We start from the raw sequence: 144,179 nt of genomic DNA, 5'->3' as shown, positions 1-144,179 counted from the left end.
ATTTTAAGTAATTTAAATGTATGCATTTATTAACAACAAGTATGCACTTATACAAATTAAAAGAATTCCAGCTAGGAACTTTTATTTAAGTTATTTATTAGTACAAGTAAGGCTTACATTACCACTGCAATGAAGTTACTGTGAAATTCCCCTCGTCGCCATACTCCGGCATCTGTTCGGGTCAACGCACCTAACCAGCACATCTTTCAAACCCAGGCAGACACAGGGAGAAGGTGCAGGCTCTGCACGAGCAATAACCTAAGCCAGGAATTGAACCCGGGTCCCTGGCACTGTGAGGCATCAGTGCTAACCACTGTGCTGCCCATACTATGAGTAGAATGACAATCTGAATGCTCTACAGAAAGTGCGGCTCAAGGAGATCAAAACTGTAGACGATATTTCAGATATTCAATGTCTCCATACATTCATCTATTCTACTGACTAAACTCCTTCTCTATTCTGAGCACTGTCAGATTTTTCCCATGTGTGTATTATAATATGCATCTTTAATCTGCCATTCTTGCTGAAAGCTTTGTCACAATCGGGGCACATGTGGGGGGTGCTTACTAAATATGCATACAAAATGTTCCATTACTTGCAAACATCTGGCCACAGCGTGAACAAATCTTTTCTTTTCTTCCAGTACGTGTCTTTCCACATCTCCTCAGCACAGAAAGCATCACATTTCATTAGGTGAATAGCGTTTGAAGGTTTGTTCACTGTTGTGCGTCAGTAGATGTTTCTGTAGTGAGAAGGGAGCCTTACACATCTCACATTGGAATGGTCTCTCTTCTGAGTACATCTTTTTATGGTTCTTGAACATATTCCTGTGAGCAAGTACTTTTCTGCAAGGTTTGCACTTCTGGGGGCAATTTTCAGCCCATGTTAATTGTCAGAGAGACAGACGATGCAAGTGGAAAACACAGCGAGAGTCAAGAAATGTGTTTCCTGATTTTGCATGGCCCTCGCCAAGGACATCACAAGGTTCATGCCCATATGCAAGAATATCAATTTAATGTATTCATATACATTTTACATACATTTATAATAGTTTTATTCATTCCTGGGACATAGGCATTGCTGGCTGGCCAGCATTTATTACCCATCCCGTAGTTGCCCAAGGGCAGTTGAGAGTCAACCATCTTTCTGTGGCTCTGGAGTTACACGTCGGCTAGACCAGGTAAGGACAGCAGATTTCCTTCCCTAAAGGACATGAATGAACCAGATGGGTTTTTCTGACAATCATCAATTGTTTCACAGTCATCAATAGATTTTTAATTCCAGATTTTTTTGATTTCAAATTTCACCATCTGCTGTGGTGGGATTTGAACCCGGATCCTCAGAACATTAGCTGAGTTTCTGGATTAATTGTCTAGCGATAATGCCCCTCGGCTGTTGCCTCCCCATTTTAATATAATGAGTGAGCCCCCCTCCCCCACTGAATATTCAAACCTCACTGAGGGAATGTCACATTGGTGAATTTTGCATCCATTATTTAAAAATGTAGATCATAAAAGGAAATTCTCTCAGAGGCGCAAAAGTACAGAACCCGAGAGGAGAGAGACGTGCCCAGGCAGTACTCCATTTCCTGGGGGTAATTTTACCTCCATTCTGATCAGGGAGCCCATTAAAGATGGTGCTCTGATCCCAGTGGAGCAGGTTCTGCCAATTCTGTCACGCCCTGCAAACCAACGGTGTAAACCACACTCCCAGATTTCTTTCTGTCAGAGCGGCTCCAGGTCTGGCCTGAAAACTGGGCTGTGCATCTGGAGAGATACACAGTGGTTTCCAGTCAAAGCCTGACACTGACAAATTGTGGGGAAATTCCACCTGTAGGGTTAATATGACCTGGTGCTTTGCCTGTGGTGATGGTAGATACATTTTGTACCTCATTAGAATCCCTACAGTGCAGAAGGAGGCCATTTGGCCCATCGCGTCTGTGGTAGCATTGTAGCAGTTAGTTTCTACATGTAAATTTAGCGCATTAAGCAATTAACCTAATTGTGATCAATTAATTGCAAACACTTCAATTCCACAAGTTAGGATACATCACATCATCAAGGATGATGATTTATCCTCAGAAACTGCCGTGACCTTAGCTGTCCAAATCGAACCTGCCATGTTAGATGAATATATTATGACTAGATTATCTAGCAGAAATATGTTTGGTGAAGAACTCCTCAAGTGTTTGACCTGCACTCCCAGAAAGGAATACTGATCAACAAAGTAGCTTTATATTGTCTCTGAGCAGGTGATCTGTGACTTCCATTCAGTGAATTCACCCTTATGTCACAGATATCTACATTGGTGTTTTGGAAGTTGACTGTTTGCTATGGTACTGCTTCACCTCGATTGGGAAGCAATCCATATTCTTTACTTGTGACTTAGTGTACATTTTGCAGAGGATGGTGAGAAGCAATCACTTCCGTCCTGTCTGTCTGCAACAAAGAGCCATTGTCATTTCTGTTGACGAGGATATCAGGACCAGCTTTCTTCTTCATAAAAGCCAGCCAGGAGCTACTCGATCTTTTGATTGTTGATTGAATCTCTGAGCTGCTTGTCTTGAATGGAGTTGGCCCTTTTCCCAAGCCAGGGAATGTTCCACATGGCGTCTCTGGGGAAGGGTTTGATCGACAGCACAATGCCCAGAGATATATAATTGGCAGGCTTCTGCTGAATCTTAAGTTTTTTTTTTGCTGCTGTACTGCATATGACCCTGAAATGAGGTGTGTTAAAAAGAGACTAAATCTTGTGGCACAGACGTTGATCTAAGCTCAATAGTATTACAAATCAATGAAGTGTTGTAAGTTTATTTATTATTTTAGCCAAGGAACTGTGAGTTGAATGGTAAAGTGAAATCTTCCGTGTTCATTTTGTTACTCTCAATGCCTCTTTAGTATACCTGCTTCATTGTTTGTACACAGAGTCACAGGCCCTGACAAGGTGATCATTTTTCTGTCATCAAAGGTTACCTGCGACAGGGCTCATGATATTTTCAGTGGCCAAATTGCAGACACAAGAATGGCCGGTTTGAGCCTGGATTGCATTACATTGCTGAAGCTATGTATCAAAGGTCAAACTTTACTTGACAAGCTTCGTGCTTAGTCCCACAGTTTGTCTGTGATGATTAGATTCTTCATCCTCAAGTACCTACATGTTTTGATTGCTTCTCAGACTTGACAAATCAAGCCTCAGATCAAGCCCAAGATGGGGTGCAATGCCTCATCTTGTCAGCTTGAACCTTGTTTGTCTCCCTTGTGGGGACCTTGAATTGGATTCAATTGGATTTTGAATTTGGTTTGTGGAGAAAGCAAGGAATGGATTTGAGTTTCCCGGTTCACTCTGAGCTTTGGCTTTGTAACTTAAAGAATGGAGTGAAAAAAGACTTAAATTCCTGTATGTCCATTTCCCATTTAAAGTTATTTATGAAAACAGTTTCTATCACTCTTTCAGATCATGAACTAAGTAAAAAACTTTACTCCTTTTTCTCCTCCCGCTCTTCTCATTGTGAATCTGTGACCAATAAACCACTGAGGGAATAATTTTTCTTTCTCTAGTCAACAAAAATTACCTGTTATCTTGGAAAACTGTTGTTGGAACAATGTTTCCTGTTCCAAGGAGGACAGGTCTAACTGTATTTTTCTATCTGCTGCTCATCTCTGGTAATATTCTGCTTCCTCTTTCAAAGGATTTTACTTCATTTCTTCATTTTTTTTTGAAGAAAATTCATTTATGGGATATGGGTGTCGCTGGCTGGACCAGCATTTATTATCCATTCCTAACTGCCCTGAACTGAATGGCTCGCTTGGCCATTTCAGAGGATATTTAAAAGTCAGCCAACACTGCTGCTGATCTGGAGTCACACCAGGTAAGGATGGCAGATTTCCTTCCCCAAAGGACATTAGTGAACCAGATGGGATTTTACGACAATCAAAAATGGTTTCATGGTCATCAATAGACTTTTATTCCAGATTTTTATTTAATTCAAATTCCACCCTGTGTGTGGTAGGATTCAAACCTGGAGTCCCCAGATCTCTGGGTTACTAGTCCAGTGACAATATCACTACGCCACTGACTCCCCTATTCGTCCACAATATTCCAACTCATGACTAACCATTAAAAGGTATAAAGTTCCAGTATGATCCCTAGCTTTTATAACCTAATCCTCAGAGAATCATAGAATCCTACAATGCAGAAGAAGGCCATTTGGCCCATTGAGTCAGCACCAACCACAATCCCACCCAGGACCCATCCCTGAAACCTCATGAATTTACCTTGCTAGTCCCCCTGACACTATGGGACAATCTAGCATGGCCAATCCACCTAATCCACACACCTTTGGACTACAGGAGGAAACCAGAGCACCTGGAGGAAACCCACGCGGACACAGGGAGAATGTGCAAACTCCACACCGACAGTGACCCAAGTCAGGAAATGAACCCGGGTCCCTGATGCTGCGAGTTAGCAGTGTTAACCACTGTACCCACCGTGCTGTATACTCCTTTATTTTTAACAAAAGTAACCCAAATGATTTTTTAAAAACAACCTTATCAGTTTGCCCTGCCACCTTCAAGAATATGAGCACCAAAGCATCTTAGTAGACAATGGTGAATCATGTGTTTGAAGATCTTTGGTGGCAAAATGATTAGCACCGCTGTCCCACAGTGCCAGGGACCCGGGTTCAATTCCAGCCTCGGGTCTCTGTCTGTGTGGAATTTATACATTCTGTCTGTGTTTGTGTAGGTTTCCTCCAGGTGCTCTGGTTTCCTCCCACAGTCCAAAGATAGAAACATAGAAGATAGGCCATTTGGCCTTTCAAGCCCGCTCCGCCATTCATTACGATCATGGCTGTTCATCCAACTCAGTAGCCTAATCCTGCTTTCTCTCGAAAACATTTGATCCCATTTGCCCCAAGTGCTATATCTCGCCACCTCTTGAATACATTCAATGTTTTGGCATCAACTACTTCCTGTGGGTTCCAGGGACTCACTACTCTTTCGGTGAAGAAATGTCTCCTCAACTACGTCCTAAATGATCTACCCTAAATCCTCACACTGTGACCTTTGGTTCTGGACTCCCCCACCATCGGGAATATTCTCCCTGCATCTACCCTGTCTGGTCTTGTTAGAATTTTATAATTCTGTATGCGATCCCCTCTCATTCGTCTGAACTCCAGTGAAAAACAATCCTAACCTACTCAATCTCTCCTCATACACTAGTACTGCCATCCCTGGAATCAGCTTGGTAAATCTTTGCTACACTCCCTCGAGAGCAACAATATCCTTCCTCAGAAAAAGGAGACCAAAACTGCACACAATATTCTAGGCCTCAAAGTCCTGTATAGCTGCAACACATCGCTGCTCCTGTACTCAAAACCTTTCGCAACGAAGACCAACATACCGTTTGCCTTCTTTACCGAATGCTGCATGCTTACCTTCAGTGACTGGTGACAAGGACACCCAGGCCCTGCTGCACACTGCCCTCTCCCAATTTACACCCACTCAGGAGTAAATCTGCCTTCTTGCTTCCAAAGTGAATAACCTCATATTTATCCAAATTATACTGCATTTGCCATTGATTTGCCCACTCACCCAACCTGTCCAGATTATGCTGAAGAACCTCTGCATTCTCATCACAGTTCACCCTCCCACCCATCATCTGCAAACTTTGAGATTGCAAGTTGATTGGCCATGTTAAATTGAACCTAGTGTCAGGGGGTTTAGCAGGGTACATATATAGGGTTGCAGAAATACAGCCTGGGTCGGATTGTGGTCGGTGAAGATTCAAAGGGCTGAATGGCCTCCTCCTGCACTGTAAGGATTCTATGGTTCCACAAGGTGCTGGCCAAGTCAAGAACTGGAAATGTAGGTAAATCAAGTGGGTGAGGGGGATGGATTCTCCAGCCTCCCAGCTGTATGTTTCACAGCGGCGTGAGGTGGTGACCGGGTGGTGAGATTCTCTGGTCCTGCTGCTGTCAATGGGATTGCCCAGTGATGTTACCCCACGCCGCTGCAGAACCCATGGGATGGGGTGTGCTGCTCATGGAACCAGAGAATTCTGCCAGCGCGAACGACCAGAGGATTCCCCAATTCCACCCCACCCTACCCAGGTTTCTGCTGAACTTGCGGCAAAGTAATATGAAGGAGCACGTCGTTCTGAATGAAGTTCTGATCCCAGCCTGCTACACCAGATGTCCTGCCAATGACTAGCATTGTGTTCACATCCAGTCAAGGCTTACAGTGATCCTTGTTTTTAGTTTTTCCATTTCAGAACTGGTTTTTCAGTCAGGGAGAGAGATTAAGATTTTAGCCCTTTACGAGTTCTGATACATGGTACTTTTTAAGATAGATTTCATTTTTATGAGCCAGGAATTGAAAAAAAATAATGTTCCAGATCAACTGAAAATTACTTGACAAGAAACATAAAAACAGTCATAATTTATGATTACTCTTGACCTTCCTGCCATGGTTAGAATATATGATTAAACAGTGGTTTGCAGTTTTGACTTGAGTTAAATCAGAGAAAACTGGAGCATTTGTTTATTGCTATCAGGCTGTTACATTGAATTAAAGTCAAGTCACAATGGAAGTTTAGATCAAAGTGTGCATTCTATTCTTATTACTATTAAATAGAATGCTGCATACATTTTCTGCCAGCCAAATCATTCAATAAATAATGCATTGCAGGAAAGAAAGTCTAGCATTTATAGGGAACCTTCAAAGCACTCTGCAGCCAATGAAGTATTTTTGAAGTGGAGGCACTCACTTAGAGGTACAGCAGCCAACTTGTGCCCACCACGTATCATAAACAGCAATGAAATCAGTCAACAAGTCAGCTGTTTAGGGTAGTGATTGTAGGATAAATGTTGGCCACGACACTGGGTGATCTCTTCTGTTCTTCAAGGAATGCCAGTTACGTTCTCCTAAGATTGCTGATATGAAAGGCTTTGTGGTGCAATGGACAGCGCCCAGCCTCTGAGCTAAAAGCACTGGGTTTGAGTCCCACTCCAGGACTTGGTGGCCAAGGCAGGTGCATTCATAATGTGGCAAAACCTATTGAAAACATCAACCCAAAATCCTTGCAAACAATGGCTGGTAGTAAGACTGGGAGAGACTCCTGGTCAATCATGATTGATGTGGGTGTCACAGTGCCAGGGACCCCAGTTCAATTCCTGCTTTGAGTCTCTGTCTATGTGAGGTTTGCATGTTCTCTCTGTGTCTGCGTGGGTTTCCTCGGGGTGTTCCGGTTTCCTCCCAAACTCTCCCACAGGGAGATTAGCAGGTTAAATACATGAGGTTAGGGGGATAGGATCTGGGTGGGATTGTTGTCAGTGCAGGCTTGATTAGTCTACTTCTGCACTGTAGTGATTCGCTGTACTGCCCCACACCTATGGCATGAAATTATTATTATTAGACATTGAGATGTTCTGATAGACAAACATCAGAACATTGTTATCTTAATTGAAGCTAAGTATTTTTCCATGCATTCAGTGGTATTTGCAAATCATCAATAATTCTTTATTTGGCACAAGTTTGAGCTTGTCTGAGTGGTGCTAATCTACTTGTTAATAAACGGCTTACCATTAGGCCAAAAGTTATGGATTGTGATCGCAGGCAAATTCGCATCGAGTGTAGCACTGGCCGGAATTTTCCAGCTGCCATACCAGCAGGATTCTCTGGTCCCGTCAGCAGCACACCCGCTGCCACGGGTTTCCCGGCAATGTCGGGTGGCTTCGATAAGAATCCCTATTGACAGTGGTGGGCCCAAAGGATCCCACCACAAGCAAACTGTGCGCCGCCTCCCACTGCTGAGGAAAACACTGAAGGGAGGCCAGAGAATCTTGTCTTTCAGAAAGGACATTAAGCCAAAGAACTGGTCAGCAATCTTCCAATTCTCCTCCTGCTTGTAGCAGTGCAGTAAAATAGGCTATCATGTTTCCATGGCTCATAATTCCTGGTGTGGAGATACTGGCGTTGGACTGGGTAAACTACAGTTTAAGTAAGGAGTGTCACAACACCAGGTTAAAGTCCAACCAGTTTATTTGATAGTAAACCCACAAGCTTTCAGAAACGCTGTTCCTTCGTCAGGTGCATGGAAAGTTCTCCTGTAATTCCTGGAACAGGTCACTAGTCTGTCACCAGGGGCTTAGAGCTCGCAGGGTGCCACTCCATATAGTCATGGAATCCTTACAGTGCAGAAGGTGGCCATTCAGCTCATCGAGCCTGCACCAACAACAATGCCACCCAAATCCTCTCCCCGTATGCATTTATCCTGCAAATCTCTCTGATACTAAGGGGCAATTTCGCGTGGCCAATCCACCTAACCCGCCCATCTTTAGACTGCGGGAGGAAACCGGAACACTCAGAGGAAATCCACACAGACATGGGGAGAATATGCAAACTCCACGCAGGTAGGGGTAACCCGAGGCTGGAATTGAACCCTGGTCCCTGGCATCGTGAGGCAGCAGTGCTAACCACTGTGCCATCCTTAAAGCGCTGTTTCTGCTGACCACCGGTTGATGTTTACAGGTCAGGCTTTCTGAGTAACATGCTAACTCTGCCTTTCAATTGTTCAATTTGGTTTTCTCACATTGCACTGGGAGACACTGGTTTCCTTTGTCCATTTTCCTCTTCCAAGTTCCCTGTTTTTGCAAGCATCGTTTTGTACTCCTCAAACTGGAGAAATCTTGTCACTCACTTGTCAATCCCAACATCAAGCACTTCAGGAGAGGTTTAATACAAGATAGAGTTTTCGGTGTATTTACACTCAGGGCCACGTCTAATTGTATGTGGAGCAAAAGCAGAACATAAAAGATGCAGAAACTTGTGAGCTAGTGTGTTACAGAGGTAATTATGAGAGGCCTGAATTCCCTCACTTTTATATTTGATTTTTTTTTAAAATTGGTGTCCGAATCCATCAGTAGTTCATTATAATGGCTTCTGCCACCCCCCTCCCCCCCACCCCCCCCCACCCCACCCCACCCCCTCCTCACTCCACTCCCTCCCCTCATCCCCAGGCTAAAGAGGTCCAAATTCCCTGTAATGCAAGTTGCTCGCAACTGGTGTGAAATTATACTCAGGATTTTAGTTATTCCCGTGGAGACCTGTGGTGTATTTTCTGTTTCGATTAATGCATATTTATGGGAACAGTATGAGTCACATTAAAAATTGAAAAGCTTCTGTGACTGTAGGTTTTGAAACATGCTGGGTCTTAATGTGCATGAATGATAGTTTGATGGCTGGAAACTTTAATTTTAATTTTTAAAGAAGGTGCGCATTCTGCATTTTCATCCGGCTCCAATTATTTCCATTTATCGATGGTGATTTTTACATTGTAGCATACGCTTATGATCTTGTATGGAAATTTGACCACAAATTGACAACAGCAAAATACGCTCACCCCTGAGCCTATGTCCTGATTTGCCATTTCAGGAAGTTATTGACACAGGAGTCAGAAACAGAGAAATATTTTATCCTCTCTCGGCCAGCCGGCAATATCCTTTCACACCCTGTTCCCTGGGAGAGATCATTCCTGCTGAATTCTGGGCTTGTTTGTATGGGGAGAATTAGGGTTAATGCTGTTCAAAGTGGTTTCACCAATAGCCCAGTTGGGTTTTGTCTGATATGGAAATGTATAGAAAGTAAATTGTTAACATATTCACCAGTAATATCCATGCTGTGGGAACTTAAAGGATGCAGCTGTGTTTTGAAAGCATTTGGCACCATATGAATAACATCACTATAATAACAAGCTGACCTTCTACTGTTACCTTACTACATTGTATCCAAGCCTGCATGTTTTTCCGAGCCTCATGCACAGTCATTTGTACTATACTAGACAAGGGATTGTGATTTGGGGGGCACAGTAGCGCATTGGTTAGCATTGCTGCCTCACAGCGCCCCAGACCCAGGTTCAATTCTAGCCTCGGGTCACCGTCTGCGTGAAGTTTGCACTTTCTCCCTGTGTCTGCGTGGGTTTCCTCGTTTCCTCCCACAGTCCAAAGATGCGTGTGTTAGGTTGATAGGCCTTGCTAATTTGACCCTAATGTTGGGGGTGATTAGTAGGATAAATGAGGGTTATGGGAATAGGGCTTGGGTGGGATTGTGGTCGGTACAGGCTCGATGAGCCAAATGGCCTCCTTCTGTACTGTTGGGATTCTATTCTGTGGAATTTTTGCTCCAAGTTGGATTTCACCTAGGACTGAATTGCAAACGGTGCCAGGAGCTTTTGACTCAGACCAGCTATCATTACCAGAGTCCCTGACGGCCAGAAAGCTGTGATACTCATCGCTTACATTTCTCTTGTATCGCTTACTCTTTTGCAATAAAGCATATATTACCTAGAGATTGTCATTCCAGCCTAACTCTTAATTAACATTCTCCAGGATCATTAAAAGAAAACATGACATGTAATAAGCCATATATTCCAGAAAGGCTTACATGCCATTGTGATCTGTGCTGAGCTATCCAATCCCAATTGTGGAGTATTCCCGGGTCTGGAAAGGTAAGGACATGATCTGAGATCCCTGATGTTTGGCCCTTTCCAAAAAGGACACGTGAAGACCAGGTGAGAGGGGTAGGGGGGTTTGGTTCCATGAAAACAGCTGAGATTTGAAAATTCTTCCCCTCTGTGTGTATATTCTCAAAGGGGAACTGACCACACAGCTCAGCTAGCAAAGAATTATAGAATCCTTACAGTCCAGAAGGAGGCCAATTGGCCCATTGGCCCATGAGACTGCACTGACCACAATCCCACAACTCCACACATTCACCCTGCCAATCCCACTGACACTAGAGTCTATTCAGCATGGCCGATCAACCCAACCTGCACATCTTTGGACTGGGATTGTTGTGAAGCTGAACAGTGAGCCCAACGAAACACATCAGCTGGGAAGTTCTGCTCCTGCACATGGGGGTGGGACTGGCAGAATTCCAGTGGTGGAAGTGGCTCACCATCGGCTGCCGATGGGATTTTCCAGTCCCGCCAAAGTCAATGGCCAGTTGCGTTGCTTGTCTGCCTGGCCATCAGAGAACATGCTGGAGTGGTGGTGTGGGGGGAAAGGGGGCTGCCCTCTACAGGTCCAGGAGATACTGCTGGCAGGAAGGGCTGGAAAACCCTACCCATAATCTTCAAGAGAAGAATGGGAAAGAGAACATTGGAGTGTGTAGTGTAGACCTTGCAGTGAGTGCTGCTGAGTTCCTCTGAGCGGGAGCTGGACCGATCTCTGACTGGGACTAGGGATTATGTTGTATAAGAGATAAATGCCTGTAACTCATCTGCACTCATTGGAGTTTAGAAGGATAAGAATTACAGAATACTGTAAGGACAGGATGGAGTGGGTCCGGAAAGGCTGTTTTCACTAGTAGGAAAAGCTAGAACCCAAGGGCACAAGCTCAGGTTAAAGGAACAATCCTTTAAAACAGAGAGGAGGAGGAATTTCTCTAGCCAGAGAGTGGTGAATCTGTGGATCTCTTTGCCACAGAAGATTGTGGAGGCCAGGTCATTGAGTGTCTTTAAGACAGAGAATGATAGATTCTCGATTAACAAGGGGATCGGGGTTATGGGGAAAAGGCAGGAGAATGGAGATGAGAAAAATATTTAACATGATTGAATGGCAGAGCAACTTGATGGGCCGAGTGGCCTAATTCTGCTCCTATACCTCATGGTAACATAAATCAGGTTCAATGTGCTGAACCAGAGAATCACTTTGATCATCTAAAGGGGCTCGAGAGAATCTTTCCAGTGTTTTAGTTCCACCTACTTTGAGAATGTATTTAATGTATTTAATGTATTTAATGTATTTAATGTATCCTTTTTGCCTGTTCTTATATTGCAACAATGGATGTAATTCAAAGGTGCATCATTGGTGGTCATGAAAGGCACTATATGAATGACACGGGTTGATGGGTTTTTGATAAGAGAGGGGATTAACGGTTATGGGGAGAGGGCAGGAAAGTGGAACTGAGCCACAACAGATCAGCCATGATCTTATTGAATGGCGGGGCAGGCTCGAAGGGCTAGATGGCTTACTCCTGCTCCTATTTCTTATGTTCTTATGAATGCAAGTTTTGTAAATTTTCCCAAGTTTCCTCACATCTGGGAAATGTTGGGTGGACCAGGACGCACTTCTCCCTAACTCTTCCAACAATCATTTCCGAGAAATTGAAACATGTGCTCACAGAGTGAGAAAGTCTACAACAATATCTCCCGTTATTTTAAATGGGTAAATAACTGCGAGTGTATTAATTTCAATAATGAAATAGCTGATCTCCCCTGAGCTGAAGGGGCAGTGATATAATTTGCTGAAAATCTGCGCACAAAAGGTTAATTAGATAGAAATCTTTTCATTGTGCACAGTCTTCATATCTCCACTGCTGACTATGAAATTAAAGTAATTTGGTAGGAAGCCATACTTCTAAATAATATCTTAATGAGGCCTTAATGATTTGAAGAAGATTCAGGCAAATGATTGTATTAGATGATACAAGGAAACCATTCTTAATAACATACTCCTTCCATATAATCTTGCATATTATTTCAGAAGGTCATTTCAAATTAGACTGCACAGTTAGTAATTATTTGCCTGAAGTTAATAAACATTATTATTCGTCTGATAGCTGGCAGAGTGAACAGGGGCTGCCAACTGGATCCACACTGGCCTTATTAAAGGCTTTTAATTCTGATGAAATACAAACCTAAAGTGATCATTCAGAGAACATAAGACATAGGGGCAGAATTAGGCCATTCGGCCATCGAGTCTGCTGCGCCATTCAATCATGGCTGACTTTTTTCTCATCCCCATAATCCCTGATCTCCTTACTAATCAAGCACCTATCTATCCCTGTCTTAAAGGCACGCAATGACCTGGCCTCCACTGCCTTCCGCAGCAAAGAGTTCCATAGACCCTGGCTGGAGAAATTCCTTCTCATCTCTGTTTTAAAGGATTGTCCCTTTAGCCTGAGGTTGTGCCCCCGGATTCTAGTTTTTCCTCACAGGTGGAAACATCCTCTCCATATTCATTCCATCCAGGCCTTGCAGTATCCTGTAAGCTTTAATAAGATCCCCCCACCCATCCTTCTAAACTCCAACAAGTACAGAGACTATATATACACGAAAGGATAAACAGCAGGAGGATGGAGGAGCTATCACTCTGTACATCAAGTCAGGAGGGTGTTGCGATATGCCTTTAAAGGGGTAGCAATATGACTTCACTGGAAGGGAAGTGTGTCATGTAACCCAGTTTTACATTCACTGATGTTTCGTGTCCAGATAACTCTTTGCTTTAACAAAGCTTTGACAAACAATCGTATGGTCTCAAAATGTCAGCTCTTCTCTCTCCTTACAGATGCTGCCAGGCCTGCTGGGATTTTCTAGCATTTTCTCTTTTAGTTTAAGATTCCAGCATCTGCAGTAATTTGCTTTTATTCAGTATCAATCTTATTCTATTTCCAGTTTCCTTTAGTGCTGATGAAGAGACCAGCTGTGATTTTCCTGCATTTCATGTTTCCATTTCAGATTCCAGCATTCACAGTAATTTGCTTTTATCAAAATATTCTTAGACGGCAATCTTACCAGCTCTTCCCGCAGGTCAGTCAGCATGGCAAGCTGGTAGCGTCAAAGAATCATAGAGGTTTACAGTATGGAAACAGGCCCTTTGGCCCAACTTGTCCATGTCACCTCGTTTTTAGCCACTAAACTAGTCCCAATTGCCCATATCCCTCTATACCAATTTTGCCCATGGAACTGTCTAAATGCTTTTAAAAAGACAAAATTATGCTTATCTCTACTACAATCTCCAGCAACTTGTTCCAGACACTCACCACCCTCTGAAAAAATTCCCCCCTCTGGACCCTCTCACCTTAAACCTATGCCCTCTAATTTTAGACTCCCCTACCTTTGGGAAAAGATGTTGACTATCTACTTTATTTGTGGCTCTCATTATTTTATAAACTTCGATAACATCACCCCTCAGCCTCCTAAGCTCATGGAAAAAAGTCTTAGTCTATTCAGCCTCTCCTTATAACTCAAATAAAGTCCCGGCAGAATCCTAGTAAATCTTTTCTGGACTCTCTCTAGTTTAATAATATCCTTTCTATAATAGGATGACCAGAACTGTTCGAAGTGTGGCCTTACCAATGTCTTGTACAACTTCAACTAGATGTCCCGATTCCTGTATTCAATGTTCTGACCAATGAAACCAAGCATGCCAAATTCCTTCTTCACTACTCTGGCCACTTGTATCTCCACTTTCAAGTAGCTATGAACATATAGCCCTAGATCTCCTTGTTCTGTAACTCTCTCCAATGCCCTATTAACTGAATAAGTCCTGCCCTTATCAAAATTAAACTCCATCTGCCATTCGTCTGCCCACTGGCCCAATTGATCAAGATCCCAACGCAATCTGAGATAATGTTCTTCACTGTTCATAATGACGCCAAGGATGGCGTCATCGGCAAACTTACTAACCATGCCTCCTATATTCTCATCCAAATCATTAATATAAATGGTAAATGAAAAAACCAGCACCAACCTGAGGCACACCACTGGTCATCAGCCTCTAGTTTGAAAAACAACCCTTTACAACCACCCTCTGGCTTCAGTCATCAAGATGTGGAGATGCCGGCATTGGATTGGGGTAAAACACAGTAAGAAGTCTCAACACCAGGTTTATTTGGTAGCACAAAGCTGCAAGCTTTCAGAGCACTGCTCCCTTCATCAGGTGAGTGGGGGTTCTGTTCACAAACAGGGCATATAAAGACACAAACTCAATTTACAAAATAATTGAAGTAATCTCCCTGGAGCGGAGAAGCTACAACCTCTTCGCCAGAGCCTTCAACATGTCATTGATGAAGATGAACATCTTGCCAAGGCCATCCCCACTTCTTGCCTTGAAACAACCGCACAACCTCAAACAGATCATTGTCCGCGGCAAACTACCCAGCCTTCAGGCAAACAGTGATAATGACACCACACAACCCTACCATAGCAACCTCTGCAAGATGTGCCGGATCATCGACACGGATGCCATTATCTCACGTGAGAATACCATCCACCAGGTACACGGTACATACTCTTGCAACTCGGCCAACATCGTCTACCTGACACGCTGCAGGAAAAGATGCCCTGAGGCATGGTGCATTGAGATGACCATGCAGATGCTACAACAACGGATGAACGCACACCCTGGACTATCACAAGACAGGACTGTTCCCTTCCAGTCGGGGAACACTTCACCAGTCATGGGCATTCAGCCTCTGATCTTCGGGTAAGCACTCTCCAAAGCAGCCTTCACGACACACGACAACGCAGAATCGCTGAGCAGAAACTGATAGCCGAGTTCCGCACACGAGGACAGCCTCAACCAGGATCTTGGATTCATGTCACACCATCTGTAGCCCCCATGACTTGCCTGGGCTTGCAAAATCTCACTAACTGTCCTGGCTGGAGACAATACACATCTCTTTAAACTGTGCTGTAGCTGGACATACTTCTTGCAGACAAAGTTGTCAGGAGACTAGATTGCTCCCCGATTTTCACAGGTGAGGGTTATATATGGTCCCTGCAACGGGAAACTGATGTGATGGCCTCACCTGTGGACCAGAGGTTGTTGAAGTCCCTCAAGTTGTCAGGGGCAGAGGCGGTTGGGTTCTTGGCATATCCAGCCAGCACAGGATAGTGTCGAGGGGGTGGGACCTGAAGTGACAGGTCCACGATGGGCACAGCGGCACGATGTAGAAGTGGGGGGTGTACTCTACACTAGGGACTGGCTGAGGTGGCAAGCAGCCGAGGTGAGGGGGATGGGGTGGGGGGAGATACTTTGCATCAGGGATCGGTCAAGATGGTGATTGCGTCCAAAGGTGGGGAGCGGGTCCGTGCCCTGGGGGGGGGGGGGGGGGGGGGGGGGGGGCAGTACTGTCCAGGAGGGTGTGGTGGAGTGAGTGACACCTGTACACAGTGCACTAGGGCCGCCTTCTTGAAGTGTTACAATCCTTGTGATGTAGGTAACACTCACAATTCTGTTAGGGAAGCAATTCCAGTATTTGACCCAGCCAAGTGGAGGGACAGCAATACAGTTCCAAGTCATGATGGTCTGGGGTTTGGAAGGGAACTTGCAGGTGGTGATGTTCCCTCGCGTCTGTTGTCCTTGTCCTTCTAGGTGGCAAATGTCACCATATGGGAAGGCGCTGTCAAAGGAGCCTTCATGGGTTGCTGCAGTGCATCTTGTAGATGATACACAGCGTCATCACTGTGTGTCAGTGATGGAAGGAGGAGTAGATGTTATAGGATATGATGAGGTGCCAATCAAGCAGGTGTTTCTGACAACGCTCTCTTGTTGTGGGTGAGCTGTTTAAATACGCAATTCTATAAACAAGTGTCCCCCAAATTTGTATTCCAATAAAAGAAATAAAACTATCAAAACTACTGAAAAAGTTGACAATACAAGAAAGCTACTGTTAGCATTATTCACCTCTTTAATCATATTTCAGTTTGATGTTTTAAGTTCCCTTTACACTTGTTTGTGTTTTGGGTGGTTTCTCCCTCACCACCACTGCTTTTTAAGAGGCTGTCCCTTTTACTTTGTCCCTCAGTTTATTTGATTTGCCAATAAGATTAGTAGGTGTATTGATGTTGATGGCTAGTCATTGAACAATTTTTACGCAACCTGATATTTTTCCATAATTCTTCTCCCCCTCTTCCAATCAGATCAAAGAGGCAGATTTCCACTGGGAAACCTATTGGGCAAATAGCAAATCAGGATTATTGACCCAAAGATGGAAGGAACTTAACTGTCAGTTGCCTGTTTGGGTGCATCTCCAACAACACTCTAGAAGCTCAACTCCATCCAGGACAAATCAGCCTGCTTTATTGACACCACAATAACCATTAACAAACTCCACCACTATTGCACAATGGCAGCAACTCACCTTCAAAAGCACCTTCCAAACCTGCAATCTCTACCACAGGGCAACAGATGCTTGGGAACACCAGCAGCACCTGCAAGGTCCTGTCCAAGCTTTGCACCAACCCAACTTAGAAAAACATTGCTTCACTGTCGCTGGGTCAAATTCCTTGAACTCCCTCCCTAACAGCGCTGCGGGTGTGCCTCTGTAGAGGGATTGCTGCAGTTCCAGAAGGCAGCTCCCCATCCCTTCAGAAGGGGAAATAAATGATTGCCTAGCCAGCGACATCTACATTCCATGCACAAGCATAAAAAAAGTCTTTACACAAAAAATTGCCATTACGTTCAAATTATCTTCAATAAGCTTACCATTACCTGAGGGGGGCAGTTCATTTTAACTGTCAATTGACATCCTTTATATCAAGATGTTATCATATAATAGTGTCATAGAGGCCCATCAGTGCAGAAGGAGGCCATTCGGCCCATCAAGCTCACACCAACAATAATCCCATACGGGCCGTATCCCTGTAATCACTCAACAGTAAACCTGCTAGATCCCAGATATGGAATTTTGCATGGCCAATCAACTTAACCTGCACTGTAGAAGGAAACCAGAGTGCCCAGAGGAGAGCCACACAGGAGAATGTACAATCTCTACACAGACAGTGGCCCAAGGTCAAAATTGAACCTGGATCCCTGGAGCTGTGAAGAAGCAGTGCGAACCAATGTGCCACTATCATTGAGGATTTCCTTGCAAGCTGACAACAGTATTGAAGTCAATACTTGCCTTTGGGTTAACGGTCAATGCATATTTTAGGTCGGAAATAATAGCAGAGAATGAGATGGGCAAAAATGTGGCAAGCCATTTGCCCACCTGCACGGCCCAATTTACACTGGCAATATAAAAGCGAACCTGGTCAGAAAAGTTATGATGTGGAGACGCCGGCGTTAGACTGGGGTAAACACAGTAAGAAGTCTCACTAGGTTAAAGTCCAACAGGTTTATTTGGTAGCAAATGCCACTAGCTTTCGGGGCTTTTCCCCTTTCTTAGGCAAGTGTGGAGTTTGTGATCAGAACTCCCCACCTGCCAGACGAAGGGGCAAAGCCCTGAAAGCTAGTGGCATTTGCTACCAAATAAACCTGTTGGACTTCAACCTGGTGTTGAGACTTCTTACAGAAAATTTAACGAGAAGAACAAGGGTGACAAAATAGAGGCGCGCAGGCACAGAGAAACCACCTTGTTTTCCGTGGTAACCATGGTAACCATCAGCTTGGAAATGGTCTAAGATATGGCAGCAGAGTGACAATCTCCCTGCCACCCGCTGCTACAACTATTGTATATGCAACAGGAAGTCAGTGAAATAAATAGGAACAAGGCAACCAATAATTATACTGAATCCCCTGCTGGTCCTTTTCAAACCTAATGTCGCACATTTTGTAACATTGAGATTTAAAAAGCAGCCCTCGCTGTTCAGTAGAAAACAAGATATTGAAAAAGGAATAGAAATAGAAAGTGCGACACTTCAAAATGGGCCATAATTCTTTTCAGCCGTTGAATCACGTCATGAGGGAGGGAGACAGAATGAGAGCTGTGGGAACACTTGCAGCAGCTGCAATCGAAGAGATTCAAAATGAACAACTTAATATTTTTTTTGACCCAACGTGGAAGAGTCTTTTCAGCATTTGACTCTAAAATGAGTCATGATGAGAGGCAGTGGGATTCACGTTGCTGCCATGCTGTTCTGCATTATTTATCGTTGCCACACAAGGGGTGATAAGTGCATGTTGAGCACACAAAGCACAAATTTCCTTTGAACCATCACTGAATCAATTCACCAAAGATCCTTAGACAACACCTTCCAAACCTATGACAATTTCTATCAAGAAGAACAAGGGCAGCAGATACATGGGAACACCACTACCTGCAAATTCCCCTCCAAGCCACTCACCGTCCTGAATTGGAAATATATCGCCATTCCTTCGCTGCCCTGGAATTCCCTCCCTAATGGCATTGTGGGTCAACCCACAGAACCTGGACTGCAGCGCTTGAAGTGGAGATGCCAGCATTGGACTGGGACTGGCACAGTAAGAAGTCTCACAACGCCAGGTTAAAGTCCAACAGGTTTATTTGAAATCACGAGGTTTCGGAGCGCTGTTCCTTCATCAGGTGAGGGAAGAAGCAGCACTCCAAAAGCTTGTGATTCCAAATAAACTTGAACTTTTAATCTGGTGTTGTGAGACTTCTTACTGCAATTCAAGGAGGCAGCTTACTACCACCTTCTGAAGGGCAATTAGGGATGGGCAGTAAATGCTGGTCAGCTGGGTGGCCCATGTCCCATAAATAAATAAATTCCCCACTGTCAACATCCTTGGGGTTATCATTGACCAGAAACTCAACCAGACTCATCATATAAACACAGTGGTTACAACAGCACCACCATGTGCAAGTTCCCCTCCAAGACTTGGAAATATGCCACCATTCCTTCGCAGTCATTAGGTCAAAATTTTGGAATTCCCTCCCCAACGGCATTATGGTCAACCCACAGCATATAGACTGCAGTGATTCAATGAGGCAGCTCACCATCACCTTCTCAAGGACAACTAGAGAAGGGCAATAAATGCTGGCCAACCAGTGACGCCCATGTCCCACAAATGAACAAAAAAAGTCTCATGCTGTGCTACCAGTTCTCTCCCTTTTGCTGGCTTCTGCAATGACTTTTCATTCCTTATTCCCTCTGCTCAATTATCCGTGGTGATACTCTTAGTCATCTGGCAGGACTTTCCAGCTGTGTAACCCCACCCAAAACTGTAAAATTCCGTCCAAGATCAATGGAACTTTGCATAGTCCACGTCCTGCCTGCCACAATTCCCGTGTGGGTGGGATGTGAGAATCCCCCCCCCATCATGTCTCTTTCTCTTGAATTCTAACCCCTAAATTGCATTGGGCAGCATGGTAGCATAGTGGTTAGCACTGCTGCCTCACAGCACCAGGGACCCAGGTTCAATTCCTGACTTGGGTCGTCGTCTGTGTGGAGTTTGCACATTCTCCGTGTCTGTGGGGCTTTCCCCTGGGTGCTCTGGTTTCCCCCCATCGCACCACACACAGCCTGAAGGGCACACTGGTTAGGTGAATTGACCATGCTAAATTCTCTCGAAATGTAATGTATCGCCAGACCTGAATAGGTGGTGAACTGTGACATCTAGGGATTTTCATAGTAACTTTATTGCAGTGTTAATGTAAGCCCACTTGTGACAATAATAAATAAACTTAAACTTTCCCTTCTCATTCAATCTTCAAATGTTATTCTAAAAACTCCTTTGTTCAACTGCTTCTGAATTCCATTCTAATTTTTACTAAACTTGAAAATATCTCATTTATTCATACTGTTTTAGTTCATTATCCAATCCTCAGTTTATTCTAATATATTGTCAAAAGTCTGATGGTTTTGTGTAATAACCTTTTGTGCGGCATAAATATTAACAATGTAAATAGTGGGAACTATATTTATTTCTATGATATCACAAATATTATTAGGAAATACTAATACAAGGGAAAGATTACATTTGCACTGGACCTTTTCAGTCATTTTCTAGCTCTGCTGTTAACCAAAGGCACTTTCTCTGTGATCATGATCATTGTACAACCCTGTGTACATCAACAGGGATGAACTGGAAATGATCAACAACTTCAAGCTTTTAGGTGCCCAGGTCGCCAACAACCGGTCCTTGTCCCTCCATGCTGTTGCTATAGGTAAGAAAGCCCACTAATGCCTCTACTTTCTCAGGAGGCTAAGGAAAGTCAGCACGTCTGCTCGGACTTGCACCTACTTTTACAGATGCACCACAGAAAGCATCCTTTCTGGATGTATCACAGCTTGGTATGGCTCTTGCTCTAAGACCTCAAGAAACTACAAACAATTGTGAACAAAGCCCAGTCTATCACGCAAACCAGCCTCCCATCCATTGACTCTGTCAACACTTCCCGCTGCCTTGGAAAAGCGGCTGTCATAATCAAGGACCCCACACACCTTGAACATTCTCTCTTCTGCCTCCTTCAGTCAAGAAAAAAAAAAATGCAGAAGTCTGAGGTCACATACCAGCCAACTGAAGAACAGCTTCTTCTCTGCTGCCATCAGACTTTTGAATGGACCTACCTTGTATTAAGTTCATCTTTCTCTATGCCTTCCCTATGACTGTAACACTACATTCTGCACTCTCTCCTTTGAGCAGTATGCTTTATCTGTATAGCACACAAGAAACAATACTTTTCATTGAATACTTTTACATGTGACAATAAATCAAATGAAAAACCATGGTTTCCTCTCCCTTGTTGAAAACTATATTCCCTGACACTGACCTCATGCCCCAGTTACTGTCTCAGGATGAACCAGACTGCTTGCGATGTTGGCAAACTCCTGTAACACCCAGTTTAAAATTCTCATCCTCATGTTCAAATCCCTTCACTTTCTCCCTCCAGCCATCTGTGAAGACTTCATCTCCAACCTGACACACACCCTCTGATTCCTACTTGAAGACATAGACCGCAACATCTCCACCACATTCTGCTTATTTAATATCCTCCTTTAAATCTAATTCTTTTAGTTACCCTTTGTTCCAGTGTTAAATGGTACTGAACACTATGCAGTCATCAGTAAGCATCCTCACATCTGACCCCATGATGGAGGGAAGGTCAATGGTGAGGCATCTGAAGATTTTCTTTTTCTTCTATTCATTCATAGGATGTGGATGTCAGTGGCTGGGGCATCATTTATTGCCCATCTCTAATCGCCCTTGAACTGAGTGGATTTCTAGGCCACTTCAGGGAACGTTTAAGAGTCAACCAATTTCTGCAGATCTGGAGTCACATCTAAGCCAGATCAAGTAAGGATGGCAGATTTCCTTCCCTAAAGGGCATTAGCAAAACAGATGGATTTTTACAACAATCAACAATGGCTTTACATCCACTGTGAGACCCCATATTTTTATTGGATTCAAATTTGACTATCTGCCATTGTGAGATTTGAACCCAGGTCTCCAGATTGCTAGTTCAGTGATGATACCATTACACTGCTACCTCCCCTCTAGGGGCTTCTTACCCTGCCCTGAAGATTCCTGCAGCAATGTTCTGTCCCCAAGATGACTGGCCTTCAGCGACAGAATTACCATACTTGTGTTAGGTATGATTCCAATGAAAGGCTAAAGGGATCAAAGGAAATGGGGGGGGGGGGTGGGAGTGAGGGAATCAGGATACTGAATTCAATGATCTAAATGAATGGTGGATAAGACTCAAAAGGGCCAAATGACCTCCTCCTGCCTATACTTCCTATATTTCTATGAGGAGAGCTCACCTCAATTCCCATTTTCTTCAATTTTAGTCAGGCTCTGATGTCATACCTTGGTCAAATCCTGCCTTGATATCAAGGGCAGTCAATCCCACCTTACTTCTAAAGTTAGCTCTTTTGTTACCTTTGGGAGAAAAGTTACCATGGTATCTGAAGGCGAGTGTGTCATTGGTGAGTAAGTGCCACTTGGATAGCACTACCGATATCACCTTCCATCACTTTGCTGATGATGGGTGCAAAGAACAACATTACTGACTTTGCAACCCTCCCCCACTATGGTATCAGAATGCAGCAGGGTGGCACAGTGGTTAGCACTACTGCCTCACAGCAACAAAGGACCGAGTTTGATTCCCGCCTTTGGTCACTGTGTGGAGTTTGCACGTTCTCCCCATGTCTGCATGGGTTTCCTCCAGGTGCTCTGGTTCTCTCTCAAACTCTGAAAGACATGCTGATTAGGTGCATTGATCCGAACAGGAGCCGGAGTGTGGCGACTAGGGAAATTTTGCAGTACCTTCATCGCAGTGTTAATGTAAGCCTTACTTGTGACTAATAAATCAACTTTATCTACTCAAGCCCTAGTGGGGTTTGAGCGTGAGCTCAGAGAAATATTTCACAGTCTTGTTTGATTGTGTGAAGTGGGTATTTATTCATTTTCCCCACACGCAGCTGTGCTAACATCACATTACATTAACACTTGGAACCTAAAAGTATGGGTATATTCGTCCGTACCTTGTATGAGCAGAATGTAGGTCAAGGTGGGGTTATATTTATTGCACAACATAGGTTAATGGAAATTCCATAGACTGCTTAGTCAGAAGTAAACGCAATGGATTTAAAATTTTCAGCAATCCAATAGTAATATAAAAACATTACAGGAGAAAAATGATCCAATTTGCAGTGCATTTTGCACTGTGAAAGTGAAGCATTCTGCATCCTGAAATTCTGATTGAAGTGAGGTCAAAAAGTGAGCAGACTTGCAGTCCAGCAAGTGCAATTTCTGATTTTTAAAGAACAAACTTTCAATTATTTGCCAAAGCTGTGTTGAAGATAAATCATAACTGCCTTCTAAATGACATTTCTACTGCATTGTTCCAGTGAAATTATACACAAGTCCTTGACAAGCACATACAAAAGGTAATGACTTTTTGGGTTGTGTCATCTTATTTATTCCAAAAACTAATCATATGTATATTGCTCCGTGTAATTGTATTCCCTAGCTCACTCCATCTGATGCATTTTATTATCTGATTGAACTGAAAAACTGCAAAGCTCATCAGGTTCTCCTTCTTAGCATTTCACAGAAATGTTTCTGGTAGAAGGATGTAATGTCTCCTCATTAGAGAAAGTGCAAGCCCCAGCTCTCTGTCTCCCCACAGCTTCTTTTATGCCACATAAGTGCAACTGCAGGTTTGCACTAACCTTCTGTGTGGATCATGGATGTCATGCAATATCTTACCTCAAGGTGAAGCTGAGAACAATTTCCCTTATGTGTGGCGACTACACAAAATGAGCCATGGTTTGTTCGGTTGCAGTTTCAAGTCCTCTCATTTCACCTTCTTATCCTCTTGGAAAGGCAAGAGTGGCAAATTAATGATCTATACCATCTTAGCCTGCAATGTATTGTCAATTTCTTATTAATTGCATTGTTAACTGTTAACACTAATTATATCGTTGAACCGGTTGGTTATTGTATTCCTAGAAATGGGGATAAAGGGGCTAGTTTTTAACAAATGATCAAATCAACAAATTAATCTGTTAATTTGTCCCTGTTAATTGTTCAGAAGAATTTGACCTTTTGTAAGCCTCCTTAACAGCTTCTTTTTGTTGCAGTTACACTTTAAGTGACTGTCCCTTTAATGCATTCATTTGATCTATTGTTGATTTGTCCCCTTCACTTCTTGTTTTTTCTTTCTAAAGAATATAAATGGGGACAGGATGCATCGTCATCCCCAGAAATAATGTTTTGACTTAAAGCTTGTTAAGTTTCCTTTGTAATTTGGTTTTAGTTATAATGCCCATTAAAGAAACTATCTCCCCAATTTTATTTATCCAATTTGTCTTAACTGTTCCATCGTTGTGCTCGGTAGAGTATAAATAGGGCTGGTGTTGCGTTTATGGTGTTAACTTTTGAGCACCATGTTGTGTTGTGGGTTCTTTAGGCATCTCAAAGATGAGATCTTGAGGCTTGTATGTTTAAATATGAAGCGTTGGTGGTTAATCTGTAACTATTTACAGATCCAAGATATTGTCTTGTATTGTGCTGTCTCCATGCAGGCTGATGGCAGTGAGTTCTCTCAGTCTATTACCATGTGATTTTATGCATCATACCATACAAAGTGCATTTGTCCAATCCCACGTTAAACCTTTTAGGTTCAGCAGCACCTTTTCATTAGATCCAGACACACAGAACAACAGGTAACTGGGACATAGTTGGGGGTGAAGTACTGTTGTCTGTGAATAAGTTCTCCCAGTAAAGGAAACTGCAGTGTCTTAGTTTTAACTTCACTGACTGGTTTGGATCCCATTAACATGCGCCAAAGATGTGCAACATTTCCTGTGGCAAACTATGTTTTCTCCTCCCACTGCCCCCAACCCCCCCTCCCCCCCCCCCCCCCCCCCCCCCGCACCACCACCACTGCTCTCCTCCACAGTCACCTTCCCCCCCCGCCTCCATTCTTCTCCCAGAACCCCTACCCCACCCCCCCACAACTTTCTGCACCCCTCCCCCCACTCTTCAGCTTTAAGACACTGCTGAGAGTAGGGTCAACAGGGTCAGTTTGGGGCCTCCACTTCTCAACTGGATGGAATGTTGGTCAATCACCAGGACATTAGTGGGTGCTCCTGACACTACAAGAGCAATGAATCCCTGCTACTGGTAAGTCTAGGGTCTCAGGCAGTGAGGGTTTTGATAGGTTGGGGAGGAGTGCGGTGTAGCGATGATGGGTTTAAGGCTGCAGTTTGGTAGGATGAAATAATCATAGAATCCCTACAGTGTGGAAGGAAGCCATTCAGCCCATCGAGTTTGCACCCGCCAGAATCCCATCCAGGCCTATTCCTGTAACCCCACATATTTACCCTACTAATCCCCCAGCACTAGGGTCAATTTAGCATGGCCAACCAACCTAACCTGCGTATCTTTGGAGTGTGGGAGGAAACTGGAGCAGCCAGAGGAAATCCCCATACAGACATAGGGAAAATGCACAAACTCCACACAGACAGTAACCTAAGTCAGGAATCGAACGCATGTCCCTGGTGATAAAGGCAAAACATTGCAGTCTCAAACAAAAAAAAACAGAAAATGCTGCAGAAACTCAGGTCTGAGAGCATCTAGAGAGAATGGAGCCAACATTTTTTGAGTCAGGATGATCATTCTTCCAAGCTATAGAATCCCCATAGTGCAAAAGGAGGCCATCTGACCCATTGAGTCTGTACAAACAACAATCCCACCCCACAACCCCACACATTTACCTCGCCAATCCGTCTAACCAACACATCCTGGGCAGCTAAAGGCCAATTTAGCATCACATCTTTGGACTGTGGGAGGAAACCAGAGCACCCAGAAGAAACCCATGCAGAAACAGGGAGAATGTGCAAACTTCATAGTGATTCAAGCCCAGAATCAAACCCAGGTTTCTGGAGCTATGAGTGGTAAATACTCTGCCATCGTTCCGCCCCAAGGGACAGAAAATTATGCTGTGGGGGTGTTGGCGGTGGTGCTGTAATTGGACAAAGGATATGGTGATGGCGGTTTCTAGGACATTGCTTGCAAGGTGAAATATGGTGAAAGCAAATTGCTGCAGAAGCTGGAATGTGAAACCAAAAGAGAAACTGCTGGAAAATCTCAGCAGGTCTAGCAGCATCTGTAAGGAGAGAAAAGAGCTGGCGTTTTGAATCCAGATGACTCTTTGTCAAAGTGGTGAATATGACTGTTAGTCTGTTCCCTGACTGGACTGCGGCTCAACCCTCCCAAATTTGGCACAAATCCCCGTATGTTAGTGAGGATGACCTGAGGGCTGACAAGGCTGGGTTTGCCATTGCAATTTCTGTTGCCAAGGTCGATGTTGCCAGTTGGTCCAATTTCATTCCTTTTTGGAATAACAGGAGGGATGGTCTTCGCCATGAATTAGAAGGGGTTATAAACCAAAGCATTGCAACAGATGAAACCTCAGCACAGTATATCCTTAGCTGTCGACAATCTACGGCTGTCTGCTTGGCAGACAATTGATTGATTGTAAGTGAGTTTATATACTTTTTGGCTCTATTGCTGTTGTATATGTATCCAGTTCTATTCCACACTTTTGCTTATTGCTAAGCTAAGCCATCTGAAGTGAAATTTATGTTTGTAGAGAAATCTAATGATAAACAAGCATTTAATTATTGAAACAAATCCATTTATTAGTTTGCTTGAGGCACAAATCCTCTCTTCCCAGGCAGTTAACTGTAGAATGGTTCAACAGAGATAGCAGGCAGTAGGGAGATGTTTGAAATGGAAGGTCTCAGGTCCTGACACTATCTATTGTGACAGCTTTTCTGTCAAGTCAAGGTTTTACTTTTCTAGAATTGCAACTTTATACCTTCTTTTGCTAGTGCACGCTTTTAATCTCAAAGTAAATTCATGTTACGCGAGTTTAGGATTGCAATGTCAGCACTAAGCACCCCAGATACTGTACAGAACAGATGGGATTAAAGTTTCTGTGATAACTTTGAATGCGACTCATTGTGGCTTGAAGGTATAAAGGGTTTATTATCAATGATAAATAGATATGTACAAACAAGGGTCTAACAGAACTTAATGCACGACTATTCTTCTCTCTGACTCCAACTGAGGGTCTTCCCCGATGTGGAGATGCCGGTGTTGGACTGGGGTGAGCACAGTAAGAAGTCTCACAACACCGGTTTAAAGTCCCGGTTAAAGGTTTATTTGGCCCCACAAGCTTTCGGAGTCTCACTGCTTCATTAAGTCTGACGAAGGAGCGAAACTCCAAAACTTGTGCTGCCAAATAAGCCTGTTGAAATTTAAGCTAGTGTTGTGAGATTTCTTACTGATCTTCCTCAACGTGCGGCCTGGCTCCTCTTTGGCTCGGCTTCTGATGCTGCCGTAGGGTCGGCACATTCACGTGGCCCCCAAGAATCGCCCCCTTAAAGGGACATTAGCATCAGAGTTTCCTTTTGAAGATCGTGGCAATGCATTGAAATCTTCCACTGCCCTGATTCTTTCATTGAAAATCATAGCCTGGCAGGGGATAGTTATATAAGCTATGGAGAACAAGGAATGGTACAAATAATTCTTAATAATGAACATGTATATTTGGAGCAGGAGTCGGTCACTTGGGTCCTCAAATATGCTTGGCTATTTGACAAGATCATGGCTGACCTGATTCTGACCTCAAGACCACCATCTCCTGTTGTGGTTCTGAAATGCAACTGGTCTGATTGGCACCTCAGGCTTCCTGGAGTCATGTACCATGTGATATGTTTGTCTCTGGTCCGCAGACATCTAGAGACCAGTTCAGTGAAAGCCTTTCACAGAGGCACACTAACGAAGGCTGTCCTTATACTCGCAACATGGTGTCAGGAGAGAAAGTGGTAACCAGTAAATTTTTTGAAACCTGCAAAAGGAGGAGAGAAGATACTGGGAAGCCAAGAACACAAAAGATTCAAAATCTGTGAAGAACAAAGGAGAAAAGACAAATCCTGCAAGTGAGACAGCTCAGAAAAGAACACACAGGCTGCAAGTGAAATTATTGGCTGCAGAAAAACAAGTAGAGAAAGTTAATACCAAATAAACAATTAATTATTGAAACAAAATCAATTAGTTTGCTTGACTGTAGTCAAGCCTAATGCACAAATCCCCTCTTTCTGGCTAGTGAAGTACAGTCTAGTTTGATAGAGATAGCAGAAAGTAAATTACTGAGTAAGTAAACATGGCTGCAGTAAATTTTCCAATCCCCTCTCCAGAAGCATTGAATAGTAATCCATGGCAAACTTGACAGTTTTTACATTTACAATGACAAAACTATAAGACTGCAACAGACTTAATTAATAAGCCTGAACTGAAAGGAATAATCACACTGTGGTTGAGAAGGTTGATCCCTTCTGAGAACTAACACTTAACTACTCAAAGAGGAGTACCTCCCTTCATAATCTGTTAAAGAGTTGTGAGAAGTAGTGTCTGCACTTTTAGCAATTAAATCAAAATAACTACCTGAAACTCTCCGAAAAAGCATCAAGCAACACTTTATTTATCCAACAGTGAACAAATTAACTAAATTATTAACCAACTGAATAAAACACTGTCCTAATGGAATGCCGTTTAGACAAATACAATCCTCACATTAACAAAAAAAAATGAATTGTTGTTCATTCTCAAAATACAACCAGATTTTACCTTCCAGAATTTGTCGTCTTTGCTGATTCCTTTGGTCTGGAACCTCTGGCTTGTTTTTGGTACCTTCTCTATTCAGATGGGGCTTTGAGCTGAAAACTATTAGTTGTGGTAGAGGCAGTTACTGGCTGGCTCTCTGGAGCTGGGAGCTGGCTGTTATACTCTTGATGATATCTGCACAATGGGATTGGTTTATAGGTTATCAAATCATCAAATTCAAATCTGATAGGCAGCTGTTATTCAAATGCCTATTTTAAACTGATTGGCTATTTTTTGAATTTTAACCATTGTCTTGGCAAAACTACCACATAGCCTCGCAATACAATGTTTCACTCTGTGTACTTGAACCTGCATCTCTTCTTTTTTAAAATGTAAAAAAAACTAACTTTTAAATTTTACAAACACCAATTTTGCAACACAGTTAACACTGCCAGGGAGGGACTGCTCCAAAATGTATACCATCCCAAGCACAACAGGCAGGAAAGAAAAATGATGAAGAAAATTGAGTGTCTACTTTCACTGAATAAGTGTTACATATGAAAGATATGCATTCAACACTGGAGTTCAGATTGAAAAGTGAGACAATTGGACAGTAAGTCATGGCAGTAACACAACTAACAGATTCATGTGAATTTGGATAGTTAAAGGATGATCTGACTGAAGATAATGTCTGGGGCATCAGGAACTGCTTGGTGAGAGCAAGTCGACTGAAAGGCGAGAAAGTAACACTATAGAAAGTGATAGATGTGTGTTGACATGCAGAGTTTGTGAAACAACAACTAAACTATATGTATGGCAGGGCAGACCAGGACATAGATTATGCTGAGCGACAGTCCAAACCAAAAGAGCCGGGCAATTGCAAACAAAGGGCAGGATGCAAATACTGCGGACGATAGCACGCACAAGAATAGGACAGATTCTTGCCTTTCAGTAGACTTGCTCTCACCAAGCAGTATCTGGTGCCTAGGGAAAGAATGGAGAAAACAGTGTTTTAACTGCAAGCAGCAAAAAAAATCATTGTGAGCACAAGTGCTTGGCCAGGAAGGGAAGGAAAAGCAAAGCAAGTCTATACAGATGGCCACTGGAGAGATTTCAGCAGATGAGTCTGATGAAAAACAGTACACGATTGAACAGTTTGGTTAAGACTTGTCAGCCTACAGCTCCATTAGTTTGCTCAGCAAAGCTTCCCTGATGACATTAACTTCACCAAGTTCCTCTCTCCCTGCCAGCTACTGATTTACAACTATTGCTGAAGTTCTTTTGTATCCTCAATAGTGAAGACAGAGGCAAAATATTTGTTCATTTCATCCATCCTATCCTTATTAGAATCATCGAATCCTTACAGTGTGGAGAGACCATTCAGCCCATCATGTTTGTACCAATGCTCCAACAGAACATCTTACCCAGACTCCCTCCCCCACCCTAGACCCTATATATTTACCCCACTAATTCCCCTTAACCTACACATCTTGGGACACTAAGAGGCAATTTAGCATGGCCAATGAACCTCACCAGACTGTGGGAGGAAACCCTCAGACATGGGGAGAATATCTGTGTGAAGTTTGCAGAGTCACCCAAGCCAGGAACTGAACTTGGGTCCCTGGCGCTATGAGGCAGCAGTGCTAACCACTGTGCCACCCATATGATCAATTATTAATTTTCCATTATTATTATCTAGGCCATCAATGTTCAGCTTCCTCCTCTTTTCCTTTCAAAATACCCATCAAAACTCTTGTTATCCATTTTCACACTTCCAGCCATCTTCCTCACATACTCCAATTTCTCTGCCCAGGGTCACAGCAAGATCGATGACCTATCAATCAATCTAATTTATCATCCAGTAATGTCATGCAAGACATCAGCTGCTACAACATAAATATTCGGGGTGTGTTCTTGTTCTATGTTTTCAGTCTTGTAAGTGAGACTTTCCCAGGGATATAGTGAAGCTCAAAGGCTCCAGCTGAGGAGTTCAACTTTTCTTTTTGTTTGGTCTTTCAAAGTCAATAAATGGAAGCTTCAGTGGGAATTTCCTTCACTCACTGAAGGTCAAATTGAAAATTATTTCACCCGTCCCAGTAGGACCATAAGAGAATGCTTCCACTTGAAAAAAATGTTATATGATTCTGGAAATGAAATTCTAATAAGAGAATATATTAGCACGCAGAGGTCACAGCACAAGAACAGAAACTAGGTGAATGCATTTTTGTAATCCCCAATGTGCAGAAGGAGGCTATTCAGCCCATAGAGTCTGCACCGACCCTCTGACAAAGTATTTTACCCAGTTCCACTCCCTCTTACTCCACACATTTAGCTTGTCCAATCCACCCAACCTGCACATTTGACTGTGGGAGAAAACTGGAGCACCCGAAGGAAACACATACAGACACAAGGAGAGTGTGTAACCTCTGCACAGACACTCATCCAAGGCCAGAATTGAACCCGTCTCAAAGAACAAAGAAAAGTGCAATACACAAACAGGCCCTTCAGTCCTGCAAGCCTGTGCCGATCACGATGCTTCATGTACCCACCCAGATGTCCCTTAAATGTTACTAATGCACCTGCTTCCAACACCTTTTCTGGCAGCACGTTGCAGACACTACCACTCTGCATGAAAAACTTCCCCCACACACCTCAAAATTTTGCCCTCTCACCGTAACCCTTTGCCTCCTTGTAAAGGACACTTGCACCTGGTGAAAAAGCCTGACTACCTACCCTTTCTATACCCCTCCATAATTTTGAAGACCTCTATTAGGTCTCTCCTCAGCCTTCGTATTTCCAATGAAAACAATCCTAGTTTGTTCAACGTCTCCTCATAGCCAACACCCTCGAGACCAGACATCCTGGTGAACCTTCTTTGCACTCTCTCCAAAGCTTTCACGTCCTACTGGTAGTGTGGTGACCAGAACTGCACGCGATGTTCCAAATGTGGTCTAACCAAAGTTTTATACAGCTGCAACATGATTTCCCAATTCCTGTACTCACTGCCCTGGCTGATGAAGGCAAGCACACCATCTGCTTTCTTGATCACCTTGGCCACTTGCGTTGCCACTTTTAGGGAACTGTAGACCTGCATGCCCAGATCCCTCTGTATGCTAATGTTCCTAAGAGTTCACACCTAAATTTAATCCTCCAAAATGCATCACTGCGCATTTGTCCGGATTAAATTCCATCTGTCATTTCTGTTCCTCAAGTCTCATTATACAGACGGTATGCTTTGTCTGTATAGCGTGCAAGAAACAATATTTTTCACTGTAGACTAATACATATGACAATAATAAATCAAATCGTAACTTGTTGTATCATCTGACAATTCACCATACTATCAACAACTTCAATCTTCATGTCATCTGCAAACTTACTAATCAGACCCTCCACATTTGCCTCCAGATCATTTATATACGCTACAAACAGAGGTCCCAGCACTGATCCCTGCAGAACACCACTAGCTACAGATCTCTATTGAAAAATATCCTTCCAGCGCTACTCTGTCTTTTATAACCAAACTAGTTTTGTACCCATCTAGCCAGCCCACCCTGAATCCCACGTGATTTTAGTTTTTGTATCGGTCTGCCCTGTGGGACCTTGTCCCTATGAGGCAGTGCCAGGGACAAGGTTCCACATGGCAGACTGATACAAATATCCATTATGCCACTCTGCCACATGAATATAAGAAGAGGGAGCAGCCATTCTGTGTCACTTCAAGGTTTATGTCCAGTTGACAATCAAACATTGTTTAATAAATCAGGGCTGTGAGCTATCCTTCATATCAGTGTTGCTCAGCAAATCGAGATATTTGATCAAATTCTTAGTATAAATGGAGGAGATGTTGTGCAACTTTCAGTCAAAACTTTAATTAAAAAACGTTCTGCATTGCTCTTCCACTTGATAAATTAAAGACACTGAGTGAAACAGCCCAGGTAATCTAATGCAAAATTAGTTAAGGAGCTTTTCATCTTTCCAAGAATGCAATTAAAAAGCACTCTCCTATCAGGCAAAAGTTGGACTTTAATGTAAATACAATTTCAAAGTATCTAAGTATGCATTGGCTCTGTGTGTATAACAAAATGAAGGCTGCTCATTAAGTGAATTATTCATTAGAATTTGGAGTACTTTGAGGTAGACCGGTTTAATATAACAGGTGAATTATCATGCGCCTCTGATCTTGTTACCAGCTGTTCATTGTGACAGTGTTTCAACTGATTCTCATTAATTGCCACAAAATTAATGAGTTTCGAAGTATCATCATAGACGGTTGGTTCTTCTTTTGTTTTTTTTTCATGTTACACAGGATTGCCACAATGGAGGTTGGTCACCAAATTCGCTACCGCACGAAGTAGGTGAGGCCAAAATGTTGTATGATTTCGAAGAGAATTTAGTTTCATAGAGGAGTGGGTAAACACCATTGGGAAATCTGCATATTGTTTTGAGTTTATTTATTAATGTCACAAACAGACTAATGTTAACACTGCAATGAAGTTATGGTGAAAACCCACTAGTTGCCACCTGTTCAGGTACACTGAGGGAGAATTTAGCATGGCCAATGCACCTAACTAGCACGTCTTTCGGACTGAGGGGGGAAACCGGAGCACCCAGAGAAAACCCACGCAGACACAGGGAGAATGCGCAGACTCTGAACAGACAGTGACCCAAGCTGGGAATCGAACCTGTGTCCCTGGCTCTAAGAGACAGCAGTGCTAACCACTGTGCCACTCTTGGGAATAAAGGGTATAGGGGGGTGGGAGGAACTAAGATCTTGAATTTAATAATCAGCCATGATCAAAATAAATGGCAAAACAGGCTTGAATTGTCGAATGGCCTACTTGTGCTTCTATTTTCTATGCTTCTATATCCACTTTTGGATTTAGCAACTGGCTCTGCAGCCAAATCGCCCATCTTGCTGTCAATCTTTGCCACTTATTTGGGTTGGAAACTAACTCCAATTTCACACTGGATTCACGTAACGTCAGACTTACATTTTGAAAAATGATGCTTATTTGTACTGAGGGATTTCTTGGCTATGACATTAAACTGAGGCTCTGTTTGTGCTCCTGTCTGGATATAACAATCTTCTAACACTTTCAAACAAAAAGACCATAGACGATCAATAATAGTCAATTATTATGATTAAAACTAATTGGTTGGTTGTTACCACAGTTGTTTGTGGGAACTTATTGCAAAAAAAATGTTGGTTTCGCCTCAGTTGGAGTATTGCAACCAGTTCCAGGCACAACACTTTAGGAAGCATGTGAAGGCAGTCAAGAGAGTGCAGGAGAGATTCACGAGAATGATTCCAGGAATGAGGAACTTTCATTACATAGATAGATTAGAGAAGATGGGGATTTCTCCTTGGAAAAGAGAAGCTTGAGGAGGAATTCAAAATTATAAGTTGCCCGAACACACTAGGCAAGGAGAAGGATCGAGAACCGGGGGGCATAGGCTTAAGATAATTGGCAAAAGAACCAGTGGTGTCATAAGGAGAAATGTTTTTATGCAGAGAGTAGTTCGGATCTGGGATGCACTAAGAGTATGGTGGAAACAGATTCAATCGAGAAATTAAAGAGAGGATGGCATAGCAATCTGAAAAGGAAGTACAGGGCTATAGGGACAAAGTAGGGGACTTGTTCTCGATAATTTATTTAAATTAATTTACAGGATTTGGGTGCTGCTGGCTAGGCTAACATTTTGTTGTCCAGCCCTAGATGCTTTTGAAAAGGTGGTGATAAGTTGTCTTCTTGATAGGTCTGTCCCAAAAGACAAAATTCTAAATAGGGGCAAGGCAGAAACTTTCAAAAGTTAATTGGAGGAGTCTGTGGGAAGGCAAAGGGATGTCTGATAAGTGTCATGCTTTCAAAAGTGTGTTAACTAGGGTTCAGGGTAAACACATTCCTCTTAGAGTGAGGGGCAAGGCTTCCAGAAGCCAAGAATCCTGGATGACTCGGGATATTGAGGCCCTGGTCAAGAAGAAGAAAGAGGCGCATGACATGCATAGGCAGCTGGGATCAAGTGAATCTCTTGAAGAATATAGAGAGTGTAGGAGGACAGTTAAGAGAGAAATCAGGAGGGCAAAAAGAGGACACAATTGTTTTGGCAGATAAAGGCAAAGGAGAATCCAAAGAGCTTCTACAAATACATAAATGGCAAAAGAGAAACAAAGGAGAGTAGAGCCTCCTCAGGTCAAAAGGTCATCTATGTGCTGATCCAAAAGAGATGGGTGAGATGCTAAATGAATATTTTTCATCAGTATTTACTATTGAGAAAAGCATGGATGTTAGTGAACTTGGAGAAATAAATAGTGAACTGGGGGAAATAAATAGTGATGTCTGAGGTGTGTACATATTAGAGGTGGTGGTGCTGGAAGTCTTAAAAAGGTTGATAAATCTGCAAGTCCTGATGAAGTATATGCCAAGACGTTGCGAGAGGCTAGGGAGGAAATTACGAGCCCTCTAGCCGAGATATTTGAATCATCGATAGTCACGGGTGAGGTGTCTGAAGATTTGGGAGTGGCAAATGTTGTGCCTTTGTTTAAAAAGAGCTGCAGGGAAAAGCCTGGGAACTACAGGCCAGTGAGCCTCACATCTGTGGTGGGTAAATTGTTGGAAGGTATTTTGAGAGACAGGATCTACAGGCATTTAGAGATGATTAGGGGCAGTCAGCATGGCTTTGAGAGTGGAAAGTCATGTCTCATAAATTTGACTGAGTTTTTTGAAGGGGTAACCAAGAAGGTAGATGAGGGCAGTGCAATTGATGTTGTCTACATGGACTTTAGCAAGGCCTTTGACAGGTACCTCTTGGTAGGTTGTTGCATAAAGTTAAATCTCACACGATCCAGGGTGAGGTATCTAAATGGATACAAAATTGCCTTCTTGATAGAAGCCAAAGGGTGGTTGTAGAGAGTTGTTTTTCAAACTGGAGGCCTGTGACCAGCGGTGTGCCTCAGGGATCAGTGCTGGGCTCACTGTTATTTGTCATTTATATTAATGATTTGGATGAGAATATAGGGGGCATGGTTAGTAAGTTTGCAGATAACACCAAAATTAGTGGCATAGTGAACAGTGAAGAAAGTTATCTCCAATTGCAATGGGATCTTGATCAATTGGGCCAGTGGGCTGACAAATGGCAGATGGAGTTTAATTTAGACAAATGTGAGGTGATGCATTTTAGTAGATTGAACCAGGACAGGACTTACTCAGTTAATGATACAGCATTGGGGGAGTACAGAACAAAGATCTAGGGGTACATGCTCATAGCTTCTTGAAAGTGGAGTCACCAGGTGGACAGAGTGATGAAGGCGGCTTTGGGCATGCTTGGTTTCATCGCTCAGAACATTGAATACAGGAGTTGGGACGTCTTGAAGTTGTACAAGACATTGGTAAGGCCACACTTGGAATATCGTGTGCAATTCTGGTCGCCCTATTATAGAAAGGATATTATTAAACTAGAAAAAGAGTGCATAAAAGATTTAATAGGATGCTAATGGGACTTGGAGAGTTTTAAGGAGATGCTGAATAGACTGGGGCTTTTTTCTCTGGAGCATAGGAGGCTGAGGGGTGACTTTATAGAGATCTATAAAATAATGAGGGGCATAGACAAAGTAGATAGTTAGTACCTTTTCCTAAAGGTAGGGGAGTCTAAAACTAGAGGAGATAGGTTTAAGGTGAGAGGTGAGAGATACAAAAGTGTCCAGAGGGGCAATTTTTCACAGAGGGTGGTGAGTATCTGGAACAAGTTGCCAGAGGTAGTATTAGAGGCGGGTACAATTTTATCTTTTAAAAAGCATTTAGATAGTTAGAAGGGTACGGTGGGTATAGAGGAATATAGGCCAAATGCAGGCACTTGGGATTAGTTTAGGGGTTTAAAAACAAAGATCAGCATGGACAATTTGGGCCGAAGGGCCTGTTTCCATGCTGTAAACCTCTATAACTGCTGCCATCCCTATTGAGTAGGTACAACCACAGTGCTGTTAGGGGTGGAATTCCAGGATTTTGAGTCAACAACAGAGAAGGATTAGTGGTCTATTTCGAAGTCAGGGATGGTGAGTGACACAGAGGGGAACCTTCAGGTAGTGGTGTTCCCAAGTATCTGCTCCCCTAGTCCTTCTATACGGGGTTAAATTCCAGCCTTGGGTGACTGTGTGGAGCTTGCTTATTCTCCCTCTGTCTGCAGTGTTTCCTTGCACAGTCCAAAGGTGGTGAATGCACGGTGTGCTGGGGATAGGATACTGGGAGAAGTTTGGGTGGGATGCACTTTTGGAGAGTCAGTTCAGACTTGATGGGCTGAATGTCCTCCTTCAGCACTGTAGGGATTCTACGATTCAATGAGTAGTACCATTATGATGTTCAGTTGCACCTAACTTTCTGAATTGAATGTCCTGAGGTCACTTTGAGCCCTTACCTGTTCTTACGTTACATTTTACATGTGGGGCCTCCACTGTGAAAACTCCTTAACTCAGTGAGTGACGGTGCATTTGAGCTAAGCTCATACCTAACTGGGAGACCTCCACACAAACACACACATATACTTTTCTACTGATGGTTCAGGTGCAACAGGAGAAATCGGATCCACTGGCTAATCGTTGATACTTTGTAAACTGCAGAGTCAAAAACAGCCCTTTCAAGGGTCACTAACTCAGCACACACGAGATATCAATTATGCAGCCATGCTGGCCTGTTCAGCTTAGCTGTTCACATTACAAATTATCAGGGGAATCCTTAACATCCTTCATTGTAAAGAGCACGATAAAAATCAGAGAACATCAAATCCAGCGTGAACCTATGAATGTAAATCTGGTTTAGCACATGGCTCCCACAACCCTAAAATTAGAACTTCTGATTAAGTCTAACACTTCCTTTTGTCATTGAGTTTCTCACAAGATTGGTCCAATTATAAGAGGTAGATATTGTCTTGTATGTCATTGCCTTTATTGCCAACTGTTTATTGAGAGTGTTTCACTAAGCTATGAGCTTCAAAATGAACATGTCTCTGTAGCATGCCTGAGCAATCCTTTCAGTCAGCGAATTGAGTTTGGTAAGTCATCTATTCAAGGAGCCTACTCTTCACATTAATGCGCTAACTTCTATAGACTTCAACATTGACAACACAAGCCAAGTCCAAACTGTTTGCTTTCATTTTCAAAAGGAATGAAAAAAAAGAGGGCAAGAGAGACAAATCATTAATAGAAATTTGATTCCACATATAATTAAATTTATATTAAAGCAATCTTGATACAATCAAGCCCATGCATGGCATAAGGCTAATATATACATTTTATTGTTGTTTCATTTTTATTCTTCATCTCAGTTAACTGAGATGTTGACACTATTCATATGCAAACATCAAAACAATGATTATTGGATCTTAGAACCTACAATTTCAATTAAAATCATTTGCTCCTTTTGCCAATTCTCTTTTGTTTTTAACTTTAAAAAATTCTGCCAAGGTGTCACCAGCAAGGTCACCATTTGTTGCCCATCCCTAATTGGCCCTCGAACTGAGTAGCTTGCTAGGCCATTTCAGTGGGCATGTTAGAGTCAATCACATTACCGGGGAGTTGGAGTTACGTGTAGGCCAAATCAGGTAAGAACAGTAGATTTCCTTCCCCAAGGATATTATCGAACCAATGGGTTTCGACAACAATCAAGGGTAGTTATGGTCACCTAGATTCCAGATTTAAATTCCACCAGCTGCTATGGTGGGATTTGAATCCATCTCCTCCAGAGCAGTTGCCTGGGCCTCTGGATTACCAGCCCTGTGATATTATCACTCCACCACCATCTCCCACAGGTACACCCACAGTGATATTAGGGAGGGAGTTTCAGGATCTTGACCCACCTTGAAAGGTTCTAAAGATGTTGTCTGCCACCTATTCCACATCATAACAGTCACTGCTCATATTTGGACTGAGATTGTGTTGTTTGGTTAGATTCACAGAATAATTGCCATTACCCTTATACAGTCTCTGGTACACTGTTCCTTCTGAAATTAGGCTGGGTTCTGGCTGATTATCGGTACGAAAGGTTCCAAAGAAGCTTAAGTGCTGGCTTCAAGTTTTAAAGTTTTGTGTTCTTTTCTTAATCTAGAAATTAGACTTCTCTCCATCTCAACTCTTCTCGTGAGGTATGCTCCCTCAGGCCAGTGTTTCCTTCTATTGCTTATCCAAGTGTGTATTGTTCATGCTTGAACCTTAACACTTAAGTGACAGAAGAATATTTGACTGTTCTCGTTCTAGCTGCAGGCACACAGCAGAGCCCTATTCTGTCCTCAACCATCCATGCATATTTTCAGGAAGGGTCTCCAGAAAACAAAGCAGAGTGTGGACTTTAGCCACCTTTCTCTTTCTTAACCAAGAGATCATGGTGCGGAGTTTGCCCATTTTCCTAGTATTTGCGTGGGTTTCCTCCGGATGCTCGGGTTTCCTTCCACAGTCGAAAAGACATGCTGGTTAGGCGCACTGGCCATGCTAAATTCTGTCTCAGTGTACCAGAACAGGCGTTGGAATGTGGTGACTAGGGGATTTTCGCAGTAACTTCATTGCAGTGTTAATGTAATAAATAAATGAAAACTTAAAACTTAGAGACTTAGTTAAAAATAAAGTTTTTAAAAATGATGTGCTTACTCACTGGAGCACCCCAACTTTCTTCCTGTGGGATCTGTTAGTACAGTATAGATTGTGGAGCATATCGAGGGAACTATTGATCTGTTGAATTTGAGTTGAACATCTTTCCTCAGAGCTGTATGGGGGACTCAATAAAAGCAATAAAACAAAGAATTTTATACTAAGGCAAACATGGGGCAGGATTTTACAGCCTTGATTGGGTGATACCGGAAATCCCCACTCGAGGTCAATGGTGATTTCCGTTGTCAGGTTCTCACCTGCACTGATTCCACGGCAGGCAAGGTGGAGGAGTCCTGGCCATAGTGTGAAGACTAGGAATAAAGGGATATGGGGAAAGGACAGGCAGAGGGAGTTAGGACAACTGTTGGGGATAAACAGCAACATAGAATCCCTACAGTGCATAAGGAGGCCATTTGGCCCACCAAGGTGGTACCACCCACAATCCCACTCAGGCCCTTTTCTTGTAACCCCAAGTATTTACCCTAGCTAGTCCCCTGACACCAAGGGGCAATTTAGCATGGCCAATCCATCTAACCTGCACATCTTTGGACTGTGGGAGGAAACCAGAGCACCTGGAAGAAGCCCACACAGGCACAGGGAGAATATGCACACTCCACACAATGGCCCAAGCCAGGAATTGAACCCGGGTCCCAGATGTTGTGAGGCAGCAGTGCTAACCACTATGCCACTGTGCCACCCTGGACAGGTTGAGCCAAACAATTTGCTTTGAGTTGTACTTGAGAGCTGGGACTATTGAACAAGACTCTCCTGGGCAAACTCTTCTGGATATTTCCTGAAATTGATCCCAAGTATTTCTTTGTGGCGAGTTTTTGACTCACACTGGGAGTTTCTAGATAGAGAAGTGTGAGTGGGACACGAAAACTATGCACGTGAACAGATTTTTAAAATGTAAATAGATTTTAAATCTTTCAACATTTTGGAAAGATCCAAAAGGCGGCAAACTTAATGTGGGCAAAATCTGTGGCAAAGTGACAAGGGGATTATATCATCACCAGCCCTGATCCACCATTTTTCGGTTAAACGGAAGTGCTGTTGTTGAATGTGTTCCTAATACTCTGGCATTATAATTTACAACTGCTTCATGCTCACAATGTATGTCTGCTAAGCTCTCCAGCAGTGCACCTGCGCTCCTCTGATGGATAATATGGAATGATCAAAATATCACCACATTTTTTGGGCAAACACAATTGTATTCACAACAGAAAGTTCTCCATTTCCAAGGCTGCAAGCAACTGATTAAAAAAAAAAGGGAGAATTTTCCCTATCCAGCCCACCACGGGAATCAGAGTGGGGTGGGGGAAAGAGGGCAGAATATGCAATGGTCCAACGACCTCAGGCGGGACTTTGGGGCGAGCGCGGCTGGAGAATCCCACCCTAACCGTCCAAGAAAGAAAGACTTGCCCTTATGGAGTGTGTCGCACAACTTCTGAACCCCCCAATGCACTTTATAATAGAATCAGTGCCTTTTCAGCAGTGCCAGTTTGCAAATGGCAAGCTCCGACAAATGGAAGTTTCCTAGCAACCAGTCAATTCATTTGCTTTGCGATGTTGTTTGAGTGATAAATATCAGCCAGCATTTGAGGGAGAACACTCTGCTCTTTTTTGAAATTAGCGCCATGTGTTCTTTTACGTCAGCTCAGAGGACAGACAAGGCCTTAGAGTTTAAAATCTCACCCAAAAGATGACAGGGGTGATTCTACCAAAGATTCTAAGTGCTGAATTGGTGTGAAAATTGGCGTAACTCCCATTGGTTTTGTTAGTGTGATTTTTCAGAATGAATCTCCTACACTGAGTGGTACAGAGCGTTCTAGTGAGATTCACTCTGGAAATCAGGGGGCTGGGCCTATTCCTGCTAAAGAGACTGACGGCATTGTGCCGAGCAGCCCACTGCACACGTGCCAACCTATCAGCGCCAAGATCCATGCATGCACAGTGGCCCTGCGCCGCCTGATCACTGATCAGCCCCCCTCGACTCTATATTACTGCATCCCCAAACCCTGGCCTCCCGGGCCTCTCTGGGCAAACCCTGATCTCTCCTTTCCTCTACGCCCCTGGCCAGGCCCGATGCCCCGACACACTCACCCCCCCACCCCGGCAGTCCTGACAACTGTCCCCGCTGCAGTCCCGACCCACATCAACAGTCCCGATCTACCCTGACAGCTCCTCCCCCCACCTTGCCCACCCCAATCACTGCCCTCCATCCCTCTGCCCGCAATCCCTGTGCAGAATGGTAGCAGAACTCCCATTCCCACTGATTGCAGCCCAATAGGTCCTCCTCCCCATCTGGCTCTGATTGATGCCTGGTGGGCAGTGCCAAGGTACCTCTTGGGCATTGCCAGCTTACCTTTGGGCAGTGGCAGGGCCAGGCTGGCACTGCTCTGGAGACACCCCCCCCTTTATCCCTGATCTCTTGCAGGGGCGGGGGGGGGGGGTGTGGGGTGGCAATGCAGATGTTGTTACTGTGAAATTTCCCTCATCTCCCAACTCCAGTGCCTGTACAGGTAAATGCACCTAACCAGCAAATCCTTCAGACTCTAGGAGGAAACCAGAGCACCCGGGGGACACTCACGCTGACACGGAGAGAATGTGCAAACTCCGCACAGACATTGACCCAAGCCGGGAATCAAACCCAGATCCTTAGCGCAGTGAAGCAGCAGTACTAACCACTGTGTCGCTCATGTGCTCAGATCCTAGGGTGGTATATGAACCCAAAACCTTCCAACACAACAGCAAGAATGCTAGTTGGTCCGCTATACTCACTAAGATAAAAGGCAAAATGCTGTGGATGTTGGGAATCTGAAATAAAAACAGAAAATCTGGAAAATCACAGCAGGTCTGACAGCATCTGTGGGGAGAGAATGGAGCCAATGTTGAGTCAGGATGACTCTTTCTCCTGTACACCCAACTTTCTTTTACTGATTTCCTTCAATCTGATATTAAAAACCTGATGGCATCAGGGCAAGAATACACATTCAACAGATTAATGTTTTAGTTCAGTCACATGTCAGTTTGCTAGTCATCTGTTATGGACGAGCATGCAACATTCTTCTCAAAAATATCATGTCCCACACTACCATGTAACCCCCTCATAGTTACACAGATGAACAGGGCACCATGGTCAAGATGTTATCATTGCTCAACCTAATCTTTTCCCCACTATGAATGTTTCTATAACTCCACAATGGCATCTGTCATGGTGCACACACACTTGGGGCAAGTTGTGCAGGATACCATATTGGTGAGGGATGTTGTGCCTTTTTCATTGTCAGAAACATTCAGAGCAGGCAGATCATGAGATCAGTATGCAGTGTTGATTAGTTGCCACTGATGCCATTTTGCAGCTCAGTGCTACAGACCATTGTCCTCTCTTAATATTGCACAGGTATTCAGCAGTAGGAAGGACGCTCCATCAGAACTATTAATCAGCTGTCAGATAAGTGCATTTCTGTGCCTTATCCATGTTATGGGTGGCACAGTGGTTGGCACTGCTGTGTCACTGCACCAGATACCCAGGTTCAATTCCTAGCTTGGGTCACTGTCTATGTGGAGTTTGCACGTTCTCCTTGTGTCTGTGTGTATTTCCTCTGGGTGCTCTGATTTACTCCCACATTGAGGGATGTGCTGGTTAGGTACATTGACCCGAACAGACTGTGGCGACTAGGGGAATTTCACAGTAACTTCATTGCAGTGTTAATGTAAGCCTTACTTGTGACCAATAAACTTACTTTACGTTAGGATGAAAGGTTACAGACTTGATGCATTAAATCTGTTTCTTTCTCCAGAGATGCTGCCTGGCCTGCTGAATATTTCCAAAATTTTCTGTTTGTTTTAAGCTTTAAATCAATGTCAGCCACTGGTTGAATGCTGAATCCATTGCAATAAGCAGGTGACACACTTGGCGTATGGCCTTCAGTGTCATCAGACATGACTTAACTATCCACCATGAGTGGCAAGGTGGCACAGTGGGTTAGCACTGCTACCTCACAGCACTAGGGAGCTGAGTTCAATTCCGGCCTTCAGTGACTGTGGGGAGTTTGCATGTTCTCCCCATGTCTGCATGGGTTTCCTCCAAGTGCTCCAGTTTCCTCCCACGTGTGGGTTAGTTGTATTTGTCATGCTCAATTTCCCCTTAGTGTTAGGACATTTACCCTGCTAACTATATGGGGATTGGGTCTGGTTGGGATTATCGTTGGTGCAGGACTGATGGGCCAAATGGCCTCCTCCTGCACTGCAGGGATTCTATAATTCCTATTATCCTTTGAGAATTGTGTTTAACCTCTTTGACCTACAATCTGATATGTTAACTATGGCTTAGAGAAAAGAGATGAAAAGATATAATTATTATAAGTGTAAGTACTCAGAGCAAGGCCATATTAAACTATTTAAAAAGTTATTTTTCTGCATAAAACATGAAAGAAGATGAGAAAATAATTAACCAAAATATATCAGCTCTCCCATGCACTTAACTAGACCAATTATTAGCTGAACTAATGGACAAAGCCAACGGCCATTAGTTTGCTTTGCAAAAGCTTGAGTAGACTGGAACAGGTTAATACTTAAATAAGTCATCATTATAAACATTGCTATCTCTCGCTCAAGCACATCCAAGCTAAATGTAGATGTGCATCAGTAGGGGTGTTTTTTCAATTCATTACTGCAACTGTGCAGCATCTGCTGGCTAGATGCGTCGACAGATCCATTTTGGCTACAAATTTAATGCCATCTTAAAAATTCTCAAGCAAGAAAGAATTTTGCAAACCGCCAAACAGAAGACAATGCAGATAATAAAAGACCCTCCTTCTGAATGGGGACAAAACTCTTCATACGAACCTCATCGGAGAGGACAGAACGTTGACAGACATGTTCAAATGTTAATTCCACACAAAACCAGAAGTACTCAAACAAGATTGAATTGTGCATGAACTTTTTAGTTTATTCCTCAGAAGTTGACACCGCGTCATTCACAATAGGCTAATCACTCAATCAGGGACTGAGAGTCAATTGTAACATGAGATTTACGCTGTTGTATTGTAAAACATTCCAAGTTACAACTCGAAGATACCAAGAGAACCACATTATGGGATAGATGTTGCTGCGATTGTAGACATTTCAAAATTAACCTTTTCTGTGCATCAATAAATCATTACTACAGCCGAGACTACTTGTTTTCAGGAAAACGCAGCTCTGACCTTTAACCCCAAGATTACTGAGTGTGCAGAAAGAATTCCCAGACGACCAGCATATGCTGTCAAAAAAATGCAAACTCAGTAAGATCTGAAAAGCATAATTGCTGCTCTTTTTCGTTCCCACTGGAATTTGCATTTCCTACATTTTGTACCGACAGGAACCTGCAATCATTATCCATCATCTCTTCCTCTCCACTGAGCAGCAGACTTTCATTCCTCCTTTGTTAAATTCTTTAATTGATACTGCGGTACCCATTGCCCAACTCGAACTCCACCACTTTCAATGATCTCCCAACAAACAGCTACTATTCACAGGCTTGCCCGCCAAGTAGGTGTCAACAGGCTGTCCGACAGCAAGTGGCACAAAGGCCAGCAAACTCCACCATGGCTGAGCCAAGCCCTACAGTGTAATGCTTTCCAAACAGCTTCCAGTTCAGGAGTTTACTGTCCATGCATTGCCAAGCAATCATACTTATACTCCAAAAGGCAGGTAACAACTATCAACAGCCTCTCCATTGAGTAATTGAATGAATTTTTACTGAAAATCAGTGACCTTTCCAAGGAATATTGTTCAACTGCAATTTCCTGTTTCCTTATTTTGGAGTGCCTGTGGCCAATGGGCCGCACGGTGGCACAGTGGTTAGCACTGCTGCCTCACAGTGCCAGGGACCCAGATTCAATTCCCAGCTTAGGTCACTCTCTGTGTGGAGTTTGCACATTCTCCCTGTGTCTGCATGGGTTTCCTCCCATAGTCCAAAGATGTACAGGTTAGGTGGATTGGCTTCTCTACATTGCTCCTTCATGTCAGGGTGATTAGTAGGGCAAATACATGGGGTTACAAGAACTTGGGTGGGATTGTTGTAGGTGCAGGCTTGATGAGCCGAATGGCCTCTTTCTTCACTGTAGGGATTCTGTGAATATATTTAGCACTAAGCTACTGCATTGTTGTTTGTTTCCCTTCCCACACCAGCAGGCACAAAGCAGCCTTTCAATCCATTGCGAGGTTTTTCCTGGAACAGGTCGTGAGCCTGTCACTGAAGAGCTTGAGGGCAACCAATTTCACTCTGAACTATTTGCAACAAGCATGGCTGACCAGGAATCTCTCCTGCTCTTACTGCCTGCCATTGGAGTTTGAAGTTTACTTATTAGTGCCACAAGTGGGCTTATGTTAACACGGCAATGAAGTTACTGTGAAAATCCCCTAGTCACCACACTCCGGCGCCTCGTCGTGTACACTGAGGGAGAATTTAGCATGGCCAATGCACCTAACCAGCACACCTTTTGGACTGTGGGAGAAAACCGGAGCACCTGGAGGAAACCCATGCAGACTCAGGGAGAACGTGCACACTTTTCACAGACAGTAACCCAAGCCGGGATTCGAACCCAAGTCCCTGGTACGGTGAGGCAGCAGTGTGCCACTGTGCTGCACATGTTGGAAAGATTTGGCAGGTCGATACTCAACCTATTAGTTGAGCTATGAACTGGACTTCCTTGGACGAGTCCTGGGATGGGAACCAGAAGCTTCTGGATCAGAGGTTGGTTTACTACCCAATGTGCCATGAGATCTCCTAAGCAGCTGTATGCCACAGTATCTAAATATACTCGTATCTGTTCAGTAGCCTAACTAGTCCTTTTTCCTGGACAGAAATGCAGTGACTTCCCCATGTCAAAACCTTTCCTGAACAGTCATTTAATCCCAAATCAATATTCATATTCTTTGCACATAATACATCGCAAGTTCAGTTTGAACCGTTTGGAACATTATGCTCTACTACTCCTCTCAGCAAGAATGGGACCCGATGATGGATTACTCCAGTGGTATACGCTGACACCATTTCCTGTTCACCAGTAGGTTGACATTCTTCAAGTGTAATAACGCTTCAGTTTAACAGTAGACTCCAACATCATCAGCAATGGAAGATAATTGCTAATTGCCATCGAGATTCAGCTTATTCTGCATATCGAATCTTTTGTTTTTCTCATTTGGGGTGACTAGTGGCAGTGTACGTGTAGGACACGAGCCTAAACATATATCCCTGACTGTTTTGCTTGGTCTGACATCTGTGCATCATATGATCACATTTGTACACCATGGTGTACAAGGATCTGTTGGATAAGGAAGGTGATGTTGCAGTATGAACACAAGTACACGCGCAAATACAGGGACATCTGTCTCCTGTTATCAAAACTAAACAGGATGATGTAAAGATACCCTTGATTCTGGCAACATAGATCCTGTGCTTGATCAAAAGGGACACAGGAATAGAAGGAGGCCATTTAACCTCTGGAGACTGTTCCGTCTTCAATGAGATCACAACCAATCTGAGTCTCAACGCCATCAACTTGGCTTCTTATTCCTTAAAACTCTTGAGCAGATCTGTCAAGCTCCTGTTTAAAATTAACTCAAAAATTCCTGCCACATCTAGTGGTAAAAAGAAGAAACAAGTGTTTTGTAACTACTTCCCCAAGTGTTCTGGCTCTGCGAGAATGATTTCCACTCGACAAACTGAATGTTTAAATGTTGTGTGGGTATCTGTATGCCCTTGTAAAAGTAAAAAGCTGTTCACTCAGCAGGGCAAGGTTAACGTGGAACTGGTGGATAGCATTGCCCAGTTTATGAAGAATAGGGCCACATGGACAGGGTAGGAGCGACCTGCATGGTGGCACCATCATGCAAAGCAGTAGCTTGGATCTGTACATTGTTAAGGATAACCAACAAATGGTTCATGTTTAATCATACGAGGCTGAAGACCTCATGAATGAGACACCAAATGAACCCATAACATAACGTTTATAAAGGAGTTGCTACAGTGAGTGAAAACAAAGCATCCATTGTGACCCAGAAAGGCAGCTGACATCATCTATGTTTAGTGATGCCCTCAGTGTGAATTCTAGGGATAACATTGAATATGTGTGCAGGTAAAACAGTACACATTCATCCCTTGGCAAATTGAGCTTGAACACTTTCAGTATACTTGCCTCTTGAACACAACTGTGAGCATGCGATGCACAGGATAACTGTGTTTCACTCACTGTTCATGATTTCAGAAAGAGCAGACAAAAGATGTGGCAGCATCAAATGATTAAAAAAATCTTGTATTGTTATATCCTCAATATGAAAACACATTTCTAGATTTAGCTTCTACAGGAGTTCCCCAGCATTGTTGAGGCAGAAACACTGAAGAATTGGCTTAAATAGCCATTTGCATTATTTTTATAAAATTTCCATTGGAGGCTACAGTGGGAGATTAGAAAAATCCCAGAGAAATTCCAAGTGCCCACATCTGATAATTCATTTAAAAATGCAATGTTTTAAAATTCCTTTATGGGATGTGACTATTACTGCAAGGCTAGCATTTCTTACCTAGTCTTGAGAAAGTGGCAATGAGCCACCTTCTTGAACAGCTGCAGTCTGTCTGGTGCAGATATGCCCAAAGTACTGTTCAGGAAGGAGTTCCAGGACTTTGACCCAGCAACAGTTAACTAGGATGGAATTCTCCCATCCCGTCTATGGTGGGTTTGGTGGCAGGCAGGAGTGGAGAATCCAATGGGAACCAAAACATCAGAAACCCGCCAACACAGGAACAGTTGGCGGTTCTCCCACTGGCATATTAATGGTGGGTTGGTTCTCCCATTGCTTGGTGGCATGAATGGCATTTTCTTTCCATGCATGCTCATTAGAACAGCTGATGAGCTTCCAATCTCATGTCACACCGAAGAGAAAATATGTCAACGTCAAATCCATTTGAGAAAGTGACGTGCACACGGCAGACCTTAGTTAATTTGAGGATGGGGTGAATGCAATGTACATCTCCTACCTAACACAGCACAGCACCATTCCTGCTGTGCTGAATGCCTCTCTGCTGGGGCAGTATGTTTTGTGCCCTCCAGCTCCATCCCAAGTTGATCTTGATGGACAGCATTACGCACAAGTCTGATAGAACGTGTATTCCAATTGATTGGAGTTCAACCGGGGTTGGATGCAAGGTGAGGTGGGGAGGCTGATGAAGGTAAGGAATTGTGGGAGTTTGCAAGGGAGATGGTAGGTGTGGGAGGGTTGTGGAAGGGTGACAGGGCACGATAGCAAGCAGAGGTGTATGGAGGCTGATGAGGATGACAAAGCACGGAAAGTATAAGTAAGGGAAGGACAGGAAGGGAATCTGGAAGCTGAGAAGACTGAATTAAAAGCTCACAAACAAGGGAGGGGTGCATACTCCATTATTTACTGAGGGGATATACTCAAGATGCGGTGTGGATGTCCAAGTGGAGCATGGGCACCTCGTGGATAATGGGGGGGTGGGGGGAAATGGTAGTTGAATCAATGTACAAATTTCTTGATGCTGCTAGCCTTTTGTCTTGGTGTTCTAGGGTTTCCTGAGAACAGGTAGGATGGAGAGAATGACAGGAGTGGTGTTTGCATACGGAACCCAGACCTGCGAATATACTGGCTGATGGTGGCTGGACGAATCAGCTGCCAATAGGCCAGGTGACTCGGAGGGGAACTTGCCAGTGCATAACGAATGAGGCTCCAAACACTGAATCTATTTTGGGAAGGTACTGCCACACTCAGCCTCAAATGGAGAATTCTACCCGTAGCTTCAAGTCAGCACGCTGTGTTATTTGGAGGACAACTTGTAGATGGTGGTGTTCCCACGTATCTGCTACTGTTGTCTTTCCAGGTGGAGGAGGTTACGGGTTTGGACCATGCTGTCAAAGGAGCCTCAGCAAGTTGCTGCAATGCATCTTGTAAATGGTGCACATTGCTACCATTGCAGATGAGTGTTGGAGAGAGGTGTTGGACATGATGGATGGGGTGCCAGAAACGTGGACTGCTTTATCGTGGAAGACGTTGAGCTTCTAGAGTGTTGTCAGAGCTGCACTTTTTCAGGCAAGTGGAAAATATGCCATTGCATTCCTGATTTGTGTCTAAGTGATGGACAGGCTTAGAGGAGCCAGAAGGTGAATTATTTCCATGCTCTGACTGATGCTTGTAGCTACAGTGCTTACATGGCTGGTCAATGGATAGACCAAAGATGCTGATGGCTGGGGATTTGGTGATGATATTATTGAATGTCAAGGAGAGGTGGTCATTGTCTGACAGTTATGTGGCCTGAATGTTACTTGCAACTTCTCAGCCCAAGCCTGAATATTTTTCAAAAAAAAAGTTTAAGTAGTTTCACTTGCATCAGTAATTTGATTTATTACATGTATTAACATACACCAAGAAGTATTGTTTCTTGCACATGATATAGACAAAAATATTATTCATAAAGAAGGAAATGAGAGAGAGAAGAATGTACTAATGCAGTCACGGCTAGGGTGTAGAGAAAGATTAACTTAATGCAAATAAGTCCATTGTTATCGTAAGTAAGTGTTATCATAGAGTTCTGACAAGGATAATCCAGACTTAAAACATTTGTGGAGAGAAAATGGAGCCAATGTTATCAAACCTGCTGAGGTTTTCCATCATTTTCTGTTTTAATTATCATGGAATTAATAGGCTTGGCACAGAGTGGGTGAATGAGTATGAAAGAATAGGAGTTGCATGGAGAGTTGAGAAGACATTGATTGTGGGTGGGGGACATGGGTATGCATTGAGATGGCATGTAGAGTAGATGAGGGGCCTGATGGGGTGTGAGGACTGGAAAGACTAAAATATAATTAAACAACGGCAATAAAGTCCTGGACTGAGGCAGACCTGTTAACCAACTCACCTCAGCACTCCACCAGTCCTGCTTCCAGGGGCGGTGGGCCTGACCAAATTCCACCCACCTCCCTAGAGTGAAACAACAAGCAAACGAAAATAGGGGCACTTTACACTGAGGCAGGTCTGCAGAGTCGAGAAATTTCCTGATTTGAGCTACCTGTCTTGGTAGTGACAATTTGGCCAGGTGAGCCTCTCAGCATGTTCCTTGATGACATTATTAGTACCCGTCACAAACTTCAAATGGACCAATGGAAAACAAAAGAGACAAATTCATACAAAGAGGTCAATTTTCCTCTTTTCTTCTCTCTCCCATCTGGGCACAAAGTAACAAAGGACATTTGGTGAACCTTGAATCTCAAAACAAAGTATTGAAGGATGGATGTGCTGGCCTTGGAGAAGGTCCCGGGGAAGTTCACGAGAATGATCCCGGGAACGCAAAGTTTGATGTACGAAGAGAATTTGAGAACTCGGGGTCTTCACTCGATTGAGTTTAGAAGGATGAGGGGGCATGGGAGGGGATCTGATCGAAACTTACAGAATACTAAAAGGCCTGAATAGAATGGACATTGAGAAGATGTCTCCATTAGTAGGAAAGAGCAGGATCTGAGGGCACAGCCTCAGAGTAAAGGGATGACCCTATAGAATGGAGATGCGGAGAAATTTCTTCTGATAGTGGTGAATTGATGGAATTCATTGCCACAGAAGGCTGTGGAGGCCAGGTTACTCAGTGTAGTTAACAGAGATAGATATGTTCTTGATTGATAAAGGGATCAAAGGTTACAGGGAAAAGGCAAAAAATGGGTTGAAAAACTTATCCACCATGATTGAATGGCAGAGCAGACTCGATTTTACCATTGCATTGCGCCCGTTTTCAGGCGCGAAAATGTGGTAAAGTCGGGCGTGAGGCCATTAACACAATCCGAGCCTGCGTCCGCACAGATGGCCACTTTACCCAGACCCAGTGCACGAACTTAAACTGAATTAATAAACTGCCCGCCCAACTTTACCAGCATTTCCCCCTTCACCACCGTGTTCGCCGATCTGGAATCGTGCTGAAACGGACATGCTGAATAAAACTCTGTTTCAGGCGCTCTAGCTGCTGGAGAGGTGAGTTCAGTGCTTCCAACGGCTCTCTGACTCAGATCAGTGCTGGGGGCGGTGGAATTCAGATCATTCATGGGGTTGGAGGGAAAAGGAAGGCAGATCATTCTCTTAGGGAGCCTGATCGCTCACTGGTGGGGTGGGGGGCTGTGGTGTTGGGAAGCCAGATGGATCTCTGTTGGGGGAGACCAGAAAGGGGGGGGGGGGGGGGTGAAGAGGGGGATCCGCTGCCACTCTGAGGGCGATGGTGGCAGGGGATCTCAATCCATCTGGGTAGTGGCGGCGGTGGGTGGATAAGAGGGATAGTGACGTCTGTGGGGGACACCGCTCCTGGGCCACGTTCTCCACTTTGTGGCCTGGGACCGATCGGACACTGGTGGGCTTTTTCTAATTCTTTTCTTACTGCTCATGCGCAGTTCAGAGCTCGAACATTTTGGGCACAATAAGACCCGCCCACAGCACGATTCAGACCCACAAATTTTTTTCCCAGGCTAAATGCGTATGGGGGCGTCTGAAAGCAGATTCCCGAGTTGGATCTGATTTGCACCCAGATTCAACACTTAGAATGAAAATGGTACAATCAGGCCTGATGCGTCAAATTGCCTAATTCTGCTCCTATATTTTATGGTCACGATCATGGATTTGAGGTTTGATGAAAGTTTTACACCAAGTTATAATCATAGAATCCTGACAGTACAGAAGGAGGCCATTCAGCCCATCGAGTCTGCATCAACAACAATCCCACCCAAGCCCTATTCTTGTAACCACATGTAATCCCCCCTGACACTAAGGGGAAATCCCACCCAGACCTGTTCCCCAAGTATTTACCCCACTAATCCACCTAACCTATACATCTTGAGACACTAAGGGGCTATTTAGCACCTAACTTGCACATCTTTGGAGTACACAGAGTGTCAACTGGGTGAATGAGTATGAAAGAACCATGAGTTGCATGGAGAGTTGAGGAGCCATTGAATGTGGTTCCCAATAACTGTTGCTTACCAGTAGGCAAAGAATGCGGAGTGCGGATGGAAGTCCATCTCCTGAGTATTCCTGAAAGTTGCCTTGTGAATGTTTCCAGTGTTGTAAGACAGCTTATCTGTAGCAGTGATTCTGATAGTGATTTCTGCACTGTAGGGTTCTATGATACTATGATAATGTACTCCTTTTGCAATAATACTCACACATCGAAGGAAAAATTTCAAGAACAGTGCAAATCAGATAAAATGGATTTCCTCAATTGTTAGCTTGCTTTTCCTTTCTGGTGGCGCAATGCACAGGTTCTGCCTGGTCTTAAAATAATTGCAGTGCCATCAACTCGTTAAGCTCATGATCTGTTTACACTGGAGAGCGTATCTGCAGTAATCCCCCGTTCAATTTGACACAATCCTAATAGCAATACATTCTCCAGGCAGTGCACTTAGTAATGAGGCCTAAGTGCTCAAATAATGTATTCCGAACAAAGACATTAACAATTCCATTTGGCCAATCTGAGTTTAACAGCCTTACCATTTGCAAACAATACAGGATAAATTGTCATCCAGTTTGAATCTCCATTAACGCACGAGAGAGAGAGAGAGAGAGAGAGAGATGGCTTTGTGTAATTACCTGAAATGATCATCCGTCATATAAAAATACTAATCGCAGACTTGAAAATGAAGCTTTGACTGTCTTGGATCATGTCTGTCCTCTCTTAATCTATCACAACATGGACAGAAAATCAAATTGACTAAATCCCCTTGGATGCGGGGAATTTCAGCAGCTCCAATAACATATCCCAGTCCTGTCAGTTAGTTTCATGAAAATTGTAGTTTGTGGGCTATGTTTGGCATGAGATGTTTTAAATCCCAGCACCACAATCAATAATCTGCAGAATTAATAAGCAACAAAATATGCAGTGATTGTGATTTAAACTCAAAGGTCTCCCTTGGTTTTTGATTCCTTAATTGCCACTATCGATTGCATACGCAGGGTTGAGAACATCAGACCGTATCCTGTGCAATAAATCATAGAATCCCTCCAGTGCAGCAAGAGGCTATTCAGCCCATTGATCCTGTGCTGACAATCTCATCCATATCCCCATTATTTCACATATTTACCCTGCTAACCCCCGACACTTAGATATAAGGTGTGGAGATGCCGACATTGGACTGGGATGAGCACAGCAAGAAGTCTCACAACACCAGGTTAAAACCCAACAGGTTTATTTGGAATCACAAGCTTTTGGGGTGCTGCGCCTTTGTCAGGTGAATCAATTTAGGGGCAATTTAGCATGGCCAATAAGCCTAACCTGTACATCTTTGGAGTGCGGGAGGAAACTGGAGTACCTGGGGGAAACTCACACGTATGGGGAGGACGTGCAGACTCCACACAAATAGTCATCCGAGACTGGAATTGACCCTGGGTCCCTCCTGGTGTGGGGCAGCAGTGTTAACCACTGTGCTGCCCCAATTGTTTTTAAACTCTTGATGCAAACGTATCAAGCTGTAAGTGTGCTCACACTCGAGTGGTGATGAGAAATAAATGGTCGGGACAATCGGCGTGTGAAAAAGCTGAAATATAAATAAGAAATGCTGAAATTGTCTGCTGGTCAGGAAGAATCAGTATCTACTAGAGATACCATTGTGTACACACTCTGTTCTGCTGCAAGGCGGGAAGAGGAGTTTCCCTTTCTTATAGTAACCTGATACATGTGGACAAATCACAGAAAAATGCTGGACTGAAAAAAAACACAGAAAATGCTGCAAATCCTCATCAATTCAGGCCCCATCTGTGGAGAGAAGAACAGAGTTAATTAGGCTGATGAACCTTCATCACAACGGCTCGCACTTTGTTCAGAACTCCCATCGGATGAAGAGTTATCAACTTGATTAACTATTTCTCTCACCACGAACGCTGCCTGAACTGACGAGCATTTTGTTTCTCTTGGAGAATCGTGGGCTGAGCTGCAGCAATTCTGTACAAAGGTAGAACTCCAAGAATGGAGAATGTGATTGAGTTGCCATAGGACAGACCTGGTCAACCTTTTCACACAGGCAACGGGAGGGAGGGACGGACACATTTCAATTAATCTCACAGCTGGGCGGCCAATCAGAAAAATAAAGTTTGGCACAATATTCATCATCATGAATTTCAAAAACACAATGCTGAAATATGGAAAGAAATAACTTGCTAAGCAGAAAGTAATAAATATTTAAAAATAAGTGATAACTAAAGATGACCAGAGTGTGGAAGGATGAAAGAGACTGTGTGTCTCGCACAGCCCCAGTGTTAGCGTTCTTACTTACCCACTGTGAGATTGGGGTAAGTGCCTGTTGGTGTGTGAAAGTGAGGGTGGATGCACCCACACGCAGACGCAGACACTTCATTGCATAGAGTTATAGTGATTTCCAGTGTGGGAACAGGCCCTTTGGCCTAACCTGTCCATGCTGTCTGTTTTTTTAAAAGCCCTGAAGATAGTCACATTTGCCCATATTTGGCCCATATCCCTCTATACCCATCTTACCCATGCAGCTGTCTAAACGCTTTTTAAAAGACAAAATTGTACCCACTTCTATTACTCCCTCTGGTAGCTTGTTCAAGACACACACCACCCTTTGTGTGTGAAAAAAATTGCCCCTCTGGATGCTTTTTTATCTCTCGCCTCTCACCTTGAACTTACGCTCTCTAGTTTTAGGCTGCCCTACTTTTGGGTAAAGATATTGACTATCTAATTGATCTATGCCCCTCATTATTTTACAGATTTCTATAAGATCACCCCTCAGCTGTTTACGCTGCAGAGAAAAAAGCCCCAGTCTATCAAGCCTCAATTCAAACTATCAGGTCCCGCTGGCATCCTGGTAAATCTTTTCTGCACTCTAATCATAAAATCATAGAAACCCTACAGGGCAGAAAGAGGCCACTTGGGCCCATCAAGTCTGCACCAACCACAATCCCACCCAGGCCCCACCCCCATATCCCTATACTTCTACCCGCTAATCCCTCTAACCTACGCATCCCAGGACACCAAGGGGCAATTTTAGTGTGGCCAATCAACCTAACCTGCACATCTTTGGAAGGTCAGCCTACTTGTGATACTAGCAAATAAACTGTAAACTTTTTGTTCCTTTAACTTCAGGCTTCTGGGAAACATCTCTTCATTCTCTAGTTTCCAGAATAAACTGTCCTTTAGTTCCTCTGGATCTTGTTTTCATGTTCATTACTCCATTGAAAGGCTTTCCAGTTTCTAGTAGAACTGAACGCTATTTGCTCTCTCACTTCCTAACTCCAACTGCTGCCACTGGTTCAGTTCATAAGTTCAGTTTAAAACACAAACCAAAAATGATTTGCTCCTAAAAGTGCCCCTGGTTGCCAAGCAACATCTTATTCTTTCGCCAAGCTCGTGTTTATTTCTCTTGTCATAAACTGTCTCAGCACAATAGAAGAACAGTTTGAACTGAAACAAACTAAACCATATATGCAAACGCCACAAATCTAACTAGTTTTTGCCTTTCTTACAAAAAAGCACTTAATTATACTCACTTAAATCTATACCTTATTTTTAACAGCCAGCAATACAAATAAATATCATTTTGAACTGCCTCTGCTTCCAGACACTAACACATTATGTACCTAGGTACAGTTCCCTTTTCAATTTTTCTGAAAGTTAGTTAAATCTGTATGCTTTCTTTCCTAGCTTTAGAGTTTTGATTCCTAGAATCCTCATTATTTCTCTTCCCTGAGTCTTCTATTTTCCATCAGTTAATGTCTTCCTGCTGTTTCAAGCCACCTTGTCAAATACGTTAATCGCTAGCCTCATGTGGTAACTTGGAAAGCCAGATGAGACCAAAGATCTTTCTGATTAGAAAATAGAATGCAATTGCTCTTGTGCATGTTGTTCCAATATCCATATTCGTACAAAGTATCCATGTGAACTTTAGCAATTTGATATGGATGTTAGTGGAACAGCAGGATGAAATGCAGTGTGCAAATATTATTTGACAAGTTTAACAGTTGTTAACTAGTTATATGTAGTTTACCTGTAACTGTGACAAAGCAGCCCGTTTGATTGTTTCCGGATGGGGTGCCATTCATTCCCTTAAATACCAATCACGCAGTGGCAGCAGTGTGTACCATCTACAAGATGCACTGCACAAACTCACCAAGGCTCCTTTGACAGCACCGTCCATGCATGCCATCAAGGGCAGCTGACACATAGGAACACAATTACTTGGAAATTTCCCCTCCAAGCTACACATCATTTTGACTTGGGAATATATTGATGGAGGAACAGCGTCGCTGGTTCAATATCTTGGAAGTCCCCTAATAGCTCTGTGGGTGTACCTACAGCAGCTGAACTCCAGCAGTTAAAGGCAGCAACTCACCATCACCATCTTTTGGGCAATTAGGGATGAGCATGAAATGTTGGCCGACAGCCAGCAACGCCCACGTCTCTTGAATGAATTTTTAAAAAGACACCAAATTATGGAGCAGGCAATTATTTTGGGATTTGCAGCGTGGGTGGACAAAAAGCCTCTGTCTTCCACATATAGACCTCAATACCTCCGGCTGAAAGGTCAAAGGTGAGCCAGCCTCTGCTTGGCTAGTTTATGCAGCAGTGATTGGCAGTTAATTGGTTTAGGTTGAGACCTCAGCCACTTTGTGCTCTGTTGGCCGCTTTCCTTTGTCGAGACCAAGGGAGTTTGTCTTCCTTGGGTAGCACACAGGAGAATGGCACCGATACCATTTGGTACCGTGGGCTGCATTCTACTTTGAGTTCTATCTATGCTATAGAAAACAATCCTATTTGCTTGAATCTACTGTTGCACAATAGAAAATGTTAATAAGTCAACAATGTGACTAAGGCAACCCTGTTTTAGCTGCATGCACTAAGGTAGTTGAAATTGTCTTAACCCACTCAAAATACTGGTAAACTGCACATATATCGTCAACAAAAATATCTGAGAAGATATGCTGCCTCTAAGAGCTGCTGGCCAGTCAATTGACTGGCAGCTCCCCAGACCCAGCAGTGCCACCTGGAGTGGTAGACACCATTGGCAGTCTCCCAAACTTACATTTAAAGGCAAATCCAAATTTCTCTGGGGGCCAGGCTAGCAAACCTTAGCAACGTATGTGAGATGTTGAGATCAACATGCAGTCAGGATAATACCTAGGGGGGAGGGAAAAACTGGTTAGAGGGGAGGCTCTCACCACTCGTTCTCAACTTGCAGGTATCTTGAACACTTGTTCCCATCACAGTGGGTGGCACAATGGTTAGCACTGCTGCCTCACAGCGCCAGGGACCCAGGTTCAATTCCAGCCTTGGGTGACTGTGTGGAGTTTGCACATAAGAGCATAAGAAATAGGAGCAGGAGTAGGCCATCTAGCCCTTCGAGCCTGCCCCATTCAATAAGATCATGGCTGATCAGAAGTGGATCAGTTCCACTTACCCGCCTGCTCCCCATAACCCGTAATTCCCTTATTGATCAGAAATCTATCTACCCGTGAATTAAACATATTCAACGAGGTAGCCTCCACCACTTCAATGAGCAGAAAATTCCAGAGATTTACCACCCTCAGAAGAAGTTCCTCCTCAACTCCGTTCTAAACTGCTCCCCTCCCCCCCTTATTTTGAGGCTGTGCCCTCTAGTCCTGGTTTCCTTTCTAAGCAGAAAGAATACCTCTACCTCTACACTATCCAGCCCCTTCATTATCTTGTAAGTCTCTATAAGATCCCCCCTCAGCCTTCTTAACTCCAATGAGTACAGGCCCAATCTACTCAACCTCTCCTCATAAGCTAACTCCTTCATCTCCAGTATCAGCCTGGTGAACCTTCTCTGTACTCCCTCCAAGGCCAATATATCCTTACGCAAATCATTATGCACATTCTCCGCATGTGTGTGTGGGTTTCCTCTGGGTGGTCCAGTTTCCTTCCACAGTCCAAAGATGTGCAGGTTGGGTGGATTGGCCATGCTAAATCACCCCTTAGTATGTAGTGTGATTAGTGGGGTAAACATGGAGTTACAGGGAGGGGGAGGGCCTGGGTGAAATGCTGAGTTGGTGCAGACTCGATGGGCCGAATGGCTTCCATATGAGTCATCTATATATCAACATGGGTAAATTCCCAATAGAAGCAGGAGAAGGCTCTTAAGTGGCCATTAATTGGTCAGTTAAGGGCCGCAATTGGGCCATATGCCTCTCCTGCCACAGGTTGAACCCCAACAGCAGATAGACAATTGGCTTGGCCCTGCTACCATGGCACCCAATTTTATGTCCCTTCTGTGTGCCAACCTGCCACTATGGGGGTCATTAAATCCTAATCATTACACTTTTGGCAAGTTTAATCGGACAGCAAACCTGGATTTCCTTCTAGACACAATACGCAGCAAAATACAAATCAGTTTCCGAGCATGGACTGTTCACCAAAGGCACTCATTCACTTTGAGATCAGTTTGTTTACAATTCAGTCACGGGTTCATTAATTGTTAATTGAAGCAAGTTGAAGAGAGAAAATAGCTGCAATAGAGTGAGTTCAGCGAAGAGTTCAGTATTTAACCAAGTAAAACATGTCAGGGACTAAATGCATCACATGAGCCAAACATGCATCAGCCGACTTCCTAACAGCAAGGCACGTAGATAAACGCGTTAATCAGCTTTTTAGTCCTGCACAGAATCTTGCACTCATGGCTGTTTACCAACAACTTTGCTGTGCAATTCTCCAATTAGTGCTTGCATTTTACTGTTAAACAGCAGTCCCACTTATAATGCAAAGGCCTTGCGATTCCTTGCAATCAGGATTGCTGTTTGATGGTGTTGGAATAACTCAAAACATGTTCATAGAAAACCAACAATGCAGAAGGTGGTCATTCGGCCCATCGAGTCTGCACTAACCATAATCCCACCCAGGCCCAATCCCCATAATCTCATACATTTACCCGAGCTAATTCCCCTGACATGAAGGGGCAATTTAAGCATGGCCATTCCACCTAAACCGCACATCTTTGGACTCTGGGAGGAAACGAGAGCACCCACAGGAAACCCACGCAGACATGAGGAGAACTTGCAAACTTAACATACTCGAGCCAAGCTGGGAATCGAACCCGGGTTCCTGGCTCTATTGGGCAGCAGTGCTAATCACTGTGCCACCTATTGGCCACACATAATGGAGAGGTGGACTATAGATGATTGTGTAATTAACCATATACCTATCATGTATATTACTGGCACCCTCTGAAAACTGACACACCCATCCAAACTCACGGTTGTCCTTGGTTTAGTTTTAGGCTACCCGTAGATAATGATTCCTTTATTGAAATATCAATTGCTTGACGATCTCAGAGTGAACCAAACAATGTGCCACATGGTACAATACCACCACATGGCACAGTGAAAATGCTGAAATTCAGTTTAAGAGGGTCAGTGATGGGATTAATCAGAAAGTGTCCATCACTATGATTTCACACTGACTTGGTGAGGATCACCAGTCACCAGTGTACTTCAGATCAGCATCAACATCACTGGCCACTTACTGATAAAACATTTAACTTTTTGCTAACTTTAGTGACAATAAAACTTCCCTTTTATTCCAGCTTGTACAATGAAACAATAAGTGATGTTCGTTTTCTGGTGCACTCGCAAGAAACAAACCCAAAGGGTACAATAACTGGCATTGTATGTCAACCCACAACACATGGACTGCAGAGCTTCAGGATGGCAGCTCACCATTACCATCTCAAGGGCAACTAGGGGTGGGATATACATTCTGGCCAGCCAGCCATACCCATGTCCCACAATTGAATTTTAAAAAAAATTACTCTAGAAATTAAAACAAGGTTCCAATTTAGGTCACCATGTTTATGGAGAAAATTTCATATTTAAACTTTGCAAAGAGAACAGATTCAGTTTCATTTTTGGTCTTAGAACCAATCATGCCACTAAAATAAAAGGCAAGCAAATATACTGTCCACTCTATTTTGTCTGCAACTTCTTAATATTAATGTTTGGTGGACTGAATGAATTCCTGTTACATATTTAAGTGGTTGCATGATTGCTTTAAGAGCTGGTCAGGTGATTTGATGGTACTATAACTGGGTTGTTTTACAGGCTGCTGCTTTAGTTGCACTCTCTTTGTACAGGCAACAGCTCCTACAACATATCTGTTGTTATTTCTGAATCTATGGTTGAAATTCTACTGCCTTTTCTGCCATGGGAATCAAAGTGAGCAAGGGGCGAATCACAAAGGTCCTTGGGTGGGATTTTACAGTTTCAGGATGAAAGAAGCCATAAAATCTCACCCTGTGGTTGCTAACCACATCTGTTTCCTTTTGTTTAAAACCCGCAACCCCTAACGTATTAAGATATTACAATTTCTCTGAATTATTTCTCACTATAGATGCTTGAATATCTAACTCTCTGAATTAGCTGGCATGAACAGAACATTAAACCTGCTCCCTGAGCCATTATCCAAGACAACCCAAATTTGAAACCTTATAAAATGAGTAACATAAGTACAATATATTTTGCCTTTCTTAAAAACAAAAAAAGATTTGTCAAATTGTTCCATGCTCCTGCAGTTAACAAACACCAGAGACAACAAAACTAGTATTAAAGGACTGCTTCTCCCAGTTGTGGTAACACTGCTGAAATTGGTTAACTGGTGTTACTTTCTGCTTTAAATATTTTGACCCATTTTTTTCCCCCTGGGAAGCATCTGCATTAGCAGTACAATAAAAAATTAATGTTGGTCCTAAAATATAAACATTTTCCAGCTATAATGCTGACAACTAGCCCAATCAAATAGGTTACCATTGGCATTGGATTATAAAAAGAATTTAATTTTGCAGAGGGCAAATTGTTGAATGTGGGTGCACCTATACTGTGCTCGCTAAAGTGTGGTCCACTCATCCACTGTTGTCTAGAACTACACACCATCTGCAATGTTTCTCCTATAGTTAGAAGGTTTCATTGTTCATCAGTGGCTATCCTGGAGATTTGGTGAACCAAGTCAAGGTTCTGCTTATTGGAAAAACTGGCTTGGTTATGAAAGAAATAAAGAATTTTACTGGTCCTGACATCAGAACATTATTCTCCAAAGCATCACTGGAGAATGGAATTCTCCCAGAAAATTGTGGAAGCTAGGTTTTGAATTTATTCAAGGCAGAATTAGAGTTTTGTTAGGCAAACGAGTTGGGGGCAGACAGGAGAGTGGAGCTGAGACCACAAACAGATCAGCCGTGATCTTATTGAACGTTGAAGCAGACTGAAAGGCCTATGTTACTATGTCCTGTTGGTTGTTGTAAAAGACCCCACAAACAGCAATGAGAAAATTCCATTTGCCTGAAAGTAATAGTCCAAACTTGCTGTGTATTATGTCCATGGAAGCAAAAAAAAGACTTATCATCCCAAACAAGGACATTTTTGTAATCACTATTCTTTGCCTCAACTTCAATGAAAACTGTATACTCACCATCAATGTAATCATTTTAGCTCACCAGTTAAGAGAAATACTTACCCACAGTTAAAGGTTATACAGAGGCTTGCAACTGGCTCCAAAGAAGTTTCCAAAACAGACATGAATCTAGTTACCAGGGTGATTCCCCCACCCTGCTCTCAGGTTGGTTCCCCAGGTCATGTGATCCTTACTCTACTGATTGATCCTTAAAGGGACAGACACCACACCTCCCTTTGATGGAAGCAAGCTAATGGAGCAAAATTAGTTGGGCAGTCTCAGCCAATGAGTAGATAATGGAGGAACATGATACAAACTACCACAAATGCCACAATTTTGAAGTCTGGTGTTGACGTAGGAAATTAAAATGCAGTGTTGTAGTAGTGACATTGACTGGGAAGTGAATGTCACAATTTACCACAGGACTGAACCAGGTTATAACTGATTGCTTTACGTAGCAACTGAATGTCAAAAGCACAGAGGAAAAAAAAAGCTTTAATTTCCAGCACTGACATCCCTCACCTTCAGAAGCAGAAAATGAATACTTTGCACTTAAAATGAAGTTACACATCGGGTCTTTTGATTTATCCTTGAGGGAGTTGCCGTCGGCTTCATGCACTGCATGATACCAAGCGAAGAATGTGCAGACAACTAGCCTAAGTAAATAAATTCTTACGTCCCAGACAAATACTTAGCCTCGCCACAGATGATTGTTAAGCTGAGTTGCAAAAGGTCAGTGAAGTTGCTGGCTATGAGTGGGAGCATGTCTGCTTTGCAGAAAATGCTATGAAAGGCTACTTTTCACAACTACATGAAAGTAAATGGGTCTCTTAGGGTTTTATTGTAACATACAAACGGCATTTTATTCTAAAAGGCCTTGAACTCAGAAGTCCTTTGAAAATAAAACAAAACGATAAAAAAAAGATGATTTTCAATAATCTGTTTCAGGGGTCTCTGGGGTTCCATGAGTCTCTTCTACAGAAAGTCTTGGTTTAACGAGTTACGAAATGCTGGGTAGCAGGTGTGTGACCGCTGTTCTTTATAGCTGTGATGGCAAATCCGTGTTTTATGTCCTTGACAAATATTGTCTTTTTCACTATGGTTCAAATGTGTAAATCCCACAGTTAACTTGCTCCCAGAATAGCTGCAACTGGCGCACAAAGGATCGAAGAGAGTGAATGATTTATTATTTCTCCTGCAGCAGCCTTGTATGTTGTCCAAGTTGACTTGGAAGTTTTTTTTATTCATTTGTGGGTCATGGGCGTTGCTGGCTGGGCCAACATTTATTGCCCATCCCTAGTTGCCCTTGAGAAGCTGGTGGTGAGCTGTCTCCTTGAATCGCTGCAGTCCATGTACTGTGGGTTGATCCACAATGCCATTAGGGAGGGATTTTGACCCAGCGACCGCGAAGAAATGGCGATATATTTCCAAGTCAGGATGGTGAATGGCTTGGAGGGGGTCTTGCAAATGGTGGTGTTCCCATGTGTCTGCTGCCCTTGTCCTTCTAGATGGAAGTGATCGTGGGTTTGGAAGGCGCTGTCTAAGAGATCTTTGGTGAACTGCTGCAGTGCATCTTGTAGATAGTACACGCTGTTGCTACTGAGCATCGGTGGTAGAGGGATTGAGTGTTTTTAGATGTGGTGCAAATCAAAGCGGGCTGCTTTGTCTTGGATGGTGTCAAACTTCTTTAGCGTCGTTGGAGCTGCATCCATCCAGGCACGTAGGGAATATTCCATTACACTCCTGACTTGTGCCTTGTAGATAATAGATAGACTTTGGGGAGCCAGGAGATGAGCTACTCGCTGCAGTATTCCTAGCCTCTGACTTGGTCTTGTAGCCGCTGTGAGTCCAGTTGAGTTTCTGGTCAATGGTAATCCCAGGGATATTGACAGTGGGGGACTCAGTGATGGTTACAACATTGAATGTCAATATTACATAGAAACATAAAAACTAGAAGCAGGAATAGGCCATTCAGCCCTTTGAGCTACTTCTGCCATTCATTCGGATTATGACCGATCATCGAATTTAATATCCTGAACCTCCTTCCCCCCACATCCCTTCATCCTTTTAGCTTCTTCTGGAAATCAGACAAATGTTTTGGCTTCAACTACTTTCTGTGGTAGTGAATTCCACTCGTTCACCACCCTCTGGGTGAAGAAATTTCTCCTTATCTTGGAGCCCCCCACCATGGAGAACATTCTACTGTTTCACTTGACATGGAATCGGAGCGGGTGAGGGGTGGATAACAAAAATATCCGTTGACCTCAGGCGGGAATTTCTGGTCTTGCTCGAGTGAGGCCGTAGAGTCCTGCATTCTGAATCTACCCTTTCTAACTATCATAGAAATTTATAAGTGGATATGACATCCCTATATCTCACTAAGGGGAAATTATTTTTTAACCATCACCAATCCACCTAACCTGCGCATCTTTGGACTGTGGGAGGAAACCGGAGCGCCCGGAGGAAACCCACACAGACACGGGGAGAACGTGCAAACTCCACACTGACAGTCACAGGAAGCCAGAATCGAACTCGGCTCCCTGGTACTGTGTGGCAGCAGTGCTGAGCGCTGTGTGGCCATAAACTCCTTGGAATATGAGAATTTCCAAAGGTGTGGGGCTGAGTATTTGCTTATGTTCTGGATCACCGTGGAAGTCTTTGTCGTGGGGCTGTGGCATTTGGAAAAGTGAAGGAATTTATTGGTCTCACCACTCGATCAAAATAGGCAAATTCTTCCGCTGACGTGGAGTTGGGTAAGGGAGGATGGTAATATGGGATAGAGGTCGGGTATGGTCGAAGGGTCCCAGCTTCTTTTACACAGAGACAGAACAGTGGTCACTGAAGAACTTCCTGACAGTGGACAGCTTATCCTGTCATACTAAGAGTTATTCTTGCCAGAAGCATTGAGCCTGTAACTGGACAGGAGGTTTCCCTTGGCAGGTTGTGCTGTGAATCATACAACCCCTACAGTACAGAAGGAGGATATGAGACCCCTATATCTCACTAAGATATAGTGGCCCATCAAGCCTGCACTAACAACAATCCCACTCAGGCCCTATGCCTGTAGCCCCATGTTTTTTCCCTGCTGCTCCCCCTTGACACTTAGAGGCAATTTAGCATGGCCAATCAACCTAACCCACACATCTTTGGAGCATGGGCGGAGACCGGAGCACTCGGAGGAACCCCACACAGACATGGGAAGAATGTGCAGACTCCACCAGACAGTCAGCCAAGGCCGGAATTGAACCTCGGCCGCTGTGAGGCAGCAGTGCTAACCACTGTGCCAGCGTGGCGCCCACAAATATATGGAATGAAATTATCTCAGTGGTGGCAGAGTTCAACAGACGCAAAAACAGAAAATTTCAGCAGGTCAGACAGCATCTGAGAGAATAGAGCCAACGTTTCAAGTCTGGATGACCCTTCATCAGAACTAAGAGCAATGAGAATTAGCAGAGATTTATACCATCAGGGTGGGTGGGGGGGTGGGGGAGGTAGTGCTGGAATGGGACAAAGGGAATGTAAATGAGGTTACAGAAGGCTGAGGAAGGTGCTAAAAGTGTCCATTAAGGGATCAGAACGCAGGAATGGCAGAACAGAGGTGCATATGGTTAAGGGGCTGCCTGGGGGTTATGGTAGTTGCCCTGAAGTGGGGGGAGAGGGGGCAAGAAGGAGAGCTGGAATGGAGAAGTGGAAAAACTTAATCCAAAAACTTCAGAGCTCTGACGAAGGGACATCTAGACTTGAAACATTGGCTCAATTCTCTCCTCGTGGGTACTGTCAGACCTGCTGAGATTTTCCAGCATTTTCTGTTTTTGTTTCAGATTCCAATCTCTACAGTATTTTGCTTTTACTTTAGAGATCAGCAGAAACTTACGGTGCTGGATTTCGTTCATGGAATAGAATCCTACAGTGCAGAAGGAAGCCATTCAGCCCATCAAGTCTGCACCAAGCACAATCCCACCCAGGCCCTATTCCTGTAACTCCGTGTATTCACCCTAGGGTCAATTTAGCATGGCCAGTCAATCTTACCTGCACATCTTTGGACTGTGGGAGGAAACTGGAGCACCCAAAGGAAACCCACAGGAGAATGTGTAAACTCCACACAGGCAATGACCCGAGCCTGGAATTGAACCCGGGTTCCTGGCACCGTGAGACTGCAATGCTAACCATTGTGCCACCGTGTTGCCTGTGTTGATTGGTCCGTGAGGACTGAAGGTGGAGGCATTGTTGGATGGGGGGAATGCTAGCCTGATGTTGGATAGACAGGTCAGGCATGTAAATATCAGGAGGGATAGAAACTATGGGGAGTTCAAACACATAGTGGAGGGTACGGATCAAATCATTAGTCTGCCATGGAGTGGGTACTTTGAACGTTGTGTGCATTTTAAGATGTAAACCAATTTGCTTTAAGGATAATTTGTAACTTGTGACTGGCCATGGTTTCAAGATGCAACTTGTAACTATTACAGTTGTTACGACCAGTCCCAGGTGAGGTCCCCCAAATGCTTTTGATTCAGAGAAGACCTCTCAATTTCTCACCATTCAGCTGGGAGCCCCCATACTTTACAAATGATTGTACCCGTACCCACTCACAATGTGTTTGTATCCTCTGAGTGAGGAGGGATGACTGACTCCATAGGTGGGATTTTCCGGCCACGCTCACCCCAAGATTGGAAGATCCTGCCCCACGGTCAGCAGAGTTTTGTCTGTCCCGTGTCCCGCCTGCTATAATTCCCCTGGTGGGTGGGACTGGAGATTCCACTCCATGTGTATATTCACCCCACCTTCTGCTGGGAGCAACAAATGCTGAATCTAACACTGTTCTTTTTTCCTCGGATACCTTTCCCAGACCCAATAGTGATGTTTAAAAAGAAAACATTTTAACCAGGCTTTCCTGAGGTAAAATAAGTAAGTTTATTAAGTACTAAAAAGGTGCAGAGAAATGTTACAACACACAAATTCATTTGTATTAGAAGTCAGAATTAAGTCCAATTGTAAATAAGTATATTTTTCTCTTATACAGAACAGTTCTTGAGCAGTGAGGAATAGACGATGAGCATTGTAGCCATTGTCACTGGTTGATTCCAATAGCTGATCTTTGCTGTGCATAGCTGATTCTCCAGTTCAGGTGTTCTGTAGTTCAGCGGGAAGATTTCAGCTCTTTTTCCAGCTGCAATCTTTCTACTGGCTGATCCACTCCCACAGTGAGAGAGAGAAGCCCTGGATTTACCAGCATGGCCATTCGAGGCTCGTAAGATCACACCCGAGGCCAACAGGGAATGCCGTTCTGTGAGCCTCGCATGGCCTGATTTCGGGGCAGTTGTGCCGGTAAAATCAGGACCGAGAGAGAGAGAGAGATGTTCCTGCAAAAGGTGGCTATTTTGGAGGGGTCTTACCTTAGTTATTACATCACCTTCAGTGTGGCAAACATCCAGCTGCTGCTCCTGACAGCGCACACACACGCAAACACAAACACATGCAAGTGTACGCATACACACAAACATGCACACACACACACACATGCATGCAAGCACACACACACAAACACACATGCACATGCACTAATTAGATGATGAGGCATTTGGCTATTTTAATACACTCAGTGAGTGCCTTGTTCGAGTCTTTACGTCGCTCGTTGACGGTTTTGGCTACCTCTAGCGGAACCACAGTTAAGGATCCACTGATCTTAATTGAGGAATGTGAGCTGTTGTCTAAGCGAAAGATGGTATAACTAGCTATCTATGAACATCCCAGATCTTACAGGGGCCTACTGATGAGCCAGTTTGTCGGTACCGAGTGCACAGGAACCGTCATAATGACGAGGGTGGAAATTTAGAGGGTTATAATTAAGCCGAATTAAGGGGAATCCAATTACAGGACAATTTATTGTCACCAATCAGCCTAACAAGCACGTTTTTGGGATGTGGGAGGAAACTGGAGTACCGGGGGAAAACCCACGCAAACACGGGGAGAATGTGCAAACTCCCACAGACATTGCTGCCCAGCACACAGTGCTAACCACTGAGCTGACGTGTTGCCCATTGACCAGTCCAGAATTAGCATCCACTAACGGCCGTGATGCACTGGGCGCCTCTCGAATCAACACCCAAGAACCATCCAAGTACGACCTGCCGAGTGCACGCCCCTTGTTGATCAACAAGGTGGACTGTAGCACGTGTAGAGTCATAGTTACTCCAGCCATTTACCCGCGCTTCATTGAATTTCTTCACTTTGACACATATACACAAACACACAAACATACAGACAAGTACACGCACATGCAAAAATGTACGCATACATGCACACACACAAACACACATGCACAAGTGCATGCACATAGAAAACACATGCATGCACACATAAATACACATGCAGCGCGCGCACACACACACACACACACACACACACAAGCAGTGGCTGGTAATAAGTGGGTTTTTGTCCTCCTCCTATGTCTATTCCAACTGGAGACCCAGGATACACACTCTCATCATCTAAGCAATTATAAACAGGGTCTGTGAGACGAGACAGTCGGTGAGTCCCTTTGTCTTTATCCAGATGTGGTAATCAGTCTTGGGATGGTTTTGCAAGTACCTTGTCTGGGAGCATGGGGAGAGTTTCGTTGTTCCTTGAGAAAAACATCCTGCAATTATTCCTGTCAGTAGCCTACTTTACATTGTCAGCTATCTTCTGGGTCTGTGTCCATTTTAAAATATAAATCCAGGTCCTTAATTCCATGTGTTTTTTGTTCATCATCATTACACAATGCAAATCCATTTTTAAGAATATTTTCACTGTATTAAACAACTATAATTCAGCAAGCAACAACCAAAGGAGATGCATTCAGCTTGTAATGTTAACTCTGCCTCGCTCTCCAGAGATGCTGAGTATTACTAGCATTTTTATTCGTATTTCAAATTTCCAGCATCCCTAGTATTTTGTTTTGATAGTTCAGCAAGTGATGGTTATATCAATTGTCCTTGCAATAAGGACAAACAATGAACATTTAAAAAATCTGGTTAAAGCACCAACAACCCTTTCAATTTTTCTTCAGAAAAGCACCAACAACTCTTCCAATTTTTCTTCAAGAATGTCCCAAAACATGGCCACATTTCCACATGGAGGTTGCACTTGTTTGGAGAGTAGATTATCTTGATACACTCCACTGTTACATCTTAAAAGCTTGGTTTAGTAAGAGTCTAGTAAAACCCAAGAGCTTTTCTGTTTGAATTTTGCCAGACAGACTGTGCAGAATGCTGATGTAGTATACCATGATAAGTGAGGACAATTTTTCTAAAGTCTGCTTTTCAATATTTATTCACCACCTAGGAACTAAAAATGATGCAGGAACTGAATGCCTGTAATCAAAGACAGCTTGCAACCATCATGGAGTTATTGGTAAGTTGTCTTCATCTGAAGATATCGCCCACTTATCTCCATTGCCTAACTCTGTTTCTTCCTACTGCTGATCTGTAGGAAATTAACAGGAGTAGGCCATTCAGTTTCTCAAGCATGTTCCACCATTTATTTAGATTGAAGCTGATCTTTGCCTCAACTACATTAGCCTGCCTTAGCTCAATATCCCTTAGCATCCTTATTGTCAACAGTCCTGAAGCCTTGTGGTCCAGAATCTGTTGTGCCCCTAGTAAAATTTTTCCAGTACAGCTACAGCACTGGCATCTACCCAACAATGTGGGACATTGCCCAGGTATATCCCTTACACAAGAAAATCCAACCCAGTTAATCATCACCCTAACGGTCCACTCTCAAGCATTCCTGAAGCGATGCAAGGGGTCATCAACAGAGTTATTAAGTGGCACTTGATGAGTAATAGGGAGGCAATGTCCCTGTGGTATTATCATTAGACTATTAATCCAGAAACTCAGCTAATGTTCTGGGTACCTGGGTTTGAATCCCACTATGGTAATTGGTGGAATTTGAATTCAATAAAAAATATCTGGATTTACAAATCTACTGATGACCATGAAACAATTGTCAGAAAAACCCACCTGGTTCACTAATGTCCTTTAGGGAAGGAAATCTGCTGTCTTTACCTGGTCTGGCCTACATGAGACTCCAGAGCCAAAGCAATGTGCTTGGCTCTCAACTGCCTTGCAAGGGCAACTAGGGATGGCAATAAATGCTCGCCAGCCAGCGACACACATGTCCCACGAGTGAATACATAGTAAAAAAAGAATAATATGCTTCTGACACTCAGTTTAGATTTCACCAGGGCCACTCAGCTCCTGACATAATTACAGCCTTGCTTTAAACATGGGAAAAGGAGCAGAACTCCAGAGGTGAGATGAGACTGACAACACTTGACACAAAGGGAGCATTTGACTGAGTATGGCATCATGGAGTCCTATCAAAACTGAAGTCAATGGGAATCAGAGCAAAAACTCTCCACAGGTTGGAGTCATACTTGGAAGACAATGGCTGTGATTGTTGGAGGTCAACCATCTCATCTCCAGGACATCACTGCAGGAGTCCCTCAGGTCCAAGTCCCAACAATCTTCAGCTGCTGCATCAATGACCTTCCTTCCATGATAAGGTCAGAAGTGGGGTTGTTGCAGATGGCTGGAGAACTTTCATCACCATTCATGATTCCTCAGATACTGAACCGTTTCATGTCCAAATGCAGCAAGACCTCGACAATACCCCAGCTTGGGCTAACAAGTTGTAAGCAACATTTGTGCCACACAAGTGCCAGACAATGACCATTTCCAACAAGAGAGGATCTAACCATCACCTCTTGACATTCAATGGCATTACCATTGCTGAATCCTCCACTATCAACATACTGGGCGTTACTATTGACCAGAGACTGAACTGGACTAGCCATATAAATACCATGGCTACCAGAGCAGGTCAAGGGCCAGCAATCCTGTGGTGAGTAACTCAGCTCCTGAATCCCACAAACCTCTCCACCATTTACAAAATACAAATCAGGATTGTATTGGAATACTTTATTGTTGCCTGGATGGGTGCAGCTCCAACAAGCTTGACACTACAGAGGACAAATCAGCCCACTTGATTGCTACCCTTTCGACAAACATTTAATCCTTCCAAACATCGACAAATATTGGCAGCCATGTGTACTATCTACAAGATGCACTGCAGGAACTCATCAACGTTCCTTAGGCTGCACCTTCCAAACCTACAGCCACCACCATCTGGAAAGACAAGAGCAGAAGATAACTGGGAACAGCACCTACTGGAGGTTCCCCTCCTACTCATCCATCGTCCTGACTTGGGAACGTATCACCACTGTCCTTCACTGTCGCTGGGGGAAAGTCCTGCAACTCCCCCATCAACAGCACTGTGGATTTACCGACACCACAGGGACTGCAATGATTCAAGAAGGCAGCTCACCAGTAACTGCTCAAAGGCAACTAGGGATGGGTAATAAATGCTGGCCAACCAGCAACTCCCACATCCCATAAATGAATAAAAAGCATTCTCACCAAGCAAAAATATTCAGAAGATACAGCAATGGTCACTGTATAGACAATGGAGCACAGGGGCGTCAGTTTGATGATATACAAAGCTGTTTATGGACAGAAGAATTGGATGATACCAAGAACATGCATTTTACAAAGCAAATTATAATGATATATTACATCACAACTACCTGTTTATCAGAACCCATGGCCATGTACACTCTAGAAAAGCCCAAAATTCAGTTCAGAAGAAATTACTGCTCATAGAAAGTTGCAATTACTCCGTGGCCTTTCACAATTACAAGGTATCACAAAGCACATTATATCCAACTGAGTACTTTAAAATGCATGGTGGCTGTGCGGTTGCATAGTGGCACAGTGATTAGCACTGCTGCCTCACAGCGCCAGGCACCCGTGTTTGATTCCCAGCTTGGGTCACTGTCTGTGCAGAGTCTGCATATTCTCCCCGTGTCTGTATGGGTTTCCTCTGGGCGTTCCTGTTTTCTCCCAAAGACGTGCTGGTTGGATGCATTGGCCATGCAAAATTCTCCCTCAGTGTACCCAAACAGGCACCGGAGTGTGTAGACTAGGGGATTTTCACAGCAACTTCATTGCAGTATTAATGTAAACCTGCTTGTGACACTAATTAAAAAAAGCCTTAACCTTCTTATGATGCAGGAATTACAGCAGCCAATTTGTCCACAGTAAAAACCCACAAACAGAAATGTGATAATGACCAAATAATTAGAACAGAATTTCAATCAGGATTATAGTGGATATTAGGACAGAAGCTTCATAGTGATTAGTCTCATTCAATTAATCAATTCGGGGTGGCATGGTGGTTAGCACTGCTGCCTCACAGCGCCAGGGACCCATGTTCAATTCCTGGCTTACGTCACTGTCTGTGTGGAGTTTGCACCTTCTCCCCATGTCTGCGTGGGTTTCCTCCAGGTGCTCCGGTTTCCTCCCACAATCTGAAAGATGTGCTGGTTCGGTGCACTGGCCATACTAAATTCTCACTCAGTGTATGTGAACAGGCACCAGAGTGTGGTGACTAGGGGATTTTCACAGTAACTTCATTGCACTGTTAATGTAAGCCTATTTGTGATTAATAAATAAACTTCATGTTACGACTGGTCCTCGGATCAGGTGCCCCAATCTGACATAATCACAAACGAGAAAAATGGCATCATGAACATTGTGGTTTATCTTAACGAGGTTCTAATTACCGGATCCTCACCTGACAAACATAGATCAAATTTGGAGGACGTTTTGGGAAGATTTAAGGAAGCAGTTGTCAGGTTGAAATGTAGCTTTCAGGCAGATGAGGTTACGTAATCAGGGCAGACATGAGAGGTTTATATCCTTTGGAAGATGAGGTTAGAGCCATTAAGGAGGTCCCACAGCCATAATATGTATCCGAGTGAAAGTCAATCCTCAGATTGGTGAATTATTATGACAGATTTTTACACTTTAGTCCCAGTTCACCAGCTGCTGAAGAAACATCAGCATTGGAGGTGGGGGAAGAATTATTCACAAAAATTAAACAGTCTTCACAGTTGTTGGCATTACGCATGCAGTGTGATCGAACCGAGCCATTAGTAGTAACCTGTGATGCATCATTGTATGGAATGGGATCAGTCTTGTCCTGCATAATGCCCATTAGAGTAGAAAGGCCAATTGCCTTTGCATCGAAAACATTTTCAATTGCAAATAAAAAGTATTCCCAAATAGATAAGAAAAACTTGGCGGTCATTTATGCAGTGAAAAAGTTCCATCAGTGTATTTATGGATGACATTTCACAATAATATTGGATCACAAACTGTTGTAATGTTTATTCAGGGAAGATAAGCCTGTGCTGCCAATTCCTTCTGTGAGGGTGCTGAGATGGGTTCTTTTGTTAGCGGTGTACAATGATAGGTTCCAGCATTGCCAGGGAACACAGATATCAGATGCGAATGCACTCAGCCGTTTGCCCTTGCCACAGACAATAGCATCACCCCCAAGATACAGCACTGGCACTGCAGCTGATAGAGACTTTGGAAGTCTCAGCTAAAGACATAAAGATGAGGACAGAAAGACACCCAGTGTGAAGCTCAACACCATCCAAGACAAAGCAGCCCACTTGATTATCACCACATCTACCATCTTCAACAGTCACTCTTTCTATCACACAATGACAGCTATAAGATGCACTGCAGCAACTCACCAAGATTCCCTCGGCATCACCGTCCAATACCACAATGTTTATAAGGACAAGGGCAGCAGACTTATGGGTATACCAGCATGTGCAAGTTCTCCTCCAAGGGATACATCTTTCTTAATTGTAACTCCAGTCCTTCACTATCACTGAGTCAAAATCCTGAAACTCCCTCCCCAACAGCCGTGGGGGTGCACCAACACCATATAGGCTGCAGTGGTTCAAGAAGACAACTCAAAAGCAATGAGAGATGGGCAATAAATTTTGGCCTAGCTAGCGATGCCCAGAGCCTCATCAAATAAATCATGAACAACAATGTGAGTTTGATCACAGAACAGACCTGGCTAAAATAGACATAATGTTTTAGAAATGTTTTAAAGGTAGGGGTGAAATGTGGCACAACATTATTTAGTTTAGTTTATTTGTTAGTGGCACAAGTAAGCTTACACTAACACTGCAACAAAGTTACTGTGAAAATCCATTAGTTGCCACACTGCAGCAGCTGTTCGGGTTGAGGACTCTGGGTCTGTACTCATTGGGGTTTAGAAGGATGAGGGGGGATCTTACTGAAACTTGCAGGATACTGCGGGGAATGGATAGAGTGGGCATGGAGAGGATGTTTCCACTAGGAGGAAAAACTAGAACTGGAGGCACAACCTCAGGCTAAAGGGACGATCCTTTAAAACAGAGATGAAGAGGAACTTTTTCAGCCAGAGAGTGGTGAACCTGTGGAACTCTTTGCCACGTGTGTGGAGGCCAGGTCACTGAGTGTCTTTAAGACAGAGATAGATAGGTTCTTGATTAATAAGGGGATCGGGGTTATGGGGAAAATGAGGATGAGAAAAAAATCAGCCATGATTGAATGGCGGAGCAGACTCAATGGGGTGAGTTGCTTAATTCTGCTCCAATGTCTTATGGTTTTAATGTCTTACCCAGAGGTAGAATTTGGCATGGCCAGTGCACCCACTGAAACTCAAGCTGAATATTCCATTTGCTCTCAGCCCACACAATTGTCAATTATTTGTCCCTTCTTATCAACAAAACAAAATCTAATTCAAGACGTTCCTCTATTAGTGCCAGTAGAACTTTCTCAGATGCAGCTTATTTCAATGTGTCACTGCTGTCTCTTCAATATTTGTTCAAAGCTATAGCCCGACCACAGAAACATACTCCTACGGAAGTGACTCCAAATTCTGTGAGCTGGTAGTATTTTTACTCTCCATTATTTATTGTTTTTGTACATAGTCAATGGCCTTTTTGTATGGAGTCATTCCAAATTAAGTATGGCCAAAGCTTATTGTGTTTAAGGACTAGTAAAACACATATTTTTGCACAGTGACACAAGACAGTTTTTCTGACAAGTTCCAACTACCAGTCTGCATTTTTCACATTAATAGAAACATTCGCTCTACAGGTATTGCAAGGACTGTCTTCTCACTGGAGTATGTGAGTTCTCACTCCTGACTGATAAAATAAACCAAAAATCAACATCAGAGTTCTTTCAAAAGGTGACTTCAATAGGGAGCAAATATTGGCCAAGGCACACGGGTAGTGCTGTTTCTTCCACGCCAGAGACTTCAGCACGGTGGCGCAGACTGCTGCCTTACAGTGCCAGCGACCGGGATTCAATTTGTGTGTGTGTGTGTGTGTGTGTGTGTGTGTGTGGAGTTTGCACGTTCTCCCTGTTCTGCATGGGTTTTACTCCCACAGTCTAAAGATGCTAAATTGCCCCATATTCTCAGAGGATTAGCAGGGTAAATATGTGGACTTACAGGGATAGGGCCTAGGTGGGATTGTCGTCGGTCAGGCTCGATGGGCTGAATGGCCTCCTTCTGTACTGTAGGGATTCTATACTGATTCTAGGAAATCCAGGTTGAAACAGCTGGTGCACTACTGAGGGAATGTCACATTGTTAGTGCCATTTCTCAGACCAGTTATTAACTTCTCAAATGGATGAAGAGTCAAGAGAAATCTACTGACACGTATCCCTCAACCATTAGGAAAACAGAATGCCCGGTCATTACTGCCTGGCTTTTTGTGGGATCTTGCTGTGCACAAATTGGCTGATATGATTTCTGCATTACAACAGCGGTGACATGACAAAAAGAAATGCATTTTACTGGATGTGAGTGCTTTGGGACATCCTAAGGCTGTGAATGATGCTGAATACCTAAGATGTATTTCTTACTTTTCAGACAGAAAGACAGCACAGTGGCACAGTGGTTATCACTGCTGTCTTACACCTCCAGGGGCCTGGGTTTGATTCTCGGCTTGGGTCACTGTCTGTGTGGCTTCGGCACTTTCTCACCATGCCTGTGTGGGTTTCCTCCGGGTGCTCTGGTTTCTTCCCACAGTCCAAAGATGTGCAGGTCAGGTTGATTGGCCATGCTAAATTGACCCATAGTGTCCTGAGATGTAGGTTAGTGGGTAAAATATGTAGGGATATGGGGATAGGGCCTGGGTGGGATTGTGGTCGGTGCAGACCTGATGGGCCGTATGGCCTCTTTCTGCACTGTAGGGTTTCTATGATTCTATGAACAGGGTGCTAGAGTGTGGCAACTGAGGGGTTTTTGTGGTAATTTCATTGCAGTGCTAATGTAAACCTACTTGTGCCACTAATAAATTTTAAAAAAGAAAATCTTTATGTTAATGGCTATCCTGCACTCTTCAGAAGTAACAAAAAAGCACAAAGCAAGCTGTTTTTAGTAGCAAACGATGGAATTATAATTGGGTGACAGGTGAATATTAATAAACTTTGCTAAGCAATTATAGGCTGTCATTTCACAAATGGCAAATTTGTTCAAATTTTGTTCAGTTTTTGTACCCAGCATTGTCATAAGGCTATCTGATAAAATACTTTGTTTGCATTACTACCCAAAGAAAAAAAATCTACATTTTTAAGTCTTTGTTTATATTGACATTTAGGCAAAATTACCATCTTCCCAGATGACCATAGACTCACTGGTGGTGATTTAACTTGAGGATCACTACACTTCAGGCAAGGAGTAAGGTTGAGAATAAATAAATAACCTCAACCAGTATGGGAATTGACCCTGCGCTGTTGGCATTGTACTGCATTAGCAACCAACTCTCCAGTCAGCTGTGCTAAACCAACCCTCACATTGACATTGCCTCATAATAAAGAGCATTTTAGAGTATCTGCATTATATGTCCTCTTAAACTTCAATATCCTTCCCATTGTATGGAGCGCAATATTGCACACTTTACTCTAGACAATGACTGAAGAGTCACCAAGGCCATATATAGACTAATTATTACCTGCTGCCTTTTATTTTCAATACCTGAAACCCATTAATTTCTTCAGCTTTTGCCATCTAATCATCTCAGGTGCTGCTCTTAATGGCCTATGAATCTGTACTCCCCAAATCTTTCTGTTCTTCCACAGCACCGAGCCTACATCCAGTCAATGTATAACTGTTGTATTTTTCCTTAATCCAAAATGCACCACCTTGCATGCTGAATTCCATCTGACACTTCACAGTGCATTATCCCTTTCTGCAGTTGACCAGCTTTTTTCTAACTCAATCTGTCAGTTGCACTATGCCCATGGACAACTTAAGCCCCAAAGTTAGATGTTCTCATTCGGATTTCAGCAGTTAAGTTAGGAAGATCACCAGATACGGTGATACCATCGCTGAATCCCCCACTGTCAACATCCTTGGGGTTACCATTGACAGGAAACTCAATTGGACTCACCACATAAACACAGTGGCTACAGGAGCAGGTCAGAGGCTAGGAATACTGTGGTGACTAACTCACCTCCTGACTCCCTGTTTGCCTGGATGGGTGCAGCTCCAAATACACTCAGGAAGCTTGACACCATCCAGGACAAAGCAGCCCATTTGATTGGCACTACATCTACAGACACTCAATCCCTCCACCACTGATGCTCAGCAGCAGTAGTCTGTACTACCTACAAGATGCACTGCAGCAATTCATCAAAGATCCTTAGACAGAACCTTCCAAACCACAACAGCCCCACCTAGAAGGACAAGAACAGCAGATACATAGGGACAGCATCAACTGCAAGTTTCCCCCCAAGCCACTCACCATTCTGACTTGGAAATATATTGCCATTCCTTCGCAGTCGCTGGGTCAAAACCCTGAAATTCCCTCCCTAAGAGCATTGTGGGTCAACCCACAGAACATGGACTGCAGTGATTCAAGAAGGCAGCTCACCACCACCTTCTCAAGGACAACTGAGGCTTGGCAATAAATGCTGGCTGGACAGTGACGCCCATGCCTGATGAATGAATATAAAAAATCTGGGTCCCGCAAGAGAGAAATGAAAATGTACCTGCTATGAACACACCATAATAATAAAGCTAACAGTGCATTTTGATAAAATTAGTGGAAGCTGACTTGTTAAACTTTCAAATGAGGCATAATTAAAATCATTGTTTTGTCTATTTTGAATAGTGAAACATATTTTCCTTTTTCATGGATTCTCAATTTGTCAAATAATACACAGAAAATCGTAATGTGCCATTTATATCACTTTGGGATTAGCATACTTAGCAGCCAGACACAAAGAAAATCCTAGCGAGAGAAGTGTGAAATCAAATAAAATCAACTAAGTTTGAATCAATATTGTAAATCCTACTCTATAAAGATGTCACTGCACAGCTCACTAAGCGGATATGGATTAGGTTCTATTTTTCTTCCATAACAGCTTATCCCAGTATCCCACAACACAGATAGTTAAATCCTCTCTGAAATAACTCCTCAGAGGTTGATGTCCCTTCACCAGATTCCTTTTATTTATAAACTTGCCTCCAGTCTTGAGAGTGCTTCAGGTACAAAATCAGATTCCGGAGTGTTAATGGATCTAACGCTCCTTATAACAAATACTTAGAGGTGAGATTCCCTGATTGGGCAGATTCCCTCAATCGGGGGCTTGTACTCCAAGATGCTAACTTCATGGGCTTCACTGAGGTCATTACACTGTCTAGAAGTGTCCCACCACTTAACACTTACAAAATATTACAGCATTACATCTGGAGCTTCTTATAGCTTTGCACTTTCCAATTAAATCTGAATTTTAGGCTGTCAGGCTGAGCACAACTTGCCTTTTGATCCAGCAAGTGGCAGATTAGAACTTTACTGAGCTAGCTGCATAATGTAAGCAATTACTTTAAAATGACATTATTCAGTATAGTAAAATTAGAAAGATAGACATGTAAATATTAAGAACAGGATTAGGCCACTTGACTTCTTAAGCTTGCGTAGCCATTCAACATGATCATGGCTGACCATCCATCTCCACGCTCTTCCTCTACACTCTCCACATAGCTTTTGATGCCTTTAGTGTCTAGAAATCTATTTCCCTCTTAAGTACATTCGATGGTCCCTACAGGCTTTGTGGTTGAGAATTCCACCTTCCGAGTGAATAAATGTCTCCTTATCTCAGTGCCAAATGGCCTATCACATATTCTGAGCCAGATAAAACATCATCCCTGCATGTCATCCTGTCCAGTCCTGTCAGGATTGCATAATTTTCTTTGAAAACCCCTCTCTTCCTTCTAAACTCCGGTGAATGCAGGCCTACTCAACCCATTCTCTCCTCATCTGACAATCTTGCCATCCCAGGTCTGGCGAACCTTCGCTGCACTTGTGTTGCAATAACAAAGATTAACAAGTGAGAACCTTCACCGATAATAACAATCAAGAGGGCCCATTCAATTTTAGCAGCAGCCAAATGAGTCCCAAAGTCATTACTTAATATGTTTAAGTTGGAACGTCTTGTTGACGTTAATATGTTAAGTTGGATTTTGTCGAAACTGTACAAGACATTGTTAAGGCCTCACTTGGAATACTGTGTGGAATTCTGGTCACCCTATTATAGAAAGGATATTGTTAAATTAGAAAGAGTCCAGAAAAGATTTACTAGGATGCTACCAGGACTTGATGGATTAAATAATAAGGAGAGGCTGGATAGACTGGGACTTTTTCTTTGGAGCGTAGAAGGCTGAGGGGTGATCTTACAGAGGTCTATAAAATAATGAGGGGCATAGATCAGCGAAAGAGTCAATATCTTTTCCCAAAGGTAGGGGAGTCTAAAACTAGAGGGCATAGGTTTAAGATGAGAGGGGAAAAATACGAAAGTGTCCAGAGGGGCAATTTTTTCATACAGAGTGTTTTTCCTTAGGATCTATCTTCTGATTCTTTGATTCAATTCCCAAGAAAGAGGGCAGAGTGGTCGACCATATCAAAGGCTGCGAAGAGGCGGAGGAGGGCTAACACGCTGTTCTTCCTAGCTTTTACTTAATTTTCCAGGTAAGTGTGAGTGTTCTTACTTGACTCCATTTTTACCTCTCAGAGCCAGGTTTTCATGGAGTCAGTGGACTTTGTGTACTTTGAAAGATGGCAGGTGGGACCCGAATGCAGACATCGCAGCCCTGTTACCAAAAGATCCCTTTTTTGCCAGGAGCAGAAAAAGGGTAGGGCATGATTCACACAGGAAGGAAACACAAACTCAGCAGAGCCTTTTGAACCTAGTGTTAAGTTCAAACATTTTGCACTTTTGTAGGGGCCTTAATCCATATTACGAGGCTCAAAATTTTATGGAGCAGATGTAAATGTTCTCAACAGGTGGATAAGGTCTATTAAGCAGTAACTTTGATTTGATTTGCTATTGTTACATGCATGAATGTACAGTGAAAAGTATTGTTTCTTGCATGTTATACAGATAAAGCATACCATTCATAGAGAAGGAAAGGAGAGAGTACAGAATCTAGTCAGTACAGAAGGAGGCCATTCAGCCCATTGAGTCTGTACCAAGCACAATCTCACCCAGGCCCTATCACAGATTTGCCCTGATAAGCTCCCTGATAGTAGGGTCAATTTTGCGTGGCCAATCAACCTAACCCACAATTCTTTGGACTGTGGGAGGAAACAAGAGCACCCAGAGGAAACCCACACAGACACAGGGAGAACATGAAAACTCCACACAGACAGCGACCCAAGGCCGGAAATGAACCTGAGTCCCTGGCGCTGTGATACAGCAGTGCTTACCACTGTGCCACTGTGCCGTCCTGTAGTGTTACAGTCATTCCTTAGTGTCACAGTCATAGCTAAAGTGTAGAGAAAAATCAGCTTAATGCGAGGTAGATCCATTCAAAATTCTGATGGCAGCAGGGAAGTAATTGTTCTTGAGTCGGTTGGTACGTGATCTCAGATTTTTGTATCTTTTTCCCAACAGAAGAAGGTGGAAAAGAGAATGTCTGAGTGGGGTCCTTGATTCTGCTGGCTGCTTTTTCTGAGACAACGGGAAGTGTAGACAGAGTCAATGGATGGGAGGACAATTTGCTCAATGGACTGGGTTACATTCACGATCCTTTGTAGTTTCTTGCTGACTTCGGCAGAACAGGACAATCTGGAGTTTGTTAAACCCCCTCATCAATAAACTTTTTAAACGTTTCTGGTGGTAGTTTTCAATGATTGTTTGAAAAAGCTCTCGACTGGACTGCTTTAATTGACAGTCCAGTTGGTGTAGGTCTCTTTGAGCGGGTTCAACAGCAATCTTTATTGACATTTCCCTGAGTGCTAATCATTATCAATGCTTGAATTTTAAAAGCTACAATTATCTCATCTGAGTACACAGTTTTATTGACAGATTAAAGAGGCTTTATAAAGTGATCTGAACAGAAATGTGCTTTTTTTAGAAGAAATTAATCATTTGAAGAGATTTAAATGGTTGATGTGTTTATGAATGGAAGATTTTTAACTATCAAGTCTCGATTGTCAGGGCTGTATTGCATTTTTAGAACTTTTCTTTTCATCTCACATGACTCTTGATGTCTGTTCATGGTGTAGACTGGGTGAGTTAGCATTCAATTGCCATGGGGTGCCCATGGAGGGTTCGATAGGGGGGATTGAGGTGGCATTGAATTGGCTTTGGGTCAGTGTGTAGGAGTGAGGGATCTTGGAGGTGGTGTATGAGGTGTGAAGGGGTGTGAGCGGAGAGGACCTAACATCTTTTAAAACAGTTGGATTGTTCTCCTTTGAGCAACGGGGAAATTTAATAGAGCCATTCAAAATTGTGATGGGTATTAATCAAACCTGCAGGGAGAAAGTATTTCCTTTGGCAATTGGTGGGTAACCAGAGTTCATAGATTTAATTTTTGTTTATTCATTTTGTGGGAACGTGATCATTGCTGTTTGGGCCAACATTATTGTAGCTATACTGCCCTCAATTTCAGAAGTTGTTTGAGAGTCAGTCACATTGCTTCGGATCTGAAATCACATGTAGGCCAGACCAGATAAGGATGGCAGATTTCTTTCCCCAAACAACATTAGTGAATCAGATAGGCTTTTACAGCAATTGACAATATTGGCCATGGGAGGCGATAGTGTAGTGGTAGTATCGCTAGACTTTCAAGAAATTTAATAAAAATTTGAATTAATTAAAAAATTATCTGGAATTTAGAATCTATTAATGACTGTGAATCCATTGTCAACTGTTTGGAAAATAATATTTGTTTCACTAATGATCTTTTGGGAAGGAAATCTGTCGCTCTTACCTGGTTTGGCTTACATGTGCCTCCAGACTCACAGCAATGTGGTTGATTCTCAACTGCCCTCTGAACAAGGACACCTAGGGATGGGCGGTAAATGTGGGCCAGCTAGTGACACCCATGTCCCGTGAATGAATACAAAACTTTCAAGGTCAGCATTAGGCTTTTAATTCCAGATTTTTTTTTTAATTCAAATTTCACCATCTGCCATGGTGGGATTCAGACCCGGATTTCCAGGGCTAGATCATGGATCTCATGGCCTAGGTGTAAAAGTAGGAGGTAAACATAACATGGTTGTTGTGGTGGGAGATTTTAATTTCCCCTATATTGAATGGGACTCACTTAGTGCTAGGGGCGTGGATGGGGCAGAGTTTGTAAGAAGTATCCAGGCGGGCTTCCTGAAACAGTATGTAGATAGTCCAACTATGGAAGGGGCCATACTGGACCTGGTATTGCGGAATGAGCCCAGCCAGGTGGTCGATGTTTCAGTAGGAGAGCAATTTGGGAACAGTGATCACAATTCAATAAGCTTTAAGGTACTGATGGATAAAGAAAAGTGTAGTCCTCAGGTTAAGGTGATAAATTGGGGGAAGGCTAATTACAACAATATTTGGCAGGAGCTGAAGACTGTAGATTGGGGGCAAATTTTTGAGGGTAAATCAACATCTGGCATGTGGGAGGCTTTCAAGTGTAAGCTGATAGGGATTTCGAAATGGCACATTCCTGTTAGAATGAAGGATAAGTATGGCAAATTTTTGGATAACGAGAGATATTGTGAGCCTAGTCAAAAAGAAAAAGGAGGCATTTGTCAAAGCTATGAGGCTAGGAACACACAAAGCAAGTGTGGAATACAAGGAAAGTAGAAAGAAACTTAAGCAAGGAGTAAGAAGGGCTAAAGGGGGCCATTAAAAAGCATTGATCAGCAGGATTAAGGAAAATTGCAAGGCTTTTTATACATACATAAAGAACAAGAGGGTAGCCAGGGAGAGGGTTGGCCCACTCAAGGATAAGGGAGGGAATCTATACATAGAGCAAAAAGAAATGGGTGAGATATTAAATGAGTACTTTGGTCAGTATTCACCACAGAGAAGGACTTGGGGGATGAGGAGTCTGAAAAAGGATGTGTAGATAGTTTGAGTCATGTTGAGATCAAAAAGGAAGAGGTATTGGGGCTCCTGGGAAACATTAAAGTAGACAAGTGCCCAGAGCCTGAAGGGACACACCCCAGAATACTGAGAGAGGCAAGGGAGGAGTGGAATCCTTGTATCCTCACGGGGTGGGGTGGGGGGGGGGGGGTGGTGGTGGTGGTGGTGGTGGGGGGGGGTGGTGGCAACCAGAGGATTGGACAATAGCCAATATTGTTCCTTTTTATAAGAAGGGTAACAAAAATAATCCAGTAATTATAGGCCGGTGAGCCTTACATCAGTGGTAGGGAAATTATTGGAGAGAATTTTTCGAGACAGGATTTATTCCCACTTGGAAATAAGTGGACGTATCAGTGAGGCAATATGGTTTTGAGAAGGGGAGGTCGTGTCTCACAAACTTGATCAAGTTTTTTGAGGAAGTGACGAAGAATGTTGATGAGGATAGGGCAGTAGATGTTGTCTACATGGACTTCAGTGAGGCCTTTGACAAGATCCCCCATGGCAGACTGGTGCAGGAGGTGAAGTTGCATGGGATCAGAGGTGAGCTGGCAAGGTGGATACAAAACTGGCTCGGTCAAAGAAGACAGAGGGAGCAGTGGAAGGGTGCGTTTCTGAATGGAGGGCTTTGATAAGTGGCATTCCTCAGGGATCAGTGCTGGGACTTTGCTGTTTGTAATGTATATAAATAATTTAGAAGAAAGTGTAACTGGATTGATTAGTAAGTTTGTGGATGACACAAAGGTTGGTGGATTTGTGGAATGTGAAGAGGACTATCAGGGGATACAGCATGATAAGATCAGTCATCATAGCGCTCCATGGCTAACTCACCCATTCAATTGAATGCTAACTCACCCAGTCTACACAATGAACAGAATCAAGAGTCATGTGAGATGAAAAGAAAAGTTCTAAAAATGCAATACAGCTCCGACAATAGAGACTTGATAGTTAAAAACATTCCATTCAAGATATAGATATAGTTGGCTACTTGGGCGGAGAGATGGCAGATGGAGTTTAATCCAGACAAGTGTGAGGTAATGCATTTTGGAAGGTCTAATACAAATAGAAAATACACAGTATATGGCAGAAGTATTGATAGGCACAGGGATCTGGGTGTTCAGGTACACAGATCTCTAAACATGACAATGCAGGTGGAGAAGGTAGTCTAGAAGGCATATGGCATGCTTGCCTTCATCGGCCGGAGTACTGAATTTAAAAATTGGCAAATCATGTTGCCGTAGTTAGGCCGCACTTGGAATATAATGTTCAATTCTGGTCGCCACACTACCAGAAGGATGTGGAGGCTTTGGAGAGGGTACAGAAAATATTTACCAGGATGTTCCCTGGTATGGAGGGTGTTAGCTATGAGGAGAGGATGGAGAAACTTGGTTTGTTCTCACTGGAGCAACAGAGGTTGAGGTGCAAACTGATCGAAGTCCACAAGAATATGAGAGGAATGGACAGAGACAATAGTCAGAAACTTATTCCCAGCGTGGAGGAGTCAATTACTAGGGAGCATAGGTTTAAGGTGCAAGGGGCAAGGTTTAAAGGAGATTACATGGCAGATTTTTTACACAGAGAGTCGTGGGTGGCTGGAACTTGTTGTCGGGGGATGTAGTGGAAGCGGATACGGTAGTGACTTAAAGGGCGTCTTGACAAGTACATGAATGAGATGGGAATAGAGGGATTATGGCCCCTGAAAGGATAGGGGATTTTAGTTCAGTCAGGCAGCATGGTCAGTGCAGGCTTGGAGGGTCGAAGGGTCTGTTCCTGCGCTGTAATTTTCTTTGTTCTTTGTTCTAATACCATGATGCAACAACCTCCCCAATGAATTGCAATTAAGTTCAGTTAAACATTAGAGAAAACTGAGGCCACAAACTCTTGTACACTCATTACCCTTTCTATCCCCTTCGGGGCTAGTGTCTCAGGCTGAACCATTCAGGAGCCAGAATGAATTCCTCCATTCATCTGGAAAGATTGCATTGCAATGGGATTATGGAAAATGGGCTGGGACCTAACACTTATTTGAAGGACAGCACCTTCTAACAATGAAGACTCTGTGGTTAAGTGTGTGGTGGTACTTGAACTATTAAGTTTCTAACACTGAAAACGCTTCATGAACCAAGGTGCTTTCTTTAGCAATAGGCTCATCATTTCTCTACTTGAATATGGCAGCTGCTCATTGAATTCTGAAATGGCCTTGAGTTTTCAGAGGGACTGAGCTATGAGCCTGAGGACAACTTCAGGAGACCAGAACCATTTCCAGTAAGGACCTCGCTTGATTCTCACTTGTGACGTGCTGCAGTTTCTTGTTGTGGGAAATGGGGTGTTGTAGAGAAGGGCTGGGCACCAAGAGTTGATTCCAGCAGGGACAGGTCTTGAAAGGGCTGGCAGTGAGTTGTAAGTATTTGGTTTCTCCACCCTAGGTGGCAGGGTGCCACAGTGGTAGCACTGCTGCCTCACAGCGCCAGGCATCTGGGTTCGATTCCTGGCTCAGGTTACTCTCTGTGTGGAATCTGCACATTCTCCCTGTGTCTGCATGGGTTTTTCTGAGTGCATCGGTTTCCTCCCACAGTCTGAAAGACATGCTGGTGAGATGCATTGGCCAGGCTAAATTCTCCCTCAGTGTATCTGACCAGGTTTCGGAGTATGGCAACTGGGGAATTTTCACATTAACTTCATTGCAGTGTTAATATAAGGCTACATGTGACACTAATTGTTAAACTTTTATCTTTAACCATATAAATAAGATACGCTGGGCTGTTGTTTGAGTAGATCCTGTGGTCCCTTTGAAGACAAAAGGTTAGTTCATTCAACACCTTGTACATATATGAGAAACATACACTCCACATATTGATAGCTATAAATTACAATATGGGTCCTAATCCAGCTTCCACTTTAAGCAGCATTCTGATGGAGACACCCATTGCAATCTTTAAAGGAAAAGGTACACCAGTGGGAGCATTTCAGGATGCTTGTTAATGTATGCAGGTTGATATACATTTAATAGCCTTCACATGAAAGACTTCTTAGACATATCTATGATCCATTAATGAGAACTACAGCACATTACTCTGAGGACTGAGCACATAATCATCAGTGAGTATTAATGGCTATATAAGGATCCATTTGTTAAGATAGGCAGAGAAGGGCAAGCATTCAAGTCATTAATGGTTATTTAAACACCAAGCATAGTAGGAAAGAACAAATTATTTTCAATGGTCCAATCTCATAAACAAATGTTCATTGTTTTATTGAAACTGTATTGAGTTCTTGCTTGTAAGGACATTCCCAAAGCTTTCCACAATTAGATATTTGCATCATATATTAAATGCAGAGATCATCATCTATTTTAGAGGGAACCTACTGTAGAAGTTCATTAAGCTTGGAATATTTGATACAGCCTTTTGTGTAATTCAGAAATACTGTTCAGTTCTCCGAGCACCTTCATTCCTCATAATGATAAATGCACCTCCAAAAATAGAGGAAGAATTTAACTCTGTACTAACACACGTGTCACCACAAGATCACATTGTTCCATTTATAGCATAACCATTCTAGAAATATTTCAGGTCCACAACGATATGAACTATCTCAGACTCCCTACAATGATTCTGAAGGCAGCACAGTGTTTAGCACAGCTCCAGGGATCCAGGTTCAATACCCGGCTTGGGTTACTGTCTGTGCAGAGTCTGCACATTCTCCTCATGTCTGCATGGATCTCCTCTGGGTGCTCCAGATTCCATCCACAGTCTGAAAGGCATACTGGTTAGGTGCATTGGCCACACTAAATTCTCTCTCAGTGTACTCGAACAGATGCTGGAGTGTGGTGACTAGGGCATTTTCACAGTAATGTCATTGCAGTGTTAATGTATGCCTACTCGTGACTAATAGAAAAATAAAAGTGGATATATGATGGAACAATGTCCAGAATAATTGGAATTATTTCAATAAATCTCATGAAATAAACTGCAATAAATTAGACAAAAAAAACCTTGTATTTTTGATCACTTTGAGTCAGCATAGAAAGGGCAAAATGGGCTAGGCAAGTTTAAGTGATCATACTGCACCACACTGAATATTACAGGCCGGCTTCTCCAACCTCACCCGCCCTCAGACATGGTCCTGAGTGACTGGGCCAAGCTCTGATACACATCAGCAATCTCCCTCAGCACCAGCAATATGTCTCTGTGTGACTGGGCTCCAGTGTCCATAGCTGCAATCATGGACATCGCTAAGTGAGCCATAACTTGAAAGGTATTCGTCATGATATGCATATCTTAGCTTTCTGCTGCGGATGCCACCCTTGCACTGTTGGCCTGGGTGTCACTCAGTGCCGGCGCCATCTCCTGTGAGATGACACTCCTCCAGTTGTGCCTGCATTTGCCGGAAGGTCACTGATACACCCTCCTGTAAAGCCTAGCTCTGCTTTGAATTGACCATTGCTGGGATGAACTTTTCCAGATACCCAATATCTACATCGGGGCCAGCAGTTCTTGGGGAGCCCTCAGGCCCTCTGACTGGCCACTCTCTTGGATGTTCCACTCTCCACCCGACGTGCAATATCAGCAGTGTGGTGCCCGAGAAGCCTGTCCAGTTATGTTTACCACCGAGATGAGTGTATCTGTACTGCTGCTTGGTGCTGGTGAATGCAGTGACGATGTGTCTGTGCCCCCCCTGGAGCTGTAGCCCAGGGAGCTTGAAGGGGTGGCAGAATGGGATGCAATCCCAGATGGGCTTGCCCCCATCCGATGGAAATCCTATAAGCCCAAACTAAATAGGGTCAGCTGGTAGAGACGCCAAGGCTGTGGGGAATGATAGGCTCATGTGAGATGTGTCATCTAGGTCATGGTAGTTTGGGTCCTTATTGCTCAGAGTCTACCGGCCTTGCAGTCAGTGACAGCTCATTCTTGTCTCTCCTCCATAATTTCCTGTGCCCTCTCCTCAGAGGGGTGAAGACATCATTATTGTGGAGGTAATAGCCTAGTGGTATTATTGCTAGATTATGAATCTAGAAGCTCAGCTCATGTTCTGGGGACCCGGATTTGAATCCCACCACAGCAGAATTTGAATTCCATTAAAAAAATCTGGAATTAGGAATCTGCTGATGACCATGAAACCATTGTTGATTGCTGGAAAAACTCATCTGGTTCACTAATGTCATTTATGGATGGAAATCTGCCATCCTTACCTGATCTGGCCTACGTGTGACTCCAGAGCCACAGCAATGTGGATGACTCTCGACTGCCCTCTGAATAGGGACAACTAGTGATGGACAATAAATACTGGCCTGCCAGCAACGCTGATGTCCCACAATTGTATAAAAGAAACTCACACCACAGGGATGTCCCAACATGTCTTTGCCCACTCTCTCTTGTTGAAGGCAAGCTTTGCCTGTAGTGTCACAAAGGTGACAGAGTGGGAGGTTGGCCTGACCTGGATGGGGGGTTGCTGGGGGGAACGTGTAGCCACGGGGCCAGACCAGTTGGGGAGTGTGCCGTGGGCAGAGGAGAGGAATCAGGTGGGAATTCTGTTTGATAATGTTAGAATGTGGTGTGGTGGGATAGAGGGAATTTAAGGTGGGATGAGGGAAGTTAGAGACATGAATAAAGTTAGGGGCGGGGAAGTGGGCACTCACCTTTGCAGACTAGAGCAGGTTGTTCATCTTCTTCCGGCGTTCCATGGCCACTTTCTTGGTAAAACCCCTGGCACTGCCTGCCTCAATCACCACTTCCCATGCCTCTGCAACCTTGGCTGTTAGCGGCCCTTCTCTCCTTCACAGCTTCCAGAATCTTCTCCACTTCCGACTCGTGAAATCTGGCTCCCTACACAATGGAAACAGTGTAAGCCATTAGGGTTTTGTAAACATTTGTTACAACAAAGGTTTTAAACCATGATATTGTTGCGTCACTCATTCAGCTGTTAGCTAGAAGACCAGATTTCTTCTTCAACGTTATTGGCCTCTATGGAGATTGTAATATCAGCAAGAGGCAGCACTTTAGGGGTTGGGGTGGGGAGGGGGGAGGTGGGGTGATAATGGGGAACAAACTGAGATTGAAATTTTCTGCAATAGTTGAACAAAATTCTTGCAGGGATATGGAGCTAAGGCTGGTGGGCTGAGTTATGGTAGAGATAATCCTCAACATCAATGATTACAGAACAGGCTTAAGTGTCTGTTCCTGTTGAAGTTCTTCCCCTTGTGTTAATTCAATACATTCAGAAAACATGCGGGGCCTATCAGATGCAATGAGTGGTACTAAGTGTGGCTGAGCATTGATCAGAAAATGCTTTTGCATCCGTTTAGTGTAACAAGCAATTTTTATAGCAATATTTTTCGAAAACAACATCCTCCAGGAACAAAATAAACTGAAGCCTTTGTGCCAAAATGTGACAAATGGTTGTAGCAGTTTACTACAGCTTTAAATATTTGAGTTTTTGATCCTCATTCATCACATGAAGGCAAGGCAACTCGCCATGAGTTGGCACAGCAATAGTGAGCGTAATTGTACCTATCCATTTTGCAGCAAAAAACTTCCTTGACACCAACTATTTGTTCCCGTCATGAAAATGAAACAACAGCTCGACTGTACTTTACTTGAGGCATTCACTCTTACATTTTACGATGACTTTTCACTGGTTCTAAAAAAATAGGCTAATAAAATTACAAACATTGCCAGGAGGTTGGCCCAGTAATTTGTTGCATTGATTTTGGGTCTCCATATGAATATAATCCCATTTCAAGTCTACCTATAATGGAACTCTCACAATGGAGGTGACTGGAGAAGGGAGGGGGGAGTGGTGACAGTGTAGCCAGAAATGAATATGGTCACCAGCAATAATACCATTAGTTCCTGCTGATAAAATTATACAATTGTACAGTGCAGGAGGAGGTCATCAAGTCCCATCAGTTCTTCAAAAGATCTATCCAATTGATGCCTTACTCTTTCTCCAAACCTCTGCGATTCCTTTTAATTTCCAGGTGGCAAAGTGCTTAGCATTGCTGCCCTACGGCATCAGGAACCTGAGTTCAATTCCGGCCTTGGGTCACTGTCTGTGTGGAGTTTGCACATTCTCCCTGTGTTTGCATGGGTTACCTCTGGGTGCTCCAGTGTCCTTGCACAATGCAAAGGTGTACAGGTTAGGTGGATCAGCTGGCTAAATTGTCCCTTAATATCAGAAAGGTAAATATGTGGGGTTATGGAATAGGGCCTGGGTGTGATTGTTGTCGGTGCGGGCACAGTAGGGATTCTGAAAGTATTTATCCAGAAACCTTTTGAACTTAACTATTGAATTATCTTCAGACAGTGCATTCCAGATCATTACAACTCTGTACATAAAGGAAATTTTGCTCATTTCCTCCTTGGGCACTGTGCAATTTGTACATGTCTGTATTATCTGGGTTATTGAACAGTTTACCAATGATCTAATATTTTGCAAAAAAATCATAATTTTGAACACTCTTTCGAAGCGGGATCCTGAGCCTGCACTTTCCACGTGCAAGATTGCTAATGCCAGCGATGATTGGGGGAGTGGGGGGATGGGGCTGCCAGGGATGATTGTAAGGAGGGAGTTTGGGGGGTGGGGGGCAGTGGCGGTGGTAGAGGTTGGGGGGAGGTGCCATTTACCTCCATGATGGGGGCAGGGGAGGTTGGAAGTGTATTCTCTGTCTCTGTGGAGCCAGTTCCCAACTCCAAGAGTCCCTGCCCATTCATTTATTGATGTTAAAGGGACAAGATCTGGAGAGAAAATAGACTAGTGAAGCCAAAGAGCTTTGTGCCACTTTTCTCACCTGAACTGACACTTCAACAAATTCTGGTAAGAATGCCCCCGATGTCTAAAGTTTTCTTCTCTAAAGGGACAGTCTGGTTTAATAAACTTTCTCCTTTTAACTGAAGTTTTGCTCCTCATTACCCGTACCATTCTAAACCTCCTCTGCGCTCACCCCAATATCTAGACATTTTTAAGGTTTATGAAGTGAGCTCCCCAGAATTGACCATAATATTCCAGATGATACCTAGACCAGAATTTTGCCAAAAATTGGCAAAGTGCCAGCTTCCCACTGAAAAGTGACACGTTTCCCACTGGAGAAACAATTTTTCTTTCCAGATCTTCAAACACTTCGTCAACAAAAAAAAGGGGTGTGTGTCTTTTGCTCCATCATTCCTGAGGGGTAGAGCCTCAAGATGCTGGCAAGCTTGGCTCCATGGAGATCAAGGGCACCCCAATCTCAAATTGAAGACCCATTCCTCTATCATGGGCAGCAGCGGGCATGAGAGCTCCACCACTTCCCCACTGCTGCACCCCACCCCTTCCAAACTAAAAGGAGACCTCCAGTGGGTTTCCCTAGATGCCCCAGGCTTGTCAGTACCAACCAACAGTGTCAACCTGGCAGTGCCAAGCATCTCTTCCATATTGGCATTGCCAGGTTGCCATGTGGCAGTGGTCAGCCATTTTGATCACCAAACAGGACTATATTCACCTCCGAGCATCCAAAGAACAAAGAAAATTACAGCACAGTAACAAGCCCTGTGGCCCTCCAAGCCTGCTCCGACCATGCTGCCTGACTTAACTAAAACCCCCCAGCTCTTCCGGGGACCATATCATTCCATTTCCATCTAATCATGTATAAGTCAGTCGCCCCTTAAAAGTTGCTACCATATCTGCTTCCAATAACTCCCCCAGCAATGAGTTCCAGGCACCCACCACCCTCTGTGTAAAAAATCTGCCTCATACATCTCTTTTAAACTTTGCCTCTTACACCTTAAACTTATGCCCCCTAGTAATTGACTCTTCCACCATGGGAAAAAGCTTCTGACTATCCACACTGTCCATATCCCTCACAATCTTGTAGACTTCTATCAGGTCGCCCCTCAACCTCCATCATACCAGTGAGAACAAACCAAGTTTCTCCAACCTCTCCTCATAGATAATGCCCTCCATGCCAGGCAACATCCTGGTAAATCTTTTGTGTACCCTCTCCAAATTCTCCACATCCTTCTGGTACCGTGGCGTCCAGAATTGAAAGCTATATTCTAAGTGTGGCCTAACTAAGGTTCTATAAGGCTGCAACATGACTTGCCAATTTTTAAATTCAATGCCCCAGCTGATGAAGACAAACATGCTGCATGCCTTCTTTATTACCTTCTCCACCTGCATTGCCACTTTCAGTGACCTGTGTACCTGTACACCCAGATCCCTCTGCCTATCAATATTCTTAAGGATTCTGCCATTTACTGTGCATTTCCTATCTGCATTAGACCTTCCAAAATGCATTACCTCACCTTTGTCCGGATTAAACTCCATCTGCCATCTCTCCACCCAAGTCTCCAACCGATCTATATCCTTTGCTGGTTCTCATCGCTATTTGCAAATCCATCAATCTTTGTGTCGTCCATAAACTTACTAATCTGATCTGGTCATCAGGACTGGATTGCAAGTTTGGAAACCAGCAGTAATTCTGACTGTTCACTGTTAACATCAGCTGGGATCATAACTTTATGAACAGCATCAAGAAATTAAGACAAAGGAAAAATTAACACCCTGCATTCTCATGATCCTCTTACATAAAGATGAAAGTTTTGAAACCAGCAAAACAAATGTTGCACCATACGTAAAACATTGATTATCAGCACTGAAGCTCGGTGGGTTGTGGGACTGGAGAAATCAAGGGTGATTTTTTTTTAAAATCGAGCCATTACTAAACCAGAAGCCAGTAATGTAAGTCAGCACACACATGGGTGATGGGTGAACGGGACTTGCTGTGAGTTAAGACATGGGCAGCAGGGTTTTGGATGAAATGGAAGGCACCAAAATGGTCGAGAGGTAAAGAAGACTTGATGGAGAGTTTCAGCAGCAGATGAGCAGATTTTCCCATCCTGCTGCAGTGAATGGAGATTTGACTGGCTGCCAAATTCTCCAACCTTGCGTGAATGGCCATTAAGATCATGAACCAAGGCTCTGATTTACTTCAATTTTTAGTTGCAATGTATATTCTAACAGGGTTACTTTTTGTTGCCTCTGTGGCCTCCAATGACTGATGTATGAAAGAGTTTGCAGTTTCACAAAAAATACTGAAAACTATTATTTTGGCAAAAAGCCAATTTCCTTGTCTTGACCAGATCCAATTTGTGCAATGAAACAAGATGCACGATTAGAAGGCACTTGAATTTTAATCCTAATTTGCAAGTGTAATACAGAACTGGAAGAGATTGTAGATTGGAGGCCATTAGCTATGAGAGGTTGGAGAAACTTGGCTGGTCTCATTGGAATGATGGAGGTTGAGGGGTGACCTGACAGAAGTCTACAAGACTATGAGAGGCATGGACAGAGTGGATAGTCAGAAGCTTTCTCCCACGGTGGAAGAATCAATTACTAGAGCGGCACAAGTTTAAGGTGTGAGGGGCAAGGTTTAAAGGAGATGTACTAGGCAAATTTTGTACACAAAGTAGTGGATGCCTGGAACTCGTTGCCGGGGGAGGTAGTGAAAGCGGATATGGTAGTGACTTTTAAGGGGCGTCTTGACAAATACATGAATAAGATGGGAATGGAAAGATATGGTGCCTGAAAGGAAAGGGGATTTTAGTTAAGTCGGGCAGTATGGTCGGTGCAGGCTTGGAGGGCCGAAGGGCCTGTTCCTGTGCTATAATTTTCTTTGTTCTTTGTTCTAAAAGGACACATTTGCTTATCATCCAGTTGATTCCATCAGTGATAAGGAATCTGCAGGAATTGTTTTGAAATCATATTGGAAGTAGCCACATTTAAGTCAGTACCTGGAAATAGAAATGCTGGTCAGTATTTTGGTTGACATGTTGAAAATATCACCTGAACATTGATTGCATTCTAAACTTGCTCAGAATCATGTCACTTGCAAACGATATCACTCTCCGCCTCAGAAAGTAGATGAGCCAAACTCCTTCTATTTATATGCCATTCAGGCCCAATAAATCCAGTTTGGCACCAGGCCCAGACATAATCTATCCTAGTGCACGGTTGACACGGCATTCATCATATCCACTGAGAGGAGATCGGATGTATCATCAGATGTATCGTGTAAGTGGACAACTCACGGTAATTCTTTTACAGACACTACAGGGCTGGGAGCGATACGTGAGAACTGTCACCAACAGGTACCAAAAACACAACAGGTTCTTGAGCCACTGACAGTGTATGAACCGTGCCCATGGCAGATAGGGATTGATTGGTTTTAACCCTTGATTGTCTGTGGATAAGAACTGATTGTCATTAATTGACAATGCTTGAAGCAGTTAGATACTCAAGAAACAATTGACTTCATGCAAACAGATATCTTCCCTGTTATGAATAGAATGATTAGGATTGAAACGAGATAGAATCTGTCTCAGGCACCAGTGATTCAGTAACATTCTGCAGTTTTGAGTGGAGGAGCAGTCCTTCCACATGAGTCCAAACGTGCGTTCCTTTTCTACAACAGAAATATTCATTTACGAGAGATTTCTGTTGCTGGATACATAGTGGATAACAGATGAAAGGAAAGGCAGTACAAGGCAATAATAGATTGAAAGACTCCAAGTGTATCATAAATCACAATGGCAAGCTCAATTTATCACTGTCATCTCAACTCAAAGTATGTTATATCCTTGAAACACACATTAGATTGTTAGTCTATTTCAAGGAGTCAGGTTTATCAAACAAATTATGAAATGAGGTAAATCACATTGAAACGCATCAGTGCAGCTGTTGGACGTTGCGGCTTGATGAGGAAAATAAAAGCAAGCTGCTGTCACCCTTCCAACTATTACGGAAAAATGAATGACTTGCTAAGTGCTTTTTTTCATGGGAACATTAGCTTTGACACGTGGATTGAGTCTACGAGGACAATTCACTTTGCTTGTTGTGAGTATTTTTTTCTTCGCTGTTCCTCTACCACGGTGATGTTGTAACTGATCACTTTCCTCAAAAAGACTGAAATCAGATTGTTAGGTTGAAAAGGCATTGAAATTGGCATGCTGCACGGATTGTAAAAGTTCGAGCAAAGCACAAGCCAAATTGATTCAAACAGAAAAAAATTGGGGTTATTTCATTCTGTTAGCTTCATCTCGTCAAACTTACATGGACCCTCCTCATTAAAAAAAATCTTAGCTTTGTAAAAATAGCTAACTGGCATGTCGCTAATAGTGAAAACAGCAAAATTTAGCAAATGTCACAGATTTCAATGTTATTCATGGAAGATGAAGCAATTAACCTTTGCATCATGATACTATTTCACAAATCTGGCTGAATGTTTTCATGGTAGTTAAGTCCAATAAACACATATCTGCTCTGATATAAGGTCAGTGGCCTGAAATGTTCGCTTTGTTTCTCTCTCCACGAACATAGGCTGTCTGACGTGTTGGATGTTAGAACATAGAACAGTACTGCACAGGAACAGGCCCTTCAGCCCATGATGTTGTGTTGAACATGAGGCAAAATTAAACTAACCCTTCTGTCTGCCCTTGGTCCAGATCCCTTTATATTCATGTTCTTGTCTAAAAACCCCTTAAATGCCCTTATCATATCTGCCTGCACTACTGTAACGACTTTAATCAGGCAATTGAGGTGAGCTTGTTGGAATATGAACTCCCTGATTAAGGGCCACATTGATGGGCTAATCAGGGAGCCTCTTGCTTTGTATTTAACTAGGAGCGTCAGTTCCTCTGGGACTCCCAGTGTAGGCTGCTAACTGAAAGCAGTCTGTATGCTGTTGTCAGCTTGTAAATAAGGGATTTTGGTGAAGGGACTTTTGCCATCAAGGACATATTACAACCACCACCCCTGGCAGTGCATCCCAGACACCTACCATTCTCTGTCTAAAAAATATCTGCCCCACACATCTCTGTTGAACTTTCCCCATGTCACCTTAAGTGCATACTCCCTAGTACTAGATATTTCAACTCTGGAAGAAAGATTCTGACTGTCAACCCTATCTATGTCTCTCATAATTTTATAGACTTCTATCAGGTCTCCCCTCAGCCTCTGCCACTCCACAGAAAACAACCCTAGTTTGTCTAGCCTCTCCTTGTAACTCATACCCTTTAATCCAGGCACACTTTCAAAGCCTCTATGTCCTTCTTGTAATGTGGTGATCAGAATTGAACCCTATGTTTTCTAACACTTTCTGTCATCTGCACTATTTCGTCTTAAATCTTGATTCATTCCCACTCAGGGTAAGGAGCGAGATACATATAACCTCATACTCACATCCAAATTGAGGCACGCCCAGTAGATCTAAAATTGTATGAAATGGACATCGCTCAGTCCTACAGTCTGGCTGTGCAGGTCGACACTAGAGCAAGGGTTCAGGGTTTTCATTTTGCTGTTGGGAAAAGCATAAAACAAAATTGATCCCAAACAATGCCTCATTGGCATTATGAGGAAGCAATGCTAACCACTGTGCCACTATGGGATATATATTTAAGATGTTCTAAAAATGATGTGTTGTATATGCTTTCTACATACTATGGGAATCCTCTTTGTTATGATGACCTTGAAGGACACAAGGATCACTAGATCTACCCATTGGCTTCATGTACAGTGAGCTGCATAATTGAATGAGTGGATGCATGCCCAACGAGAAGCAACTCAGTGAGGGTTTTTAAGCCTGTTACTTTACCTGGGCTATAGTTGTAGATCTCGAGGTGAAGGTTATCTGAATGTAAGCTGCAGGAATGGCCTTTTCGTTTGGTTCACAATAAAGGGTCTTGGTGATGGGAAATGGCCATGTGGCTGAATACTGTACTGGTGACAAGGAGATAAAAATTAGTTTTTCCTCCACCTTTTTCTCTGAACATCAAGGATTTTTCCCAGTTAAGAAAAGGAATTGTGCCTCCTTTCAGGAAGCTCAAGGTCTATGACACCTATGGGGAAGACTGGGTCCAATAACCTGAGCGAGTGCGTTAACTCTGCAGTGTTAACAGCATTGAAGGAGAGGAAAAGCAAAGAGTGATTTTGCAATCAGCATGAGGGGCCCTGACTTTCAGTGTGATGGGATGAAGGCAACATACCAGATTGAGCCCATTATTCCCAAAATTGGTGGGAAAGTGGACTTCCAACAAGAAAACAAAAAAAAAGCTTCAATTCTGTGAAGACAGAAAGAATTTTCACAACAGGTATCTGGTTCATGTAAGGAACTTCGGGAATGGTCCCTAATGGATCCCTTGGACCATTATGGAGAATACAGCAGCTGTATCTTACAAGGTTAAAGTTCAGGGTAGAACCCTAAAACCACCAGGCATGGAGATGGCAGTTGCCTGTGGCAGCCCTCAGCTTGAAGCAGACTTTGCATTGGCCCCTCTGGAAAGCGAGGTTATGGACCCAGAGATGGATGCTGAAGAAGCAGGCCTCTGGGCTGAAGCAAGACTTAATGAGGAATTTGCTTCCGTAAGCTTGCTCTCTCTGGAAGAGAAAGCGCCCCCCCCCCCCCCGTTCAGTTCACATCACCTGATCCACACCTTCAACTCTCTGTCTGAGAGTCAAGTGACAGAATGGACTTCATCAAATTGGGTGTACTGGGAGAGATGTGGACCGAAGTGGGGAGGGATGTCATGATGACATCAATGGTTATGGGGAATTGTTAATAGATCTACCCATGGACTTTGTGGAGTTTGAGCTGCCTTATTGAGTGAGTGGAGGCTCACCCAATGGGAAGCATTGGGGTTATTTAAGCCTGTAACTTTACCTGGACCGGTGTTGTTGGTTGCGAGGTGATGACTATCTGACTTTAAGCCGCAGGAGCGGCCATTTGCTTTGGTGCACAATAAAGGATGTTGGTGATGGAAACTGATGTGCTACTTCACTCTGCATCCCAGGATGGGCTCAAATACTCTTCTCTGGACTGCACTCCCTCCTTTCAACCATCAACAAAGATCTTCAATATTGGCTGACTGGGTATGTATATTAATACAGATGGCTGTCTTCGGATCATATTGGCCCCTTGCTAAAGGTCAAGTGCTGTGCTGCCATTGGGTGGCCTGACTAAAATACTCGGCCACTGGGAGACTTTTGAATTTGAAAGCTAGTTAATTCACACCTCTTTAACCTGGATTATCCCTCACCCGACTCACACTGTCTGTACCTGTAAAGACTTGGATTACCTGAAAAGACTTGCATTCCATACATTATCTTGCAATTGTGTCTTTCTCTGTATATGCTGTGTTTGTGTCCCTAGTTCTACACTCACCTGATGAAGGAGCAGCACCCCAAAAGCTCGTAATCTCAGATAAACCAGTTGGGCTTTAACCTGGTGTTGTGAGACTTCTTACTGTACCCATCCCAGTCCAACACATTGCCAAATCAAAGCTAGTTAATGCCATGATTATAACTCATCTTGTTAAAATTAGGTGCCCAAGATTTGAATAGGGAGATTTAAAAAGTTAGACAAAGAAGCAGATTTATTGTAAACTTTTGGTTTCTAAAATTTTCCTCCAAATGACACAATTGAAGATGTCATTAATGTTATTTCAGATATAATAGGTACTTGTCAGAAACTGGTTCAAGATCGATAAAACTTTCAATAGCACTATTCATAGAGCATATTTTCCACTGATGGGTTTTAAATTGCTTACAATCGTGAGACATTTACCTGTTTTTAGTTGCAACCCTTAAATATTATGCAGTGCCATTGGTGCTGATTGAAGCTGGCAGGGGGTCCAATTAGACAGAGCAATCCTCATCCATCACCTCCCTCTGATTGCAGATCAGAATTGATGGAGTGCATTTAAAACATCACCAAGACATCCCGCTGACAAACACTGAAGCGCTGTAACTTGTAATGAACTTAGTAGTTATGCATTCCTGACATGGCATTGTCCGTACTTTCGACAGCTGTTTATTGTGTATACATCGCTAATCATAAAGAGTGTGATGCATACACCAAGACAAGTGGGCAGAGTTAGTGCCAGGAAGGCCTTCCAGCCAGAATACCACTGTCCAGTTCCTAAATATGATGCTTGATATGAAGATGATCGACCATCATTGTGGTGATCAATTGCACTCATTTTGGTTTTGATTTTCCCATGTTCAATACAGGAACGGCACTGTTATTTATAAGGCCCGGAATTTAACCAGATAGACTGAGGGTCCAGGCAGGCACAAACTGTCCTTGCAGGCCTGAAATTTTCTAACACAAACCTCATTTCCATGTTGGCCTTTCTGTCTTGTGCCAACATCCAGTACAAAGCATTACCTGGTTGGCAGATGGGGCTGGGATTTCAGGCAGGGTAATGTGCTCGTACCAAACATCTTCAGCTGCTTCATCAGTGACTATCCCCCCATCATACGGCCTGATGATTGCACAATGCTCAGCACCATTTGTGACTCCTCAGATGCTGAAACAATCCATGACCACATTCAGCAGCACCTGGACATTTGTAGGGTGGTATACAGACCACCAAAATGTAGCGGCAATGTTGGGAAGGGCAATAGACTGGAAATCAGAGATGCTGTGACAAAGGAACATCTGTGATCATGGGTGATTTTAATATGCATACAGATTGGGAGAATCAATTTAGTGACAAGGAAATTAGGATCAAGGGATATGAAGGGAAGGTGGGATCAGAATAATGAATTTGATGATCAGCCATGATCAAAATGGATGGTGGAGCAGATCTGAAGGGTCCAGTGGCCTACTTCTGCTTCTATTTCTTTATATGTTTCTATGTACAATATTTAGGTTTGGGCTTATAAGTGGCAAATAACATTCATGTCACATAGGTGCCATTCAATGACCATCTCTATCAAGAGAGAATGATAGCATAGTATTATAGTCACTGGATTATATAGAGACCCAGTTTAATGACTCTATGTCTTGGGTTCAAATCCCACTATGACAGCTGATGGAATTTAAATTCAGCATTTAAAAAGTCTGGGACATAAAGCTAATCTTAATAGTTTGTTTCCAGAACACCATCAATTATTGTAAAAACCATCTGGTTCACTATTGACCTCGAGGAATGGAAATCTGACATTCTGACCTGAGATTGCGGCCTTTCGCCACTGTGCCTTTTTGGCAGATGCCCCAAGACTTAATAGCAACAACTCGCCACCCCAATCCTAATGGGCCAACAGGCTTAAAATCTAATAGACCTAATAGACCTAAATATTGCATTTGAGTTTAGAATCATACAGTGCCGAAGGATGCCATTCGGCCCATTAAGCTTGCACCTACCACAATCCCACCCAGGCTGTGTCCCCATAACCCATGCATTTACCCTAAATAGTCCCCCTGACACTAAGGAGCAACTTCGCATGGCCAATCCACCTAACCTGCACATCTGTGGACTGTGGGAGGAAACCAGAGCACCCGAAGAAAACTATGCAGGCATGGCTGGGTGTGCTAACTGATCAGAAGGACTGATCACGCTACCAGAAGGACGTAGAGGCTTTGAAGAGAATGCAGAAAAGGTTTACCAGGAGGTTGCCTGGTATGGAGGGTATTAGCTATGAGGTGAGATTGCGTAAACTAGGGTTGTTCTCCCTGGAAAGCCAAAGGTTGGGGAGTGACCTAATAGAAGTTTATAAAATTATGAAGGGCATAGATAGGGTGAACAGTTGGGAGCTTTTTCCCAGGTCAGAAATGACACACACAAGGGGTTACAAGTTCAAGGTGAGGGGGTGCAAGGTTCAATACGGATATGCAAGGAACATATTTTACACAGAGGGTGGTGGGGGCCTGGAATGCATGACCAAGCAAGGTGGTTGAGGCAGACACACTGGGATCATTTAATGCTGATCTAGCTAGCCACATGAACAGACTGGGAATAGAGGGATACAAACAGATGGTCTAGTTAGGAACACAGGATTGGTGCAGGCTTGGAAGGCCAAAGGGCGTATTTCTGTATTATTCTTTGTTCTTTGATCAGGATCTGTAAAGAACCACCTTATAAGGATATAGCTCCAGTTTCTGGGTCATAGAACTGATAGTTTTTGAATTGCTTTTAGAATAGCAGACCAGATAAAATAAATTAAATTGTACACAGAGCAGTTAGACCATTCCTAATTAAAGACAAGTTTAATTAATTTTACAGCACGAGTGTGGAAATGACGGACTTCATTGATGGATTCTCTCAGACTTACATAGCGCTTAAACAAGCATGTTAATCAAATATGATATCTGACTTAAAATACATGAAGCAGAAAGTAATAACATTTTGTTTTACAGATATAAACCAGTCAAAAGAAGCGTGAACTACTTTTATTATCAGGAAGATATGCCGCCTCTGATTATGCTTCAGGCTAAAATGTCCAAGTTTCTTCTGCCTTTTCTTCTAACTCTCAACCCCTGACACTGAAGAACAACTTTGTGGCTTCTCTCCAAAATACCTTCAGTGCCTGAATCTCTCATTTGTTCCATGGTGTTCTGGTGTTCAAGAGTTATGAGGAAAAACAGAAGAAATTTAGACTTTTCAGCTTGAAAGAGAGTTGACCAGAGCAGTTGACCGTTACCTCTGTTGATCTATATTCTGTTGTGTTTGTTTTGTCCTGCATTTAAATATTTAATTGACTTCATATTACTTGGATCTGTTTAGTGTTGAGTTTACTAAGGCTCCTTAAGTTCCTTTCAATTTCATCCACCATTATCTTGACGCCATGGATAAAGGATGCCTATTATGTATATTTTTTCCTTCTTGTAGTGCTTTACAGTTGTCTGTACTAAATTTCTCATTCATCATTGCTCTGCTCGCTTACAAATTTTCTCCAACTCATTCTGTGGTTTTGGGATTCTTCCAATTCCAATGCCTTCATAGTTTAACATTAGCTCCAAAATTAGATCAACTTTGCAAAGAGTTTTTGAATCTAGATTATTTCTGTAAGCCAGAGATCATGGCAGCCCCAGTGGAGTCAAAACCTTTACCCAGTGTGGCAACACATTCTGATACAATTCCTTAAATGAGTACTTGTGGTTTTCTACTGTCCAACTAGTTTTCTATCTCTTCAGATGGTTTCTTTTACAACTCAACTTTGAGTTTAATAAGGAGCCTTTCATGTGGAATTTTATAAATCCTTTTTCTTTAAAATACATCACAAACTTTTCAAATTATTTCTGTAGGAGGTCATTCAGATCATCATGTCTGCATCAGCTCTTCGAACAAACAATTCACTCAATACTATTCTCCACATCTTCTCCCCATAACCCTGACATTTTCCTTTTCAGAAAACAATCTAATTTCCTTCTGAATACCTCATTGAATTTGCCTTCATCACACTCTCAGACAGTACATTCCAGACTTTACCCATTCACTGTGTAAAAAACATTTTTCCTCAAGTCGCATTTGCTTCTTTTGTTGATTACTTTAAACATGTGTCCTCTTGTTCCTCATCCTTTCACAAGTTTCTTCCCCATCTACTCATGATTTTGAATATCTTTGTCAAATATCCTCTCTATCTTTTTTCTAAAGAAAATAGAGCTCATTCCTCCAATTTATTTTCATAATTGAAATTTCTCAATCGTTTGTGAATGTTTTCCATACTCTGTTGCCTTCACACCCTTCCTAAAGTGTGGCACGCAGAAGAGGACTCAAGCTGAAGCTGAACTGGTTTCTTATGCAAGTTCAACATAACCTTCTTGCTCTTGTAGTCTATGTCCCTATTAATAAAGCCTCGGATACTATGGGGTTCAGGGTACATGCTGCATTATGGGGCTTTCCACAGTCTTACTTTGCCACCCAAACAGGTAACAGCTGGAGTGTAGTGACTAGGGCATTTTCACAGTAACTTCTTTTCAGTGTTAACGTAAGCTGACTTGTGACAAATAAATAAACTTTAACTTTAAAAATTTTAAATCCTGGGACTGAGCAGGGCTCTCCCAGGCAGTCTGGAGGTTGGAGTTGAAATAATCAGTAGGCATCTTTCTCATTCTCTATGTCTTATTAATAAACAGTTTTTTTGTTATTCTACTTGCCAGGCACCATTCTTCTCACCGTATACATTTGGCAACAAGGATCAACCTTATCACTTCCAAAAAAAAAGTAGAGAGGGAAGGCTTGGCTTGTTGCTTGAAATCCATGTTTATTGCTGTTAACCAGGTGATTGTTCAGTAGCTGATCCTCAGGTTCATTTCTGATAATAAATGTCATTGTTTTACGCACAATGGATTAACACATCCTTCACTGCCAATTTTGACATCCCCTTTTTATTATGTGCATCACTTTAGTCTATTTCCAATCTTCCGTTACCTCCTTAGTGTCCAAAAACTCTGTCACAATGATTCTTTGTGCTTCATAAATCTCAAGACTCTTTCAGCAATCTAGGTTAAACACCATCTATCCCTTGGGTTTTACTTGTTCTCAGCTCAATTAGCCCCTCTTGGACTTTCATCTGATTTGTCATTGATGTTACTGGCATATCCTTGGGGAAGGTCTGTTCTTCATGTTTCCCCTCATGAATCCTGGAGGAAGCAGTCATTCAGAATATTTGCTAACTTGAGCTCATGTTCAAGTCATCCATTTGCATTGAGCACATTTTTCATCTTTCACTGTTTGTCCTCTTGCTTTCGTGGAAATTGAAAGCAGTGAAGTTAAAAGACCTTTCCTTACATTTCTAACCACCTTTTCAATCTGTTTCTGCAAATTTTTGTTTCAATTCCAGTATGACTCTTTCTCTTTCTCCTGGCAGGATTTAACAATGCCATTTTTTTTCCCAAGTATTGTCAGTTTGCATTCAGACTCACTCAAGGCCATATTTCTTCAATTTTAGCTTATTAGTTTTGAGAATACTTTTATTGTGCAAGCTTTATCTAGCAGTGAGGCACATTAAGAAATGAGGTTTCGGAAGGTCATGTGACAAAAAGCACAAGGATGGTACGATGGCACAATGGCGAGTACTGCTGCCTCACAGGTAGAAATATTAATTATCCATCTTTAGATTTCCCACCATCTCTCTTGGAATAGAATAGACAGTTTAATACATAACCATTTATAAAACCTCCATGTGAGACTTGGAGACTAATTGTTTACCCGCAGTCAGCACAGATGCTCTTACCCTTGTTATGAGGCATGAACATCTTGCACCTTCTCAACAAATCTCTTGCCTTGAAAGCTTCTTGTCCCCAAAGGCACTAAATCACCCAGGCTTGTTGTTGAGTTGGTAGCCCAACCCCCTCTTCATAGCTCCATTTTACCTTAAAATAAAGGACAGGCCCAAAGCCTAACTATCTTATAAATGTTATCTTTCTAACATCTTTCCCTAAAAGATAATTTTTCAGCAGCACTATCAGAATGAAACATTGGAAATAACTTATCAATTAGTGTACTAAATACAAGTAATATTCTCTCTCCTGTTGTCACATTCCACCATTAAGCAATCCAAAGCAATAATCTTCCATGGATTAACCCAGTACCATCAACTGCATGTGACAATTAAGATTTACAGTCCAGCTTGTATGAATCTTTGAAGTTATTCCTATAGTTTAAAGTTTATTTATTAGTGTCACAAGTAGGCTTACATTAAGACTGCAATGAAGCCACTGTGAAAATCCCCTACTTGCCACACACCTGCACCTGTTCGGGTACGCTGAGGGAGACTTTAGCACTAACAATGCACCAAACCAGCACATTTTTTAGATTGTGGGAGGAAACTAGAGCACCTGGAGGAAATCCATGCAGACACGGGGAGAACGTGCAGACTCTGCACAGTCGGTGACCCAAGCAGCGACTCGAACCTGGATCGCTGGCGCTGTGAGGTAGCAGTGCTAACCACTGTACCACTGTGCTGCCCACATTCTCATATAAGTGAGAATATGGTTCACTACGAATGGTTTCACCTTCTGTTATGTCTCACGGCATATCACCCTTCTCACTTAGAACAAATTTGTACAGTTTTCCCAAGTCCTTGATTAAAATACAGCACGATTGTTTCAGTCTGGGTAATGTTGTCAAGAAATACACCATTCTTGTTGACAGTCCTGTGATTTTCAAATTCTGTTACTGACAAACTGAAAAATCAAGCTGAAATCTTCTGTCACCACTGCTGTTCTCAAATGATTTCAGTATGTCTCTTTGTTCTTTTTTAGAACATTGCAGGTCGCATGTTTCAAGTACTGTTAAACCACTTTGTTCAGGGTTTTAACCCCTGCTTTCCATTCTCTCTCATGGTTATAGGGTTTTCTAAATGTCTAAGTTCATGACGAAGCTGTCAGTCAACCAAACAGCCGGATCATCCTCCTCCAGTTTAAATGCAGGAATAAAGTTCTCCTTTGCTGCTTTAAGAATCTTCTGATTCCAGTTCACAAATGATTTTAACTTGTCGTCCCAAGTCAGGATGAACTTTGCTCTATTTGTCTCTCAGGAGAGAAGCAGCTTCATCATTCTAAAGATTTAATTTATGTTCAAGAACCCAAATTCATCCTTGCAGTTTCACAGCATCAGCAGTAGTTGTAGCCAAGTCACATTGTTTGAAAGCAATGTCTCCCTTAATTCTTCGGTCAACCTTTATTGAGACTCCTGTTTGCTTTGTTACTTGGTGTTTACTGGTGTAAACACCAGTCAATCTAATTCAGAGAGCTTCAATTTGTTTACAGCTGTCATTCCAGTTTGATCAGTTCTGTTCAATGTTATTTTTTCTCTCCTTTCTCTCAACATCAGCTCTGGTGATTATGACTGTTGGGTTTGTTATGTCTTCTTTCCACAGTTCTTGCATTTTTAATGCAGTGTTAATTTACCATCAACGGCCATTCAACCTTATTCATTTGAAGAGCTGCCAAAATTTCTCTCAGAAATTGTAACTTTGTAGAAATTTTCTCAAATGATTTGCTGGAAGACTGGGAGAAGCCATAGCCAAGAGGGGCCATAAAATTCAAACCCAGGAGTTAAAATTGACTCATTGTCAAGCTTGCCTGTTACACCCTGTACGTGGATTTGGTGGTACAATGAATGCTAAAAGATAGCATATAGGGAAGGCAAGCAATTAGGAATGCAAATTGTATGTTGGCCTTTATTGCAAAGGGAATAGATTTAAATTCTCTACCGCAAAAGGTAAACTATGGACACATTTAAGGCTGGGTTAGGCAGATTTTGATGTCGCAGGGAACTAAGGGATGTGAGGAACTAATAGGAAATTCAGATTTCCACTTACTGTTGTTTTGTGTAAAGAAATGCTTTTGGATATCACCTGTCTCCCCCCACCCCCCCCACCCCCCCACAAGTACCTCTAATTTCGCTTTCAGCCTCACTCTCTGTCCCTGATAGTTTTCCTTTCTTCTGAGCAACAAGGAGATTCACCTGTACCCATACTGTTGCCTTTGCTAGACATTGTAAAACAATAAAATAAGAATGTGGACCATTAATAACTCACTAACTTGTTTCCAAGGTAAAATCTCCCTGCCTCTATTGCCAGTTGCATATCCAGAGCCACACAGAATAGTCAGGCCTCTAAAGACCTGAGGGGATATTATGAATTCAGGTAGTAAAGGACTAAGGACTATTTAGAGTCAAAAGCAGGTTTTAAAGTCAAGACAACCATAGGGAACACCACAGAAAAAAAAACTACTTTGTAAATGCTGTTAGTCACCAAGTACATTTGCAATGATGATACAGTCTCCAGGGAGGGAGAGAGGGGAGATAAAGGTGAGATCTCTGGGAATTTTGCCATGAATTAACATGGTTTTAGTAAGAGGTCACACAACAATAGGTTAAAGTCCAACAGGTTATTTGGAATCACCAGCTTTCGGAGCGCTGTTACTTCATCAGGTGATAAAGGAGCAGTGCTCCAAAAGCTCATGATTCTAAATAAACCTGTTGGACTTTAACCTGGTGTTGTGAGAATTCTTACTGTGGCCAGCCCAGTCCAAACCCGCCATCTCCACTTCATAACATGGTTCTGGTGTCAGATGTTTGTGTGCATCCAAGCATTTCATGACTTACTATTTGGATCTTAAAACTCTCCAAATGGTTACTGAAGTTAAACGAGCTGGTGACCTGTTTCAATAAAACACAGCACGAGGTGGTAGGTGTGTTCCATAAGATCTCCTTCCCCATTGAAAATTCTGAGTGTAAGCAAGACTTCTGGATAATGGTGCTCATTATCAGTAAGAAAATATTTGACCTATATATAGGTACATCACTCTTACAAATGAATACAACTCCACCTGAGCAATTATTTTCAATCTGTATCAAGCTGACTGATACGAAATGTCACCTGTACCAGCTATTGCCAACTCTGAAAATGATACGTGTTAAAAAAGCAGACCAGCTATTAAACATAGCAGGTTAAGAAATACTTTGTGTGGACATTGACATTCACCTTTAGAGATGCACGATTCTGTGTTAATGTAAGTGCTATTGAAAGTCAAAATCGCTTCACCGATGACAACACCTCCAACATAATCAAATATTCCAAGATGCTTCACATGAGCATTCACACAACATGATTTGGCAGCCAAACCGCAGCGAGTCTGTTTTTCTCCCTCACAAGCCATTTAAAACGTGTGTACAGTTCTTTTGCATGTTGTTAGCAGCCTCACAGCCATTGTTGAGGCTTGAGGGCTACTTGAAAATTTTGAAGCTGATGCACACATATTCCTGTTGGGCAAGGACACTGAAGGTTGTAGAATTGAATAGTTGGATAGTGTTAAGATATGCATTAGCCATGGTCTAATTGAATTGCAGAATAGACAAGCAGGGTTGAATATCCTATTGCTGTTTCTCTGTTGTTGAATGTAATTGCCCATACAAATTTCTTTCTTCGATTATCCACTTTTCTTCAGCAGAAGAAAGCAACCAGCCCTGCCAACAATTCACGTGGTGAAATCTATACAGCGTTGGTTGGGATCAGCTCAGAATGGCCAATGACAAATGTACTAGATACAACAAATTGCTTCAGCTACTCCAGAGTAGCTCATCCTGATGTGGAATTTAAATTTAAAGACAGATAAATTCAAACCTACTTAGTGAAATCAATGGCCTCGATTTTACTCTTGAACAAGAGATGGCCTGCAGAATTTAAGTGCTTTAATCTTTTTATCTGTGGGGCTCCTGCCCACTTGCAGACTGATAGGCAAAATCGGAAGGTTTTTGGCACAAAGCCCAGGGCAAAGGTTACAATAACAGAGAGGTGTAATAGGAGAGTGAGAGACATCATGATGGGAGCAATTTGGGGGTGGGTAGGTAGTGGAGGGTTGGGGGTGTTTTTGTCACGGGAATTGTGGTGTGAGATGGACAGGGGAAAATCGAAATGGTTGTGGGGGAGGGCTTGAGGGGTGGAAGGGACTGAGTAAACAAATTGTTTTGACTTGATTTTTTGTTGTCCCATGTATTAGTACACAGTGAAAAGTATCCAAGTTTTTAGGTGTCCAGATCACCAACAACCTGTCCTGAGCCGCTCCATGTGGATGCTACAGTTAAGAAAACTCACAATGCCTTTACTTTCTCAGGAGACTAAGGAAACTTGGCATGTCTGCTACAACTCTCACCAACTTCAACAGATGCACGTGACAATAATAAGTCAAATCAAATCAAATCAAACATACTCAATATTTGACAGGTCAAGAATTATTCAGTCACACGAAGAATTGTGGCAGGGATTTGCGAACCTGAGTAGATGACATCCTTGAATCTAGCGACAACTGACAACAATGATGTTAATGAAACAAGGCACTGAGTATTCAATATTTCTCACTTCTTTTAAGTTAAGTACTTTCCTGACCTCTAGAATTTCCTATGATTAAAAATACAATAATGTTTAAATAAAGGCATCATACTGCAAAAGCTGGAATCTGAAACAAAAACAGAAAAAAGCTGGAAAATCTCAGCAGGTCAGACAGCAACTGTGGAGGGAGAACAGAGCCAACAGGATGACCCTTCGTCAAAGCGGTTTTTGTATTTTTGTTTCAATAACATTTAAAGTCATTGCGTTTTATGCCCTGGTGGTTTGAAAGAAAGTACACGCCGAGTTACATACATCTGAACAGAAGTTTTATTTGATACTTTAAATTATCTGTTCTCATGCTTACAGCATCTTGCAAACAGTCTGCTTTCTTTTTTCCAGGAACCCCACCAAAGGCTTAACTCGTCTCTGCAGGGGGAAGAGTCAACAGACACATATAAACAAACACAGGAACATTGAACAATCACCCCAGTAATTACTCTGCTAAGAATCAGGATCTTTTATGGTTTGAAGGAATAGCTTCTTATTCTTCTAAATTCCAGACTATACAGGCCTAATTTGCTCAGCCTTTTGTCATCAGACAGCCCTCTCCTCCTGGGAATTAATCTATTGAAGCTACACTGTGCTACTACCAATGCAGGTATCTCCTTCTTTATCTAATGAGCCCAAAACGGCTCACAGTATGCAGGTGTGGTCTCACCACAGTCCAAATCAATTCTAGCAAAACTTCCTTATTCTCGCACTTCATTCCCTTTGCAATAAAGACCAACATACCACGAGCTTCCTAATGGTTTGCTGCACCTGCATGCTAACTTTGTGACCCTTCTGTTAAACACCTGAGCCTCTATATTTTGACATTTCATGCCTTATAAAATATATGCTGCTTTTCTATTTTTTATTACCAAAGTGCACACTTCCATAATTATACTCCATAATGTTTGATTTGATTTACTATTGCCACATGTATTAACATGCAGTGAAAAGTATTGTTTCTTGCACGCTATACAGACAAGACATACTGTTCATAGAGAAGGAAAGGAGAGAGTGCAGAATGTAGTGTTACAGTCATAGCAAGAGTGTAGAGAAAGATCAACTTAATGCAAGGTAAGTTCATTCAAAAATCTGACAGCAGCAGGGAAAAAGCTGTTCTTGAGTCGGCTGGTATGTGACCTCAGGCTTTTGCATCTTTTTTACGAAGGAGGAAGGTGGAAGAGAGAATGTCCAGGGTGCATGGGGTCCTTAATTATGTTAGCTGCTTTGCAGGAAATGTAGACAGAGCCAATGGATGGAAGGCTCGTTTATGTGGTGGTTTGGGTTACATTCACGATCTTCTTTCAGTCTTGGACAGAGCAGGAGCCATACCAAGCTGTGATAAACCAGAAAGAATGTTTTCTATGGTGCATCTGTAAAAGTTGATGAGAGTTGTAGCTGACATACCGAATTTCCTTAGTCTTCTGAGAAAGTACAGGCATTGGTAGGCTTTCTTAACTACTGTGTCAGCATGGGGGGACCAGGATAGATTGTTGGTGATCTGGACACCTAAAAACTTGAAGCTCTCGGCCCTTTCTACCTTGTCCCCATTGATGTAGACAGGGCTATGTTCTCCTTTATGCTCCCTAAAGTCAATGACAATCTCCTTCATTTTGTTGACATTGGTGAAGATATTATTGTTGCCACACCAGTTCACCAGATTCTCTATTTCACTTCTGTGCTCTGTCTCGTCATTGTTTGAGATCCGACCCACTATGGTGGTGTTGTCAGCAAATTGGAAAATTGAATTGGAGGGGAATTTGGCCACACAGTCAGAGATGTCTAAGGAGTATTGTAGGGGGCTGAGAAACAGCCTTGAGGGACACTGGTGTTGAGGATGATCGTGGAGGAGATGTTGTTGCCTATCCTTACTGATTGTCGTCTGAGGGTTAGGAAGTTCGGGATCTAATTGCAGAGGGAGGAGTTGAAGCCCAGGCCACTGAGTTTGGAGATGAGTTTCGTGGGAATAATAGTGTTGAAGGCTGAACTATAGTCAATAAATATGTGTCTGACATAGGTGTCCTTGTTATCTACATGTTCCAGTGTTGAGCGTAGGGCCAGGGAGATGGCATCTGCTGTGGACCTGTTGCGGTGGTAGGCAAACTGTAGTGGATCCAGGTAGTTGGGAGGGTGGAACTGATTTGTGCCATGACTAACCTTTCGAAGCACTTCATAATGATGGATGTCAGAGCCAATGGCGATAGACACGCTGCTTAGTTTTCCTTAGGCATCGGGATGATGGTCATTTTCTTGAAGCAGATAGAGAGCTCAGATTATTGTAAAGAGAGGTTGTAGATGTCTGCGAATAACCCCAGCAGCGGATCTGTGCAAGATCTGAGTGCATGTCCGGGTACCCCATTCAGACCAGCTGCTTTCTGTGGGTTGGCCTTTAAGAAAGCTGCTCTGACATCTGCAGTGGTGACCTCAGATACAGGTTCATCCAGGGCAGTGTGGAGGGCACGCTCTCGCTGACCTCTTGCTCAAAACAGGCGTACAATGCATCGAGCTCATCAGGGAGGGGTGCATTGGAGCCGGCAATTTTATATACCTTTATCTTGTAGTGTATAAGATATGTGCAAGATACTTCATCTTGTCCTCTGCTCATTTATCTAGTCTATGGTTCTTTGCAGCCTCTTTGTCTTTTCTTCATGGTTTATATGCCCACCTAACATTAGACCATAAGATCATAGATAATAGGAGCAGAATTAAACAATTCGACACATCAAGTGTGCTCCACCATTCAATCATGGCTGATAAGTTTCTCGACCTTATTCTCCTGCCTTTTCCTTGTAACCTTTGATCCTCTTATCAATCAAGAATCTATCTATCTCTGTCTTAAATACCTTCAATGACCTGGCCTCCACAACCTCCTGTGGCAATGAAATTCCATCAATTCACCACCCTCTGGCTGAAGAAATTCCTCCTTATTTTGGTTCTAAAGGCTTGTTCCTTTAATCTGAAGCTGTGCCCTCGGATCCTAGTCTCTCCTACTGTTGGAAACATCTTCCTTACGTTCACTCTATCCAGGCTTCTCAGTTTTCTGTAAGTTTCAATGAGATATCACAAAGTGTATCATCAGTAAACTGGGATATATCAATCAGATCTTTTTGTCTAAGTCATTAATAGTAATGGTAAAAGCTAAGGCCTTAAAACAGATCCGTGTGGCACTCCACTTGTTACAACATGCCAACCAAAAAGGCTCCATCTATCCCCATTCTCTGCTTCCTGTCCATTAACAAATGTGATAAATGTGGCACATTTGTGAGGGAAAAGGTAATTTTGGAATTCTTGTTGATGGGGGTTTCCTGGAGTCTTCTCTAGGTCTGTTGATGACTCAGTGATCGAGATTGACATTTTATAATTAGTCAGAAGATCCGTAAGCATTGTATCATGTGACACCCAGGATGGTAGAAGTCGAGGTAGATGCCAGCAACGCCTACATCATTTTAGATAGAGTAAAAAGTAAATAAAGTAGAAGCTTACAGGGGAGGTGATGGCCTTGTGGTATTATCACTAGATGATTAATCCAGAAACTCTGCTAATGTCCTGGGGACCGGGGTTTGAATCCCACTATGGCAGATGGTAGAATTTGAATTTGAAAATTATCTGGAATTAGGAATCTACTGATGACTATGAAACCATTGTCAGAAAAACCCATCTGGTTCACTAATGTCCTTTAGGGAAAGAAGTCTGCTGTCCCGACCTTGACTGGCCTACACGTGATTCTAGAGCCCACAGCAATGTGGTTGACCCTCAACTGCCCTCGGGCAACTCGGGATGGGCAATAAATGCTGGCCAGCCAGCGGCGCCCATGTCCCATGAATGAATTTTTTTAAAAAGTCAGTATCTCAGTGTGTATTATTCAACAATATGACTGCAGTGTGCAGCTATAAGTGCAGTGAACCCACATTCTATCACAGGAACACTGAGCGTGGTCGTCACATTTTTTTCATGGTATTTGAGAAAGCTTTGATCGGAGCATCAGATGACAACGTAGCTGAGGCAAACTCAACCACGGGAAAGATAAACGAAAGCTGACAACATACAATTCCGCAGTTATTTCTGGTACAAGGCAACACTGACAACCGCATACTAAACAGTCACAATCAATCAAGGCAGCAATAAATGCTGAGCGACACTTCATTAATTGAGTGGGAGAGGTACTTCAAGCCTGCGAGTGAAGTTTAGCAATACTGCCACTGAAACTGGATTGCAAAAACGGTGTAGGCGCAGGCGTTCCTTTCCTTCCATCAGCAGCACTGAAAATAAATTCCCCTTACTATCTGTCAGCGAAAATAGCCACGTCAATATGTTGATACATTTTTAAGCATATGTAAAACTCTTTGATAACTGCAGAATGCATAATTGTATATTGTCCGTCACATGACTAGAATAAAATTCATTTGATGTGTTGTATGAGAGGAGTAGTTACTTTATTTAAGTTATATTTGAATATAATGGTGGCATATAAATTTATGTACATTGGGCAGCACCACGGCACAGTGGTTAGCACTCCTGCTTCACAGACCCAGATTCAATTCTGGCCTTGGGTGACATCCTGTGTGGAGTTTGCATGTTCTTCCCCATCTAGCATGGGTTTCCATCGGATTCTCCAGTTTCCTCTGAGATGTACGGGTTAGGTTAACCGGCCAAACTAAAATTACCGGAAGTGTCGGGAAGATTAGCAGGGTAAATATGTGGGATGACGGGGATAGGGCCTGGGTGGGATTGTTGGGGTTGGGATTGTTGGACTCCTTCTGCTCTGTAAGGATTCTATTCGATCTTTCCTCATAGCTCAGACAATCCAGCCCAGGCAGCATGCTTGTAAACACATTGGGCAGACACACAAACACAGCTGAATGCTTGCTCTGTCGTAGTTGGAATTTAAAAAAAGCTCCCTTTCTTTGTCTTTAGAATAATTCATCAGTTTGCTGTGAATTATACACTAGGTAGAACACAACAATGAAACCTATTCAAAAGGAAGACTTGCACTTACAGAACATCTCTCATGATCTTAGAAAACATCTCACAACCAATGAAATACTTCTGGAATGAGAACAAGAAGTGTTGGAAACGCTTGACACATCAGCTCAGCATCGATGGAGGGAGAGTTCAGACTGGAATAACAATAGCTATTCATTTTTATACAGCTCTTCTAACACAATGGGCTTCACAGGCACATTATAGAACAAAATTTGGCACTAAACCGCATAAAGAGATGCTAGATTAATGAGAGATTAATGCTGATGGCCAAACCCTGGGTAATGTCGATATCAAAAAGAAGGAGGTATTGGGTGTCTTAAAAAACACTAAAGTAAATAAGACCCCAGGGTCTGATGGGATTTACCCCAGAATACTGAGGGAGGCAAAGACAGAAATTGCTGGGGCCTTGACAGAAACCTTTGTATCCTCATTGGCTACAGGTGAAGTTCTAGACGCCTGGAGGTAGCTAATGTAGTTCTATTGTTTAAGAAGGGATAATCCAGGAAATTCTAGGCCAGGGAGCCTTACGTCAATGGTAGGCAAATTATTGAAAAAGAATCTTAGGTATAGGATTCACTCACATTTGGAAACAAATGGAATTATTAGCGGTAGACAGCATGGTTTTGTGAAGGGGAGGTCATGCCTCACTAGCTTGATTGAGATTTTTGAAGAAATGACCAAGATGATAGATGAGGGTAAGGCAGACATCATGGTTGGTGCAGGCTTGGAGGGCAAAAAGGCCTGTTCCTGCTCTTTACTTTTCTTTGATCTTTGAACTCACTCAAAGGGAAAGGGCTTACAGGACTATCCCAAAGAACTAAAGGGAGGTGTGGGACAGTCAGCTTTAGGCACAGCCAGCAAATTGTGACGCAATTAAAAATTGGGAATGCTGCAGTGGGTAACTGATGTTTCTTGTTAATGGCCATTTAAGGCTAAATGAAGTAGGCCGTCTGGAGTCCATGGCGTAATGGTGAGCACTCTGCACTCCCAATCCAGTGATCTGGTTTCAAACCTCAGTGGAACCTTACTAAGCTCTCTGGTTCCATAGGGTGATGGTTATCATATCTGCTTTATACTCTGAATCTTCTCAGTTCAAGCCCCAGAGGGCCCAAGTTGTTTGGCAGTAGCTATGCTGATCTCAGAGCAGAGTGGCACAACAGAATTGTGCTGGGCCCTTAACCCAGAGGTCGATCAAAGCTATTCTCTGCTAGTTACATATTTAGCCCTCCCGTTTGATAGCTCAGCTGGTAGACCGGAGGACTGTAGTTGATTAAAACTGACATCCTTAGGTCACTGATTCAATTAGGCTTGAAGGATTGGGCTTCCCTGAGGCAGGCAGAGGGGACAATGTTCCTGGCAGACCTAACTTAATGCAGGCCTGTTTGATGCTTCAGCAGCTACAGGCCATCCTTTAGAGGGGAACACCCTCGTTCACTCCCTTCCCCTTCTACCACTGCAGTGGTGGCCAAGCTGCAAAATCATTTTTGATTTTAACTTTAAAAATATTGGAGAGAGTGAGCCCTCATTTTGAAGTGCTTTCTCACTCACCATCATAAATTGCTGCTTCTTCAGGCCTTGACAGTTCACCCATTGTCCTTAATTGAATGGTAAGCCTGCCCTCTAGCTTACCTGGCAGGGGAGTGCCAATCGTCAGGTTGGCTGATGAGGTTAAACTGAGGTGTTAACTGATTCAATTCTTCAAAGCCATCTCTTCAATGCCTTATCTTGTCAGCTTGGATCTTGATTGATCAAGCCTGGGATGGGGTAGGGTAGTACGGTGGCACAATGGTTAGCATTGCTGCCTCACAACATCAGGGACCCTGGATCATTTCCAGCCTTGGGGGACTCTTTGTGTGAGTTTGCACATTCTCCCCATATCTGCGAGGGTTTTGTCCCACAATCCAAAGATGCATGGATTAGGTTGATTGGCCGTGCTAAATTATTCCTTAGTGTCAAGGGATTGGCAGGGTGGGTTTGCGAGGATAGGGCCTTGGTGGGATTCTTGTCAGTGCAGGCTTGATGGGCCAAATGGCCTCCTTCTGCACTATAAGCATCCTATGTGATGCAATGCCTCATTTTGTGAGCTTGGATCTTGTTTGTCCTTCTCGTGGGGACAATGAATTGGATTCAAGTGGAATTTGTTTTTTGGACGGAAGAAAAATTAAAACAAAAGAGAAGATAAGCCTGCTCTTTTATCTGGCTTCCCCCAGGAAAATCACAGTGAGTGACTGGCCAACAGACTCAGTGTGGCTTTATGATACAACTCATCCTGATGTCCAGGTTCAATGGTTGCCAGGGAAAATCCTGACCAGCGGCTTCCTGCTTTTCTCATCCCAGATATCAGACAGGCAACATGTCAACTGATAGACTTTGGAAGGGTTGAGACAGGCGGCAATGGGGCCAAGCTCGTTTTCTTCAACGGAAGGGGATGCTGTGTTATCAGATGGTGTCGCCGAGAGGCAGCGTTTAAGAACATAAGAACATAAGAAATAGGAGCAGGAGTAGGCCATCTGGCCCTTCGAGCCTGCCCCGCCATTCAATAAGATCATGGCTGATCTGTCGTGGTTCAGTTCCACTTTCCCGCCCTCTCCCCATAACCCTTAATCCCCTCTCTTATCAAAAACCCATCAACCCGCGTCTTAAATATATTAAGCGAGGCAGCCTCCATCACCTCAACGGGCAGAGAATTCCAGAGATTCACCACCCTTTGAGTGAAGAAGTTCCTCCTCAACTCCGTTCTAAACTGCACCCCCCCCCCTTAACTTGAGGCTGTGCCCTCTAGTCCTACTGTCCTTTCTGAGCGGGAAGAGCCTCTTCACCTCTATCCTATCCATCCCATTCAACATCTTGTACGTCTCAATGAGATCTCCCCTCATTCTTCTAAACTCTAACGAGTACAAGCCTAGTTTATTCAGCCTCTCCTCATGGTTCAACCCCCTCAACTCCGGAATCAGCCTAGTAAACCTCCTCTGCACTCCCTCCAAGACCAAAATATCCTTGCGTAAGTGCGGCGACCAAAACTGCACACAGTCCTCCATCTGCGGCCTCACCAGTGCCCTGTACTGTTGCAGCAAGACCTCCCTACTTTTATATTCAATCCCCCTCATTGGGATCTCATTGGTTTCTCTTTGTTTCTCCTCTTTGTTTCTCATTGGGAATGGGAGGCCTCAGCACTCGGCAGCTTCTGTGGATGGCTGCCTCTCAAATATTTCTCAGGGGCAGTGGCCCCAACTCCATTTAGCACCCACTCAACAGGACAAAAATCCTGCCTCTGTTGGCACTTTCTCCTGAGGCGACCTGGGAAATTTCCCAGTGCCCACTACCTGACCCCAGAATGAAAATTTAGCCCTTAAGAGTCATGCTTGTGGATTAATTAAAGGTGTTCTTTTGAAATGTAGTCACTGTTGTACCACAAAAATATGCAACAACTAGTTTGCATCTCGCCAAGTCCTGCAGGCAGCATGCTTTCAGAGATATTTGTTGAGGGATGAATGTTTACCAGGAGATTTTCCCTACTTTTCTTCAAATAACACTGAAGTTCCTGTATTATTGGGGTACTCAAGATTGTAAAGGTTAATGTGGGACTGGGGAAACAGTGCCACTAACATTATGATGTGGTACGTCACATGGGAATAGTGTAGCCATGAATCAGGCCTGCATCTTGTTTTTGTGTATGTAGCTATGTGTTATTATTGTTCAGCCATGCAAGCTAATGATCACTTCATGAGGCAACATATAACCTTACAACAGTTTTAGCCTGGATTATCTACTCAAATCTCTGAAGTACAACTTGACCCCACAACCTCATGACTCACAGAGGTGAGGTTGCTATCACCAAGCTATATTATATGTGTTTATAACCATAATTATATAATGAAAGAATAAAAAAACATTAGTGGGACCCAGCATTTCCTTTCAATGAAACTGTTTCTCTTTTTACTCAGTAATGCTCCCTCCTTTTCCCTGCAGAACAGTCATTCCTTACTGGAGCATCATGACAGGAATAAAGCTTCAATCTAATGGGTTTTCGTCGAACAAAAGGTGAGCTGAATTGTGACACTCGCACCTTGGGTTTCATCTCAGTAACTTTATCACAGACTGTGATGAAGATTCACCACCCTCTGGCTGGAGAAATTCCTCCTCATTTCTGTTCTAAGTTTTACTCTGAGGCTGTGTCCTCAGATCCTAGTCTCTCCTACTAATGGAAACATCTTCTCCATGTCTGCTCTATCCAGGCCCTACAGTATTCTGTAAGGTTCATTGTGATCCGCCCCCCTCATCCTTCCTAATTCCATTGAGTAAAGATCCTGGCCAGAATTTTACAGCCTTACCCACCACGGGAATCGGAGCGAGCCGGGGTGGAACATAGAAAGGCCTGTTGATCTCAGACAGGATTTTACAGTTTCGGGATGAAGGGGGTCCTAAAATCCCAACCCTCAAACACTTCTTCCTGATCTGTACATTTCAGTTACCCACTTTTGGAGGAACCTTCACAAAACTGTTTCTGAACTATTTATAGACAACAGTTAATACTCTTAACGACTAACGCTTTGTGAAAATAATGTCTACAACATATGCAGCAAAGCTGAAACAAGATTAATTCCACATTTGCACGGCTATAAAGCAACTTTAAGCGCCATAAATTCTAATCTGCAATGCTAATATTTAATTGCCAATACATATGCTAATGTATCCCATCTTTCTAAGGTAAGAAGATTGTCTGCTGTTATACAACTACCTTGAGCAGAGCACAAATATCTTTTATTCAAATTATTGTTTTCAGAATGACAAGCAGTAATGTTATTGGAGCCATGAAGAGTCAGGAACACAAGTCACATAAATTAAAATCAATAAAATTTTAAAAAAACTCTGGCATGTATTAAATCAAGGAACACATGTTCAAGCATTTTTTATCTAACTACTTATACTTCTGGCAAATATAATGGTGGTGAGAGGGAAGGGGGGAGTTTTTCACCCCACTGCAGTGTATTTTTTGACAGCGGAAGTGGCCTGTCATTAGTTGGTGGCAGGATCTTCCAGTCTCACAACTCTTAGTGGGGTTTCTTGTCGTTCATAGAACCCTTACAGTGCAGATGGAGGCCATTTGGCCCATCAAGTCTGCACCGACAACAACACCCACCCTGGCCTTATCCCTGCTAATTCCCCCATCACTTAGGAGCAATATTAGCATGGCCAGTCAACCTAACTTGCACATCTTTGGACTGTGGGAGGAAACTGGAGCACCCGAAGGAAATCCACGCAGACACGGGGAGAATGCGCAAACTCCACACAAACAATCACCCAATTGAAAGTGAGGCAGCAGTGCTATTCAATGTGCCACCATGCCACCCTCTGCCACCAGGGAACCCTGACCGGGGGTCCGGGGTGGGGGGGGCAGTGTGGGGTAGGAGATCACCAACCATCAACAGGACCGGAAGATCCCACCTGTGGGAACAGCTGGAAAACCACCCACAGCCTGCACAGAACCCATTTCCTGATCTGCTCCAGTCACTCAATGGGATAGGTTTGGAGCAATTACATTTCTTGGTATCATCCATAGGCCATCAACCAATGGATGATTTGATTTGATTTATTATTGTCCCATGTGTAGGGCTACAGTGAAAAGTATTGTTTCTTGTGTGCGCTATGCACAAAACATACCATTCATAGGGTACATAGGGGAGAAGGAAAGGAGAAGGTGAAGAAGTGTTACAGCCATAGCTAGTGTATAGAGAAAGATCAACTCATTATGTGATATGTCCATTCAAAAGTTTGATGGCAGCAGGGAAGAAGATGTTCTTGAGTTGGTTGGTATGTGATCTCAGACTTCTGTATCTTTTTCTTTGTGGAAGAAGGTGGAAGAGAGTATGTTTGGGTGCGTGAAGTTATTGATTATGGTGGTTGTTTTTCCGAGGCAGTGGGAAGTGTAGACGGAGTAAATTGATGGGAGACTGGTTTGCATGATGGGCTGGACTACATTTACAACCCTTTGTAGTTTCTTGCAATCTTGGTCTAAGCAGGAGCCAAATCAAGCTGCAATACATCCAGAAAGGATTCTTTCTATGGTGCATCTATAAAAATTGATGAGTTGTAGTGGACAGGAAGAGTTTCCTGAGAAAGTAGAGGCATTGGTGGACAACACCCGCCACAGGTTTCCCAGTGGTGGAGGATGTGGACAACAGGAAGTCTTGTGGCCAGTGACAGGACCAGAAGATGCTGCCACCCATCACGAAACATGCTGTGTGGATGGGCATGAGAGGGGTTTGTGTTGGGTGGGGTGGGTATATTCCCACTGATATTGTTTACAGACCAACAGGATAACAAGTAGACATAGAAACATTTCTTCCTCCCACCTTCAGTAATGGGGGCAAAAATAGTTTAGTTAAATGCATTAACAACAAGCTCTTTTCTTTTATTCATATATGGGACATGGCCATCACTGGCTGGCCATCATTTATTGTCTATCCCCAGTTGCCCAATCAAACATATTGCTGTGGCTCTGGAGTTGCATGTAGGCCAGGCCATGTAAGGATGGCAGATTTCCTTCTCTAATGGGTTTCTTTTTCTGACATTCAACAATGGTTTCAAGGTCATCAGTAGATTCTTAATTCTGGATATTTTTTATTGAATTCAAAATCTGCCCTGGTGGGATTCAAACCCGTGTCCCCAGAACATTACCTGGGTTCCTGTATTAATAGTCTAGTGATAATACCACTAAGCCATCGCTCAGCAACTCAAGCATCTCTCGGAGCTAATAAAAAGCAAAGTCAACCAATTTTCCCCCTTCTCTTTAGCGGTTACAGTGTTGACACGTCATTAACATTAGATTAAATTTGTATTACTGCCAAGTTTTTGTTAAAGTGTAATGTTGATTGGTCCACAAATGCATTACATATTTGAATTAAGAGTAATCAGTCGCTGTGGAATGATACCTTAACTGGTTTCACATACATTAATACATTTTAAGTCAGTGATATTAGGCTGTGTTGATTAATTTAATACAACTAATTAGCTCAAAATTATAATCAGCCGGTTATTATGCAGATAATCTTGTGCTCTCTAGCCACATCTACTCCAGAGATGTAATGCCACTCTTCAGCGGAGGAGAGAGATAGAAGACTAACACATTTAATTTAATGCCAATCTATTCTTTTAGCAGCAGAGATTGGGAATTACTTTGCACTGAAAAGCGTATGAGAAGCAGCAGATTGCCCCAGCAGGGACCAGAACTTGAAACATTAAAAGATTGCTTCCGTAAAACAAACCCCAGTCACAAACATTGCGTCCTGGCTACAGCCCAAATTTAAAGAAAAACTTACGGCTTCATTCTCTGAGTCACAGAGGGTTAGCCTGCCAAGTCTTTGACCAGAAAATTTAGCCCACACATCCATCCACACAGATTCACGAGAGAAACAATTTTGTTTCCTCGGAGGTCAACACCTGCCAAAGGTAAACTCCAAAACTGACCAACTTTACAGCATTAATTCTAGTGATTATACTAGGACTGGGAGTGTCAGCTAGAACAACCCTCTATTTGGATTCTTTCTGAAACAAAGTCTCAAATAATGAGGAGTCTTTTTGATTTGATTTAATATTGTCACATGTATTAACATACAGTGAAAAGTACTGTTTCGCGTGCGCTATACAGACAAAACGTACCATTCATAGAGAAGGAAAGGAGAGAGTGCAGAATGTCGTGTTACAGTCATAGCTAGGGTGTAGAGAAAGGACAACATAATGCAAGGCAGATCCATTCAGAAGTCTGATGGCAGCAGAGAAGAAGCTGTTCTTGAGTCAGTTGGCAGGTGTCCTCAGACTCTTGTATTTTTTTCTCAATGGAAGAAGGTGGAAGAGAGAATGTCCAGGGTGCGTGGGGTCCTTGATCATGCTGGCTGCTTTTCCAAGCCGGGGGAAGTGTGGACAGAGTCAATGGATGGGAGGCTGGTTTGAGTGAAGGATTGGGCTTTGTTCATGACCCTTTGTAGTTTCTTGTTGTCTTGAACAGAGCAGGAGCCATACCAAGCTGTGATACAACCAGAAAGAATGCTTTCAATGGTGCATCTGTAAAAATTGGTGAGAGTATTGCGTGCCATACAGACAAAGCATTCCATTCATAGAATACATAAGGGAGAAGTAAAGGAGAGGGTGTAGAATGTAGTGTTATAGTTATAGCTAGGGTGTAGTGAAACATCAACTTAGTTTGAGACAGATCCATTCAAAAATCTGATGGCAGCAAGGAAGAAGCTGTTCTTGAGTTGGTTAGTATGTGTCCTCAAACTTTTGTATCTTTTTTCTGACGGAAGAAGGCAGAAAAGAACATGTCCAGGGTGTGTGGCATCCTTAATTATGCTGGCTGCTTTTCCAAGGTAGCGGGAAGTGTAGCCAGTGTCAGTGGGTGGGAGGCTGGTTTGAGTGATGGATTAGGCTTTGCTCATGATGCTTTGTAGTTTTTTGTGATCATGGACAGAGCTTGGGCCATACCAAGCTGTGATACAACCAGAAAGAATGTCTTCTATGGTGCATCTGTAAAAATTGGTGAGAGTTTTGCGCGCTATACAGACAAAGCTTTCCATTCATAGAGTACATAGGAGAGAAGTAAAGAAGAGGGTGCAGAATGTAATGTTACAGTCATAGCTAGGGTGCAGAGAAAGTGTGAGATAGGTCCATTCAAAAGTCTGATGACAACAGGAAAAAAGCTATTCTTGAGTTAGTTGGTTTGTAGGGTAAATTTTCCCATTGTGCCCACCATGGGAATCATGGGGGGCTGGCCACGGAAAGGACCGTTGACCTTGGGCAGGATTTTCCAGTTTCAGGGCAAGCGTGGCCGGAAAATCCCATCTATGATCTCAGGCTTTTGTATCTTTAGCTCAACAGAAGAAGGTAGAAGAGAGTGTATCCGGGATCCTTGATTATGCTGATGACTTTTCTGAGGCAGCAGGAAGTGTCGATGGAATCAATGGATGGGATTGCATTACTAGGTATTGCATTTCTAATTCAAGTTAGATTTACATAAAATCTACGGCAATAAGCATGCTTTAAAGATAAATACACCTGTAAATTTAACATAATTTAACATAATTTCCTGATTGTAAGAAATGCTCGAAAGTTACTCATTGCATTTTGGACAGCTTGCTAGATACGCAAAACTACACAGATAGACACCAGCTAATTCGTTCATTAACTGGATGGTATTACATCTAATGATGAAGAAGTCTGAATTTTTAATGCAAGGTAACATAAAAAACATTTCTAGGAATGTTGCGTACGTCAAAACATTTTAATTGTCTCTCCACGCAAGACATCTCATCTCATCTTCCTCACCTTCTGAATAGACTTCAAGAAAGCTGCGAGATCCAGATCGTTTTTGCAAAACCTTCCAACAATGCCTTCGTTTTCTTGAGTGATAAGGGTTAATTTCTGCTGTTGACATCTGTTTCATTGTACGTCTGCTGCTGCTTTTGGATTAAGGTAATTGGTCCTTTTGTGCAGTCTCTTGCCAATTGATGCTTGTGATTACAGGGCCTGAATTGCATGCTGAATTAGATACCACTTGTCCCTTTGTGCAAAGCCGCTTCATTGTGTTGGAACATTTTCTTGGGCAATTGGAAGTTTGCTTCTATTTTGAAGATTATCTGTGATAAGGCATATGCTGAATTGATCACACAGTTGACAGCCAGGTTTTCATTTGGTGCGCGGAGCATTAAGTATGATTCACTGGAATTCGGACTTTGTTGTATTTTCAGTGTTGCCATTGTCCTCTCTTCGTAACCACAGAAAATTGAAGAAAGGAATAAACTGGGCTTCCAGTAAATAATATTTGGAATTAACTTTCATGTACAAACCCAAAGCAAAATAATCAGTGTAACATTAACAAAGCTTGATACAAACAACTTTCCAATCATAAGTCTGATCAACAAATTTGTTCTACTAACAATTGAAGCCAAGTGCTGCCTCGAGTTGTTAGCTATGTGGGAGAGAGTATAAATTGGCACAACTTTTCATGTGGGGTTTTCTCAAACCGACGAGTGCCCACCAATACCGAGGACTTGCTTTTCTAAGTTACTTCAGTTAGTAAACGAACGCCAGAATTCGATACATCACTAAAAGAGCAAACCCGGGGCTGGCATTCTCCGGCTGATCACACCCTGCCACCACTGCCAGCGAGGTTGGAGAATTTGGCACTCAGCCAAATCTCTGTTCACTGCAGCGGGAACGGCGAATCCCAACTGCGGACAAGTTGGGTGAATCCGGCTCCTAATTTTCCCGACTTCTAATGGAAAGGCTCAAACTGAAGTTTCTCACGAGTATTTGAGGATTGCTTATTGCAACACAAGATTCTGAGAAGACGTGACGGGGTAGATGCCAAGAGGATGTTTCCTCACGTGGGCAATTGAGCATATTTTCAAAATTAGGAGTCTCACAATTAAATTGGATGAGAAGGATAATTTTATTCTTCCAGCGTTTTGTTTACATTTGGAATTGTCTTTCAAAAGAGGCCAATTGGCAGGGTCATTGAATGTATCAAGACTGAGTTAGTTTTTTTTATTGACAAGGGAGTCAAAGGTTTAGAATGGCAGACAAGAAAGTAGAGTTAAGTCCACAATCAGATCAGCTATAGCATTATGGAGCAGGTTAAAGGAGGTCAAATGGCCTATTCTGCTTCTATTTATGTTGGGTATTATCTTTGGATAATCAACGATCTGATCATGGTCATCAAAGTTGAATAGTGCATGACATGAAATACAACCTAGCTTACAAAGCCACCATTTAGATGCTTCCTTCAGGAAAATGAGCTAAGTAGATATATCATAACATCAATTTAAAACCTTTCTTAAATGAAGAATTCTATAGTTTGTTATGATGCTGAGGTTAATCTCCTTGACCATGCCTCATTATCTGTTAGATGTGTTTGGAAAAGTGTTCATTGTTCATTAGCGATTATAGGGGTTCATCAACATAAAGACCTGATACTCATCTTAAGTGAAGAATTAAGGAGTTATTTAATTAACCAACCGGGAATTTTAACTGAGCAAGTAGCATAACAATTAAGGTAAGGTTTGACTGGAACACTGTTCAAATAAATACAAAGGCCATTCAGTCCCAAAAAAAATACTAACTTAGCCACTCTCACAAAAATATACAAATAGGTTTTGTGGCTTTGAAAAAAAGACCTATGGAGTTATTTTGTTGATGTCACTGTAGGTAAACTCTTTCTGGTATGGTTCCTTTCTAGCAGATAGATGGAGAGTTCTCTTAACAGAATTTTTAACTAACACAGAGCCACTCTTGCCCTCTCTGTCCGTTGAGAGGTGGCAGCCTTTCAGTTCAACTCAACTGAACTGACGATATTAGCTGAAGGCAGGCAGTTGAGTTCCTATTGTTATATCTCTGATGACCTATCCATTTTTCTGACACCCAGGATTGATCTGAGGCTGTCAACAGCAGCAAATTCAAATTTGATACGTTCCTGATAGTTGACTATCTTCTTCAAACTGATAGGCTGTCAAAATGCAAAAGTCTGCAAAGCCTGTTACCAAGTCAACCCTGATGCTTTGTCCTGGTTACAAATGTTGCAATCTGTGTATCCTGTAGGCATCTGCATTATTAACATACAGGAACTGAACACAAAACCAGCTTTTGAAAGGACCACACAATATTCCCTCTAGCAGTTTTTACAATTCTTTTACATCCTTATAAACATTCTTTCCATCTTTACAAACTCAACTTCACAAGATTGACAAAAAAAAACTGGCTTTCTGTCTGCATTAGCAAGGTCAGAAAAAAAACACCGAAAATTATTCTTTTCTTTCTCTTAATTTATCATTTTGACAGTGAAATGTGATTTCTGACATACAACGTGTGTGATAACAGGAACTACATTTTGAATGACTGTTGATCCAAACCCTTCCAATGTCTTCACCAAACAGCCATTGATTTTGCCTGGAAATAAACCAGGATTCACTCACAAACCATACCCTTACACAATGTATATTTATGCAATGAGAATGATTTTTTTACCCACTGCCCTAGTAAAGAACGTTTGGCAGTGTGACACTCTTCCAGTGAGCTCACAAAATGTTAAGTTCCACATTTCTCAGAGATTGCTTACAATGAAGTTTGTAAATGGATTACAGACTATGAAGGGGATTTCAGCTATCAGACAAGATTTATCTTCCACGAATGATCAGTAGTCTATTTGGAAAAATGTGCAGGTTTTCCGCCTACAAGTGAGGAAAAAGAAAATATGTTGGGCATTGCTGAAAATATAAGATCCAAGCTCATTAATCGCTTCTCATTTTGCTAAGATTCATAGTGGAATTGAACCTCAAGTATCAATGAGTCAGTGAAATAGGACAAGGAACTAGTGCTGCGTTAATTCCATTTCTGTTTAGATCCAATTTGAAACTCAATATAGGAATAGAAAATTAGTGTTCATGAAGACCGATTTGAAATAATAAATTGTGTGTAATTCAGTTAATCATTTTACAATTCTTAATGGATCACATGAAATATTTGAAATCAATAAAAGATTCTGTGGCTGAATGGTCTGCAGTTTTAACTTTAATTTGCCGAAAGATCGTCAATCAAGCAAACCTGCTTTATTTTGGTTAAAGTTTTTTTTCACTATGCTGGATTATCCTTGTGGCCAGTGGCCTAGAATTTGTCAATAACAGAAGATGTCAGATGTAACAGCTTGTCCTTGGCAAGGATGCATTTTGTACAGACTCTTGGAGCCAGTATTCCTTATCTGGGCATTGAAATGTAAACAGTATGCACTTAAGGTGCTGAGAGATGATGAGGTCTGGAGTGATTGATGATACTATTCTGCTATATTTGCTTGGCCTAATCGAACAAGCAATTGGGGTTTCTGATCAATTCATTGGCTGGATGATAGAGGATCTTCCAGAAGGGAGTGGAGAATTGTGGATAAAGAGACATGTGAGCCTTTGTCTGCCAGCGATAACCTGAAGAATCCAACCATCGCGAGAAGAAATGTACCCTGAAGGATGCTTCAGAGAGCAAGAAGTTAAATTCTACATCAAGGGTAGTTCTCGGCCAAGGTTCTGCTAAACTCGATAGTATCTACTTCCAGTTGAATAATTAAAGTTGATATTTAATTAAAATTGATGTTCTGCTAAAGTTAAAGTGCAGTTTAAGAATTAAAGTTCAGTTGAAAGTTGATATTCAGTTAGAGTTAAAATTCAGGAAAGGCTTAATGACTTGCAACTGTTTATGTTTGAGTTGGTACTAGAAGTGTTAAATAAAGAAACAATTGACTTATTGTCTTTGCTTGTCTCATTAAACTGGAATGCTTGGAAGGTGTTTAAATTAAAGCTGTACAACAATTTGATTACACATTCAGTTGTCATTAACTTTGCAGAGGTCTAAAAATATGCCATGGGAGTGACAAAGGGTTAAACAATGTCAAAATTAAATAGTGGATCATTTAAAGAAATTGTGTTGAAAAAAAAATTGGAAACAGCCAATAAAATTGAACAGTCAAAATTTCTCCAGTCAGTAATTAATATTTTTCATACAAATCCTATTGTAATGTGCAGATTAAATTGCTTAATTTTTCTCAACGTAATTAGCCTACATGACAGATTTCAAATCCTTTGACATCATGAATGTTGGATGGTGTATTTATAAAATGGCAACCAGTATGACTGGCTGAGTTTCTTAAGTCGGTTTACTTAGAATTACAGATGAGAGATACGTCATAATTAAAGATTGGTCACTTTCGTATCACTTGCCCCGCAACAAAAAAAAGTCTGGAATTTTGGGAATGAATGTACATAATGTCTGGAATTCTCCATTGCCAGTAGGAATGGAGAACTTGGCGCTCAGCCAGAACTGGAGTCACTGCAGCGGAACCAGAGACTGCCAGCTGTGGGCAAGGTCGGAGAATTCCAGGTATGACTTTTAAACTCCCTTTCACTCTATAGGATTATTTAAAAATCTGAGTTGGGATACACTTTTGACATTGTACGCATCTATCAGAATATATTAATACATTAAGCGCTAATTTTAATTTTATCAGCTAAAAATCAGTGAGATTTAAAGGCCTTTCTCGGCACTCAATTAGTTTTTAAATCAAATTTTAATCTAATTTCTCAGTCAGATATTGCGGTTTCCAATGTTCAGTAATTCTAGTACTTAGGTTTGGATCAATGACCATGCTACAGCCAAACAGAATGCCAGTGAGTGCCTTGGGTTCTACACAGTAAGGTTACTTTAATCAATCCATTACCAGATAAAACAAGAGGAAGACGAGGTGCAGAGTAGCAAGGATTTCACCTGGAACCCAGGCAATCATCGACCTGACCACAAGGCAACCTGCTGAATTGCTGTAGATGTTTAATATTGAAGGTTATTCAAAACACGAGGCGGTCCCAAGTGGACCATGCAGCACAGGAGTATGCTGGAGTTTATTTTAAACATTCAGAAGATTTTTATCAGTGGCAAGATCAAATAAATTACAATTTCAAGGAATTTTCTTCTTATTTTCAGATGTCACTCAAATTCCATGATGCGCGCTTTGCATATTATTCATGGACAGCTGTTTGTTTATCATTCATTGCATCAGAAGGACATTGGTAACATATCACAGAATATTGTGGAAACATCTTTTACATATCTGAGCATACATCTGAGCCAGGAAGAGCAACGTAGTTAGCAATGCCCTGGGATCAATTCCGGGCTCAGATCACTGTCTGTGGAGTTTGTGCATTCTCCCCACATCTGTGTAGGTTTCCTCCGGGTTCTCCAGTTTCCTCCAAAGATGTGCAAGTTAGGTTTATTGGCCATGCTAAATTGACCCTAGTGTCAGGGGATTCACAGGGTCACAGAAATAGGGCCTGGGTGGGAATTGGAGCAGATTTGATGGGCTGAATGGCCTCCTTCTGCATTGTAGGGATTCTCTGATTCTATGATTGTAAGCTGCTTTAGGGCTCCAAGGACCCGGGTTTGATTCCTGGCTTGGGTCACTGTCTGTGCGGAATCTACACGTTGTCTGCATGGGTTTCCTCTGAGTGCTACGGTTTCCTCCCACAGTCCAAAAGGTGGGCTGACTAGGTGGATTGGCCGTGCTAAATTCTCCCTCACTGTACCAGAACAGGCACCGCAGTGTGGCAACTTGGGGATTTTCACAGTAACTTCATTGCAATGCTAATGTAAGCCTACTTGTGACACTGATGAATAAACTTTAAATGTTTCTCCAACTTGAAATGATGACCCATATGTGAGGGCTAATGTTTAAAAGAAGCCAAGTAAAGGTCACAAACCCAAAGGCCACAGGCTGATTTTTTTGCTCCATTATAGAATGAGCATGGAGGTGAGTTGTTATAATAATTTGTACTGTGGGCTGTGAGGTAAGTTTCCTTACAACATCCTGCAATCCACATCATTTTCCCAGAAGTAGGATGGATGTTGGCAGGGTTACCCATCCACAAGTGGCAGGGAACCAAAGAAACTGAATACATTTTGTCAGAGGCTGATTGAAATTGTCCTATTAGCCTACATGAATCATCTAAAAGTTTACTTATTGGTGTTACAAGTAGGCTTACATTAACACCGCAACAAAGTTACTGTGAAAATCCCTGAGTCGCCACACTCAAGCACCTGTTCAGGTACACTGAGGGAGAATTTAGCATGGCCAACGCACCTAACCAGCACATCTTTCAGACTGAGAGAGGAAACAGGAGCATCCGGAGGAAACCCGCGTGGATACGGGAAGAAAGTGCAGACTCTGCACAGACAGTGACCAAAGCCAGGAATCAAACCCGGGTTCTTGGCTCTGTGAGGCAGCAGCGCTAACCATTGTGCCACCATGCCACCCTATGATGCAGCGGCAGGCATATGCGCATGTAATTGACAGTAGGATTTTTAAATACTTACATTATATAACTTTATAATCACTTTATAAATTCTCATCATATTTGGAAAAAGATACATACAAAATCCTTTGCACCCTCCCTTCAAGATTCCCCCATGGCATTCTGAGTTTTGCCAAATCAATTATTTTTGTTTGGTGGTGAAGGATATTTCATTGTTAAAATGGTGTTAAAAAAATAGTAAGGATGGACATAAAACCATGAAGGATGCTGTAGATTTAAGAGAAGGTTTTCTGAGACACAATGAAGAAGCCTATTCTGTAACACCTCATTATTTTCAAATATTGAAACATTACAGGCCAGTAAATTGCTCAGCATCTTTCATAAGAACATAAGAACATAAGAAATAGGAGCAGGAGTAGGTCATCTGGCCCTTCGAGCCTGCCCCGCCATTCAATAAGATCATGGCTGATCTGTCGTGGCTCAGTTCCACTTTCCGGCCCTCTCCCCATAACCCTTAATCCCCTCTCTTATCAAAAACCCATCAACCCGCGTCTTAAAAATATTTAGCGAGGCAGCCTCCACCACTTCAACGGGCAGAGAATTCCAGAGATTCACCACCCTTTGAGTGAAGAAGTTCCTCCTCAACTCCGTTCTAAAACGCCCCCCCTTTATCTTGAGGCTGTGCCCCCTAGTCCTACTGTCTTTTTTGAGCGGGAAGAGTCTCTCCACCTCTATCCTATCCATCCCATTCATCATCTTATACGTCTCAATGAGATCTCCCCTCATTCTTCTAAACTCCAACGAGTACAAGCCTAGTTTATTCAGCCTCTCCTCATAGCTCAACCCCCTCAACTCCGGTATCAGCCTAGTAAACCTCCTCTGCACTCCCTCCAAGGCCAAAATATCTTTGCGCAGGTGCGGCGCCCAAAACTGCACACAGTACTCCAGCTGCGGCCTCACCAATGCCCTATACAGCTGCAGCAAGACCTCCCTACTTTTATATTCAATCCCCTTCGCTATGAAGGCCAGCATCCCATTTGCCTTCCTGACCACCTGCTGCACCTGCAAGCTGGGTTTTTGCGACTCATGCACAAGGACCCCGAGGTCCCTCTGCACCGTCGCCTGCTGCAGTTTTTCGCCCCGTAAGTAATAGTCCTTCCTACCAAAGTGGACCACCTCACACTTGCCAACATTAAATTCCATTTGCCATTTCCTGGCCCATTCGCCCAGCCTATCTAGATCCTTCTGCAGACTCTCCACACCCTCCACACAATTTGCCGTTCCCCCAATCTTGGTGTCATCCGCAAATTTCGACACCCTACACTCGGTTCCCTCCTCCAGATCATCTATATAAATGGTAAAAAGCTGAGGCCCCAGCACCGACCCCTGGGGCACTCCACTAGTCACCATCCGCCAATCCGAATAGCACCCGTTGACCCCCACTCTCTGCCTCCCATTTGACAACCAATCCTCTATCCACGCTAACACCCTACCCCCAACTCCAAGTCCCCTGACCTTCTGCAATAACCTCTTATGAGGTACTTTGTCAAACGCCTTCTGAAAATCCAGAAAGACCACATCCACCGGCTCTCCTCTATCGACCTCCCTAGACACATCCTCATAGAACTCCAGTAAATTTGTCAGACACGACTTCCCTTTAATGAAACCGTGCTGCGTCTGCCCTATCAAGCAATTGCCTTCAAGATGCCTCGCAATTTCCTCCTTAATGACGGATTCTAACATTTTACCTACCACAGACGTTAAACTAACCGGCCTATAATTCCCTGCCTTTTGCCTGGCACCCTTCTTAAACAACGGCGTAACATTAGCCGTTTTCGAATCTTCCGGCACTTCCCCGGAATCCAGCGACGTCTGGAAAATAACCACCAATGCATCCACTATAACCTCCGCCATTTCTTTCAGAACCCTCGGATGCATTCCATCCGGTCCTGGGGACTTGTCCACAATCAGCCCCTCCAGTCTGTCGAGCACCTCCTCTCTAGTAACAGTAATGTCATTAAGACCCTCCAGTCCTACCACCTTTCCATCGCTAACACCCGGCAAATTATTCACGTCCTCCTCCGTGAAGACAGAAACAAAAAAGTTATTCAATACCTTAGCCATATCCCCATCCCCTACCACTAGGTCCCCTTTCTCATCTTCTAAAGGACCAACGTTCACCCTAGCCAGCCTCTTCTTTTTTATATATTTATAAAAACTCTTGCTATCCTTTTTTATATTAAGCGCTAGTCCAGCTTCATAGTTTCTCCAAACATAGTTCATAGTTTCTTTCAAACATAGTCTAACATACTTTTGTTTGAAGTAGATTCAAGATTGTCCAGGCTGTAGCTCCAAACAATTACCTCTGCCCACTTGAACAATCTAAAGTTCCTCTCAGAGAGCTTTAAGTGAATTAGATCCATTTGTGGAAAGCAGAATTAAATCTGGAGGACCTTTAGCTGTTGTGGAATCATAGCATCTACAGTGCAGAAAGAGGCCATTTGGCACATCGAGCCTACACAGACAACAATCCCACCCAGGTCCCATCGTTGTAACCCTGCATATTTATAGTCCTAATCTCCCTGACATGAAGGGCCAATTTATCATAGCTAATCAACCTAACCCACACATCTTTGGAGGAAGCTGGAACACCTGGAGAAAACCCACACAGATGTGGGGAGAATGTGCAAACTCCACACAGATGGTCACCCAAGGCCGGAATTGAACCCGGGTCCCTGTCGCTGTGAGGCAGCAGGGCTAACCACTGTGCCACCATGCTGCCCATGTAAGTTATGATGTATATTATGACATACATTTCCAATCTCTTCCTTTCAGACAAATTATGATGATTGTGTTGATGTGATTGTTTTGATATTTGAGAGTGTGCGATTCAGCCTTTTTTTGTCGCTGGAATACTTGGACATATTCTCTCACTCCAGCTGTACATATTCATCATCATGTCCATGTAGACAATGATAATATATTGCATATCATTAAAAACCAAGGGGTAAATTTTCCGGGAATTGTAGCCAGTGGGATGGAGGATTTGGCAGGCCATTTAAAGGTTCGTTGACCTCGGGCAGTAATTTCAGGACTCAGGATGTGAAAATCCCACCCAAGAGTTTGTTTCTCTGCCATACAAATATCAAGATGATCTGTCTTCAGGAACAAGTCTGCAACTTGTGGTCTACAAGAAAATGCTTTTAATCTCAGAAAAACCAGCAAAGCACTTCCCCGATATTAAAGAGAAAAACACTTCTCGTTATTTCTTTCTTGCAAGGTTTTGACTATATTTATGATAATTTAAAACTGACAACAAACAAAACTAAAATTTACACAAGGTTTTTGATAAATTGAAAACAATATCTTTCTTGTTTCACCATTTTACATATCGTCATGCCAAGGAGACATGAATGAAAATAATATATACTCATATCATCCTGGCTATTTCGTAATTTAAAAAATTGATAACGGACAGAGCTTTACACAGATTGAAGTCATGACTGGCTATGAATCACACAAAAGGGATTTATAACCTTCAGAAAACCGCAGCAATTATATCTCTAAAGAGGCACAAATGCCACATGATTGCAGAATACAGGAACAAGTAAATGTGGTATACTTGGATTTCAGTAAGGTAGCACACAAGGGGCAATAGGCAAGTTTGGGGCTCATGGAGTTGAGGATAATATTTTAATGTGAATAGAGGGTAGGTTAACAGTCAGAACAGGGAGTGGGCAACAACAGAGAGTATTCAAGTTGATAGGCAGAGTGCCACAAGGGTTAATGCAGGGGCCGCAGCTATTTACAATCTGATGGAGAAACAGAGAGCAATTTATCAGTGTTTATTGATGATACAAAGCCAAGGGAAAGGTAAGGTGTGGGGAGAGTAGAGAAAGGCTCCAAAGCGATATAGATAAGTTAAGTTGGGGCAGCACAGTAGTTAGCATGCTACCTCTCTGCGCCAGGGACCTGGTTACGATTTCTGGCTCGGGTCACTGTCTGTATGGAATTTGCACATTCTCCCTGTGCTTGCATGAGTTTCCTCTGGGGGCTCCGGTTTCCTCCCACACTCCAAAGACATGAGGGTTGGGAGCACTGGCCATGCTAAATTGCCCCTTGGTGTCCCGCGATGCAAGTTAGAGGGATTAGTGGGGTAAACGTGTAGGGTTGCGGGGGTGGGGTCTGGGTGGGTTTGTTGTTGGTGCAGACCTGATAGGCGAAATAGCTTCCTTCTGCACTGTGGGGTTTCTATGATTCTAAGTAAGTAGGCAACAAGACAGCAGATGGGGTACAATATATGGAAGTGTGAAATTATTCACTTGGGTCACAAAATAAAAATGCAGAATATTTTTAAAACAGTGAGAAACCTGTTGATGTTCGAAGAAACTTGGGTGCACAAATAGCACAAAAGTTCAATTGCAAATACATCATGAAATTCAGAAGCGAATGGCATGTTGGCCTTTATTGCAAGCAGATTGAAGTACTAGAATGGAAAAGTCCTGCTACAATCTGTCTGATTGAAACCTTTAAAACAAGAGCTACTTGCCTTTTTAAACCTGAGAATCAAATGGTAGTAGATTTTAGGCTCTGCCTGTTGTTGTAATGTTTATTCATTCAGTTGAGTTCAGCCAATGTGTGTTATGATTCCAGCCACAAACTCTTGCTGCAACTTTCTTTCACTTTGGAAACCTGATGTTAGCTTTTTTCAGAACTTTGCTCGCCCTCTGATTTTTTGACCTGGGTTCAATTCCCAGCTTGGGTCACTGTCTGTGTAGTGTTTGCACGTTTCTCCAGGGTTTCTTCCCTGTGTCCGTGCGAGTTTGCACATTCTCCTCATGTTTGCGTGGGTTTCCTCCAGATGCTCCAGTTTCCTCCCATAGTCAAAAGATGTGTGGTGGATTAGCCGTGCTAAATTGCCCTTACTGTCAGGGGGACTAGCTCGGGTAAATGCATGGGGTTATGAGGATAAGTTCTGGGTGGGATTGTGGTCTGTGCTGTCTTGATGGGCTGAATGGCCTCCTTCTGCCTGTAGGATTCAATGGCTTGGCCCTTTGTTTTTCCATTCATTCATGTTCTTTCCATCAGCATGGTTGATTATTCTCCTGCTTTTCAGCTTCTGTTTCCTACCTTGAACTTTGCCCAGCCTTTGGTGATCTGGCTCAACCCCTTGACTCTGCATTTGATCCAGAGTCGGCCCAATGGCCATGTTCTGTTGGAGTCCTTTGTCCTCCACTTCTGTACTGGGGCTTCCATTTTTAAGCATTCTTTGTGTCTTCAAATTGAACACACCTCTCACAGGTCAGACATTGGTTCTTCATGTTTTCAGGATACCAGAGTCCATTCGTCACTGCTGCCATGTCGCAAGGGTTGTTTGATGTCTCATTAAGAAGTCTGGAAGTTTGTATGCTTAAACACATAGGCTAGAATTTTTCGATCATTCACGCCGGTGGGATTCTCTGATCCCACTGCAGTTAACGGAGATTTGGCTAAGCGCCAAATTCTCCATCCTTGCTCTCAGAGGCAGACGTGAAGAGCCAGAAAATTCCAGGCAAACTGTTTATTGGTGACCTATAAATATCCACATCTCCAATGTGCAGCCCTGTAAGGGTTCTATCTCCATACTGGCGGTAATGTTATTCAGTCTCACATTAACCCTTACCCTGCCAAGTGGAAGCAGGGGAGGGTAGAAGTGTTGTCATTCTGCAGGTCCCTGACTTGCCACCAGTTGATTCTTCGTGTAATAAATTCTGGAAGGAGCAAGTTTGGAGACAGAAGCCTTGCAAGGCTGCACGCTGTGCCCAATCCTTTCATTGGGCACAGTGTACTCAAGAAGAAGGAGGGAATACACCCACTAGGCTGCAGGCATGCTCGTCAGGGTTTACCTGGCAGTTTGCCCACACGGAGTGGCCTCCATCCACCACTGACTACAGCCTCCCCCAACCCCCAAACCCCTCACCCCTTTTTCCCCCTATGTAACTTATCTCAATGAGTACCTTGTCTTTGTCTCCACTAAGGAGAGAGTTGATTCAAAGATTCTAGTTAATGAAGACGAGTGTGAAGTATTAAGTAACATAAGCATAATTAGAGAGAAGTACTAGAGGGACTAACATTCTTGAAGGTGGATAAATATTCAGGGCCAGATGGATTGTATTCCAGGCTATTGAAAGAAGACAGTGAGGAAATAGCAGATGTCTGAGAAACATTTTCCAATCTTCATTAGATACAGGCAAGGTCCCAGAGGATTGGAGGTCTGCAAACTTTGTTTAAAAAGCATGTGAGAGACAGGCCAGAAAACTATAAGCTTGTCAGCCTAACTTCAGTGATGGGCAAATGAGGTCAACAAGTTCTGAGACAGGATAAATTGTTACTTGGAAAGACACAGATTGATCAGGGATAGTCATCTTGACCTTGTTATGGGACAATCTTTTGAAGAAACAGAAAATTTATTGATGAGGGTAGTGCAGTGGATATTAGCTACGTGGGCCGATAACTTCCGACTGGTGGTGGAAAGCCAAAGGCCACCAAAAATAGTTGATTGTTTTGCCCACTTATCTGTGATCAAAAATTATAACACAATGCTTTATGGGAGCAGCCTTCAATGATAGAATCTCCACAAGCTGCATGGTAATTCAGGAGGACTTGAGGCACTTCCTCTTATGATGGGACCAGACTGGGAATGTCCATTGAGGTCTTGCTTGGAAATAGCAAATTAGTGCCGAAAACAGAGCAGAAGGATTCCCTGTCATTATTATAAAGATATGTTGAAACTTTTTAAAATCTTTTTTTTGCTAATTACTGTAAGTAGGTCATCCTATTATTATTGACTCATTAAAGAGTATTTTTTAATTTTATTTTCATGATTTGAAAATGAGTATTCTTTAATATGTATAAATGAATATAGATTTTGTTATTTGCTTTAAATCTATGAAACTCCTTTTTAAATCTGCATTACATTATTATATAACTTTGCACGTGGCAAGCTTACAAATATTTATATTTTTTAATTTTGAAAATGGAAACGGAAAATATAATTGGAAGAAGAGGGGTCAGAACTTCTCGGACCATGATTTGGGTACTTATTGCATGAGGGCGGCACAGTAGCAAGCACTGCTGCCTCACAGCCCCAGGGACCTGTGTTCGATTCCTGGTTGGGTCACTGTCTGTGTGGAGTATGCATGTTTTCCCTGTGTCTGCGTGGGTTTTCTCCAAGCGCTCCTGTTTCCTCCTACAGTCCAAAGAAATGCACGTTAGGTGCATTGGCCACACTCAATTGCCCCTTAGTGTCCCGGGATGTGTAGATTAGAGGGATTGGCAGGGTAAATTTGTAAAAAAAATCAAATTGTCTTTATTAGTAGTATTCTTCTGCCTTGTTTACTTCATTTATAATTATCTCACATTTAACCGTTCTTTTTTCATGTTTCAATAAAGCGTTAGTAGGATTTTGTAAAATGTAATGGAAAACATTTATTACAAAAATGTTATAAATATTAAACTTTGATACCATGTTAACATTTGACTGAACATTTTACTTTAGCAGCTGCACTCTGACATTTTGTTTAATTGCCTCATCTTTTCAAATTCTTACAATAAATATTTTTCTCTAACACAATAATCAAATATTTTTATACATTGACACAACAGTTCTGTTGTTTCTGTAAACAGGGAGGGAGGGGGGAGGGTTTGGGTGTTAAATTGTATATTTTACATATAATCTGACTCTTCTGTGTTAAAAGAAATTCAATGATTTTAAAAAAGCTAAAATTGCAATGTACTAGTGGTGGAACATGACTCCAGATTTTTAATCTGCACTGAATTCTGCAGAACCTACCAGGAAGATAGTTCACATCAGTTTATAGGAGAGTTGCATAGATCATCTTAAGGAATACACTTTCCTAAAGCATTTGAAATAGCCAAGTTGCATACTTCTCACGGTAAACATAGAACTCGTTTCCCCAAATGGTCCGTATTTTACCGCCTCCCTTGCCAAGATTCCCGGGGCAGGCGAGACTCGCAGAATAGAATTCTCCATTGGCCTTGGGCAGAATTTTACGAGCCTCATCCGAGCAATGTCGTAAAATCCTGCCCTATATCTTAAAAGACTTCTAAGGATCAGGGGGACTCTTCAAATTGGGATAAACAACACTACTTATAATACATAGCAAAATCCAAATGGACTTTAGCTGAAAATTACAAAGAATGGGAGAACAATGCAGCACAAGAACAGGCACTTCACCTCACCAAGACAGCATTGATTCCTAATTCTTATTTAAACTCAGTACTGATTGCCTTTATGCGGTTTCTATCCCTCTATTCACCTCCCATTCATGTGTCTATCAAGGTATGCCTTGAACATTGCTAACATGCCTGCTTCCACTACCTCCACCAGCAATGTGTTCTAGGCATTCACATTTCCTGCATGTCTCCCCAAAAATACACGCTGCAAATCTGCTTTGTTATATATGAATGTTCTTTTTACTGGAATAAGTACATCATGACAATGTAGTATAAATATATTTTAAAAATCTTTCTACTGCTTTCTGTGCATTATATATATTTTAAACATTTTATAAATACATTTACAAAAAAGATTAACCTGCTCGAAGAATGTCGGCTGCCTCTCCTCACTGGAGCGGGACCAGAAAGTTTTAGTTTATTTATTGGTTTCACAAGTAGGCTTACATTAACATTGCAATGAATTTACTATGGAAATTCCCTAGTCACCACATTCTGGCACCTGTTTGGGTCCACTAAGGGAGAATTTAGCATGACCAATGCACCTAACCACCACGTCTTTTTGGAGTGTGGGAGGAAACTGGAGCACCTAGAAAAAACCCATGCATACATGGGGAGAACATGCAAACTTCACACAGGCAGTGACCCAAGCTGGGAATTGAACCAGGTCCCTGACACTGTGAGGCAGCGGTGCAAACCACTGTGCCACACAAAAGTGCACAAACAAATAAGTGTAAATACTCATCTATTATCAGGAAAAGTAAGTTAGGGAGTGATTGCAGTGCAGCACATCAATACTGAGAGCTTTTAAAAAGGTTTTAGAAAGATTCAACTTAGCGCACTTTTGGCGTGCATGTCCAGTACAGATGATCCTTTGTTACTTTAACAAAGGGTCATCTGGACTCGAAACATCAGCCCTTTTCTCTCCTTACAGATGCTGCAGACCTGCTGAGATTTTCCAGCATTCTCTGTTTTGGTCAACATGTTACAAGTTCAGTACTAAATTTTGGAGCGAGCTTCTGAATTTCTGTTAGACAATGTTCCAACAGTGCAAAGATTTGCGGGTTAGGTTGACTGGCCTAACTAAATTTACCCCAGTGTCAGGGATTAAAAGGGTGAATATGTGGGGTTACGGGAATAGGACCCGGATGGGATTGTGGTCGGTGCAGACTTGATGGGCCGAATGGCCTCCTTCTGTACTGTCGGGATTTTATGATTCTATGGATGTGATAAGTTCCATATTTCAATTGTTGTGACACATCCGATTATTTCCACAGCTTCATTGTTAGTAAGAATCCATCATATGGAGGGGAAAATAACCACCATGGCTATAATGACAAAATATCATTTGCGCATTACAATGAATGATTATACTGTCAGGAGCTCATCTTGTTTAAATTTTACTCAAATTTCTGTTGCGTTGTAAGCTCCTTTTATTTGCCACACAGGTATGAGATATAACTGACTGAAGAGAAATCTACAATGTACTTTTTGCTTTGAGTTGAATTGCAGTCTGCACCCCAAAGCACTAAAAAGCAAAGATTTGTCAAAATAAATATACCTTTGATTGTAAAAGTATAATGAAGCAGAATACCGTCACAGGCAGAACCATTTGAGAAACGGTATCAATCTTCTCTCCAGGGTCACCACAAAAGTGAAGAGCGTGCATGTAATTGTCACTTGAAACCTGCCACTCACCATCTCAGGTCATTACACACTTGAGTTGAGCGAGAGTCAACATTCACCTGAAATGAAAACTTTTGTCTCTCTACTGACATGTGACATGAAATCCCAAATAATATTCTCCTCACATGCAGCAAGGATTTTAGAATCTATGTTTTCTTTTCGTCTAGTTATTGCAAAAGGAAAATGTAATTTTTGAGTTAGTTAGTTGTTTCCACAACTTCCAGTTGGCTGTCATTCTAGCTGGAGCTGTATCTATGATAGGGTCATATCCTGCAGATAAAAACATGTTTTATGCCCAGCCACTTCTGCTAACCAGATAATTGAAGGTCTGTTTATTGATATTTCTTGGCTCTAATATATCCTTTCAATACCATGAGGTCTGCTTAGTGTATCTAAAATGCTTTAAACAAATACTCACTCCCAAGCTCCATATCAGTTTGTTTGTATTCCTTCCATAGCACCAAGGTTGCCCTGGTTAAAGCCAAAAAATCATCCTCTATGATCATGGTGACTGTGCATTAACCCTTCTTTCTGCTCCTTTATCTCCCCACTCCGCTCCATTTCTGTGGCACTGTCTTCACTTGGCCCTACACCAAATCATCAGCATACTTCTTATAATGGCAACACGATCACAAAAGAGGCAGGGTATTGTCACTGGACTAGCATTCCAGAAACCCAGATTCCAAACCCAAAATTTGAATTGAATACAAATCCAGAATTAAAAGTCTAACAATGACGGTGAAACGATTGTCGATTATTGTAAAAATCCATCTGGATCAGTAATGTCCTTCAGGGAAGGGAATCTGCCATCCTTATCTGGTCTGGCCTACACGTGATTCCACACTCTGGAAATCACCCTTAACCTTGTCACTTCTCTCCTTCTGCAGGATCTTAACATAATTCCATCTTGTCAACCTGAAGGAAATTTATGCTTCTGTCAGAATTTCAAGGAACACCAATTGGATAAAACAAATATTTTATTGTTACAAAACCGAGAGCCACACATCATAGCTTCAAGGCAAAAATTCATAATTTCAAACAGATCACATTTTATCCACTGGGAAACAAGACAGAGAAGAGCATACTGTCTATTTTTTCATGTTCATGAAACTTCTTCAGTCACCTTCCTGCTAGCATCACATCTATCTATGGAGCCAAGGGGGCTTTTCCTAGTCTTTGACTTGTGTTTGACTATTAATGTTCCTCAGCATTCATATCTCAAAGGTTACCCAGCGATTCAAATATCTTGAGCTCAGGTCCACATGTTTATTTTTAGCTCCTAAACAACATTTTATAATGGGATTATGTTCTTTTCTGCACCTTGTTGGGCTGACTCAAACAGTAATATTTTTACTTTTATAGGCAATAGCTATTGCTGATTCCCACAGAGAGTTAAATTATTAATCAACAATGTGTCCATACACCCCATACTGTTTTGACAGCAGGTTTGTTCAAACATGCAGGCTACATATTAAAGCTATTCCTAAACAACATGAGTTACTATATCTTTAAAATATACTCAGATTATTTGGTTTAGACTGGGTTGTCTGTTCCCATTTGTGTTGGATGGGTTTGGTGATAAGACTGGGAAATATCACAAGAAGTGAAAAGTCTGCACAGTGGTTAGCACTGCTACCTCACAGTGCCAGGGACTTAGGTTCGATTCCTGGCTTGAGTCACTGTCTGTGTGGAGTTTGCACATTCTCCCCTGTCTGCGTGAATTTCCTCCGGGTGCTCCGGTTTCCTCCCACAGTCCAAAGATTTGCGGATTAGGTGGATTGGCCATGCTAAATTATCTCTTAGTGTTGGGGGAACTAGGTAAGGTAAATGCTTGGGGTTATGGGGATAGAGCCTGAATGGGATTGTGGTTGGTGCAGACTCGATGGGCCAAATGGCCTCCTTCTGCACGGTAGGGATTCCATGAAAGTCAGAAGAAGTCCAGAGTTTCATTTCACACCAATGTAAAAATATAAATTGATTGCCCTTTTCTCTAGTCAGTGAGGGGGGGCGTTGATGGGGGAGGTGGGCACATTGTTCAATGTCAGGAACCTAATTGGAATATACGTGCATCTCATCATGGTGCCCATACGTTGGAATCATACCTTCCCACCCCAGTCAAAAACTCTATGGGGCCATTCTCCCAGAAAAATTCTAAGTGTTGGGTTTGATGGGCCGAAGGGCCTGTTTCCTGTGCTGTGTTGTTCTTTGTGTCGGATTTGCACAAAAACTGGAGTAAATCACACTGCTTTATTCGGCAGGATTTTCAAAATGAATCTCCCACATCTGTCCATTGCTCAGTGGCACGGCGGCACAGTGGTTAGCACTGCTGCCTCACAGCACCAGGGATCTGGGTTCAATTCCAGCCTTGGGTGACTGTGTGGAGTCTGCATGTTCTCCCCATGTCTGCATGGGTTTCCTCCCACAGTCCAAAGATGTGCAGAGGTAGGTTGATTGGCCATGCTTAAATTGTGCCTTAGTCTCAGGGGGATTAGGAGAGTAAATAAATATGGGGTTATGGGATGGGGCCTGGGTGGGATTGTTGTCAGTGCAGGCTCAATGGGCCAAATGGCCACTTTCTGCGCTGTAGATTTGATGATGATTCTATACTAGACTGAATCTGTTCAAAAATCAGGGGGCGGGACCTATTGCTGCTTTAGAGGCCGGCAGCATAGCTCTGAGCGAGCCACTGCACATGCGCCAATCTGTCAGCGCCAAGATTGGTGCATGTGCAATGATCCATATGCCAACCTCCTGGCTGCTGGGCAGCTCAATTGTCAGCCAGCTCCGTGATTTACTCCCCCCCACATGCCCTCCCCCCTCATGCCCGCCACCAACCCCCCCATACACACAGCTTGATTGCTTGCCTCCTGAACATGTTTGGCCAACCCCCTCCCCCCACCGCAGCCTTAATTCCCCACCCCAAGTCCCGACCACTCCACGGCCAAACGACACCCCCTCCCCACCCCGCAGTACCAACCACCCCCCTCCATCCCCACAGTCCTGACCCCTCCCACCCAGCTGCACCTTCCCCTCCCCCAGCCCATTCAGCCTTGATGGGCCTCTCTCCTTCTGTCACTCAAACAAATACAGAGGGGCAGCAGGACCCCCCCAACTTACTGATCGCCCCACTCCTTAGGTCCTGCCCCCTTGGCACTCCCCAATGCCTGCTGGGCAGTGCCAAGGTACCCCCCTGGCATTGACACTCTGACCCTTGAGCAGTGCTGGGGGCCCAGGCTGGCACTGCCAAAGTGGAAACCCCAGCGCCCAACCCTCAATTGCACCCCTTCACTTCAGTGGGGGTTGGACACCAGCTCTCCACAAGTGGGGACCTATACTAAACCCCACTGGAGTGAAATATTCCTGATGGTGGCGGCAGCAGGTGGAGGAAGGGAGGAATGGAGGATAGCGGGCCTGGAGATTTCAGTCCTGGACTCGCTAATGAGATTCAAATATATTCAAATCATCATTCGAATAATTTATTCAGCTCCACCTTGGAGAATGCTTTGTCGCTGATCAGGGGCTGAATGCCCTTGAATGCTGAAGTATTCCCCATTCTCCAAGGTGGCTTTCAAGACACATGACGATGCAAAATTGCCGAGCAGAAACTGATAGCTAAGTTCTGCACACCAGGAAGGCCTCAACCGGGATCTTGAGTTCATGTCACACGACGTCTAGACCACACCATATTGCCTGGGATTGCAAAATCCTACTAACTGTCCTGGCTTGAGACAATTCACACCTCTTTAACCTGTGATCAATCCTCTCTCTAATCATAGTCTGTATCTGTAAAGACTTGCATTCCAACCAATTTTCATATTCCAGTCTGTGGTTATCTTGCAATTGTGACTTTGTCTATATGTACCATGTTTTTGAACCTATCTCCACTCACCTGATGAAGAAGCAGTGCTCCGAAAGCTTGTGATTCCAGATAAACCTGTTGGACTTTAACCTGATGTTGGGAGACTTTTTATTGTGCCCAACCCAGCCCAATGCCAGCATCCCCGTGTATTGGATCAGCCACATAAGTACTATGGACACAAGCTTAACTCAGAGGCAGGGAACTCTGCAGGGAGTAACTCACCTCCTGATTCCCCAAAGGCTGTTCACCATCTGCAAGGCTAATACATTCTTGCCCTTGGTCACCTGCCATGCCCAAAGCAGCGATGCCCTGCATTCCCATGCCAACTTGAAACGCAACAGGTTCCACTATCCAATTAGATCATGACTGTCAGTTGAACAGCCATTTTTTACAGGTCTGATAAGTTCAGAACTAATAAACACAAGAACACAAAGAAAATTTTAAAAAGCGACAAGAATCATTTCTGAGTTTTCTCATGAGCTTTTGGAGCAAGCTCCTGGGGAATAGTTTTTAACGCCTGGAAACTCCAGGGCAATCCTCAATGACTGCAACCTTTCTGCTGCCATGAAGTCACAATTGTGTCTATCTCTGTGTCTACTTATGACTTGATCGATGGTTTCTGTCAGCTGTTGCCCCAAAGACATAAATCCCAGACCGTGCACTCTGAACTTAAGCTTCACTCATACCTTATCTTTGGGTGTTGTGACCATATTTTCTCTGGAATTTTAAGATAAGCATCAGACAGGCACAGCATGTTCAGTCTGTAGAGGCCTTCCTTGCTTACAGCAATTTGAATTTTAATGACTTGTTTGCCCAATTCAGAAGTATTGTCCAGAAAGTATAGCTGTGAAAATCGGAACAATGCAACAAGGGTAAACTCAGACAGCATATCCATTGCTTTCCAATTAAATATTGGAAATTCTATGATCATAGAACCAT

The sequence above is a fragment of the Carcharhinus amblyrhynchos genome, chromosome 24 (genome assembly GCF_965287045.1).
Source record: "Carcharhinus amblyrhynchos chromosome 24, sCarAmb.v2.hapA, whole genome shotgun sequence".
NCBI classification, from domain to species: domain Eukaryota; kingdom Metazoa; phylum Chordata; class Chondrichthyes; order Carcharhiniformes; family Carcharhinidae; genus Carcharhinus; species Carcharhinus amblyrhynchos.
Note: the sequence above shows the minus strand (reverse complement) of the source record.